The sequence below is a fragment of the Erithacus rubecula genome, assembly GCF_903797595.1.
Source record: "Erithacus rubecula genome assembly, contig: SUPER_Z_unloc_5, whole genome shotgun sequence".
Lineage (NCBI taxonomy): Eukaryota > Metazoa > Chordata > Aves > Passeriformes > Muscicapidae > Erithacus > Erithacus rubecula.
In genome coordinates, this window is record NW_027635819.1 from 2467558 (window position 1) to 2598306 (window position 130749).

Sequence of the window (130749 nt, forward strand, 5' to 3'; positions counted from 1 at the left end):
TTTTCAATGCAACACCAAGGCACATTGTATTTCAAATGTTATTTTGTCCAAGTGTTTAACATTTTAACTGCCCGTATATTTTCACTCTCACTGAGGCATAGCTTTCCAGGTTGCTAGTACACCTATTCTGAACAATTAAACCAAATGCTTAAGCACATGCTTAACTTAATCACATTTATCTCTTTAAACACTGGTCTTTTAGCTCCGACATCAGGATAAGCAAGGGCTATTGAGTAACTACTTGCTATTTAAAAGTTATCGAGTTGTACTTTCACTTGTGTAAGCAGTCTTTAACAAGGGCTTGCTGAAAATCATAGAAGTAAGCACAAGAAATGTCTTTATAATTTGATTTTTTTTCTCCCATTAAAGGAGTAATAGTAGGATTATTTAAAAAAAAACAAAAAAAAAAAACAAAAACAAAAAAAACAAACCAGTATGAGGCACAAAATATTGTGCTTCAGAGTAACTGGTGCACACAGGATGCATCCAGCTAGAGAAGCCCCACAGCAGGAACATGGACTTTGCATTTACTAAAACCTGCCTGACCCTGTGAGAAGAGAGCAAGGAGAAAGGGAGAACAAGCCAGCAACAGCCATAGCCAGAACTGCACGTGAGTGCTATTGATCTTATTGACTGGGGCACTGAAGTGCTGCTGTACATTTAGTAGGGAGAACAACAGAAAATTACATTAATTCAAATTGTTAAATCAATATTTAACAGTATAGTTAGTGGCTGCTGACCTTCAACGCTCCTTTAACAAAACAATAGTGAACTAGAACTGCAAGAGTCATAGGCAACATACTAACCTAAATTAGTGTGAAATATGCGTTTTAAGGGCCTGGCCAAATTTCCATGTAAGTGCAGATGTCCCTTGTTTCATTTCTTGTAGCAAGAAAAAGGTTTCTGTCATCATGTTGTGTTACACCTTGTGTTAAACAGTCACTGAGATAATCACTGAGAAAAATCCTGATATTTCACTGCCACATGTCTTTTCCGATATATTTCTGGACCTTGAGAAGAAGAATAAAAACAAAGAGTAACAATATTAAGGCAGTAGTGGGCCAGCTTGTTTTAACATACATGGCATTCCTCCCTTAACTAAGTGAGCTGCATCCTGATCTGAGCCTCAGGGGCTTCTTATGTGGGATGGTTCTGGTGAGAAAAAAAAAAAAAAAGATGTTGCAATAATAATTTTTTGTCACCCTAGCACTAAAAAAACACAGAGCAGCAAAACAAGCAAAAAGCAGATTTAGGTCACTGCACTTGAATCTCCCAATAATAGGTTCCCAGGACATATTTAAGCTGCTGCTGACTTGTCAAGTGAGATTCTTAAGGCATCCCTTATGCAACCAAGATCACACTATATGACAAATGATGCCAAGAAATGTGGTGTCATTAACAGATTAACAGCATTGGATCAATGACTAATACATCAAATTCATTAGACACACATTAATCCATGAAATTTAAAAATATTAATAAAGCAAACCCTTTTCCCTGCCTAGTAACTTAGATCCCTAAGATCACTGGAGATCTAGGTTCAAATCCCTCCTTTTTTAAAGTCATCTTTCACTGCTAGCTAAGTACACCAGCTATCTTGATTTATATTCAATTCTGCCTACCTAATAGAATGTTAATAATACTAAAACAGAGATTGTGAGGTTTCTCGAGACCAGACATTTCATAGCCATAGACAAAATTTAGCCTATTTAAAGGGAGATTTAAACACTTGTTAGGCTTAAAAGTCTTGGTAAATTTTGGGATCTCTAAGTGAGTAAAACTCTGGGAGAATCATTTCTTCCCACAGACTGAAGCCTGAATACCTTTGTAAAGCTTCATGTAGTATTATCCAAACAAGAGGCATTGCACTTTTAAAAAGCATATAGTTACTAACTTGACTGCTTCTATTCACAATAGATTATGTGATTAAATTAGATGGGTTTATGAAAATATCAGTCCAACACACAGTTCCCTGTGGTGGGATACTTTCCATACTAGAATATTACAATTCAAAAGAAAAGTGAAAAAAAGAAAGCAATCGAGAAAAACACATGGAGGGGGAGAAAAAACCTATAACATCCATCCACCAGAAAATATTTAAATTTACATATATATTTCTTCTAGTTCACATAATTCCAGAATTACAACTGTTATTGTATACAGATTTCCTTAACACAGTTAACTTAGGTCATACTACTAGTAATAAATTTTAGAAGTGACTGGTTAACTAAATATTAGATTTGTAAAATCTGGCACACAAGTTAATGAGGAATTTTCTTTTATACTGGCATAGCTGATAATATTTTGAAAGTATCCACTGTGACCTAATTATTTTTATTCTAAATGCTTCCTAAGTCTTTCTTATTCATTATTTTTATCTGCATGGTTTGGGAAAGTTTTACATCTCCTTTGAAGATTTAAGTCAGAAATTAAGCAACTAATGGAGGCATCATGTTTTCATAATGCCTGGGTCCAGGAGACCCTTGATAGATGGACTAACTGTGAATTAAGGAATAATAAGCTCCTCTGAAGTGAATTTTTAATTACTGCATTCCCTTAATGCAGTTCACTGGTGCCATGAATGTCATCCAGAATATATTTCCTAACAGTGCTTTTCCTTTAATGCACCTTTCTGTTAAAAACAGATGACATTTTGTCATTACTAGAGCTGGGGCCGTGCAAGCATATCCACAGTGACTACACTTGAATTATTATTTGCTGTAAAACACCTAGAAGATTAAGGTTTAGTGTATTTATTACTTAGGTGGATTTGTTGAGGTGTTACTCCTCTTCAGATAACTGGATTTTAGACACCAAATATTTACTTTTTTTCATTTCCTCAATTAACAAATTTCACTGCCAAAATACCGTCTTCTAGTCAAAGAATATGTTTAAATAATATTAGGAAAATAGTCTACTCTTTACCAAAAGGACATTGACCATTTTTCATTCTGTCATTGAAGGCAAATTCCTAATTATAATTGCCAAAAAATTTCAAATCAACCTCATGCACTCCCCAAAAAGTCCCACACGACACATTCTGACCTTCATTTAAAATAAGTTGTACAGCTTCTTTACTGCAATAGTGATGTCATAGCAAAGAATGAGCTTAAGGCAACATTATTTAAAGATTCTTAGTAGCAAGCAATAATTGACACTTCCTGTCAATTTTATGATTCCTTAGCTGCATATCATGTTCAATATACTCACAAGTGACCTGTACTTGTCTTCTCATTTTTATTATTTCCCAACAGAAATGTTTTATCCATTCAAATGAAGTTACATAAATCACAGGGACTTCTTTTTAACTAAATGTAATAGTAGAAAAAACTAACATGGTAGCTAGAAGTGTAATGCAGTGTTCTTGCTCGACAGCTTTTCTAGGTACAAGGTAAACCTCAGATGGTTTGAGAAGAGAACTGCATTTGGAATTGTTATTTGGAGGAGAACGAGTTCTTTTCAATTGTCCTTGGAGTGCTGCACCAGGGCTTTGATTTGCATAAAACCTGGTTATATTTAGTATCTGCTTATGTATCCATGCAAAATCAGCACTGCTCCATCAGCACAAAAAGACTATCTTTGTACCTGTATTTCTTCTAAGATTTTCCTTAGACTTCTTATTATTGGAAGACTTCTTATTACTGGACTTCTTATTATACTTCAATTTAAAAATATGCATGAAATCATACCTGTAAGACTCATGGGTCTCCAGATGTCTCCTAAAATCCCATCTTTCTGTAGAATTTGTTATTCAACCAGCAATAAATGTCTGCAACTGATACTCCATTTCTAAAGGACTCTTCATTGGAACTTGTAATGACTTCTGAGGTGCACAGGATCTTGGTAAATGTATGAAATTGTGATCAAAACTATAGAATCATAGAAGGTTAAGTGGTTAGAATGGACCTTAAAGACCAATGTAATTTCAACCTCCCCCTGCCAAGGGCACGACACCTCCCACTAATTCAGATTTCTCAAAGCCTTATGCAACCTGACTTTGAACACTGCCAGGGATGGGGCATCTAAAACTTCCCTAGACAATCTGTTCCAGTGCATCACCTCACTCATAGTAACAAATTTCTTCCTGATATCCAGCCTAAATTTTCCCTCTTTGAGTTTATACCCACCACTTCTTGTCCTATCACTACTGGTTTCCTGGACAATTTTTCTGGATTCCTCCCAGGTCATCTGTCCTTGTTACCATTTCTTGAAAGCTTCTTGGTTTTGCTCCATTTGCTCAGCAACTCATTATCTGTCCATGGAAACCTCCTGGCACTTCGTCTGGATTTCCTCCTTGCTGAGCTTTATAAATCCTGAGCTTGGAGGAGGTTATCCTGGAAATTCAGCCAGAATTATTGGACCCCTCTGCCCTCCAGGGCTTTATCCCATGGGACTTTACCAAGTAGGTCCCTGAAGAGATCAAAATCTGCTCTCGTGAAGACCAGGGCAGTGAGCTTGTCCCTCCAAAGTCAAGCCAGGTGATTGAAAGCCTCCCTGAGGACAGGGTTTGCAAGAGTGAAGCTGCTCCTGTCTGCCCGTAGAGTACATCATCCAAACCATCCCCTGATGAGGTAGTCTGCAGCAGATCCAGACCATAACATGCCCTCACCCTGCCCTCTCCTTTACCCACAAGATCACAGCTTTGCATCCTTCCCCAGGCAGAGCTCTATATGCTCCAGCTGGTCATTGGCACGGGGGCTACACTCCCTCCTCATCTCCCTAGAGTGCCTTTTGTAAAAAGCCTCAAACCTTCCATTCCAGCACTAGTCATAGGAGCCTTCCCACCATGTCTCCACGGTGCCAATGATGCACCCACACGGGCACCTGCACATGTCTAGCTCCTCCTGCTTGCTGCCCATAACACCTGTGTTTGTGTAGGGGCATCTGAGCCCGGCCCCAGACTCTGGTTAAAGCCAACTCACTAGCTGGACTATCTGGAACCCCTTTGCGCTTGTCTGGGCATACATTGCAGGTGCCAGCATCTGACTTGCAGGATTGGGATGGGCAGGTGCCCAACCCCATACTAATCTAGTTTAAAGCCTCTTTCACTAGTCAGGTGACTGAACTGGTGGATGCAGGAAAGGCTGTGGATGTTGCACCTGGACTTCAGCAAGGCCTTTGGCACTGTCCACCACAGCATTCCCTGGAAAAGCTGCAGCCCCTGGCTTGGACAGGAGCTCTCTGTGCTGGATTAAGAACTGCCTGGATGGCCGGGCCCAGGGAGTGGAGAATGGTGCTGCATCCACATGGGGCTCAGACACCAGTGGTGTCCCCCAGGTCTGTGCTGGGGCCAGTCCTCTTCAATATTTTCATTGATGACATGGATGAGGGCTTTGAGTCCTTCATTAGTAAATTTGCAAATGACACTGAGCTGGGAGCATGTGTCCATCTGTTGGAAGGGAGGAGGGGTCTGCAGAGAGACCTCGAATGGTTGGATGGATGGGCAGAGTCCAGTGGGATGAAGTTGAACAAGTCCAAGTGCCGAGTCCTGTATTTTGGCCACAATGATCCCCTGCAAGGTTAGAGGCTGAGGACGGTGAGGCTGGACAGTGCCCAGGCACAAAGGGACCTGGGGGTGCTGGTCGACAGCCAACTGAACATGAGGCAGCAGAGTGCCCTGGTGGCCAAGGAGGCCGATGTAATCCTGGCCTGTATCAGGAGCAGGGTGGCAGCAGCAGCAGGGAGCTCATTCTTCCCCTGTATTGGCACCAGTGAGGCTGTACCAGGAGTGCTGTGTCCAGTTCTGGCCCCTCAGTTCAGGGAGGACGTTGAGACGCTTGAGCAAATCCAGAGGAGGCAACGAGGCTGGTGAGGGGCTTGGAGCACAATTCCTGTGAGGAATGGCTGAGGGAGCTGGGATTGTTCAGCCTGGAGAAAAGGGGACTCAGGAATGACCTTATCACTCTACAGCTTCCTGAAAGGTGGTTGTAGGCAGGTGGGGGGGGTTTGGTCTCTTCTCCCAGGCAACAACTGCCAGGAGAGGACACAATCTTGAGCTGCACCAAGGGAAGTATAGGTTACACATCAGAAAAAAGTTCTTCACTGAAAGAGTGATTGCACACTGGAATCATCTACCCAGAGAGATGGAGTCACCATCCTGGACATGCTTCAAAAGTTGATAAGGAGGTGTAAGGTCACAGGTTGGAGCAGATGATCACAAAGGTCTTTTCCAACCTAGTTCATTCTGTGTAATCATCAAAGCACTGCTGGCCAGTGCAATGTTGGCAGCATCAGCCTATGTGCTTGGGTTGCCTTCATTGTTACAGACACCTCAGACCCCGCTGTCACGTACCACTGCATAAAAACAGGATGCCATATCACTGAGTTCCTGAGCAGCCTACTAAGTTGAGCCACAAGGCAAATATCAGGAAGGTCCTTATTAAAAGAAAAAAACAAACAAACAAACAAAACACTGAAACAGCTATTTCCAGGGAAAAAACAGAAGAGAAAAAAAAAAAGGAAAAAGTTTTATTTCTACTGAACAGCTTTTCCAGAAACTCATGATACTTTCCAAGCATGTTGGACACATCACTTTGAACTCACATGGCCATATTGAGGATAAGTGCAACTGTTTCCAGGACCCACAACTTATCTAAATTACTAACACATACAACCACCTTAATGTACAAGTGGGGTGGTAAAACACACACATATATATGCAGAGCAAATATTACTCTTTCTTCATATGCAAACAGAGCCAGCCAGCAGGGAAGTAAATGTGGATCTGTTTTATTAGACTTCAGGAGAGGAAATTGTCCAGCTCTGATGAAAATACAGATTTAAAGTTTTAATTATTATTCTAATGGAGTCACTTTCATTTGCAGTTACACATTTAATTTTGCAATTTAATAAATCATCACAGTGGGAGATAAATCAGCAGACTTACATGCTTTGGCCTGAAATTTCTGGTGTCATTTGCATAAAAGACAACATCTCAGAGAAAACACACTCTTGGTTACATTTCCATAGTAGAAATTACTGCAAAACCTAAAGAGATACAGGAGGGACAGAATTATCTAAAACAAAAGTCACACTGTCAGTATTTAAATATGGAAATTTCATTATAAGTGTGAACTTATGTAACTAAAGAGAATGCCTTCTTACTGAAACTCATAATCTTAAATATTTCCTGTGATATATATCAACATAGCACTCTTTTTTCTTAAAAAAAATCACACACTCATTGAAGTCATCATTCTACTAACGCTAATGCTATAAAAATAACAGAAAAATTAGAAGTTTAACTAACCAGAGTAATAATCGTGCATGATAAGCTGGCCACATGAATGAGCCATGAATGACCTGGAGAAAAGACATGTTTTTGTACACCTTCACTTTTATAAAAAGAATTATTTACATTTCTGTATTATTGCTTCAAGGTTAGAAAATACAGAGCCACAAAGGAGAAAATAATCTTGATAGCAGTGGTGCTCCTTCCAAGTTTTAACTTCGGGTTAGAAATCAATTAGTTGATGATATAATGCAACATACTATAAAATGTTTATTGAACTCCAGACAAAAAGATGTTGACACTGCTTGAATTTACACTCCTTCCTGATCTTTATGTACTTCCTCATCTTTATTTTAATTATACATTAGAGAGCTTTTAAGTAAACTGGTTTTTAAACACAAATACATGCACATAAATTCTCAGGAAAGTGCTTATTCTTACTAGAACAGTCCTCTCATTTCAGGAATTTAATATAGGAATTGAAACATGTATCAGCTTCTTTCTGCATAAGACTTGTTTTTCTACTCAAAAATAGCTCCCAAAAGCATCATTAAGCTGTATTGTTTCTTTGCTAGTCATGCAAGTAAACCAGAAATGTTTCCAGTTTGAAGGAAGTTTGTGATATCTGAGGTCTCTAGCTTGACCCACAAAAACAATCCTAAGAATAATTTTAGTGCCTGTGATAGGAAAGGAAAAAAAAAACCCAGCACTGTAATTTTCTGGCAGCATACGTTCCAGGTGTTAAAATTAAGAGTTTTGCAATAGGAAGCATTAAGATTTTACAGAAAAAAAAAAGATAATAAAAAGAAAACCGGAAAAAAAAATAGAGATAGAAAAGTAATAAGGTTTCAATTGTTACAATACCTTTGATGGTTTTTCATTTACATTTGAAGGCCGAGCAAGATTAGAGATCAGCCTGCATTTTTAAAACTAGGAGAGTATTGAGCCGAGAAGCAAGAGTAGGACATGGCTGGGTTGCAGATTCTTTTCACCAAGAAAAGAAACTTAAAGGTCCTATGGATTAAACAGTTTTAAATATTGCAGATTAAAACAGCCTGAATATTCCATTGAACAGGTGGAAAAATTAAAACATATTAAAAGATATTTGTAAGTACAAGAATCTGCCTCAAACATGGGAGAAATACATAGATTATTACAGTACCAAGAACACTTTTTATTCCAAATCAAGCTGAAAGTTATTTTTAATAGCATGAAACATAATAACAGAGGATATGCATTTATCATAGAAAGAAAGCAAAAATTAAGTAGAAGCTATGTAAAAAGAAATGCATAAATGCAAAACTAGAGAGATGAACAAAACTTGTGCTGGTGTGAAGAGCATGAAAAATGCCCTGCCTACATGGCAGCTGTGTCAGTGTGCTAAAGCTTGCAGTGAAGGAAAAAAAATCACACACTCTGAAAGGAAAACAGCACCTGAGGGGAATGTTTCTGCACTTTATGACTGTAATGCAATGCAAAATTCACAAAGAAATGGTTTCTAGAATTCAGACCAGTATCAGATGCAAAGACACAGCATCAGTAGGCAAACAGTCAGGTGAATGCCAAGGAGTCAGTGGGGCACAAGTGAAAAAGAGCTATGGAAGAGGGGAGAGAAGATAAAATTATTCAGTGTTACATATGCAGCATTAGGATAATGTAAATCCTATACAAAGTTCTGGTGAGGAAAAAAAATGCTAAAATTTTGGGCAGGACATAAACCATACATGAATACATGAACAGACATTTAGGCAAGGCCACCAGCACATTCTGCCAGGGCCCATAGTAACCACAGGGACCTCTGCAAAGGTGATACAGACTATTATGACAGATTTACAGGACAAGAGCATCCTGCCCATAAGCACACTAAACCAGAGAAAAACACTAAGCAATACAGCATCCAGATCACTGATTCCTCCTGTGATATGAGAGCAATGGAAAGATCAAAAAGAAAAAGAAGGAGTTATGGGTAATTTCTTCTAAGTAATTTGTGCCAAAGAAATATTCAAAAACAGGGCAATGAGAGTCATGGACAGATTAGTCAGTGTTTGAAAGGTTAAGGACATACATATGTAAAACAAATTGTATTCACAAAAGAGTGCTGCAAAGAAATCTTCTGGCAATGGTCTGACAATGTAATTTTCTCACTTCCCAAGGTTTGTACAGTAAACAGTGCCAGAGATGAACACTATGTTTTTTTACCTAAAACTATCATTTTGGATCTAAAACCATTCTACAGCAGACCAAGAGGATCTACACCATGGGAAAACAGAAGAAAAAAAAAAGAAAGATAAAGCAAATGAACTGAACTAGTTCCATCACTTGAGAGAGAATAAAAACAAATCAAAATAAAAATAAAGATTAAACACAAAGTAATATTCTATGATTATCTGCATCTAATACTCTAAGAAGAATATTAGATCCACTACTGAATGTTCTGAACTACCCAAGATCATCAAGTGCAAAAACTGTCACTGTAAATTAAAGCATTGAGGTCCTTGAGATACAGAATACTTTGTGAAATTATTTTAAGCTGATTAAAGATAGACAAGCAGCTTTGGCTGGATTTGACTTTCAGGTCAAGCCTACTGCAGACATTTGCCAAACGTGACCAAATATATTCAGCATACAGTTGTGACACATTCTAGGAAACACAGCAAAAGCAGCAAAAGCCAAATGTATCTTGGAAATTGAGAGCATTCCCAGTTTCAGGGAGAGGGAAAGGGAGTACTTCATTGACTGACAGACTTGTCAAGGCTCTGCACGCCAGAATAGCACAGAAAATGAGTAAAACAGAAATACAAATCTGCTTCTCAGCCATTAAACACATAATCCTATGTTTTAACTTGAAATCTCTTAAGCCAAAATCTGAAGTCAGTAAGGATCTGCCTAGCACAATATGATAAAATACTGCAGGTCTGATTTCAATGTGGTTTTAAAGAGTGTAGGCACCCACAGAATTCAGAAATACGATTCATGTTTACTCAGCCTTCGGGCAGAAGCAGGGCAACACCAAGTGATGTGATCCCAGCCTTTGAAGCAAACAAACTATATTAACCATATGCCACTATCTTAGAGGCAAAACCTTAACTGAAATGAACACATATATATTATTCCCTGTATGGTTTCTACTGTGATTATAACAGCTCTGCCTGAGAGCAAGGTTGATCATGACCACCTTTACCACCACCACAGCAAAAGCAGTCCAGACACTACAACAGAGGCTTCATTCAGATTTTGGGGATGACAGTAACCTGCAGATGTTCTGCATAAACTCAAGAAAAGTGTTTGCAACACTTTAGAAACCGGGTGTTTTTGACAACAGATGGCTATTTGCTAGCAGCATGTTTACACCCCATAGCCAGGAATTCAGTCATATCACTCTATCACAGCACCACAGCCAGCCAAAAGCCAAGCTTTGGAGTCAGCAGCTAGAATTTTTACCTTATAACAGCTTCATGAAGCAAATAAATGCATCAAGCCAGCCTTGAAAAAATAACTACACATGAAGTCAGATTTACAGAGTCTCAATAAAATATTCAGACACAAGCTTGGATATGTGCAGCAGGATACAAGAGTCAGGCATGCTGTTCAGAGTGGTTGTGGACTCCCCCTCACCAGAGAAATACAAGAACTATCTGGACATGATCCTGTGCCATGTGCTCTGGGGCTGTCCTGCTTGAGGAGGAAGTTGCACCACATGACCACTGTGGTCTCTTACAACCTGACCATTCTGTGTTTCTGTGATACAGTGTGGACTGGAACAGTGACAAAAATCTTTCCAGGGATCCTGTGAGAGAGAAAAAAAAAAAAATTATATATTTCTGAAGATAAATTATGTTCTGGAAAAGAGCTTCATATGTGAAACAGAAAACTTCATGCAGTTTGATTTGTTTAGGTTTCAGGATAACTGAATGGGTACATATGCATCCATGAAATACATGAAGAATATTCAACCCAGAAAAAGCATCTGCACTAGTAAGTAGCCAGCATCAATTAAGACATCTTCAAAAACACTACATATCCACCAAAAAAACCCAAACAACAAATAAACAAAATACAGTAAAAACAAACAGACTAAAAAGGTAAAGCAAAAAGCTATTAAAAGAAAGTCTAATTTAAATAAACCACAAATCCCAATGCTTCATTCAATGCTAAGGGAAAAGGAAAAGCTTTCAGATCCAGAGGAGAAAAGGTTAGTTACCAAAAAGAGAGGCGAGGTTTATTGCAGAGTTTAGAAGAATGAGGATGGTGATGTCAACACATATAATTTTACCATAATGGGAAAATAAAATAAATGGAAGCAAGGTACAGTAGCTGCATCTAGTTGTGCTCTGTTGTGTAAAGAAAAGTAAAGAGATATTACAATAATCAGTAACTGGATAACAAGCGCATGCAGTATGCATGTACAACAGACTTCAAAGTATTAGCAATTCAAGGATATTTATAAAAACCAGAACTGCTCAGCTAGGTTTGGACACTCATTTTGCACTTTAGCTGTGATCACATTTGCCTTAGGAGCACTGCTCCTGAATCAGAGAATCAGAAAATCAGAGAATCATAGAATAACCCAAGGGATTCATAAGGATCATCAGACCCAAATCCTGCTTGAAGGCAAACATGCTTTGGCTTTCCACACAGCTGCTACAAAAAAAATCTTAATGCACCTTCCAAACCAGCCTACTTATGACCAGTCCAAAGCAAGGAGGGACATTTAAAAATGTGAACTTTAAGAATGGTGGAAAATAGAGAAAGAAAGGATCCAATGCTTTCAGCAGGATTTCAAAGCATGGAATATGCACAGAGGCATGTCTGGTCCTATGCACAGATGTCAGCATATGGAGACTTTGTTTTGTGGATAAGCTCGTCCAGCAGCAGTTTCTTCCTTTTTTAATACTTAACTCGACTTTTTTTGTTTTATCTGAAGTATATAGTTAATTTCATAAAGATGATGGCCCTGACTTGTAAAACATCAAATTAATTTTAGAGATTTTTATGGTAGAACATTTTGTTTTACCAGCTAAAATTAATTAAGGCTTGGATTCTTTAAGACATGCTTAATTTCATTGTAAAAATGTTTTCCTTACACAGAGTCTGAACTTTAAACTCTTTCAGTTTAAAACCATAACCCCCTGTCTTACTGCTATAGGCCCTACTAAAAAGTCTGTCCCCATCCTTATTATAAGACCCCTTTATGGAAAAGCCAGGTGGATGCCTTTGGTCAAAAAAACCACTTGCTTCTTTCAAGAAATAGTTTCAGTCATGTTTTCAAGGTTTTCCCTAAAGACTGACAGCTAAAAGTGTTTTTAGGATGACAGGTAAAAGTTCCATGTAACCATGAATCCAGGAACTTTAGCTGTCAGTCAAAGCAGTACTACTAAAGTGTGGTATTTGAGATGTGAGCAGCACATGCAGAGGTGTGACATTATTTTATTGTAATCTACATCCACGACACAATACTGGCATCACAGGAAGGATTTGATCTGCCTGAAGGTTGTTCAGTTTTTCTTGTCTGTTTGACATGCATGCACCACATAGTAAACCTACTCATTTTTCATCATCATACTATTACATTTCAATGTATTATGTATTCAAGCTGATTTTAAAAAATTAATTTTTATATAAATGTTTATTTGCACTTCTGTTGTTACTTTCTGAGCAGATATGAGGGAAAATATTTTCTAGTATATACAGCTTCAGATAATCTTAGTATTTTTTTAATCAACAAAAAATCCCCACACTTTCTATCAGCTTACTTCTTTCCCCAAGAAGGGCACAAAAAAAAGCCAAAAAAACAAGGCCTTCAATTACACAAGAAAACACAGAATCAATATAATCAAATGTTACTGGATGGAAAATATTAGAGAAACTATAAAATATTTCCAGGGATCAATAACCTAGAATACAGAAATATACAGAACACAGTTCTGGTGCATTAGCCTGGGCATACAGAATACAACACTGGTGTCTAAACAACTGATTTGAGCTTAATAAGAAATCAGACTAATTTGCTTCACACTCAATTAGTAAAAGAATTTAAAAAATTAAAACAAAAAAAAAAAAAAAAAGAAAAAAAAAAAAAAAAAAAAAAAAAAAAAGAAAAAAGAAAAAAAAAAGAATCCACAGTTCCAGGTAATTTATTCCTCATTTTCATTTCCAAGATTTCTAGCGTACCTAGTAATAAAAAATTGAAGTGGATAAGATGGTAATTAGGTTTTGTATGGATTTTCTTTATCTAACAGTATTAGGAAGCTACACTGCCAGCACATGGAATACTACAGATTATGTCCAGGGTGCACAATGGCAGGAAAGTGATCACAGTATGCCCAATTTAAACAAAAGAATCCTCCCACAGTTTTCTAAAGCATAATAAACTGCAGTACAGCATAGCACACTTTAGTCTGGCAGAGGAAGGAACAAATGAATCCAGGTTTTTTTCTGTTAATAATTATTGGTTTCCAGCAACAGATTTCCTTAGATACCTCACTGCCAGTAATAATAAACTGTGTATTTAGTCCTTGTTTATGTTTATGGCAGAATTTTACTTTTAAAGCAATGTAAAAGAAAACATATGCCTCATCACATTAGTCTGTCTTGCTGTTTAACATCATCTGTAATGATCTTTTGAGAATCTGACTGAAAGCCTGGAGTTTCTCTACATGATGTCCCTTGGAAAACATCACAGAATTCCTGCCGTGTAAAATTAGGCCTAATCTTAATTATCTTGCTGTCTGTTTCCTGAGCTTAATTAACTTTTATGAGTACTTTTCCACAGTGCAATGAGTACTAAACCCATTTCATCTTATTCAGCATTTCATAATTTCTTTTCCCCCAGTTCTAGGACAACAAAAAGCTCCTCACAGTCCTAATTTTTATGGCAAAAGCTAAGGTATGAAATATGAAAGAGAGCTGTAGCAAAGAATTTAAGAATGTTCAGCCATGCATACAAACAGAAAGGCAGAGAGATAATCCATTCTATCCTCTAAATGAACTGACTTTAAATATTTAATTATCTTGTTAAGTAAACCCAGATTATGATATTCAAATCCTAGTCATTACAGGTCATGAGGATGTTTTAGGTGAAGAACAAATTGTCTACAGTCCACACAGCTCAAATAATTTTAGAATAATATTGCAGCTAATTTGCATGGCCAAGCCCTCTCCCTTAGTGCTTATTCAAATTTTCATATGATCTTTTATCACAAGAGAGAACACCACACAAAGACTGAGCATGTATTGTAACATGTCCCTTTCCTTCTGCTTGAATTTCACTTTGTTTGTCTCAGATTATAAAAACCATCTCTATTCTTTGGGGAAAGAAGACACAAAAGCTGCTTATTTGCCCATTCATGAGACAAAAGAGCAAATTTATTTAAACTGTGTCTCTCAAAACCCACTAGATTTATCTTAGTTAAAAGAATACATTCTTCCAAGATCAGACAATGCCTATTAGCCCTTACAGTGCATTTACTGCATATTACTCTCTTCACCTCTACCATGCCAGCAAGAAGCAAGGTGGCTTTGTCTCTAGGTATGACCACAGGAGGTGAATGACTGGCTGATATGCAAGTATTCAGGTAAGCTGCTTTTAATAATACCAAACACAGAACAGACAAGTGAAAAACTAGTAAGTGAACACCAGGCATCCTCTATTTAAAGGTCTAAGAGCTACCAGACTTTGCAGAATATTTTTCTGACTTCTCAGAAAAATTGTCAGCATCAAAGACAGATACTTAAAATAACCAACAACAGAGAAAAAATAATCAGTATCCATCCAGAAAAGAGAGAAAATCTAAACTATATTATCCATTTCCACTTTTCCCATGGCAGGCACAAACAGCTAAAAAGCTAAGCAATAATTCCATCAAAGTGAGCAAGAAAGCTTGATTATCATATATAATAAAGTTAGCTCATGATGATCACTCTATGCACTTGGTCATCTCCTGTGTTACCCTGGACATCAAGAAAGTACTCTTTATACCAAAAACTAATGCACTGCATCAAGAATGAAGAGGGCCAATGTCCAGGACATTTCACTTCATTAATTTGTTTGCATGTGTATTTCAGTCTTTTTCATCAATCAAAGCTTCCTGCTTGTGAGCTGAGAAGGGCCACAGGGCCACTTTCAACATCTATGGACCTGCCTTTGGACAGGACCACAGGATTACAAGCACTGCTGTCCCAAGCTGTCCATGTGTTTTAGTGGCAGGTTCCAGAAGGAAGATGCAATAAGGATATCTGGATGTACTGAACAACTCGTACTCTCTCCTTCAGCAGCAGGGAGAGAAATTAGGCACAAATATCATAATTCCATGCTGTCACACAGGATGTACTGTGGATCATGAGTAGCTGCCACATCTCATCTAGTCCTTAAACTTCACACTAATACTTTCCCACACCATAGCAGGTGTTCTATCTTTCTTGATACGCAAGTAGTAAATTGAGTTACAGACTAGAAGAAAGAGCCTTAATACAAGCCATTATAATAAACAAAAAAATAAAGAAAAAAGAAAAAAAACTAGACCTCTACTAGAGTGGGTTTCACTTATATTTTGCACATTAGCTTCCACTAACATCAATGTTTAAACAATGGGTAACTTCAGTCTATACCATCACTAATTTCCCCATTTTACTCTCTCTATTCCAAAACACCAGAAAAGATGAGAAGAAGTGCAAGAAGTACTTTACAGAATCAAAGGGCTATCCCAGCTGGGCAAACTCAGCCTCAGAAGCTAGAAAACCAGGCTCCCAGGACTGGCACCAGCACACCCAACCCTGACACCTGGACAGTATATGTAAAAGGAAGGCCCATCAGGAAAGGAAGCAAGCAATTGCTGTCTCCTTCCTGTGAGGCAGCCCCAGAGAGGAAGGTAAAATCAGCTTTGAGCAACTTATTATGCCTGTGCCACCAGTTCATGACGAGTCTGTGTGGCCTATAAATTTAAAAAGGTTGGTCATTTTACTTTTCAAGACTCAAGCACAGTCTAAACTGGAACAGTTTCATACAATTGCTTTGGAAACAGAAGTGCCTTTTCCTTAAGGCAAACCCCTCTTAGAACCAGACCAGCTTTCTGGTCACCAGTTCTAAAGAGTTACGTTAAACCAGGGCTGCTCACACTGCTGTGATCCCTATTGTGTCAATACAGACAGAAACACCAAAACTTTAAACTTTAGGGCAGCAGAAAGGATTTATTTTTATTTAAGTGACAAGCTGGAGGTGAAAGATTCATCTCATGAAGCTCAAAAGAAAAAGCAATAATCCTCATCTTAAGTGGTTTATGATTTGACTCAGTTTCACCAGCTTGTGGACTTATAAATTGTTTTCAGCTCACAGAACAACTGTATTAATTTCCACTAAACTGGACATCATTTAAAAGATCAAGCAAAACATTTCTTATTTCCTAGCTTTCTAGCACTACTGTAATGGTGTAAGAAACCCTGCCTAGGTAAGGCAAAGGTCCATAAACCTATCACCTTACTGTAACTGGTGTCTTTTGAAGTGAGCAACCTGCTCTGTAATTCAATTCTCATTGACAGATACAGACAAACATCCACATGCAAACACTCTCAATGTCTATTTTAAAAATATGAAGAAGGGAAATATGTATATCCCTAGCTATTTTGACATTAAGAATCTGAACAACCAGAAAAATCCAATGCACATATTCATATCCTCATTCAATTACAGAGGCATACACAGGCATACAAATGAAGTGGAAGAAAAAATCATAGATGTTCAACAGGTTGCTTTTGCTCAAAGACAAAAAGTGGCTGCATGTTAGAAGTGAGAATGTGGGTTTCACACCCATGCATGCTCATGTACAAAGCAGTATGTAATTTTCTGCTGTTTCTCTGTATGAAGCAGGTGATTAAGAGTGAACAGATTGAGAGACAACTGTCATGTAGGCTAAGTGTTAAAAGAAAGCAAGCTCATGTTATCCCAACTGCACCACCATAACACTTCCAACTACTACTTGCTTGCTAAAATGAAGCAAAATGAACAACTAGAGAAACAAACAAGGACTGAAATAAACTCTTATAGGTAACCCTTGGTAACAGCAACTCAAAGATCTTCTAACTAAAAAAAAAAGTTTCTAGCAAGTTAGAAAAAAAATCTGCTTATGTCTCAAAATTTAGTGAGTTCCCAGGCATGCTTCATGATTACTAGAAAATATATTAGTCTTATTTAATCTAGACAAATGCAAAAAAAAGCATAATCCCTACATCTGCTAAAGCCACTAACAGCTTATTGATAGGTTCAACTGAGCCACTTCCATGTTGTCCCTACTTTGCTTAATATATATCTTGGCAGCCAGCAGACATGACAAAACACAGTATTACATAAGGTAAGGGAAAAGCCAGTACTAGTTTTGCTAAAGAAAAACATACATCAGCACTTCAGCCAACCCTTTTTCTGTGCTTTTGCTTTTTCTTCAGTGTGTGTCCTGACATTTTCCTTTATGTCTTTATGAAACCTATAGTTCAAATTAATATGAATTAAACATATTACCATATGTATACACCTTGCTGCTCTAGCAATTCACAGATTTCTTCCTGTATTTTATGGGGATTTGCAATTACAGTTCCCAGAAGCCACAGGAGAACTCCTTGACAACAAACATAAACATAATGCACAAATATCTCCATGCATAATACACATAATACTCCCACGTCCATTCCTTGATTCTTCCCTTCCCACCTTGCTTCCCTTGCTGCACAAGTGAATAGCATTTCAGATTTGTTTTTGCTTACAGCATTGTCATGTAAAGACATTCCTAAGATTTTACAAGAAATTAAAATATTTCCAAAACAGGAAAATTATAAGAAGGATATGTTTTAACGAAACAAGAATTCTCTCAGAATTCTAACAAATGTGGGGGTTTTTTTAAATGGCTTTGTATCCAGATCCTGTGTATAAAGGGTAAAGTGGCTGTTATAAACCAAAGGCTGGATCATCTTTTAATGTAGTAAGGAGATAAATATATACTTTTTATATATACATAAATGGATTTATATCAATATATATCCTGATTATAGTAAAAGACAGTGCTGTCTTCATTTATATCAATTAGTAGTAGATAGCAAGATCAGAGGGGCTTCTGTGACTCATGTTTTAACACTTTTCTTCCAGCCCTTTATCTTCTCTGACTTTCATAGCCATAAGGACAGATTTACTACATCTTGGTCTGACAGAACACTGGGCTTTCCAAACTCTGCAAATTATTCTCTTGCACTTGATACCAGGAGCTGAATTCAAAATCATGAAGAAGTGAAGAGCTGAATATTCCATTATTTCTTTTTTCATTGTGTGGAATTTGCAAGAAACATGAATATCTATTTTTCTGCCCTTCTTACCTGCACAATAATAACAAGATAAACATTATTTAAACACGTTTTACAAAAACAAGGAAATAATTCAGTCATATCTTTCCCCTTGTCCATTGCAATATTCTTTTGTACTCTGTTACAAGCAGATATGACACTGGGCTCTGAAAGAAGGAAAAGACAACTCTATTCATATTACATGGAGAATAAACACAATGGTATAGAACACTACTATACAGATTATGATTTGTTATCTGCTGGATGTGAAATCTGGAATAATATATATATATATGCTTTTTTTTTTTTTTTTTTTTTTTTAGGAAAGAAAAGTGCAGCTTTATAATACTAGAAATGTATATACTTGCTTTACACTCAAATTATGGAACAGGCCAAGTAACTGAAAAGTAACTGAGATAATACAAGTGGAAAACAAGAAAGGTGACACAAAACAAATTTAATTTCAATTTGGCTGGCAAGGTCAAATTCACAGTGCTTTCTGTGAGCACTGCCAGTGTCACCCAGGCATAAATGTGATTACAATGTGCAATGTCCATTTTTAACAGCAGAACAGAACAGTGTATAGGCTAGTTCTTCCCAAACAAAGGGAGGCATTTAAATGTAAATATGAGACAGAAACCCTGTTCGGAAGTGACAGAGAATAAAAGTGGAATATGACTTAGATGAGTATAAAAATAAAACTAACATTTCTGGTTCTTAGGAAGGAAAGCATGAGAAAAAATCAATAGCCTTCAGGTAAGCAGACTTCTATAACCTTGCAGCCATGGTTCCTGAAGTCTAGCAGGATGGATGTCCAGATAAGAGAAGGGAATGAGGAGAGATGGTGACCTTTAAAGGGCATGGGCACAAGTTATCACAGTTCAGTGGAAAGATAACTAAGGCTTGGGAAACACTGACTTGGTTATTTCAGTTTTTCAGTGAATTCAAAAAGAGAACCCAGGATAGAAATTAGCTTTTATTATTCTTTATTATCACTAGTAATTTAAAAAATATGAGAAGAAAATATAGAAAGGCCAGTCTTTGAAGAGTTAAGGAGAAATTACACTTATATTAAAAGTAATTCAGTACAAAGACAAGCACCAGAAGAGCTGGATTGATACACAGTAAAGAGGAAGCATAAATTTGCAGTTCTCATTTACAGACATATTCAATACCAGTTTGCCTCCTTCCTCACTTGGGTTGCAATCAGTGTTTAATATGATCAATCCAAGTGACAAAAAGGTAAAAGCTCCAGCAGGGAAAAGAGCATGTTGGATGTTCTGAGTGCTGCTGAAATACACTACTGCATAGACTGAGGCCAGTGCCTCTGTGAATGGTGGAGCCAACCCAACAGCACACTCAAGCTGAGGCAGAGGAAAGGAACCTGCCTCCTTGCCACCAACAGGCAGCTTTTTGGCCCATCTTACAGACCTAAAACAAGTGTTAGCAAAAGGACAAAGGTGCAATTCAACAACAGACCAGCAGTTATGCTTCAGATTTCATAAAAGACCTGGACAAGCTCTGAAAACTGACAAGAGGACAGAAAAACCATCTGATGGCAATTTTTAAACAGGGGAAAAGAAAGGGTAGAATTTAGGAATCTGAGCCTTATGAGCTTATCTCTGATTTCTAGGAAAAAAAAACAAAAAACAAAAAAAAACAAGAAAGTTCAAGCACCACAGAAATGCAAATAGCACCAAATTATTTGCACTTCCATCAGGGCACAGTTCCTCCTGAAAGGGGAGTAAAGTAAGTGCCAATACCTTGACTTTAAGTTATGATTGTTCCAGGTTATTTTCTTGTAAGAAATAAGAAAGCAAGTTAAGAGAAAGTAGCATGTAGGACAAGATAAATGGCAGAAGTATCAGAAGGTTAGTGACAAGCTGGATCAGGTACAAGAGTCTATCCTAAGCCCAAAACCATTCAGTATTTCTTTACCAACCTGGACGAAAGAAATAATAGGTAGGGTTACCAAATTTATTACAGGTAATATCAATAAGGATGAGGGTTAGAATTCCAAATCATAGTTAATTGAATTCTTACTGACTGCAACAGAAATTAGGCACTGCTGAATAACAGCAAATGCAAAGCTCTACATTTGGAGGTAATCCACTCACAGACATAGAAAAACACATTACTCCATGCATAGCTGCATTGCAGAAAGAGATTTAGGAGTTAACCAGTGTATTTTGTGACCCAAGAGGAAATGCCTATTTGGAATAGGTTTTGTCAACCACGTGAACTTCTTCACTCATTAAGTGACTAAGTTACCCTCAGCTAGAGTCATGCCTAGTTCTGGGCACTCATTCAAGAAAAATGTTAAGCAGCTGGAAAAGGCAATAAGAATAATCAAAGGCTTGGAATTCTCATTCTAGAAGGATGAAGAAGAAAGTGGCCAAAAAACCCCAAATGTACATAAGAAAAAATGGATGCCATTGTCAACAGGAAATAGTAATTCTAGAGGTTTAAAGCTCTACTTACATGCCAACAAAAATGTCTTAACATCCAAGATTTTAGAAGTGTAAAACAGTGCCTAGAGCAACTTCAATTTGACAGTGGAGTAGGCACTTCTCTATGGCAGACAGGTAGTAACAGGATCCTCTAATTAAAGCCAAAGTAAAATAATCAACTGAAAAGAGTTGGAATTGGGAATAGAGATGAGTAGCTGTCTAAGAGAAAGTGTTATGGAAATTATTTTAATTACAATTTGTTTGGTTGGCATGGCAAGGTTTAGGTAGCAGGACTGTACAGGGGTGGTTTCTGTGAGAGGCTGGTAGGAGCTCCACACCTGTCCAACAAAACTGTTTCCACCTTGCTATAAGACAACCACTGGCCAAGGTCAAGTCCAGCAGCACCATTGCAATAAAGTAGTGAAAAAAGGTAAAAACTGCTCCTCAATAGAAGCTGGGAGAGGTGTTCCAGAATATGTGAGAGAAACAGCCTTGTCGCCACTGAGATCAGTGCAGGAGGGTGGGGAGATGGCCCAGGTGACAGAGCACACATTCCACAAGACTGTGGTGAGCCAGGCTGTGTCCCTGCAGCCCTTGGAAGCTCATGGTGGAGCATAGATCCACCTGCTGCCCCTGGAGGAGCCAAGGTCAGAATAGTTACATGTCTAAAGAGGCCATAACCCCATGGGAAACTTGCACTGGAGCAGGGTCCTGACAGCACCTGTGGTCCCACGGGGAGAAGAGCCCATGCTGGAGCAGATTTGCTGGCAGGACTTGTGACCTAGTGGCACAGTCTGTTCCTGAAGGACTACACCATGTGGAAAGGGACCCTCCCTGGAGCAGTTCATGAAGAGCTGCAGCCTGTGGGAAGGACCCACATTGGAAAAGTTCATGGAGGTTCACAGGGGAAAAGTGCGAGGAGTCCTCTCCCTGCAGAGGAGGGAGCAGCAGAGCCACGTGTGATAACTGCAGTCTCCATTTCCTGTACCTCTGCACCACTGGAGGGGAAAAGGTAGAGAGAAGTGAGATTAAAATTAAGCCCAAGAAGAAGGGAGTATGGTGAGGGAGATGTTTTATGATGTAGTTTTTATTTGTCCTTACTCTACTGATTTGCTTGGCAAGAATTTATATTAATTTCCTCAAGTAAAGTTGCTTTTACCTGTGATGGTAATTGCTGAGTGATATCTCCTTGTTCTTATCTGAACCCATGAGCTTTTTATTCCTTCTTTTCTGCATTGTTCAGCTGAGGAGGAGAGTGATAGAACTGCTTAGTGGGAATCTGTTATCCAGTCAGGGTCAAAAGCACAACAGCAAAAATTGCAGGGAGCCTTCCTTTCCTTTCTGATTCTCAGTGACTTCTCCATCCAAACTGTGTTTTGCTAACCTTTAAATCTCAGTAGATTACCAATTTATGGCACATATTCATTGCAAATTGGATATTACTTCCATTTTCTGGAACTGAATCATGAAAAAGGAAGAACACATAATGCAGTTCCATGTTAGTATTTGCCACTGGAAGACAGAATCAAAGAAACAGAAGACACTAGATCAGTGTTCCCACCTGAAGTTACACATCACTTGAAGCACAACAATGCTTTCTCATGCAAAGTCATTATCTTTACTAGAATACTACCCATGGCAGTATTTCTCATTTAGGCAGACTATTCAACTGTGATACCAGAAATGCAGCAGTAGGTGGCATAATTTCACTGTGAGCTGGGGGAAATTTCAGGTTCCCTCTTGTGTTTGTCTAAGTCAAGCAGACCAAATATTGAAAAAATAGAAAATGCTTTATACCCAAAACATCTTTTTCTCCAACAAGGAATTATGAAGGTGGCTGATCAACTGTAAGAGCAGAAACAACACAGAGGAAACTGGAACTGTGTTTTCTTGTAAGAAAGTCGAGCTCTAGGCACAAATTACTATAAGAGTGGTCAGAATCAATCTGGAATTCAGTGTTTATATTCCTTTCTTTAAACTGAAAGCAATACAATTTCAGAAAATAAGTCCTTTAAGTCCTTATGTAATTACATAGATAATGTGGTTAAAATTACTCCCTCTTGCTTTAAGATTATTTTCTTCCATGTAGATTTTTAGAGAAGGTTTGTGGGATGTTACAGCTTTGGTGTTTTTTAAAGAATCATAAATCCATTTTGAACTAACTATATATCAGGATTTTTCCCTTGGACTTCACAGCTATCATAGGTTTTCAAAAATTCCATGTGAAGTTATATTAAGTTACAGTAAAATCTCTCACTGTGTTTCAGGGTATGATTTCAAAGCGATAAGTAGATATTAAAGCATATGAAAAATGGCAACATAAACAACAGCTTCTGAAGCCACAGGCAACAGTAAAACTAAATTTTTTTTTTGCTACCAAGAGTTAGCAGAATCTTAAAGATAACTGAATTGCATGGTGCCTATTTCCTACATCCTTAAAAATGTTACAAAGTGCTGCTGTCTTGCAAAATACTTTTATTTTTCTAGAATGCGGAATAAACTGCCAAGTAGATATCAGCATTATCTTGCTCATATATAGTTCTCATGCACTGAATTGCAATCTCAGAAGGAATCAAAATATGTAAACAAAGTACTCTCAAAAAGCTGTAGCATCAGTGTAGCTAACAGTCCTAATATATGACATAGCACTTGGAGTGCTCCAGAGAACAACAGTCCGTGTTAGAAACCCAGATTCTCTCCTCAGGATCACCATGTGTCCCATTTCTTCAGCTGTCTTCACTGCTGCCTTTCCTCATTTAGAGAAATAACACAGAAAGATATATTGTTTAGACACTTTTCTATAATTCATGCCTAAGTTTTGAAGACTGTGGGCTAACAGGAAATTCTTGCAGATTCTATTCTTATGCCCAAGTCAATTCAAGTGGCACTTTCTAAGGATTCCATTGTTTTTAAAACAAAAAAACCTGCTTTAGCAAAAATGTTTCACAACAGAAATGTGTTGTATGAATGTTTCTGTCCTCTACCCCTACAGTTTATCCTGGAAGTTGAAAGGAGTCTCCTCAAATATTCATAATTAAGCTCTCTTCTCACAATTATTCCTCCTTTGCAGGAAATGGAAACAGGACAAGTTTTATTCCACACATAATGAGGAGTTGCTGGCCTTCTCCCACAGAGCAGGCTCTCTAGCAGTATACTCTTGGAGAATTCATTCCAGTTACTGGGATTTTCTGCTGTTTCTTGGGAGAGAGGTTGTTTTGTTTTTTGGGGGGAGGGGGGGTTTAAGAAATGAAGCCACCGAGCTTTTAGATATTGTACTTTTATTTCTGTTACTGCCCTGTCTGAGTTCTTTACCACAGGCAGAGACTCTCAGGCTGTGTCTTACAAGTGTTTTTCTGAAAGTTGTCAGGCACATTTACATATTTATCTAGTAACAGGTGTTATCTTGCCTGGGATTTTTTTATGTAACATCTGTCCCAATTCCCTACTTGATCATTAGAATTAAGTCCTGCTTGCCTCACAGGATATAATATTGTTCTCTGGAAACATATAAACTTTTCTTTTGTGTCAGTGGATTCCCACAGTATTACTAAAACTACTGTTCTGTCAGGAGACTAGACAATGCACAGCTAATATTAAAACAAAAACAAACAAACCAAAACAAAACAAAAAAAAATATAAAAACTAAAACTTCAAACAAACAAACAAAAATGTTTAAAAACTCAGTACATTACACACTACGTTATGCCTGAGGAATTCCCTTACACTTACACACACACTTAAAGAGGAACCATATGACAGTTGCATTGGCTAACTTTCACAGTGGGGCACTTGAGACCCAATGCTGCAGTCTTCCCTCTGCGTCCCTGGCTAACATCTCTTACAGACAGCAGGACTCTGCACTGCCCTGACACTGCTACAGCATGTTGGATTTACTGCTCAGCTCCTGAGTCCAAACACCTGCAGCTCTGGAAATGAAAAGTGATAACTGCTATTTGTCATCTTCCCCTCTTGCTGCTGCAGCATGCCAGGACACAAGCTCCAGGTTGCAATGTCACCACCATGGAGCATCATGGTGACATTTGAGAACTTCCCCTTGGAACTTGCAGCCAGCCAGTGCCAGTTTCCTGGCATTTTCTATCTGGCAGGAACAAGCCCAGCTGCCCAGGGAAATGCCTATGGCTAGGAATCACTCTGCTCTAACAAGCAAGACAGTTTGAATGGGAGCCATCTCCAGGAAAAACATAACCTGCATCTGCCCAAGATGAGTCCTTTCACCTGAAAGACTCAGCTTCTCCTGTCCATTCAGAATGAGACAAGAAAGCACTTTTTCCCTCAAGGAAGAAAAGTATTTCCAAACAAGCACTGATTACGGAAGTACCAACAAAATACATCCCCTTTGTTAGGAGGAGTGCTCTGATGAATCTGATTTTACCTTTTATAACAGAGACATACACACACCCCTTCCTAGGTTCATATGCACATACACGTTTGTGGATTCCCCAAGAACTAGCATGGACCCTCTTATACCACATACAGACTCCAGAATATTCCGAGGTGAAATGGATCCTACAAGGATCATGAAGTCCAGCCTGTAACTAAATGTAAGTAATTGTACATGGGATTGCACAAACCTCGATGTTATTAACACCATGTTCTGACCAAATGAGCTAATCTCTGTCCCAGTCTGGGGTTTCTCCTTTGCCCCAAGATCACCCCAGAGGGACACGAAGGTGGTTCAAACCCTGGTTTTCTCCCGAAGCCGCCGAATGTGGGAGTCCAGGGTTTTTTCCTGGCTCCTTTGGGGGTGCAAAAACCTCCCTGGCAGACCCCTCAGAGACCCCTGAGTGCTGCCCAGGAGCTGCAGGGGCTGGATTTGGCTCCTTGGGAGAATTTGGCCACATTGAGAGAAGAGACACAGAAAATAATGATGAGTAGAGTGTAAATTAGAATGTTAGAACGTAGATAAATAGGTTTTCTTGAATGTTTATGATAAGGGACACGTGGACAAGATGGAGAATTTGGGGGGTGGACACCTTTTCCTCCTTCTTCTCCATGTCATCCATGTTGGGTGACACGTTGGCCTCTTGGATTGGTTGGGGTCAGGGCTGGACCATTTAATAAAATTGTATTGTATTGGTAAAATTTTGTAAACATGTAATACGTAGTACTAACTATATAAGATAAGCCTTGCCTTGACCAGGCGGATTCCACCATGGATGCCAGGCTGAGCAGACCGCTGCTGGCCAGGCAAAGTGTCCCAGAGATAAGAAATAATAAACAGTCCTTGGGAAAAGAGACTCAGGGGTCTCTGAGGGGTCTGCCAGGGGGGTTTTTGCACCCCCAAAGAAGCCAGGGAAAAACCCTGGACTCCCACAAATCTCCTCTCGGTATCCCTTCCTGGATGTCAGCCTTCTTTCAATCCTGCACCACCTGAGGTACAAGGTGAAGTGTCTGGAAGTTGCAGTTCTGATGTGGCACAAATGTGCCAGGTGCACAGGGTGGCCCAGCCTCTTGCCTCCATACTTTCCCAACAGTGCATGGGGCCAAATAGGTTTTTAGTATCTCAGCATTTTTTTGCAACAGTCATTTCCTCTGCATGCTTGCAAGGACAGCCCTCCACCCTGTGAACTTGCCTCAAGTGACATACTCAAAGTTACAGCATTTAGACATCTGATTAGGTCAACCTGGAAATTTATAGACTGTCATTACTGTGGTTTAGAGTACAGCTATGTATGTGTTCTCCTTCTGTCTTTTATTTTGTTGAAATCATATTCTAGAAATATGAAGACTTGAGAATGAGAACTGTACTTTGCTAGCAAGCCTCAGCTGTTTGTACCCTAAATTCTAATGAAATGAAATCCCATTCCTGATCATCCAAGGTACAAAACTATTTGATTGAAAAAAAAAAAAAAAAAAAAAAAAGTATTTCAATTACACAAACCATACACTTGTGTAGACTATTAAAAACCTTTTTTCAAAATCTTTACATTTTCTTTGTCAGCATTAGCTGTATTTTCTGATAAAGAAACATTTCACAAGTGTAGCCTGTGCAGCCATTAGTTGAGTTTAGAATGGCATTTCTAACTCTATATGTGAAATTGAAGAGACAATTGCTCTCTTAAGTGCAGCAAGAGCACATTTTTTGTCCAAAGAACCAAACCAACTATACAGAGACTGGATGACATATCAAGAATAAAAGCTGAAGCCTCACAGTGTAAGCATGTATTTTTGATACTGCATAGCCCAAAATCAAAAAGCAACACAAGACTCAGTGCAACCTTTGCTGTGTATCCTCAAAATAAGCAACACAGGCCAGGACAGCTTTGCTTTCTTCACTACACTCCTTGCACATTTCGCCAACATACTCTTTTAACCTTTAAAGACTAAGTATTCTGAACCCTGGAATAAAAGCAAGGCATCATGAATTTCATACATCAGCTGAAGCTCCTCTGAGGATAAGTGAACATGGGCATATTCAGCTGGCAGTTTTTCCTAGCTTTATAACAGGCCTTGGAGAGTACATATCACCATCTGCACAGTTTGGATTTAATTTCCATGGTTTGGGATGAGCTGAAAGGCCAATTTGCCAACAGCACACAATCGCCTGCATTCAGATTGACTGGCAGATGAGGGAAGAGTTTTGTATTTACTACAATGAAGTCCATTCAATAAGTAATATTGGTAGCATTACCAAAATTAATAGTTCCTTCTTGCCAATGGTGTTCTTGCTGAAAGAAGTGTGCTGACACCCTTCTGCCTTCCTGCACACAAAGGTTCCATACAATAAAATCAAACATAATAGGAAATCAAAACACCTCCAAGTCTTTCCTAGCACACACTAGCTCATCCAGTTGTTACCATAACAACATCCACAAAAGTGGATGAGACTTTACTTTTAACACTGAAATATCTGAAAAACTATTTTCTTCAGGAAAAAATCAAGAGGATACTAGATATTCTCTTCTTCAGTGGCAAAAGTACTGCAACCTCTTACAAGCCAAAAAGGTGCTTGAAGAAGGAAACCTACAATAAGAAGAATGCAATTTAACAGAGGAAAATAATATACTAAAAGTCAGATTTGGAAAATTTGAAAGAAAGTTTCTTCCAATTTTAACACTCTAGCTGTGCTAAGGTCAAAGGAGCCATGACAGGCCACAATGTCCACTAAAAAAGATATTTGGTCCTGTATCTATGTAAATAAACTATGAAATTTAGCACTTATGATGAAACAGAGCTTAAGCACACTCAATTTTTCTTTTAATTTCTGCAGTAGTGTTTCTCAAGACTACAAAGCTTGCTCTTATAAGCAAAAGCACAAAATTTCTAGTTTAAATATGATGCAAATACAGGCAATTAGCTATTCTAGCTATACATAAACCTGCCTAGGGCAGAAAAACTCAGTCTCCATATTATTGAATAAAGTCAAGCACTGCAGAAACCTTTAAAAGTCATGAGTTCAAAAGCAGATAGCTGAAGGTGAAAAACAGGTGAAGTAGAACACTTCAGCACATTTTATGGCAAAATTGGTATTTCTGAACCCTCTTCTATCTATCTCCATCAAGATCACGTAATGTATAAGGTATTATTCAGATAATTTTGGTCCTAAAGAATCTAAAAGTGAGTTTGGGGTCATTTTTAGCTAAGAGATTAGGAGTTCTTTTGAAAATGCAAAAGCCAAACAACAAAATCACAAAAATTTTTTCCCCCCAGATCAACCTGCTCCCCTCCAAAAAAAAAAAAAATTCTAATAATTCTAATTAAGATCTTGGACTGAATTTTCAGAACTTAAGATGTACTCACTTCCACATATAATTTGAAGTACTCAATGAGTAGTACTCACTTGCTAAAACCAAGCAGCAGTGTATATCAGCTTTAAGACTGTGTGAGCTGGTTTGATCTGGGGTAGAGTTATTTTCTTCTCCTTCACAGTGGCTGTGGGGCTGTGTTTTGAATTGAGTCTGAAAACAGGGTTGGTAATACAGAAATATTTTTGTTATTACTGAACCAGGTTTACACAGAACCAAGGCCTTTTCTACTATTTGTACTTCCACACTGAGAAGGAAGTTGGGGGTGCATAGGAGGCTGCAAGGAGGCACCTCCTGTGCAGCTCCAGTGACAAGGGACAGCTGACCCCAACTGACCACAGGGATATTCCAGACTGTGTGACATCATGCTCAGTACATAAAGCTGGAGGGATGAAGCAGAGAGGGGGGAATATTTGGAGGGATGGTGTTTGTCATCCCAAGTAAATGTCATACATTGCCCTGCTCTCCTAGAGACAGCTCACAAGTTTTCTCACCTTTACATTTCTGATTCTCTCTCTGCTGGCAGGGGATGAGCAAGTGGTGGCTGGCTGAGTGAAACCACAGCAGTGTGTCACTTCTGTTTCTCCAAGTGAGGTTTCACTTATCTATGCAAGTTCTGTGTTTCCAGCTGAATATTGCTGGAAGATTTTTATGCAGGTTTGCATCCAGAGGTTCAGTCTGTCAACGTGTTCTGCCACTATCATACTCCTTTGTCTTTAGTACAAAGGGGAGCTACAAAGGAAGGAAGAAATATCAAAACTAAGTGCAATGAGACAGACATTTAATGGGAAACAGGTTAAGAGATTCACACTATTAAGTACCTCTGTTCTTAAGTAAGAAATTCTTTACTGTGAGGGTGGTGAGGCACTGGAACAGGTTGCCTAGAGAAGATGTGAATGCCCCATCCCCAGAAATGTTCAAGACCAGGCTGGGGCCCTGAGCAATCTGAAGACACCCCTGCCTGTGATGTGAGGGTTGGAAATAGATGGTCTTTAAGTCCCCTTCCAACTTTTCTGGTTTTCTGATTCTATAAGTTCTTCTTAACTTTTATAGCCTCCCTCATAAATAACAAACAACAAATATCCCAATCACAAAATAGGATATAGGTTATGTATAAGGATGTCACAAATACTTATACCTGGTGGACACGTTATCTGTTATCCAGTAATCTCAAATGTAGAAAACGAAATATTGCCACATTATGTAAACAACATTGAGTCAAAACCCACATAATACACATACTTTTTCTAAAAGGAAAAATTTATGAAACTTCCTTCTGTTTAGAAATTTCTTGATTTTGCATTAAAACCAACAAATAACTCACAAAAAATAAATTATTAAGCAGCTGTTTTTACATCTGTCTGCCTTCAGATATCAACTTTCTTGTTCATTCCATCATTCCTGGCTCAACCACCTGAAGTAGCTTTAACTTAAATTCTTGCAAAAACAATCTACATTTAAAGCATGAGAGACAGAAGGATGAATGACTCTCAGTGGAAAAAATTTCCTTTGAAAGAAAGACCATTGCTGAAGAGGTCTATTAATACTCTTAAATGCACAGGAGAAATAACCCAGAGTGTTCTCAAATGGGGAACATTTGGAAAGGATGCTTTTAACTGATATGTTATCAGAATAGTTTTTAGGACAATTAAATAAATCAGTGAATTCTTAAAGATCCTGAACTCACTCCAAGCTGTAGAAAAGTCATGCACTCGATTTCTGAGCCGTGCTTTCCGAGCTGACTGCACGATCTGCCGTCTGTCATTGGCATCAGCAGCAGGAGAGGCGCGGGTCCACGGGAAGAGCAAATGCCCACCACCGGCACGACCCGCTAGATGCCGCTGTCAGCCCGCATAATTAGTAATTTTGCCTGGAAAATATGAAAGAACAGGACAGGGAAACAGCCATTGAGGGTTACGGCAATTTTTGTAAAAAAATAAGAAAATAGCATACAGTTTCAGATTAATTATTTCTTATACGCTTCCTCATCCTCATTCGTTTGAATGGTGCTGGTGTCCATCAAATCTCCTTCTTGAGGCAACATTAGATTAGAAAACTAAGCTTTGGGCTAGTGGGCTTAAAGATAAGTTCTCTCTCTTTTTAACTGTTGTTGTCTAAAATAATCAATTTCTAAGCCTGCTCTAGTGATAAGGTGTATTATTCAACCATTTATTAACTTACAGCCTGGAAAAGACTTCTGATTTTGTTAAATACTTTGAAATAGACAGATTTGAAAATAAATTTACATTGCAGATTATATAAAAAGCAAAACCCAGATTGTAGGAAACAGAACATGATCTTTTGTTTCCTGAACCTTTTCCAGTTTGCTCACTGATAAATATCGTAAGTTCACTGCACACAAAGAGAAAATTTAGTTTTTCCAAATGGCTTATTCCATTCTGTCTTCATTTCAAATTACAGTCTAACTTCTATAAACCTTGAGTGCATACCAGGCAGGAGACCAGAGGAAAAATATATAGTATTTTCAGGAAATTTGGCAGCTAACCCACCCACACACACACACACATACACTGCGGAGGAGCTTCAGCAAGGGAAATATTCAACCAATCAGTGTGATTGATAAAGCATAGTTCACTTTATTGAAGGTGCCATCTATATTTATAATCCAAAATATAATGACTTAAGCATATTTGGCATAATTTCATTGGTTTTAGGTACATACACCTCTCCTACTATTAGCTCTTGTAAGCATGAGATGACCACCCCTTCTACTTTTTCAGCTATGTCTGTATACGTGCTTTTTAGCAGCAAACCTACTGCATCTATCCTCTATATAGCAACAAACTAACCATCTCTTCCTTCTCGCACATCCCCTAGCTGCAGTAGTATCAATTTTATGAATAGGCTGCTATGGTCTGACCTTGCTAATAGGTGCAGTTTAGCAGCTAGATTCCTGCACTGAACTCTCAGATGAGCCATTTTCATGGGCTGCTAATAAAGCCTCAGCTGAGCCATGTCCATTACTTGCTAACCAAGCGTCAACAACACACAAAGTTAGACATGCAGGATTAAAAGGAAAGAATAATGGCTTGAGTCAAAAGGATATTTTACCAAAGGGGGCAGGGACAAAGTGTGTAAAACACTAAACCATTAACATACAGGAGACTGTATCAGAAGAATAGGAGTGATAATGAGAGGCAGTGAAGGTATAATTATTAGTAGATTCAAAAGAATTTAGCAAATAGGTTTCCTACTTCTGGAGGCCTAAATAAAGTACACAGAGAAGCATTCAAGACAGCAATTACAGATGGTCACAGAAGAATCACATTACAATCTACCTTTCCAGTTTCTCATGAAAAGCTCAGAAACAAGGCTGAACCCAAAAGTTAACTTCAACATCTTAGGTAAGTAACAAATGCAGTGCTTGCCTGAGTAACAATACCCAGGAAGCAAATCTGCTGATGAAAACTGCAGTCACCATCACACTTCTAGAACCTAGTATAAAATGGCAACTTTTAGGAGCACTTTTAAAGGCATCATTTTAGAGACAAGACAAGAGGATGCAGCCTCAAGCTGCAGAGCAGGTTCAGGATGGCCATCAGGAAGCAGTTTTTCACTGGAAGGGCTGTTAAGCATTGGAACAGACTGACCAGGGAGGCAGCAGACTCTCTGTCCCTGGGGGAGTTCAACAAGAGACTGGACGTGGCACTCAGTGCCATGGTTCATTTGTCATTTGTTCAGGCTCAGGTTGGACCTGATGATCTTGGAAGTCTTTTCCAACTGTAGCAATTCTATGCTTCTGCCACATATGATTGACATGGCCTTAGAATGGCAGGCATAGAATACAAATGTCTTAAACTGTGCAACAACTCTGATTACAAACCAAAATTGATTCATAATATGACTCCAGAAATTTAATTTAATCTTTCAGATATAAAAATGTTAAACGTTACCAAGAAAACTAGAAACTGAGAAAATATTTCTGATCTTTTCTGTCTTTCATTAGCACAAGTAACTTACTATCAGATTAGATTATTCAGCAAATTAATAAGCAATATTTATTATAATTTTAATTCCTAGTAATTAAAAACAACATTAGTGAAATAAAGATGTTAAAAGTCTTGAAGTATTGTTTCCAGTTTTACTGGAACACTGGGCTATGTCTGTCAAGCACAAATAGCCTTTGTCCACTTAGATACAATAACAAATTGATAGCTTGGCTTAGCAAACTGACATATAGAACCAATAGGTTTCAACATAAAAGATTGTTCTGCAGAAATCAATTTCTTATGTTATTAGCTTACCAGGTAGCTTACCACATATGTTATTGTTCACTGTGGAATGCAGCATACTAGAGAGTAATGATCTGATGAACATTTAATTTCCCCTATTTTTTAATTATAAACTATGTTAACACCAGAAAGTAAAGAAGGGTTGCTATATAATGCTAGATCTAGTAAAGATTTTAAAAGTGCTTCCTTATATTTTAAAACACGTTTCTAGATATACTAATACTGATACAAAATTATTAACTTTGCTGCACTAATGTTTTTTATTTGTTGACCCTCATTCAAGGGATAGGAAAATTTGCCATAATATTAAAAAATTTGTAAAAAAGGTTGCCAAAAACCTAAACTCAGTTACCATGATCTGAGGAATGCATGCAGACATGGACAGACTAAAATTATCATGGTTCAGGTCCTTTAAGTGATACTATCTATTGCAAACTGATCCAAACCATAGCTTTATGTATTTTATCTAAAGTAGAATGGTTTTCAAGGACACAGCCCTGTATTTCTGGTCAAATTGAATGGCTGGAGTTTTGAAGGCCCTCCCTACCTCACTTATTTGAATGACATGGGCTGCTTGAATAGGCTTTTTAAACACTCAGCATTAATTGGTAACAGAGACTAGATTGAAATCAGTCAAGTTCTTTTAACCTTTCCCAAATACCCTCACATCTTCAAGTTTCACTTAATGTAATTGTAAAAACAGGTGTACTGTTACTCAACTCTCAAGGGTGGCATTAACTTCATTAGGTGCTGTTTGTACAATGTGTTAAGCTCCTCATTAGAACATGCACAGAGGTATTTTATACTAATGAGGCTCTATTGTTATAACCTATCCCTGCTTAATTGCAATTTCTTTATAAGTACCTGATGCGGTGCAAACTCTCATAAATGGCAAATACTGGTACAACAATCAGTTTTAATTGATGTGCACATTAAAATATATCTTCCCACTAGACTGCATGCTGTATGCCTGTTAGCCTCAGAGAATAAAAAAATATTTTTAAAAGAAAAAAAAGAATTACATGTGTCCAGCCATGGACTTCACCTATTTGCAGAAGGGTGCTGCACACTCCTTCCTTCTCTGCATCCTGACACAGCACCACCTGATGAGCCCTAGAGCTACCAGTGACAGAGAAGCATGGAGTCATTTAAACTGGGGAAGACCTCTAAGACCACTGAGGCCAGCACTGCCAAGTCCACCACTGAATCATATCCTCAAATGCCACATTCTATGGGTCTTTTAAATACCTCCAAGAATTACAGACTTCAGCTCACCAGATCTGTACTTTTTCAGCAGCAGCAGCCTTCATTGTCACCCTCAGGTTCAGTTTATTGGCTGTCTTCTCTCAGTCTAGAAGAGAAGCAGAGCCCGAGGTCAGGATAGGCAGTGTTCTCTCACAAGTGCACAGTCACAAGAGCTAAACTGTGGTATTGGAACTGTGCTTGTGGTGATAAAAGGGACAGATTAAATCACTCAACTTGCAAATGCCTCAAAAAATGCTCTATGCAAGACAAGTATATACAAGAAATCACTAGGAATTAAAGAAAGTAGGCAAAACGAGGCAAAAACAAAAGGAAAACCAAGAATCATTATCCAGGCTGTAAGTAGGAATTCTGTTTCTCAACTATGTCAAGTCTGTGCTCTTCATGAAGGAAGGATGTGAGGGCTATGTAAAATCATGATAAATGCAACCTTCAAGGTAAAAGAAATGCACCTAAACTTTAGTTCTTTCACACTGGCAAGGCTCCTTCTAATTATCATTCCTAGGCAAAAAAGTCTTTTGCTTTTAACACAGTTGCACAGAGAAAGAGAGTACATAAAACTATGTCTGTGTATACAGAATGCCTCTGAAAAGGCATTCAAAAGAAAAAAAAAAGGTTTTTAAAACAAAACATGTCTTTTTATTTTATTTTCAGGAAGTACACTACTGTACAAACACGTAAGATTAACTTTGTATCTCTAACCTTTCCTCCTATTGTTTGTGCTAAATAAAAATATATGGTAGGAGGTCAGAAGGGACCATAAAAACAAGTGGGGGCAAATTCTCCTTGTGACTACATGAAGGCAATAAACCACCACTTTTCTTATAAAGAACAGAAAAACAGGTTTGAAGTGCTTAGATTTCATGGATCTGTTTACTTTTCTCCTGGACTATCTAATCACTTCCTGAGAAAATCAAAGCAACCAAATCCATGAGTTGTTCAGAGCACCTTTATGATTACACTAGGCTAGTTTCTATCCAGTGAGGGCTTTCCATGCCTCCTACCTGCAAATTAAGTTCAGTGTTGCAGCACAGGGTTGTCTGACAGTAATTGGATCAGAATTCTGATGAAGCTTCCATTCACCTAGGTGGGGTTTTTGAATAATACCTCAAGTGCAATTTCTATTTCAATTATTTGCTATGTGGACATATTAACAAAGCTGCCCTTGTTGGATTCCTATTATCATGTTGTTGTTGCTTAGCTGACAACTGTGTTACAGCTGCTATCTCTCTAATGTTATTGTGGTCTCATGCACCCTCTTGGTGCTGCAACTCTAGCTGAACATTGCTGGAATTTCCTATTTTGTTCACTAATGCCTTTGCCCATGCACCTCTTGAGAGGAGGTGCCACTGTACAGTCAGCAATGATATTTTACATGTGTCCTGAGGTGATATACCAATACCTCATTTACCAAATGAAATGTTTAATAAAGCAGAGGTCTAGCCAGGAGGCAGCTAGCTCACCACGAAAGATGGTAATAGTATAAGCAGGATAATAGGATAAGCAGAAATTTCCAACATTTCACAATGCTATTCACCAAATTTATTTCTTCCTCTCATGTCAGTAGCCACCAGCTAGGTAAAATATTGTTAATTCTCACTTCTAGCAACATTTTACTCTAGGTCTGTCCATAATCTTCATCATTAATACAGAAACTTTGAAAACATTATCTGGACAAACTCATCAGATTCATCTGTATAAATGAAGATATTAGTGCTGGTATTACAGTACTAAAGAGAATAGATCAATTTACATTTTTTAGTGGACTGATAATGTAGAGAGTCTATATATGATTTAGAAAATGAGAATCACAGCCATTTACAAGACTGAATTTATTTAACTTCTTAAAGCATATCCTACAAAGATCCCGTCTTTATTAATAATAATGGTGTTACAGACAACCAGATGAAGAGTTTTTTTCTTCTTAATAACAAACCCAAGTCTCTCACACAGGGCAATAAACTCTGGTTTTTTATCTCAGGCACTTTTTGTCTTACATTCCCTTATCAGCCTCAAGTGCTCAAGAATTAAGGTTTTATTTTTTAGACTTCAATGTTTCCTTCTATTAAAAGAAAATGTTGCCAAGTCTCATCTTCTAAGGTAAAGTTGCCTTTCATAACTCTGCCATATCAGACTGTCTTCTCCACCCCACTGGCTTTCTTCCAAATTCATTGGGTGAGGGTTTGTTTCTTTAAAAAGCTTTTCCTCTCTGGAAGTAGGGGCTTCCAAATACAAATATGGACCTCCAAAATTTGAGTTCCAGGATGAGGAAGGGAACTGAATCTTCACACTGTGGAGCAACAGTAACAGCACCTACTAAGGTGACTGCCATGTGAGGGAGCAGAAAAGACATAGTTTTCAAGAGCATGTTCTAACAAGATTACTGAAGAGTAAAACATTCACTAGTTTCCATAAATAGGGTCACCACAGCACTCATTTCATTCCTGAGCACCTCTAGGAGCAATGCTCCCTGCTACATATTCATGTATCACTCTCACTCCACCTGACCAGTTTTCTGTCCCCTTGCTCTACTAATTTGTCTGTGATTATATAAATGAGTGTGGGTCCCGTGCAGCATTCAGAGTAGCACAGGAGGAGGCACAGCAATGCTGCCTATCTGCCCATACTCATATCTCCCACATACTCAACACAGCATTTGTGCAAGCTCAAGCAGGAACAGGCACAAATGAAAACTCACAACATACAAATTTAGCAAATCTCACTATTTCAAATCAAGCACAGAGTAGAACAGATCAAACCTCAGTGCAGGAAGAAAACCAAGAAATCTAAGATCAGAAAAAGGAACAGAATATTTTAAACTAAATATAAGATTTACCTAAAAATGTTCCAAAATTATTTTATTTTTAGTCACCAACACATGACCCATATTTCTTTCCGGAATTATTTGTGGAAAGGTGCACTTTTCACATGTCCAATTCAGAGGGAAAAAATATATTAGTTTTTGAATAGACTTGGTCCAAGCAGGAAAAAAAAATGAGACCATCCTAACCACGAAAGACAATATTCATTCTGAATCAGAACAGCTGCATCTGTATACACCTCAGAAAACCAAATTAATGAGAGCTAAACCCATAAAGCATTATTCCCCATTCTAGGGATCATAACAGACTAATTATGCAGTCCAGTATTTACAGGCCAGTAAATTCTGAGACTCACAACAAACTGATAAAATGATCACTCACTGATTCCCCTGCTCCTTACTAAAACATCTGTAAGTTTTTGTGGCCACACTCCAACCAAGATGCAAACTCTTATAAGATGGTGCATAATAACATTCACTGTCATCTCAAGTCACTAGTATGATGTTCAGCCACAAGTTTGGCAGCTGGTTTATTGCTCATTTGGTTCATGCCTGGATGGTAATAAAATTGAATTTTTTGTTCAAAATATATTTCTTGACATTTCTTTACATATTCTGTCTAACAACATCTCCCTGTATCCTCACTTCAACTTGCAATATTTAGGCAGTTTCTTAGCAATCACCTAAAACAAGGCACAAAGGCCTTCCTAGCATAAATGAAACCTCTTTCTCTGAATACCCAGATTTCACCACTTCTTTCTTCATATCCCATAACATGAACCATTTAGTAAAGACACAAATGTGTGTAACACAATTGTTAATATATTTCTAAGTATCTCAACCTTCAGAAGTACTCCAGGGACTGAGAAAGCAAGAATAATCTATCATTTTTTTACCTGGAGCAATTCACCTTATTTAATAAAAAAAAAAATTAAAATTAAAAAAAACACACCAAAACAAAGTAAGCACACAATAACAAAAAAACACAGTAGTCATGGGGGGAGGGGGGAATGCACATTTTTCTGCACAAGTTCTTTTAACCCTTTAATGAAAACTGCTGCAGACTGAAAATAAAATTTCATGAGGTTCAAGGACACCAGCCACATTTTCCGCCTCTCTGCCTGTCTTTCAGAAATAATTGCAACAGTCCTAGACTTCACAAGATATAGTCTAGCAGATAAGTGATAACAGAGTGTCAGTGACAAAGGTCAGAATAAAAGGGCATAGTTTGATAATTGAGAAACTTGGCCAAATATGAATATGGAGTTCAAGAAAAGCAGATTAAAGGAACAGGTTCTCAAGTAATAGAGAGGGAGAGTTTTTTTCATTGTATGAGACAGCAAGAGTTAGAACAAAAAGAATTTACTCAAGCTTACAAACTACTGAGCTACTAGTTTCTTCAGACATGAAGGACAATTCTCTGGGGAGAAGTCCATGCACAGCAGATAGCCATACCATCAGGAGTATCAACTTCTTCCCACACCTGATCCATCTCATCAGAAAGAGAAAAGATACTGGTGTCTGTTAACTACTGCTAAGAGGTCTGAAGTGAGCAGCTACAAAAAGTAAGTTCTGTATCTGTCCCACATCTCTACTGGTGACATTTCTGTAGGTATCTAAAGCTTCCCTGGAAATATATATGGATACCAGGAATCAGAAAGACATGTAATGATCAACTGCTTTTAAACTGTGTAGTGGTTACAAACTACATGGTTTTCATATCCTTGCAACAAAATAGGGCAATCCCAAAGATGATAATATAGCTTAGAAGCACATGGAATAAAAATTGCATTATTTCAAGTCTTATCATTTAAACAGGCACCATCAGGTTAGCCCTTTTGGCCTCCTAACTACAACTAACCATATACTATTTTCCAGCACTAAAACAGCTCAAGATCACAGTTGTGCACTAGAAATCAATAGTAAACTCAGTTTGTGTGGGCCTGATAATGAGAGAAAATCATCTCTTGAGCCTATGGTAACAGCACTACCACCACTGTATGTTTCTGTTCCCCCTAGAAATGCATCTTGTAGGCCTGCTCCTCTTCATCAGTTCAGGGAGTTACTGCTGCAACATTCAAGGCAAATAATACCTCTTAATAAGCAGGAGCAGTGAGAGTCTCAGGGCACTCTCACACAAGCATGTTTTTCTTCACATGGCTATACATAACACCAACTGAAACTGCAACAAAGCTCCTGAGGTGGAATTGGCAGTGTTAGGTTTTTGTATGGACTTGATTTAAATGATTCTGTGATTCTATTTACTTAGGCCTGAGCCTAAACTAGCTAAGCAGCACTAGCTAAGCTGTGTAGGTAGGAGGAGCCTTTAAGTCCCCAGTCCAGTATTTGAGCTGGTTAGCATTGCACTAGCATGCCAAACCTAGAAGCCCTTCAGTGCAGGCACATGCAAGACACACACCTGCAGGCTGGAAAGCACACACTTTCTATTGTAGTATAGGATGGAAAACAGTAGTTTAGAAGAAGGCATGGTAGCCTCTCAGAAACTGCAAAACTTGAATGTTTTGTAGAACAGCAAACATGCATAAAATTTAAGGAAGGGATTGTGTAATCGTTTTTCTTTGCTAAGAATGTTCCTGCAATTATTCTTCTAGGGAAAAATCCAATTGCCCTCTCCCTGTACTTACTCTTTAATATAGTGAAAGAACACAGTTGCCATTCTGACTTTTAATGAAGGTGTTTAATTACATTTTACTGTACAAATAGATTGCTTTCAGAGATAAACAGATAATATTAATGGTATACAAGCTCTCTGTGTCATTTAAGTTTTCTAAACAGTTTTCAGAATGTTTCTTTTTTTGAAAAGAATAAAGACTTCCTAGGCTAAGTGAATTGATATGAACAACACAACAGAGCCAAGGCAAATTCTTCTTGTGACTAGAGAAGGAAAAAGACTTTGTATTTGTTGAAGATTATATCACTTGTTTTATGGAACAGTAATAAAGTTCAGAGACTTTGCCTAGTTAGGCAGCCCTGTGTTTGTAGCCTATGATCACACAGGATCAAGTGCAGAGTAACAAAACAGGCCCAGATAGCAGGAAACCAAACACGTACAGCATAGTGATTCAAGGAGGCATTAATCCAGAACACAAGCAGCTTAAATACAGCTCCTTCAGTACAAGTTTCATGGGCAACACTTAAAGATGATAAAAATCATATATTTTACTCATTTTCTGCCTTTTTTCTTAAAAGTCTTCTCACATGTCTTTGGAAATTTTGCTTCCAAGGAAGTAGCTGTTTCATCTTTACCTTTCTTGGCTATTATCCTAATCCTGTATTTACTGTTTCATACATTTATATGTTCCATTGCAATTTGCTAATACTGATCACAAACAAATTTTATATTAAAAAAAAAAAAAAGACTAGGTATTTAGTTATACAAAGAAACAGGAAACAAAAGAATTTAGAAAGAGAAAAATACATCAGTTTGCTTAGATATTTTTGCATTTACAAATAAAATCTGTGAACAGTCCAAATGGATTTTTACTGTTTCACAAGTTGTTTGTAGATGCTGAGAACAGAATGAGTGTATTAGATTAAACATCTTCGGTCAGTCTCATAGACAAATCTTCATTACTGTGTAAGTTCGAGATGAAGTTTAACAGAATTTCTAAATGCCTTGGTTACTAAATCAGAGCTAAGTTAGAGGATTTACAATATAAAGAAAGATTTCTGATAATTTCATTAACTAACCTAATCATTATAGTAATCTTCAGCAAACAGAAAACCATGTAAGTTTGTAGTTAATGTTTGCCAATTCCTATGGAAAAACTGGTTAGACAAACTGGTTTTGCCCAGTTGGGTTCCTGTGCATTGAGAATTAAAATGTTACCTGTATTTAAATTGAACTGCAATGATTTGACTTCTACAGCAGCTACATGCATACATGCAGACCAATTTGTCACCAGAGGAGTACAATATAATAATTTTGGCATGTTCACATCAGGTGGATGTAGTCACTTCTTAAACATACGCAAATATGTTATTCAAACTTGGATACTTAAAGATAGGTGGATAATTCACTAAGTAGAATTTATGACAGACCATGTCAGTTCTAGGTTCAAACCTGAAAACAAAATGCCATTTATAATGAAATTTCAAAGGCACAGCTCACCTAGATTTGATGATTATTGTGCTCAAGTAAACTTGTGAAGTGCTGCAAGTAAAAAAGAAAGCTCCCTTATGATGTCACAACACTGCGTTACTCATTAACTGATTTTTAAGCCTAGTTTGGGCTGGAGTCACACCAAGACAGCACTTCCTACTGCAGCAAAAGGCTGTGCGTGTCAAGGACCTCTAGAACTGAACTCACCTAACTCTGCAGTTAGCTCCATTAAAATGCTGAGAAAAGGAAGCTCCTTGGAGGACTCTGTTTTTCATTCTGAAAGTCAGAACAGCTTCCGAAAATCGAGTAATGACACCCCAGCCAGTCCTACGGAGAGCGTTGGATCAGTATTTATAAGGTAATTCCAACATGTTTGAGTGTTTTTTATGGAATCATTGATGAGGGAACAGGGCAGCAACATAGAGAGCACTGAGACAAGTGCTCTAATGAAAATATCCAGATAAGGAAGCTTAATATGAAAAGGAAATGCACACAGAGATGGTAATTTCACGTATGTTACTGATTACACTGGGAAAGGGAGCATACTGTAAAGGAAAAACTTGTGGTGGAGGACTGAAAGGTATTGTTTTCTCCTTCCTTATCTACTGACACTGAAATGGGGCTTTGAATGCATATAATACTATATACTAATAGAATTCAAGTTTTAAAGTGAACTCTATGGGATTACCCAAATACCTATACTATTTGATCTCTGTACAAAACAAATGTAAACTTTGTTAGATCAGAGAGTTTAACAAAATATTTTCATTTGTGTTTTGGCCTAAAGGAACTTCATAATGTTTATTTAACTAATTTTCAAGATAAAAGCCACCTTATTTACAAGGAATATTCACAGTAGTAAGAAACTTGGTAAATGAATACTGGTAAAGATATACCTGATACAACATCACAAGAAAAAAAACAAAAAAAACCTACCAAACTTAGGGGAAATCTGTTTTCTCACTTTGGAAGGGTGGACTTGTTGAATTGCAAATTCCCTCTATGATGATATTCATTGCAATGCAGAGTTCTGGATAAATCATCCACATCTTTGACAGCACAGAAAAATGAAAGAAGGCAATGAGAGGGCTACTGGCACTTAATGCTTATTCTTCCTCATCTACTGCAGGAACAAGACAAGTCAAACACCCAAAGAACTTATGTCAACCCTTCATTAATACAATAGTTTAAAAAGCTTTTCAAAGTATCATTAGACATTTACTGGTTCTTAATCCGCTTGAAAATTCTTTGCCAAATGCTGGTCCTTAATTGTTGCATGGTGCCAAACAGTCCCAAAGAGTGACTTGGAACCTCTACATAGTCTTTGTGTGGCTGAATCACATCTCTCTATGGCTGTGCACAAGTTTTTTATGTGGAGTGACAGATCTTATCACTATTTGGGTGACTACTATAGAAGAGTCTGTTGGCCTAATTTTTTCTCTTTTGAAATATTAGAATTTTTAATATTATATCTGCATATCATCCTTTCTTCCAACTCAAATGTAGATAGATAATGTCCTACAGTTTGAACAGATAATAGGGAATCAGAAATTTTAAGTTGCAATTAGAGATTTCAAAGACTCTTATCTAGAACTAATCACTTAGAGCTTGTTCTTAAAAAAAAAATCACATGGATTTTCATATGCCTCTTGATCTCGTTTTCCAATTAGGCGTGGGACAGAAGTACATAGAGACCTATTTGGCAGGTGGCAACACAAGTTGGTGATTTTTAACCACTTCCTAATTTGGAGAATATAAATTTTGTCCTCCTTTCTGTGTCCTGTCCAGAACACTGGGTAGACAGAGATACCTACTCTTTTATTTCTCACTAAATAACCAGAACACAAAGAGCTTCCATATATGCTCTGGGGGCAATGTGACCAGGCCTCACAAAGAACAGAGTCCTTTACCCTAGATTTCTCAATAATCAACCTGCCTGCCAAGTATTGAGTGATAGGGGCAGGCCTCCTAGAAAACCAGTTTACTCAGTTGCTGGTTCAGTAAGTATAATATGATCATAAAACCCTGCTGTGAAACCATACCTCTATCAATAGCAGAGATGGAGCAGCAGGCTACAAATGCTAGACAATCTAATTAGAAGGATGCATGATAGCACACAATGAGCTAGAAGGACTGAGCTCTCACCAAAGTTGCTTTTCATGTGCTTGTCACAGTCATGATACATTTACTGAAAATGAGCTACATGAAAAATCAAGGAAAATGATTTTTGGGAAAAGTAAATGCAGGCTCTGCATTTTTAGGTACTATTTTCACACAGTTCTATTTATTTGGAGCGTATTTTCTACATATGAAGAGGCACCCACAGAGAAAATTTACTGTATTAATGATCATTCTTGCTCATTCTAATTATTCATGCCTGAGGAGAAAAACTGACTATATGCCTAAGTTTTTAACATACATCTCTTTTTACCTCACTGTAATTGGCACCATGTAGATGAGCATGCATTTGGCAGAAACCAGGGAGTTATTAACATTTCATAACAGAGAGCTCACAGTTTATCACCATGGCAGCATGTTATTCCTGACATAGAGCAAAACTGATTTCAGAAGCAAATTAAGACTCCAGACCTAAAGCTGAGGTGTCAGCCATGCATTATCGATCAAAAATTTCTATTGATAAAAGTACTGGCCACACGTTTTTGCAGCATTTTGTCAGCATGAATGTATAGAGCTGTTCTGACATCAGAACAAAACATGTTTCATTAGGCCTGAACAAACTATGGCCAAAAAAAAAAATGATCTCCAGATCCCATTTGGAGCCCATCCCCATAATATGAGTCATTAGCCTATATTCAGTTCCCCTAAAATTTAGAAGGCTTTTGGATAATTCTCAGAGTGACTCTAGAAAAAAAATCAAACATATTAAACACAAGGAAATTAGCTTTTTCAGCAATTTAGACCACCAGTTCTGTGAATGTCACAATGCTATGTATGTTTATGCCAATCCTAGCAACAATCACTTTGCAGGTTATATATTAAATGCTTGTAAAAAAAAAATCTGCATTTGTCAGTAACATTGATAATAGGTTAAAATTACAAAGAAATTTTTTTAAGTTACAGAAAATATACAGCCTGGCATTAATATTTACCTATCTTTTTCTCACAACAAAATAACAGAAAAAATCTATAACAACTAGTAACATAAACTTTATTATGGTTTTGTTACAGATGGGTTTTTGTTTGAACATAAAAAGGAACCCTACATCCAGATTTCTTCTCTAAAGACATTTTGACAGAAAACTTTTTAAAGGAAATTCTGCATTGACATTATACCCCTCAGAATCTTCCAATGTACTACTGTAAGACTGAGGCTTAGGTGAGACTACTTCAAGAAGTCATGTTAAAAATACAGGCACATACCACCTTCTAAAAAGTGTGCTGCTTTTATAACTCAATTATGAGCACCTGAAACACTGGCAACCACCTTACTGCTCAATGGCTTGCATCTGGGATTTGGCATTCACCCTTTGTAGCCTGACTATGAAGACATATTTGCACTTCTTCCATTTTCTTTTTCCCTCAGAGTAATAGAACTCCTGTACAGAGAGACAGAACAGTAATTGTGTAAGCACAGTCAAACATCTTATTATTCACAATCCCATATTATGATGCAAAAACTGTGAGAAAAATGATAGGATGATTAATTCTTTCACATTATCTTCTCTTTAACCTTCTTCTCTTTAACCTTCCTCTTCTAAAGGCAAGAATAAACCTTTCCTAAGCTTCTGGCAACTCTGGGCACTATATTTTCTTATGGAAGATTCAATTTATCCTTAAACAAGACAGCTTTCATTTTCTTACATACTTAATGTACTGTCCTGCTGCAATTCAGAGACTACCAGATGTCTAAAGGTTTTTTTCAACAAAATGATCACCATATTTACACATCTCATGAATGCCTGCATGCACTCAGGCATATGTGGTTTCAAAAAAGACCCACATGTATTCCTTTATGATACACAGATTGAGTAATTACATACATGCATGCACCTTATTCATTAGATACACATCATCTCTTTGATACCCTAAACACACAGCTGTAGCTGGATTGGAATTTTTGTCCAAGTCATCTGTATACAGAGATGTCACACTTGGATGTTGTCCAGGATCTGCTTGGATATTTATAATCAGAGGATGACAAACCAAGCTAATGTGACCCATCAGAGTAAAACAAGCAATACTTACATTTATCTTTTTTAACACAGCTGGATAATATATAAAATAATAATATATTTTACTTTTATTAAAAATGGAAATATCTTTTCAAAATTGTAAATGGAGGAAGTGGATTTTGCTGCTATGAGATTTCATAAAATCATTTTAAATTACAAGATCTAGGCCTCACAGTATTCTAATATGTTAGCATGGCCATTCATGAGGCATCCAGGCCAATACACTGCATGAAAATATTCCATAACTGCTCTTTAGGTTTTTTTTATCAGGAGCTAAGAGGACACACTGGTGTATTTTGATCACCATGGCCCAGTAAGACACAGTGGTGAGGCTCACTGTGCCTTCTGTGACTCTGCACAGGTCACTGAAGGTTATTGGCTCTAAAATGGCAGAAAATGTGCTGAGGAGAACCTGTGCAATGTGGTACATGCCAGCTGAGAGGTGGGCTGACACCATCCTGCTAATACTCCAGAAGTTTTGTGTGGCAGCCTCTCTCCTTTGTACTGCTGGTTGTTACAGCAGAATATAGCACAGTCTCATTCACCCAACTCCTCCAGCATGGAGCCAAAAAGAAACAGCCTGGCATGCCTCATTATTTGGGATAAGTGCTCCAACTAGCTTTCAGAGCAGCTTACTTCATCTGCCCCATGCACTACCCTGTCCAAAGGGGAGTTCAACTAATACAGTAATCCAGGCTACCTTAACAGGAATTGATACTCAGATAAGACTTCCAGTAAACAGCTCAGAAGAAAAATATTACCTCATATGTATATCTGTAAAGTAATCTCAAATTTTAAAAACAAATAAATTACTAAATTCTTAATCCAGGCAAGGAACAAGACTCAACTGGACAAAACTCGTTTTCACTCCTTACAAAATTGCATCACTCACTGTGTTCTGGCCCTAGTTATCTTTCACAGAGTATTTTGGACCTTGGCTCAATCTATTTTGAGCACACTTCAGGCATGATGAGTAACTTGAACACTGTTTTCAAACATTTCTGCTTGAGTCAGGAGTATCACCAACACCAGCTCAGAATGGTTTTGTCTAGCTGGGTCTTACACCCTTCAAAGACAGAGTCAAAGCTTCTCCGGGAAACTCCTTCCAAGCTGGCTCACTCTGATTTGTGGATGACGTGTGTGTTCTAGAATTTAGAATTTTTTTCCCAGTTTCAACATCTTTCCAAATGTCTATTAGTTTGTGTCTCATACTATCAGAGCTCCTATTTCTATAGTATCTAACACAAGACTGCTTTACTATCACACTTCAACTATGAGGACTTAGCAGGTCTTTCAAAACTTAATGGCTTCCAAGACATTTGCATAGCTTTCACAGAATCCTGCCAATGCAGAATATCATAAAGAAAACTGAACACAAGACATATATTTTGTCCTCTTAGGAAAAAGTACTTGCATTCAGTTACAATTGAGGCTGTATTTCTTAATATATTTTTACACCTGCAAAGAAATACAGAAGAATTCTCTACTGAAGAGAAATGTGCACAAAGTACACAAAATGTCTGTAACCTCTTTACTCATTTTCTGTTTTATTTCTTTCCAAAGAACTTTCCTCACATTCAGGCATGCTGATACTTGCCAGATAAACTGAAAAATACTTTATGAGCAGCCAAAATGACTGTACTGGAATAAACTTTGTTGATTAAGACAATCTCTAATGCACTCCATTTTCAGCTAGATTGTCTTTTTCATCATACAACAGCAATATCCTAGCCAGAAATCTCTAGGCATGGGTAGCAGTTCCACTGCTTTTTATACTGATCTTTTCAGTGTGCCTTTTGCATCTCATTAGGCTCCTTCACTCTTTCATTCTTCATGTCCTTCAAGATACAATCCATAACTATTCAGATAAATTGAGGAAACAGACTGGAAAAAAAAAAACCCAAAAAAACAAAAACAGAGGAAAATGCACAAAGGATATGTAGATGGTCAAACTTAGTGAAGTCTTACAATTTGCTGCTGATGTACTAGAGAACATCTCAGCTGACATTTTTGAAAGCTTCATTAGGTCACAATGCTTGACTAAACCTGAACCAGCCTTACTCTGTTGTGAAACACAAACACTTCACTGCAATATATGACCAGTGTATAGGACTGATGAGGTAATCTTTTAAACTCCTCTCTACACAGCCTTCATAAGACTACTCGTGTACAGTCTGGTGGATCACATTTCAGAAAATACCTGAACCTACACGAGGGAGTTCATAGAAAAATTTAAAAAAGCCCAAACCCACAATTTATATATTTTATCTGAGACTAAAGATAAGATGAAAATGAGGAGAAACAAGAGACAGGTTTTCACTGCTCTTCATATTGAAAAAATTAAGAAGCAATGGCTTTAGATTTCAGCAACAGGGATTCAAAACCATGTTGTGGACTGAGAACATACACAGGATGACAGCAAACACTGGAACTGGTGGCCCGAACACACTGATGACTTTTAAGAACAATTTAGACAGGAGTCTTGTCAGGAGTGACACAGGAGTAGCAAGCCTTAACTTGGGACAGAGAGAGAACTCAATAACTCAGTGAGTCTCTCTCCCTATTCTGCTTTTCTGTGATTTCATAAGTATCTTAAATATTTTTATTATGCAATGAAAGTTTTTCCTACTGTTTCATCTCTAATTTTTATCCTTTGCAGTGTTATACACAATGTTGTATAATTACTCAAAAGGCCCTAATTACTGAAAACCCTGAGTCCTCTCTAAAGTTTATTGTACTCTTCAGAGCAGGAACATGTGAATTTTTGTCTATACCACATCACCAGTACTGCAGGAATTAAAAAGTAATCAATAACTTTATAGTACACTACTTTCTCTCCCCAGTCTGCTCTTCAGCAGTCAGAAAAAAACAGAGGCCAGATTTCCTCACGAGTCTCGCTTGGAGACAGCTTGACCTTCAAATATTTGCTTCAGTGTATCTGTGTATATCAGCAATTATCACAGTGTATCTGTGTATATCAGCAATTATCACAGTACAGTAAAAGGTCCTTTGTGCATTTTTTCTTCTTCTTATGTAAGGCTTTATCATAATAAAAGCTTATGCTCTTCAAGTATATTCCACTCACATGGGCATTGCACATTTGTTTGTTTAATATAAGGTACTCCTCCCTGAATATTATTGAGAATCCTGGTATTCAGAGCTTTTATCCCTGAGGAGTGTCCCATCTCACTCTGGAGTTGCTGCACCATGTACAGTTTGACACAGGTTGGCCACAGAGTTTATTTTTCAAATCCTCCAAAAAAATCCCAAGCTATAGTTCTGGTTCATTGCTTATTCCATTATTCCACTGTCATTATCAGATAACACCAAACTGGACTAAGGATGTGTGTATCAGCAATCTGACAGAACCAAGTTTCTGACAAGAGTAAAGATACCATGATATGAAAGAAATTACTAAGCAAGGATTCCTTTTTTAGTGTCAAGTCTTTAGGCACTAATTTATTTGAATGTAAGTTTCTTCTACACTAAATGATTAGACAGATTTAATTAAATCAGAGAGCTGTGCATACATTGAGAATGGAGCCAGATGAAACTACAAGAGACTGAGCTCCAGGACCAAGCAATTCCTTTCTAGTTCTTGCACCAATGAAGTAAAGACAGGAACCTCAGGCAATGAATGAACAAAACAGTTGGTGGTAGTATTTATCTTCTAAACAGATGGTCAAACCTGACAGACTGAAAATCTAAGCACTCAAAAAACAAATTTTATTTTTTCAAATATCTAAAAGTCATGTTCTCACCTACTACAACCAGTACTTCTGCTGAATGGGGTATAGTTAGTTACACAAGTCTGCCTCAATATTAGAACTAAATTAGCAATACATTTTTAGTGCAATTAAAAGCCTCCAAAAACAAGATGAGACGTAAGAAGTCACTCTTCCTACTGATTCCAATCTTCCTGTGCATGCCTTGTTAGTGCACATTTACACTAGAACAATCCCCCTTAAAACCTCACACAGGCTGCTGTACCAAGGGCCTAAACAGACACACGACACCTTCCCCAGCCCTCTCAGTTCCAGCTCTACTCATAGTCCAGCTGAAGAGGCTCCTATTCTGTTTTGGTTGGATCAGTGAGACACTGTTATATTGCCACAGGTTGTATCAGGTGTAAGGGGGTGGGAGAGGCCCTGCAAAGCAATGCCAAGTGCACTCAGGTGCTCTGCAGGGAAGAATAGCAGCAATCAGTGTTTCACAGGCACAGGGCCCAACAGGCTGAATAATCTCTCTTGTAAATTAAATCTTATTTCTTTTCCACATGTGTCTTGATTTTTACACTACTACATGAACATTAGTTAATGGTGTCTCCCACAAATACAGACATTTTAAATGTCTTTTAAATGTCTTCCTTTCTATGCATCTTAGCACACAGTCGTTATATTTTCCTGTACTGGAGCCAATTAAACCAACTCAGTCCAGCAAAAATAATACAACAATCTCATATTTTTTGCAGAATCTGTCTGCCCAAGCAGCTATGGCAGTCTCGAGACACTTCACCATTTACACCTCTTTCTTATCACTAATTTCCTGGAAGTATTGCAATAATACCTAAACCTTATTTCTTGCACCTCTTAAAGACAAAGTATTCAAAGGTGATTAAGTTGCTTCATACACTTTCCAATCTGAAATGTACATAAATATCTATCTCCTACACAGACATTCACTAAAACTGAATATATTCTCCCTTTAACTCATCTGAATAGTTGGCTGTTAGGAAGTTATTCTATTATTAATTTTATTAAAACATTAAAATAGATCTTTGTCTAGACATGTCGCTTCGAACTCTCATCCCAGGATTTCCTCTCCTTTGATATTGTACTTACAATCACATAGCTTTATGAAAACATAATTTCACCAAACTGAAACCTAACAGGAGTATTAATCAGGTAGTAAAAACATTTTTCGTATGTCCATTGATAGTTTGTGCCTGCCATGCGAGACGACCTGTGCCAAATGCTGCCTTAAATGTAACTTCCCTGAGGGCACTCAGCTTGCCCCACAGCTCTGCCAGCTCAGGCCCAAGGAAGGCCAGGGGTAAGCCAGCTTGCTGTTTTTTTACACAGTATTTTGTCAGAGTTAGTAGAAATGAGACAATTCCATCTGGAATTAAATCTGGATGCCAAAAACAAGAAGAATGTCTTTAAATATATCAGTAACAAAAGGAAAACTAAGAAGATGCAGAGATGGCAAAGTTACTGAAAGTCCATTGGTCTTCCACTGGCAAGATCAGCCATCAGGAATCTCTGACCCAGGAGATCAGGATAAAGGAATGGCAGAAGTAAGACTTTCCCTTGGTCAAAGTGGATTGGGTTAGAGAACACCTAGGCAAATTCAATACACACAAGTCCATGGGACCTGATAGAATGCACCCAAAAGTGCTGAGAGAGCTGATGGACATCATAGCTATGCTCCTTGCTATCTTCTTTGAAAGGTCATGGAAATCTGGACTAGTGCCTGAGGACTGAAGAAAGCAAATGTCACCCCAGTCGCAGGAGGATGCAGGGAACTATCATCCAGTCAGCCTCACCTCAGCCCCTGGAAAGCACCTCATTCCCTGTGGATAGAGGCCACCTCTTTCCACAGGAAACACAAGAGGATGATCAGGAGCAGTCAGCATGGATCCACTGAAGGCAAGTCATGCTTGACTAACCTGATTGCCTTCCAAAATAAAACAACTGCCTGGATGGATGAGAGGAGAGCAGCAGATCTTGTTCTACCTCGACTCCAAGGCTTTCAATAGTCTTTAAAAATGTCCAAAGGCAAACTCAGGGGGAGAGGACTGGATGACTGGACAGGGAGGTGGATTGAGAACTGCTAAACAGCAGATCCCAGAGTCATAATCAGTGGCACAGGCTCTAGTAGGAGGCCTGTTTGTGGTGGTTCATCCCAAGGTCCAATACTGGGCCTATTCTTGTTTAACATACCCATCAATGGCTTGGATGAAGGGGCATTTCACTGCCTCCTCAGTCATTTCACTGCCAACACACAGCTGGGAGCAGTGGCTGATACCCCAGAGGAATGTGCAGCCCTCCAGAAGGACCTCAACAGGCTGGAGAGAAGGGCAGAGAGGAACCTTCTGAAATTCAGCCAAGGCAAAGGCAGGGTCCTGCACGTGGGGAGGAACAACCCCAGGCACCAGCACAGGCTGGGGTGACCTGCTGGAAAGCAGCTCTGTGGAGAAGGAGCTGGGGCTCCTGGTGAACAACAAGCTCCCCATGAGCCAGCAGTGTGCCATGGTGGCCAAGAAGGCTGATGATGTCCTGGGCTGTGTTTGGAAGACCAGTGCCAGCAGGCTGGAGGATGTGATCCTTCTCTATTTAGCCCTGGTGAGGTCTCACCTGGAGTGCTGTGCCCAGTACAGGGCTCTTCAGTACAAGACCCCGAGCTCCTGGAGATGTCCAGCAGAGAATTATTAAGTTGATCAAGAGTCTAGAGCAGCTTTCTTCTGAGGGTAAGCTGAGGGAGCTGGGTTTGGTCAGCCTCAAGAAGAGACAACTGAGCAAGGACCTCATCAATGTCAGCGGGCACCTGAAGGAAGAGTGCCAAGAGGACAGAGCCAGTCTTTTTTCAGTGGTGCCCAGCAATAGGAGAGGTAATGGGCAGAAACTGATGCACAAGTTCCACACGAACATGAGGAAGAATATTTTACTGTGCACATGACCACACGCTGAAACAGGCTGCCCAAAGAGGTTGTGGAGTGTCCCTTGCTGGAGATATTCAAGAAGCCTCTGGACACAATCCTGTGCCATATACTCAAGGATAGTCCTGCGTGAGCCAGAATGTTGGACCCACTGGTCTCTTCCAACATTGCCCACTCTGCGGTTTTGTGATTTTTCTGTGCAGACAAAGAAGCGTGGGGTGCTGCTGTTGAGAAAGGAAGCATAACACCTACTCATCTGCTCAAGATGTAAAGCCGCAGATGGAAGTACCAGCTATGCACCTCAAAAGTTGTCATTAGCAGAGCAGCCCAGAGCCCGGTATCAGTGTTTAGTCTGCTGCCTGCTTCCACGAGTCACGAAATGCGCTGCCAGAAACAGGGCCCCGGCCACCGCCACCTTCCCCCAGGACCGCGTCTGTGTCAAACCGCGTATCGCCTGTGCCCCGGTATAAAACATTAAGGATGGCTTTTGTTGGAGCCGGCGGGAGCCGGCGTCTCGCGCGACAGCGTCCCGGCTGAATAATTTAAAGCTCGTAAGGGATCGGCCTCACGGGGAGCGAGGGGCCGCTCCGCTCACAAGCTCCGCGGCGCGGGAGGCGCCGGGCCCGGCCGGGCGGGCCCAACCGGTTTGTGGCGGCTCCGGCTCCGGCAGCCCCGGGCGGCGGCGGCGGGTCCGCCCCGGGGCGGGGCGGCGAGGGCGGAGCGGGCGGCGCGGCCCGGCCCGGCCCGCCGGCGGCGGAGTGCCCTGGGGCGGAGGCGTGAGCGGCGCTGCCCGTGCCCATGGTGCTCATGACCGAGCCGCGGTGCGATGCGGAGGAGCCGCGGGCCGGCGGCCGGCGGGAGAGCAGGGGCGCTGCGCGGCTGTGAGTAGAGCCCGCCCGGGAGAGGGGCCGCGCCGGGGCCGCGGGGAGCTGGGGGAGCTGCGGGCGGGGGCGGGGGGACACCCCGAGCGGTGCGGGGGCCTGGAAGGTCCCGGGGAAGAGTCACCAGGGGGGCTCCGCCTCCAGCCTTAAATCGAGCGCGGACAGCCCCGCTCAGCCGAGACTCGAGCGCGGGCTCGAGTTCAGCCTTGGGCTCCCAAGTTACCGTATGAGGAGCGAGGCGTATAAATACTGCTTCTAGTAATTTCATCCAACAGCCTGAAAATGTTCCTGAGCCGTGATACATAAATAGTGTAGTCGTGCTTTATCGCTCAAGTTAAAGTGCACGGGCTCTGTGGAAAGCTGTGACCCTTTCCTATGGGTGCCAGGAAAACGCAGAACTTTGCTGAAGGTTCACAAAGTGTGATGCAGGCGAGAGACATTAAAATGGGAGTTCGTTCTGATGTCCCAGAAAGTGGAGGATGTCCCTTCTCGGGAAGGATGGTGGTCACTTGCCCGGCCTGGCGTGGTCATGCCCATAATCACACTTGTGCTTTTTAACCTGAGAAGTACCGTAAAAACTGAGCAGGTGAAGAGGTCGAAAATATTCTTCGTGAGGAAGAGGAGGCCCTGCTGGCTGTTAAAGGCTGTTTGCCTGGACTAGCTGGTGGAAGGTAGGGAAGTCAGGGTGCTACAAGGATGGGAGCACTCCCCTGATGCTCTGACCTTCCCAGCCTCTGGTGGTGACTGGGAACGTCGAGAGTTAAAGGTTCACCTCTACCTTGGTCTCTTGCTTCCCGTTCTCAGGTTGTCTAGGTCCTTGGCAATGACCATCACGTGAAAACCTTGCTGGAATCAGGCAGCTGTCTGTTTCCATACCAGGCTCCCAATTCACATGGGTCTTGGCAATCCCAAGGACAGCATTTGAGAAGTTAGACATCTGTAAAACAAGGAACTAAAACGTGTGGGGCTTTCTCCTCAAAATAAATTTAAAAGAGTTAACTTTCTCCTAATATGAGATTATTTCTCTTCCCAAAGAACTTTTCTTCGCAAATATTTAAACATCTTCCAGGAGAAAGGTGAATAGGTTTCCAGCAGCTAGCTCTTTCTTTTGAAACAAATTCTGGGAAAGTCTGCCTTGGTTTTTGGGCTTTTTCCCCCAGCTGTTGTATGCGTGATCTCTAAGCAGGTGTACTCCTAAACTATGTATCACAGTGAAATCTGTTGCCAGAAATAACTTGCTTGTTAGAGAGCACTGGGAATCAAAGTGTCTTCTAAGTGTCCTTTATCCTGTATGGTGTAATCACATCAGTGACTTCACACTACACATGAAACATAAATCCCAGACCTTCTCTAGAGTCTTCTGACTCCAAACCTTGGATCCTGATCCCTGCGCAGAATTATGCCAGTGAACCTAATGAAGTTCTTCAGGTATGCAAGATCTGTGTCTGATTTTTCTCTTTAAAACAGAACTAAGAGTCCAAGATAGGATATGGAGAGCTTGATCTCAGAGGCATTGCACATGCACAAGTATCTGACCATCTGTTTTGTGCCCAGGTGTTTAGCCTTTTAGTCCTTCATCAGTCAACAGTTTTAGAAACAAGGTCAGTCTTAGCCACTGTGATAAACAGAGTCTTACTCACTGTGACTCCTTAGGTTTTTTTAGCAATCAATTTTTTGCTGTTCATCAGGTGTCATGCTGGGAAGAGCTAGGCAGTCTGTTACACTTTAAGATACAGTGCTCAGCAATAGTTGCCAGACCCAGGAGGGTGAAAAGACTGGGAGAGGGAAAAAAAAACTTGAAAGGCTTTGTCTTACACTAGAAAGTTGTTGAAACATTTGCTCTTTGGAAACAAAATTGGAATTTATTTTCCAGCCTCATTTTACTGAGAGACTTGTGTGAGAAACTTTTGTGCTCATTTGATTGGGAGTTAACCTCACAAGCCAGGTATCCTTGGTTTGACTAATGTGAAGTTACAGGGGAGATTGTTCAGCTCAAGAATAGAAGCATGGCTTTAATTCAGCTAGAAATGACATTGCTACAAGCTGTATTGTTGAAGATTTGGTTTTAGAAGATGTTGTATGCAAGTGTATGTGAATTTGGTGGAGTTTCATTCTCCTCCTGTACTTCCAGGGAGCAATATACAACTAAGAGAGCTCCTGATGACCTCTATTTGGAAAAAAATGTTAAGGAGGTTATAGAGGTTTATGGAATCTTTAATGTTTTCCAAAGCTCAGGGGGGAGAGAGATTCGTATGTGTAAAGAGATTTATGTGTATACAGTAACCTGAACTTCCTGGAGGTATGATTAAAATGTTCAGTTTAAAAGTGAACTTCATGGCTTAATATGCTGCTGCTGCTACCATAAAGGCTCCCTGGGGGATAGGTGCATCTGAAGGACTAAAAGTGTAAAAGTATTTTGGGTTGTTTTGTTTTGTTTTTCTGAGTTTTTTTGGATCAAGTGTTTCAAGATTAGAAACTTGGAAGTTTGTATTTAGTCAACAGTGATTCAGAAGAGTTAAGTACTTTCATACTGATTTAGAAAATGGGCTACTCTGGGTTATTTAGTGATATTTACATATTTGCTTAGTTTCCCTTAGGTCTCTGCCAGCTGTAACCCCAGAGATAACACTGTTTGGAAGATGGGCACAGTTATTATGCAGACCCAAAATAGTGATGTGCCAAAAGGTTGTCATTACATGGAGCTCCTTCCAAGCAAATGAAAAATTTGTGGACAGAAAATACCTTCCAAATGGAGTTCCTTAACCATTATATCCTAATGTGGCCTTGAACCAAAAAGGATTTAACTCTTGCATTGTATTTAGAGATTTTTTTTAATTTTTTTTTCACTTTTCAAAGTGGGGTATTTTTATTTGTGGTGGCACTTGACCTCCTGTAGAAGCTGTCAGGCTGGCTTCAGGGATGGTTGATAGAACAGATGTTTGAGCATTAAAAATAAGAGTGTGGCACATTAAGGAGAAATGGCAGAGAAGTAATAACAAGCAGTTCATATGCCTGGTCAGCATCCCTCTGCTTTTACCCATGCTTGCTTCTGACGAAGTCCATGTAGCACTTTCTGGTGCCACTTTGTCCTGGGATGATTCAATCTGTGTGTATAAATGTGATGTGATGGGTTACAGTATGGCAAGTTTCTGCTAGTATTACGTGGCACATTCTGTCCCCTTATGGTTTACAGAGTCAGGTAATACCCAATTTTCCAGGTGTAACTGCAGAACTGAAGAGACTGAGACTTCAGAGTCTGAAATATGTGGAAGGTTTTAATGTTTTTTAGTGAAAATGCATTGCAGTGCTGGGGAAAATATGCTACTGCTAGCAGTGGAAAATCCTTGCAAGCAAATTGGGTACTTCTGGGCAGGGAGAATGTGATTTTTATGGCTTTTTTGTCTGGCATGTTATTCTACAGTAACAGATGTTTCTTAACAGCTGTTTATCAGTTGATAAATTAAAACAAAATTATTTGACTCACTTAATCAAAATTCACTAACTTTTTAAAAGTCTCTTACTTAAGAAAAACGCAAAATGCAGAGCAGAAAGGAGAAGTTATTTATTACTGACTTAAAGTTTTATTTCTACTTTGATCTAGGTTAACTCCTTTCCAGTAATCAAACTTCTACTGTGGGTTTTTTTTTTTTCCCAGAGGGGAAAAGGTGCAAGTGTGTACTTTAAGAGGACGAAGATACTAACATATACTAAGTATCATATTTTTTAATTGTTCCCTAGTTCTTCTTCCTCAGTTTTACGGCAAAAGTTGTAACACATGATCTCTAAAGAAGGAGAAGTTTGCACATGAAACAGGCGTGTCAGGAATGTTCCAGTCTAGGTTTGAACCATCATGACGATGTTTTTTGATCACTTCTGTTTTTTCCTTTTTTTCTCCCTGCCATTCCTACTTTGTTCACTTTATGTACATGCTTAAGTTATAAAAACAGCTTTTAAAAAATATTCTTTCCATGTGTAAACGCATGGTATGGATTGAAGAGTTTTTTTATTTCCATCCAGGTCCCTCACGTGGCTAAATGGAATCTGTGAGAAATGCTTGTTAGGCAACATAATAACTACAGCTTTAGGCAGCAGGATTTATTGCTGGTATTTGAGAGGTGATGCATAAACATCCCATCACAATATTGTCTTCTTACTTCCGTCTCCATAAATGTTGCAGTCATATGGTTAGAAATTATGTGCTTATCTAATGAGGCCACTGCTGAGATGAATGATTTTTATACTCTGTACATACTGTTGCCACATCCACATATATCCTTTCCAGTGAATCTTGTCAGACCCGTGCTACTTTAACTAAACTTCGACCTGGCACTGACTGTCTTTGCCTCTGTCCTTGAAAAATAGCACACCAAGTTTAGGGACATTAATAAGCTCCAGAAAGAGTGGCAGGAAATAATATGTAGGCTGCAGATAGGCAGCAGACACTTTCAGCAGAACGGGGAGCATAGAGGCAGAGCTGAAGCCTTCACCCTCTTTGGAGAGAAGAGGGAAACCTAGTTATCTGACTATGAAACAGCAGTTCTGCACCTCCCCCATAAATCCAGCCATACCCTGGCTTGTTGTACACATGCCTCAGTTTAGCCCTCTGGCTATAGTTTCAGTCTGCTTGTGAAAGACAGACCACCTAGGAAGGCTCTTGATGTGCTTTTGTAGCTACCATCCATGCTATACTAATTCAAGAAGAACTGTTTAGATTTGTTCAGCTTTTTTCTCGACAAGAAGGAAGTTTGTATTACAAAAAGTCCAGTAAATAACAGAATTATATATATTTCTATATAGTTTTGAGAAATTTTAAAATATGTGTAAATATGCTCTTGCCAGCACGGGAGAGAGTGTGTTTTGCTGTGGAGGACAGCTTGTGGCCAGTGGAAAGGCTCAGACTGAAGAAGTGGGCTTTGAGAGCATTCAGACTCAGTCTCATGGTTACATAGAAAAAATAGAAAAGAAATGGTGAAAATAGAAAATCCACTTGCCCTTAGCAGGTATCTGGCTACCATGTGGCATATCTGACTCTAATAAAGTTACCTTTTTCCAAGACTCTGGAAGGAAAATGGTTCCTTATATTCAGTGTCACAGTCAAAGGCACTGTTGTGGCTGGTGATGGTTAGACCTGTTGTTGGGAGCTAGTATTTCCTAGTGTGAAATAGTAGCTTTTGTATTCAATTATCCGCATTGTTCTGATCTTTTCCATGAACACATGAGCGGGTCTGTAAGAGTAGTCATAGGTTGAAAAGATAATAATGGGAAGTTCAACATTGTCAGATCCTTGGCGAGTGGTTCACTTCTGTCCTTGGTGAAAAGCATGATGAAACGTCAAGAACGTGCTTGAGCATTCCTTGAAACTTAGAGTTTTGTCTCCTTGATTAGTGTTGCATTTTAAACAAAGAAGGCATGATAAAGCACAGTGGATAGATGCAATGAGAAGCTTGTTTTCATCTCGTTGTTTTTCACTGGGATTTGTTGTGCACTATTCTTGCTAGGGAGGCTCATATAAATATAAACAAGATATGTAGGAGCAGAATCTAACACACTATAAGCAGGGAAATCTTATCAATGATTTTAGTATCAATGCCAATTTTCAAAGACATTGCTTTATGAGAAAATCCAGCCTTCCTTCTCTTTGTATATAACCTGTCTGAAGCACCAAATTCTTTTTTTTCTCATGTACATTGATTAAAACACTTTTTATGCAGCATAGTGAGTCGCTATTTCTAAATGTATCATAGAACAGAAACTGCTGGACAAGGGTTTTGTGTCAGCTTCACTTTTTAGCAGCAGAGAATGGAATAAAAGTGTTGATAAGATTGTTCCCAGACCTCTGCTTTCATCTCTAATTGTGTTCTGAATAATGCATTCTGAATAAAGAAATATATGAAATATAATTGCAGGTGCCTGGTTTTTTGTTTTTTGGTTTTGGTTTGGGTTTTTTGTCGGTTTTTTTGTTGTTGTTGTTTTTTTGTGGGGGGGGTGGTTTACAGTTTTTGGGGTTTTTGTTTTGTTTTCTTAAGTATATGAGTCTGATGTAACTACTTAATTTTTTTCAAAAGCACAATTAGTGCTGAAAAACTGGCATCCAAGTCTTACAGTATGTTGAGGCATGTTTCTCTGGAGTTCTTTTTCCAGAAACCAGTGGTGCAGCTTCAGGAAATGAGGATAAACCTTTGTGCTTATTCTGTGGCGATCAAGCCTCGTTTGTAAGAATGGTTTTATTTTTTCAGATAGATATGTGTTGTTTCTGCCTGAGTTAAGGAGTAGCTCTGATTGATGCTTATATGGTGGTATTCAACAGGCAATTTGTATATAGATGCAGCATTTATCTTTTTAATTGAATTTGGTATTGAACAATTGGTAGACCCGTAACTTATAAAATATATTTTCTCTCTTTTTTGCACCCTGAGCAAGTAATAAATCAGGAATTTTTTCTTTTTCCTTTCTCTGTCACCTCTGAAAACTAAAGATAAAAACCTAAGTTAAGACTGTATGCTTCCTTTTCAGTATGAATTGTGATTCTATTTTTGTCTTGCCTTGGGTTAGACGATTAGGTAGATTAGAACTAGGAGATATGACAACATTTTCTCCTAAAGGATGCAAGCAGGTTGAAGATTGAGAAAAACACATGTTCCCATCCAAAGTAGAGGTGAATGAGTATATTTTACTTAATTTTCTTTTTTTTTTTTCTCCCCAGAACTGTCTGTCAAAGATTTCTGTTGTGTGCTAGAATTGACTATGCCTATGTTCAAGTAAATAGTTGTTGGTCATCCTACTGAAACTCCCATGGAAACTGTGTGATGGGAATCTTGTGGAGTTGAGTGAAGATACACGAGAGGGCTTTTGCTTTTTGAAGTGGATATATGAAACGGAAACTCTTGAGAAAACAAGAGAGCTAAATGGCTTGTGTTCCTGTTCTAGTGTTAACTTAGTAAAATATCTTGTTATAGTGTCTCTTGTTTCAGAGCACAGGGAATTCTTCTGTGTTTTTTTTTTTTCTATGGAACTTGATAGCAGTCTAGTTTTGATTAGACAGGGAATACAGACAGTTAATAATAGATGGTATTTAGAGCAGAGAATTTACATACTTGCTAGTGACGTCTGCAGTGTCACAGTGATCTTGCTGATGTCCAAGTGGTAAGGCAGTGTGAAACTTGATCTAGTTATTATGTGAAATGTCTATTCAGTTGAGGAGAAAAACCTGGCTTTCTCTGTCCTCAAGTGTTAGATGTGTTTCTGTTCAGTATTAACTCTAAAATTTCATTTCTGTTTTTAATAAAGACATTGCAACACAAACAAAAGAAACTATTCACAGGTGAGTAATTGTGTTCCAAGAGATAGATGTGGAATAGAACATGGTAAGCATTACTACAATTAATTAGCTTGATACATAAAATTAGTTTCAAGTTTTGGGAAAGTCCTAAACAATTGGTTTAATTTCTCTTTTGATGCCATCTGACATCAAGATTCCAGCTGTGCCTACAGAAGTGTTTAAACCTAAAAATACCTCGAGAAGCATGTGGTGTATGTGCCAGTGTGCTCATCCATATGCATGTTTTACACAGTTAATGTGCAGATGTGTAACTCTGCCTCCATTATGCCATGTTTGGCTCTGATCTCATGAGAAGAGAATTAGCCTGCTCCTTGAACAACCTGAGGAACTTAAATCTCAGTCTGGTTCATACCTATTCATATTGACAAACTGACCTTCTCTGTCATGCAGGGTTTCACATCTCCATACCCTGATTAATGCTTTGCTGCTCTCTGATATAAATACATCTCCTGGCTGTAGATTAACTGTACAAAAGACACAAAATCCTGCACTTCAGAATCAGCTGCTTTCAGATTTCAGCCTTAAGTACAAGATGCGTACTTGGAATTCTGCAGGTACCAAATGGATACATTTTGTCAATCTAACATCTATTATAGCAGTTTTTAAGCAGCTTTCTGTGATTAGAGTAGCTGTAGGTCATTTTCTGCCTGATTTGGTATTTTGGGATTCTTAGTGGTAGTCAATGTTTGTCTGTCCATTTGCATTGTAAGAATGGTATGTGGTCTTCAAAGTAGACTAAATCAGAACATTATTGTGAGAAATTGTTTCTGGGAGATGTGTTAGTTTTTCTAGTATGGAGACCATTCTAATCCTTGTGAAGAGGACAGGAGGAGAGTTTACAGTGGAAAGGTATTTTCTTCAGTCCAGGTGTGAAGTAATTGAACTGTGTACAGTATGAATACAAGCTCATCAGATAAAGCACTCCAGAATCTGATTACACATGCAAAAAAGGCTTGTTCAGACTGCTGTGGCATAGAAAAGACACCTAGCAGAAGGACAGGACATGTCTTCTGATAGAAAACTTTAGTCCTAGGAAAAAGTAGTTTGAGGTGGTTACTCCACTAGCACATGATAGATCTAGGAAAATAAGTGCTTAGTAAGAGATCTGTTACCTGCAGCATGCTGAGCTTCCAAGCATTGGTACATTCCATCTTACCCTCTTGTAGTCATCTCTGCTTGAGGCATGTTGCTGGTATGTCTTTTGAATAATGCTTGGATAAATCTCTTCATCCTGCTCCTCTTCTCTGCTTTTAAAAACCTGACAAAGTCTGTCATCTTTGTTTGGGATCCTTAAATGTTTGGAGTCTCTCTGACTTTTAAATTTCTGTAAAAGTAACCCAGTCCTTTACCTGCATAGACTGATGTAAGGGAGCAAGAATAGCTTAAATAATACTATCTCTTAGCATTGGAACTGTTCACACTACTTTGATTCCTTTGTCAAATTCTGTCAGTCTGCCAACAGCTACCCAATAAATCCAACAGAACCAAAAGATCAGAGTGCCATTGTATTTGTGATGGATATTTTCTCATGGGTTGTACCAAGCATGGTTGTGGACATTTGGGGAGAAATTATTTCCCAAGTACTTTGATCATTTGCAGTAATACAGCAGTCTAACTGCTGTTCCAAACTTAATCATTTTTTGTATAATACAAGTGAAACTGGATCAACAGGGCTTCTAAGGTAACATGATGATCTTATATGTATGCTCCATTCATAGAGTGTTGTACCAATGCTTGGGAAACACGCTTTGACTCCAGTTTTGCAAACAATTGTAGATGTACCTAACATCTCTGATTATTCAGCAGGTCTTTTTTCCTGCTGCGTAACTGATCTGAAATTTGTGGACTGGGGGACTGGTTTGTCACAACTTATTGTGGCTTCTGGAGTTCTAGAGCAGTTAACAGGCAGAGCAAGTATTGTGGGTGTCATGAAGAAGCTTTGTAGGAGGATTTGTGTGGTTGCAGGGAACTGAGGACAGTGACCACCATATAATTCTGGAGTTTTGGTCTCTTGTGTACGCCTGAGAAGTGTTTGTGTCTGGCTCAGTACTGAGTTTGTCAAAGACAGCAGTTGTTCCTTGAGGTTCACTTTCCAAACTGTGGCCTATTACCACTTCTCTCTCACATACTTTTTGATCAGTGCTTTTTATTCAAACTATATTTGAAGTGGTTACTTTAGATTGATGTTTTTTTCTCTTGAAAAATTCCCTTTAACATAGTACCATGTAAGTTTCACAGGGAGTCTGAATTTTTCAGGTCTTGGTGAAGGTTTGTGTAAAACAAGAAAGTTTGAAATTGAGAGAATTTTATGCAATACAAGAAATTTGATACACGTCAGCCATGAAGTTTTGTTTTTCTAGAAAGCATTCAGAATAGAAGAGGGGAAGTTGCTCTGACTTTTAAAATTTATTGACAAATAATGTGTTTCTGAACTACATTAGAATAGAACTTAATCCACTGCCTTGGTTTATCTATTTCATAGCTTTTTGTCTTAAACACCTCTAATATTTATTTTAACTGGTTTAGATGCAATGTGTGACCCCACTGTAAGTGCAGGACTTGGGTTTGAAAATACTCCCTATGGCAACTGTTCTTTATTTGGAAAATAGAGACAACTTATTTTCTTTTAGCTATTATTTTAACAGGGTTGTTGCTAGTATCAAATATACAAAATTTTCTTTTTCATTTCAATGGTACCAATGTCACATACTCTCTTTTTTTATCCTGACATTTGCAAACCCAGTTCTTATGTGTACATCTACTCCCCACAGTTGTAGTGAGAATCACTCATTTTTAGTGCTCTTAATCTAAGTTGTTGTTGTTGTCATTCCTGACTTTTGTGCTTTTTTTGCAAAGCATTTATGAGTACTGATTCACTTATGAAAATGTGAGGAGTACTTTAGTTTACTTGTGATGAAGTTTCAGGGAAGGGAAAGGAAGAGAAGATTCTTCGGATACTTAGAAAGCACCTACTAGTTAACTTATTTGCTGTGTGGAGGTATAATTATCAGAAATATAAGGAGAAATCTGCCTGTAGCTTTTTTATTGTGTGGAGGAGGCACAGGGAGGTAGGGTGAAGGATATGTGAAACTGTGTCAGCTGATTGGAATGCACCCTGTTGTTACTGTCAGTGTGGTGTGACATGGGTGAGTCTCCCCGCTGTCCTCAGATGCAGAAAGCATCCTGCAGAGGTGAGCAGGCTGGCACAAGTCAGCTCAGTGTGCCCACACAGCTGTCAGCAGAATTAGCATATTGGGATGCCTGAGCTCTCTGCCATCTGAAAGCAGCTGGATGGAATGGGTTCAGACACCAGGATTCAGGAGTAGTAGAAGTTAGTAGGGAAGACAGAAAGAATGGATGAGGGAAAAGGAGTATGAATTGTGAGTAAAAAAAGGAGGCAGCAAAGTATCTAACCATGCTGACAGGTATTAGTGAGCAGTAGAACCTGTAGAACCTGTGTTATAGGTATTTTTAAAAGGCATTTGTACTATAGAAGTGTCAGTTGGTAGCATTGCTGTGTGAGAATACCAGGCTGATCAACGTCAGTCAGGCTTCAGGCTTAAGCAAGTAATCTTAAAAACCATGCTGGTACATAGTCCTGTTCACTTGGCAGTTTCCATGCTAAGCTGCTTTTTTTGAACCAGGCAATCTTGCCTCACACTCTTGCTCATCCCACTCATTTCTGGTATTCTCTGGCCACTCTGGGAGCCCAAGGATTTGGGTAATAGAAATATAGCAAGACTGTGAATAAAACATTTTGCAGGATTTGCAGACTCTTGGAGTACAAACTCACTTATATTTGCAGGGAGCACCTTGAATTGGTAGTCTGTCTGTCTGCTTAAAATCTCAAACAGCATAAAGCTACTTATTTGGGTTTTTCAGGCAGATTTGGTTCCACTTGAATCTCATGAATTGCCTATTTAATTGTCTTTTATGTTGACTGAAAATAAAAGCTGGTGATGTGTGGTCAAGACAATGCTGATCCAAGAGTGAAGTTATGGGGAAATAATAGGGTGTTTTTCTTTATTGGCTTTGTGTATAATTGAAAGGATTACAGCACTAATAAAATGTAACTTAGGGAGTAGGAATTCAGTGCTACTCTGGTGGGGAGTGCTAAGCGTGCTGAAGGAGGCTTAGATATGGAAATAGCTGCTCTATGTAAATATAAGATGCCTTGAGAATCCTGGCATTAGTCCTGTGGCCAAAGCTCTAGTTTATCTGTGAGGTAGGATAACACCTCATTAGAGCTCAATTAAGGTGCTGTGAGGCGTATCTTCTGATCTTACTCATCAGAGTGTAATAAAAGTAAAAGATCTTTTTGTGCCCTTCCTAAAAGAAGATTAAATTAGTTTGAGAACCTCTGTTACCAAAACTTTTATCTTAGCAAGAAAAAAAAACCTGTTCATAGTAATTGCCACATCATGGCTGTAGTATTGCTGTAAAATTGCAGAAATTAAACATTATAATGGAAAACTGTAAATTAAGTCATTCTGACCAGGCCTTAAATTAGTGGGCAACATGATTTGGCTTTCCTCTTTAATCCTAAGAGAATCCTACAGCTTTTTCTCAGGCTTCATGTTTCTGCAGGCAAGTGTGTGTATGTATTTGTTCTGTCATTTTAAAATGTCATCATCCTTCACGCCCTATTATTAATAACAGCTGTTTTTCTCTACGTTTATTGAGTTGTCATTTTGTTGGAAAATTATGGAAAGGGAAGTCAGGAAGAGATTCTATTGGCACATTGCTCAGCTTTCAGATTCTGGGTCCATACCACACATTTCTGAAGCAGTGGCACATGCTGTGAAAAGACAATGCACTGTGGTGGCAGTGCTGCTTTTGTAAAATAAAATTGCTGCATTTTGTACTCCGAGAGAGATCTTTATTGTAAATATTCTACGTGTGGACTCTCACAAAAGAGGGAAGTGAGACACAAAATAGGGCCTATCTTCTTCTTGCAATATTGAGCCACAAATAATCTGCTAAGCACCAAGTGCTATCATGCAAGATGTTTTTCTCCTGAATTGCCAATCAAATTAATTTCTATTAGTCATCTGAGTTTGAGTACTGAACATGGAATGCATTTTTCCCAAACAACATTCTCTTCAGAACAGAAGCTAGAGCTACAAATTTTATGAGTGCTGAAATATCCGTGGCAATATTTCAATTTTCCACTCTTCATTGCTGAAATTCCAGTGCTGGAACTCAGATGTATAGTACTGTTCAGTCAGTAGAAAAAGATTTTTTCAGGATCTCAACAGAAATATATGTTACAATTTTGTTCTTTAAAATATGCTGTATTGTCAGCATGTTGCAGTGGCATTTGACATGACTGTGAATCCTGTAATACACACTTCTATTTCTTTGGTTATTTATTTGTTTGTTTATTTATTTTCCCCCTGCAGTTCAGATGGAGAAAATGGAACTGATGAAAAAAGAAAGGCTGGAAAATCACCCACTGTGTCACTGCAGACCCCTACCAGTGAAATGGAGTATTTTGATGACAGGAGAAAAGTTGATGTTGCTAGGTAATGTCAGAAATGTCAATTTTCTTCTAGTACAATAATTAGAATGGCTGCAACTCACTTAGAAAACTAGACTGAGTGGCAATATTTATCAGATATCCTAGTGGAGGTTGGCTTGCTACACTATGCAAGTGAATTGGAATCCAGGCACTTTCCTTGGTTGCTCTGTTACCCCCTGCAAGCAGTCACAATAGAATTTAGACTCTGAGCTGGTTTAGTTCCTGTGTTCAAGGAGAAAATATATTGCACTGTTTGATGCCACTGCTGGTTTCATTCCTTTCATAATCAATTTGACAGGCAGTCAAACTGAGCTGCAGTTTTAGTCCTGGCCTGTTTCCAGAACATGCAGGAATATTGATTGTCCACAGTAAACCTATGATGTAAGTTTTAATTTTGGACTCTGTGCTGTATATTGCATCAGGTTTTTGTTATGTCCCGCAAAGACACTAATTCTTCTTTTGTTGGAGAACTGGAATGTATTTTAAGTGCTTCTAAAACATGCTAAAATCCCACGCCAACTCAATAGTCAGTGCAAAAGTTTGTGTTGAACCTGACCCTGTTCTTTTGGTCACAGACAAATATGTTTTAAAACACCACTTAATTTCATGAAGCATCTCTGAAGAAAAGGTATTTGTAGGAATATGCTATCACTCTTTTTTTTTCCAAATGTTGCAGTCTTACTTCTCATATCCTGTTGCTGACTATTTGAGTGAAGGATAAACATAAGATTTTTGTCAGGTTTACTATTTGTTTCAGTTTGACCTGTACTTACATGAGCACACAAATACATGTACTCACATATTTTAGAGTTTTCTTCTATGAGGGCCCTCCTGAGATAAGCAGCCACTTTCTCTGCTAAGTCAGACTGCTATACCATCTCTTTCTAGTAGTGTCTCTGTAGCACTCATGGTTCCTCTTCTTCTCATTCATATGGTGCAATAATCAAAACTTTCTTAGGACTTTTATTATCCTACTGTATCTTTAGCACAACATATCTTTCAGGTCATTCAGTATGAGTCCTATGATACATTTTTTTTCTTCTGCTGTTCAGTTTGCATCTGAGGCCTTTGAAAAAGAGCTACCTGATTTTTATAGTATGTTAATATGCAATTATTCTGTGCCACATAGCTCTCAGAGAGAGTATTCTCTTCTTTCTGATTTATGAAAGTTATCCCACTTCTCTGTTTTTCTAAACAATCCATGCCAATAATTCCTCCTGTATAAAATAGGCAAAACTGATTTTTCCAGTCATCCACACAGAATTTGATGTGTACTTGGCTGGTTTTTTTTAGAGTTATTTGAGGTTATGTTTGATTTTCCAATATAAATGGTTGGAGCTGTACAATTACAGCTACCTATACAACTGGAACTCAGAATTCCATTTTATTTCCTGTAGGGCTGCTGGTTGTCTTAATGATTTCATTATGCTACACTACGTGATTCATAGCCATCCTCTGACTTGTACACCTATTTTTATTTATTGCACTTTTCAAATAAGATTTCAGCTTGTGTTGCAAGTTCATAGTTTTCTGTACACTGCCTTCCACCTCAACTACTAAGTTTTATATAATTTTATCTTGCTTTAATAAGGAGTGTGCTTGCTTAGTATTTGTGTTTCACATGTTGCACAGCAATGAAGGTGATGCTAAGCAATGTGATAATTCATTTAGCTGTAAAAATGTTTTGAATTTATTCTGTTTGCTTACCAACTAGTTGGTTATTTAAAGGAGTCTAAATTTAGTCTAAATTTAAAGGAGACTTTCATTTGACTTCCATAGTCAGCAGACTGACACAGTTTAAGAAAATATATACTCCTCTTAATCTCTGTATGATTCCTGATGAATTAGATGAGTTATCTAAAGGATTAATATGTTCCATGGGAAAGCACATCCTGTTGGTTATTTACAAGGCCAATAAACTGGGACTGGGCTTATATCAAATGCTTTAAATCTTCAGAACTAAGAGCAGCACAGATAGTCCAGTCCTGACAATCAAGAGTGATTCCAAGATTGAAAGGAAAAAACGTGCCTCAAATCAGGTAAGACAGAGACTCCATTTGTTTGCTTACATAGATTAGAAGTAAACATATAACTGCCATGACAGGACTTTGGTTTAGCAGCACTGTAGTTCATGGTTATATAAGGACACAGGTTCCTTTTTCATCAGTGTATTAGTGTCTGAGTAAAACAGAATATAGAGTTAATAACCATACATAAAATAAACCTATGATTTCTTGTAAAACAAGTGGGCAGAATGGGAGAGTGTGTGGAGGACAGGAAGTAGAGCAGGTCACTTGGTTTTCAGACTGTCTAATAAAGTCTATGTGTTTTGTTGTGGGGCTTTTTATTTTTTAGCTGAAGGCAAACGCACACTTTCATAAGCTGTTTCTAGATGTTCCCATCGATGAGCCACTGAAACAAAGTAAGTATTTAACCCCTGTGTTGTTGTTGGTTCTGGATCCTAAGATAGCATTACAACAAATGTAATGATGTACAAGAGGAGCTGCCTAAATTTTAAAAACTTTTAACTCCAGTTGCTTAGAGCTGCAGGGACTTGATCCACTTGCAATGGGCATTTTGTTGTAATCGTGGAAAATTTAAATCTCTGCGTGTTTGATATTGTTATGTTTTAGTCACCCCAAGGCAAGTATATTTGGAAATTGTAGTCCACTTTGCCATTCCTGGAGAGTAGCCTAATGCACTATTTTTTGATTCTGAATCTTCCTTAACAAAGGCAGTACTTGAGACTGATTAGCTTGAGTTTTTGCTGTGGATGATGTTTTAATATTTAAAAACACTAGTAAGAAAAGGAATGTTTAAATGCTTAAATATTTTCCTATTATCCATAGTACTTATAAGAAGGGAATTCTACACAGACACGTGTAGCAAATGTTTCTTGAAAGAAATAAAGGAAGTGTGGTTCGTGAGTGAGAAATGGTTTGCTCAATGTCTGTGAAGTAAAAGTAAAAGTATTACTTCACATGTGTTGTATCTCTGTTGGACATCTAGTTTAGACAACGGCCATAGAACTGGAAGTTCAAATACAAAATCTTTCATTAAACATTTAAGTAATTTTTACTATTAATTTTGCTCATTTCAGTTGTTGTCCTTCAAATACTTTGAGTATAAGCTTAGGTCTGTGACATTCTCTAAGCTTGACAATGTTAATCAAAACATATCATGTTAACCTAAACATATCATAGCTTTGTAAAAAGAACAAAACAGAAGCCAAATTGGCTTAGCTTGAGTTGTGATTACGTTCAAGATTATTGAATTTTGTTTCAGACTTTACCTTTTGTTTCAGGCTTTACCTGTGCTCTGCAGAAAGAAATTCTGTATCAAGGAAAGTTATTCCTTTCTGAAAACTGGATTTGCTTCCATTCCAAGGTTTTTGGTAAAGACACTAAGGTTAGTAAAATGTTTATATATAGAATGGTAATGCTGTTCTTAACAATTTGTTCATCACCAGAAGTTCAAATTATTGTGCAAGGTTATACTTTCAAGTTTTATTGAATACAGTCGCTATAAGTGATGTTTGGAATGCAGTCTAGAACTGAGCACTATTGTTATTAGAGATTGTATCTCTTGTGTAAAGACTTCATGTCTGAAAGAAACAGATGAAGGGAAAGGGTCTGACCAGCAGTAGTGAGGGCATTGTCAAACCCACGTAATACAAATTGAAAAAATGTTTGTCTTGAGGTGAGTACTTAAACGAGGAGGGGAGGAGGAGGAGCAGGAGGAGCAGAAGGAATGAAGGCTGAAAAGTATTAAGGGCTCCAAGGCTGTAGTTAGGGCACTGAAGAGAAGGACCAAGCATATTAAGGAAGTCAGAGGAAAATCTATGACTGGTTTCTGACTTGAGTAGCAAAGCTCTCTGAAGGATTCTTCTTGCAGTCCCATTTTGCATAACAGAGAACTGCATAAGAAAACAAGTTGGCATGGTTTTTACTTGTGAGCCCAGTATGCAGATTGGAAATGAGATGTGAGCTGTTGGGAAGATCATAAAGTAGTCTTTCTTGGTGATCCACCTAAAGCTTAGGACCCCTGTGGTGGATTATATGCATACAATAAAATATAAAAGGCTTGAATCTGTCAATTTGGAGCTTTGGAGTGTGCTTTGTTTACATAAACTGCTTTGGTTTTGGCCTCTTCTGGGGAAGATCGTTTTTCTTCAAGGATTTCTTTGGCTTCTTCCTTTCAGGTGCATCCTTGAACAAAGTTCCTGGTTAGATTCAGTGAATTGAATGCTGAAATCAGTTCAGGGATCGAAATTATAATTTCTCTGTGGTCAACTATTTTAATGAAATGCCATCTGTTGTTAAAGGACTTTTTATAAAGTGTAGTAGATTTAAAGAATGCTTAAAATTATTGACAGCACATAGTGACCTTGTGGGTTATTGTGTTCCACCAATTGGCCCAGGACTATTGTTGGTTTCTAGTAATGGATTCTACTAGTCAGAAGTACGTATATGTGGATGGTGTATATGTTGGTGAAAGCTGTGTGACAAAATGGAAAAAACAACTGGTTGAATACTGTCATTCAATATTAGTAACAGCTATCTCAGCAATTTTTTAAAATTTAAGCTGTTGTACTAGCAATTTTCTGTTCACCATGAGCAAATGTAACTACTTCAAACTGTGGAGGAGCTTTCTAATTTCAACTAAGCTGTAGGTATACAAGAATATGGTAGAACTTTACTGAGTAGAAAAACCTGGAAAAAAAGATGCAGAATGATGATGATATAGTACTAGGAAATTATCTTTGTCAACAGGGTCTTAAATTCAGGAATATATACATAATGACGTATGTCAGTATGAAAAGTGGAAGCATTTTACAAGATAGGCTAGAATAAACACTGTAAAATATAATTATAGCAATATTGCAAATTGCTCAGTGCTGGGTCTTATTTTTGGAAAATACTGTAGGGAAAATTAAGAGTAGAGGGGATAATCTTTATAATTTATTTACAGCTTTGTTCAGCTTTTAGAAATACCACAAAGAAAAAAGCTGGAAAATTAGGGATACAGTGAAAAATGATGTTGTGTGAGAGGAAGGATGAAATCAAGCTGGACAGGAAGTGGAACATTCTTAGCAGTGAGATACACTGACAAAGTTTCCAAGACACAAAGCTTCTATTGCTCAAAACTTGTAAAAGGATTTAAGCTTGGGGATAAAGTGTTTTTTTGTGAGAAACAGCAGATCTACACTTTCCAGTTAAATTTTTACAAGAACTCTACCTGCAGTTTTTTTTTGTACTGACAGCTTTCATGCATGTAACAGCTATGCAATTCAGGAGTTTTGAATGTGCAGTAAAGACACTCTGTGTATTCAAAAGTAAATGGCTTCTGCAGGATTGAATAGGCATTGAAAGACTTTCTTTCCAGGTAGTTCTAATTTGTCTATATATGTTGGCCTTGAGTCTTCCTTGGATTTAGACATTATTTTACCCTTTTAAATTACTTTCTATGTTGCCTGCAGGTAAACCTTTTATTCTGAAATAACTATTTTTCCAGATAAAAGTACTCCTGCTCAAAGAGTGATTCCACCCTTTCAATCTAAAGCTGTGGGAACAGTGCAATAAGCAAGTGCTGAATAGACATGTTAGTTTTGATTGTGTTAATGTTATTCATCAAAACTACACACAGTAGAATACCATTTACATCTCTGATTTAAAGTTTTTTAAGGTGAATTGTGAACTGTACCAACTCGAAAAATTGTAAAGTGCTTTCCTGTAGCTTATAGAAGGATTTCTGTTCAAACAGTATCTGGCAGTCTTGCAACCAAATTGTTATAGACAAAGATGGTTTTTTTACCTGGTACTATTTTTCATTTCATGATTTTGTGTTGCTATTCTGAACAAAAGTTAACAAGATACTGCACAGAGTAACTTCATTTTCTTCCAGTGGAATGTTTTAATTCAGTGATGCAGTTGCTAACTGAGAAATTATGGAAACTTTCAACCTTGCTTCCAAATTTCATAGGTAGTTCTGAGAGCCTGTGCCAAAGGTATTTTTAACACAATCTGGTTTTTAATCATGAATGTTATTATCCATGTTTATTAAATTATATACATATCCAGGGTTGTTATATTTGCCTAACTCACTAAACCTCTAGGCTTTTCAACTCTCTCCAACCAGGTTTTTTGACCTTTGTAAACTGGGATTTATAGAAAGAGCCCATGCAGAATATCAGAAGTGAAATACTCTAAAACTTAGCAGACATTAAGCTAATGGCATTGGATGTAAACAAAGCAGGAAGGAAAACTGAGGATTTTTAACTGTAGATGTAGACTCCCTCCTTGACACACACAAGAATCAGTTGAAGTCAGCAGGTGTGTCAGTATTGGGTCTTTGAACCTTGTTGAAGGACAAGCTGTTTACTCACCTGCTTGTTGCAAATCTGTAAGTGAGAGAAGACTTTTGTGTTCATTATTCAACCAACTTATCTTGTCTGATACATTCTGAAGTATTTGGTTTATAAATGAAGAAGCATAACTTTAAGATTGGTTTGTTTTGCTGATCTGCAGCTCACTAAGCCTGTAGTCTTGTGAGATCCATAAGGGATCAGGAAAGGAAGATACAAACAAAAACCTGAATTAGCATTTTATAAAAGCAGAAGTAAAAGTAGTTGGGTATGGTTTCAAATTATTGTTATTTCTTATTTCACATGAAATAATAGTAACCAGAAATGCAGTGGAGAAATCTTTAAATGTGAATGTTGAAGGTCTGACTTATCCCAGTAGCTGGGCTGGCCCCTCAGGAGAGAGTGTGATATAGATTTCTGTGTGAGTGTTGGGATTTGAATGCTATGTTGATCTTGTTTCAGATTAGTATACCTGTGCTGTCAGTGACACTTCTGAAGAAAACCAAAACTGCCCTTCTTGTGCCAAATGCTCTGATCATAGCAACAGTGACAGACAGGGTAAGTACTGGTAGGGACAATGGTATTTCAGTGAGTAAATAAAAAACAGAATCTCTGTTTGCCACCTGCTCTCTGTAATCTTTCATCCCCTGTTTTTCAAGAATTCATAGCACCAGAGGAACTGAAAAAGCTGAGTCAGGAGGTGCATGCAGAGAGGATTACCTGCTTTGTTGACATTTGTGTCAGTGTTCTTCCATTTACTTGTTCTCTTACCTAACCAGTCATACCTTGGACACACAAAACGCTGTTGCTTACAGTGATATTCAGGAATTGTAATTGCATCAATCAGTAGGAAATGTGATTATGCTATAAGTAGCTTCAGAAACAATGCATTTTCATTGCAAAAAATGTTTTTTGGGTGCAGGAAACAGTATATAAAAACAAGTTTGGGGTTTTGTTGTTTGGAATTTTTTTAAGGTGTAGGTAAAACAAGCATGAAAAGTGTTTTTAGAAGAAAAATCAGATCTAGATTATGCAGCAGAACATGGTAATTTTTATGTGCCTGTCCTGTGTTTGTGTGATAAACCTCAAGTCGTAGGCTTTGAAGGACTGCAGGTTTTTCCTGCCTTACTAAAGTTCTTGAAAACTGTTACTTGATCAGCAAAATCACCTGCCTAGTTTTATTTAGATGAAAGGAAGACTGTGGTTGTTTTTTGCAAACAGTCATGGAACTTTTGTTTTGCAGTACATGTTTGTCTCATTGCTCTCCAGAGACACCACCTACAAACTATTAAAATCCATCTGTAGACATCTTGACGTAAGTACTAGTGGCAATGAAGGCAGTATGTAGCTTTGTGTTCATTATTACTGCTATCCTGCTGTGAAATACTAGGCACTTTCTGCTTGTGTTCCTTGTTAACAGTGCTGCTTTTTTTCAGGATACAAGCATGGGCAACAGTCCAAATCCCTCTTCTGCAGAAAACAGCTTCAGGGCTGATCGTCCTAGAACTCTGCCCCTGGTAAATGGCTTAGAAGTTTGTTCTTTTGCTGCATGGCATCTTTCATTGCAAGTACTATTTATAATGCCTGGAGAAAGAAAGCTGAAGGAAGTAATTATATCTGTTTCTAAAATTTCCATGAGTGTCTAACAGTAGAAAATAGTTGGAACAATTACCATAATTATCTGATGACATGCAGATTATATACGTGCATATGCTTTGGATTTATTCAAGGTCTGTATGTTCTTCATATCTCTGTCTAGCAGTCAGATTTCACTGTACTGACGTAAAGTCTGCCATGAACAGTTTTTGAAGTGTTTCCAGTAGCAAACCTTCCTCTGTAAAACATTCAGTCATCTGAAAGAGCTGTGAAGGCACATGTGATGTGAGTCTGTCTATTACTGCTTGTCCTGGACTTTATGGCTTGTCTAACTTAACAGTATTATAGACAAGGCAGGAGATGAAGCTTGAGTTCTGGTGATCTTATGGAGCTTATTTTTAAAATTGATCTCAACATCTTGTTATCAGAGATTGTTCCTGGTTAAGCAGTTCTAAGGCTTTGATCTTTTGTTCAGATTCTAGAAGAAATGAGATTGTTTAGATGTAGAATGTGGCTGAGCCTTTTTGTGACTCGTTCTCTCCATCAGGATTTCAATGAAGATTATTCTGATCTGGATGGAATAGTGCAGCAGCGAAGACAAGACATGGAAGAGTCCAGCAGCACAGGCTCACAGACACCAGAGATGGAATGCTTCCAGGGTGAGTGAGGAGAATGGACTAGCTCTCAGTTTTGCTTCTGTATCCACATCTGATGCAGAATCTGAATTTTCCACAGTCCTGGAGGATTATGTGGATTTTGATGTCTTCCTCAAGGCCTCAGTACCTACATTTCTGTTGCTATAGCCCTCTGCAATCCAGACTCAGGCAATGGCTTGGTCATCAGCAGATCTAAATTGTCACTGTTGGTTCCAGTTGCTTAGCCAAGCAAGCAGAGATAGAATGTAGGAGCTGTTCATGCTTTAAAACACAAAAGAAAAATGAACAATCAAAACCCATTCTTAAGGAGTTTAATGTTACTTCTGATGTACACAAATAACATTTTGTACTGTGGTGGCTTTTGGTCATCAAGGTTATTTTTGACTTTTGTTTTTGTGGGGTTTTTTAAACGCTTATTTTATTCCTTGCAGCTATTAAGGTACTTGAAGATACTGACCAAAGTTGTTCTTTATTTACCACACTCTTTGCAATCTGTTGTCTCAATTTCTTCACTAACTAGCAGCTGTTCTGATTGAAACTCACTTCATAACTCATACTTCATAACTTCATGAGCATAGCAATACTTGTTTTGTGTAGCTCACGCTGAATGTTATTTGAAAACCTAGAATATTTTCTTGTACCATTAACATATACTAAGATATTAACTGCTAGTACTCTGGGTTCCATCTTGACTATAATTTGTATAAGAAACTTTTGAAAGATACTGTCATTTTTTATAGCAGGCTTCTGTCATGTTATTTTTTTATTAACTCTCCTTTTTTGCTCTGGGTCTTTCGTTCAGCAGAATGATGAATGAACATTGGTATTTCATATTTATTGTACATCTGTCTTTAGTTGTGTACTGCTGTTCAGTAAATTGTGGTGTCATCATACGCCACAGAAGTGCTTCTGAATAATGTTTTGACTTGTTGTCTTACTTCCTGATGGCTAGTAACTACTTCAAACCATTCCATTTTCTTTTTCCACAAATGAAAACCAATATCCAGGCAAAGAACCATCCTATGAAAAGGAATTGAGAGCAGGGGTGAAAGGTAGCACATCTATCATTCACGGTTGTTTCTTGTGCATCATTAGAGCAAGTCCAGAATAAGCAAGTAGAGCATAAAACTGAGTGTGATTAGATTTTTCTGCCACATTTCTTTCAAGATATCATTGGTATTTTTACATACAGGCAGGAAAGGGAGCTGTGATGTCCTTTTTAAAGTAACAATGCACTATCCCCATTTGATGTTGCTCTTAAAATAATTTAGAATCATTACTCTAGCAAATTCAAGCCTTTTGAGAGATTACTTTTGTGACTATAATCTTCTGCCAGGAAGATTTTCAACATTTTCATGGGTTGCCAACTTTTAAAAGATCTGGACTATAAATGCAACATACATCATCTTCTTTCAATACAGGCACTTCTTTTTATTTTGTGTTGATATGGAATTAGTATGTAAACTGTTTCAAAGATACTAAATCAACTGCTGCTTTTTACCCAAAAGTATAGAAATGCACTTTTTAAAATTCTCCTCTTCCTCTTCTTTTGACCAACATGACCTGTCAACAATTTCCTCTGACTTTATATTTCACCTCTATTAAAAAAATCTTTCTTTTGACAGATTATCATGTTGTTGAAACAGAGACTCACTTGAAAGTTTCCAAGCCTGAGGCCAAGTCTGTTCGTTCAGATGCACACAGTAAACGTGGCCCTGATGGAAAAGCCCGAAGCAGTCCTCGAAATGGTAGGAAATCAAAGACAGATCTTCTACTGGAATAACTTGAGATAAGTTTGCATAATTGTGGCAGCTCATGTAATACAGAAGATCTGTTTCTGGTTTCTCCTCTGTTTTGCATTATCTGTTGCATTCTTCAAAACACTGTTTATAATCTCTGGTCTGCTCTGCTCAAATTAAGACTTGGTTTTTTCCCTTGCAGGCCATTCTGAAGCCTTCAGGTTCCTCCACAAAGTGAAGTCCCAGAAGCTCTTATCTCTGAACCATATACTTGTATTTTATGCAATTCTGTAAGTTAGCAATAACAAGATTGTCAAAAACTAGGGTTTTCTTATGTTTACATGATTGATACAATAAGCATAAGCATGATTGACATAATCAAAGCTTTATTTGAAAAAATAAAGTTATTGGGAATTGTGGCCTTTACATTTTCCCAAAATGTGTGTATACATACATACAGATATATATATATAGGTATTTCTATATAAGCCTGCTTGGACAGGCTTATACTTAACTGGCCATTTATTTTTAAAAAGGAAGGGTCTTTTGATTCAGAAAATGTTAAAAGGGTTTAAGTACTTGCAGAGGTTCATTTTGCATGTCACTTAACAAACATATACACAGGTCTGAGATTTTCATAACTGTCTGAATACCATTGATGGTATTCCTGAAATGTTTCTAAGAACAATACCTTTATTATTGAACATATACAAGTAATAATTTAAATGGCTTCTAACAATAAATTTGTCACATACTGCTAAAGTTTCTTTAACTGATAGACTTTATTTTTCTCTCCTACAGTGTTTGTGTTTTAATACTTTCTACCTTCTACATGAGATATAAAATCAGTGTCCTGGAGGAGCGCCTTATGTCCATGACAGCCTTTGATTCACATATTAAGGAGTAAGCTAAACTCTGGAAAAATGTTGGGGATTTAAAATCTTTTTCCAGAGCAGTGATTCCATGAAAAAGGATTAACTTCTGTCTTCAGTCTTAGTGTAATTTGACTAGTATATTAGAGACATACTTCATACTCTCTAAGCTAATACATCTGTCTTGCTTGTATAAAGCTTTGTGTTGTCTATATATCACTTGGAAACTGATATCCTGTCTTTCTGAAATAAAAAAAAAAACCCTACACACAAAATCAAATCAAAACAAAATCCAAACACACTAAGGGACAGGCATCTGTGTATTTGAAGAGGCCATAGTTACATAAATAATTCCTTTCTGTAGCTAGAGTCATGGCTGTCATCTGCCCCTGCAGTTAGTTTTTTCATTTGGATTTCTTTTTTGTCTCTATGTTGCACAGACAGAAAATACACAAATATTAAATGGAGAGGCAGTGCAGAGATATGTGTATTTTCCACAGTGGTTTTCCTCTGTAAGTTGTACTGGCTCCCTGCTTTTGTCTTAGGACAGAAGGAAGTTAAACTGAATACTGCTGAGAAAACTAATCAAATTAATGGGCATTAGATTCTGCATGAATTGTTCTCCCCTTCTTATAACAGATTTTTCCCTCAGCTGCTCTGAAAAATATGGTTTCAAAAGTCATTTGTAAATTTAGTGGAAAACCTGCACCCCTATGCAACATGAGTGGAAATTCTGAGAGCTGGAGAAGCACCACATGAAAAAAAGAGGGGAAAAATAAAATTCAAGATAGAGTTGATTCAGGCATGATGGAACTGTTTGCAAAGTGGTTCAAATTTAGCTTACATAAGTGTGCTTTTAAATTCAGCTTTCTTTGATTACCCATCCATGACAAAACAGGTCACTCTGACATTGCACTTGTGGTCATATCAAACAATGACTGTGCTGTTTTTGATCCAACTGGTCTCACCTGTCATCTGTGGAAAGCAGAGTGTGTGCATGTGTCAGAAGACAGAGCCAAGTTCTTCATAAAAAAAGGGATAGGAACAAGATGGTGCTCTGTCTATGTGGCCTTGCATTTATATTTTACCAATTTATAATCAAGTAGGGGGTAAGCCTGCCTCACATAGTAGTCAGTGTCAAAAGGTTTTTTTCTCACTTCTGTCATATTTTTATTGGCAGAATGCTGTGTCCCTCTTCAGAAACACTAACCCAGCATTGCACTGACACAAAGTCCTGTTTCTGCTGCCCTGGTCCCAAACAGTACAGGGTACAGGAAGGAAGATCTAGTGTGCATTTCTGTAGTGTCAAGGGCTTGGGCTTTCCGATTTCCTCCAAGTGACAGGATATGGAACTTGCAGAACATTTCTGTGGAAATAGTATCAAGTGTTCCATCCAAACTTCTGGAGAATGAGATCACATTAAAAATGTAGTCAAGAAGTGACTTTTTTTTCTGTAAACAAGTACAGTTTGCAATTTTGCCCCTCTGTTGCCATTTATGTGTGTATCCAGTTCTGTTTTCCTCTTTTTTTATGTATATCACACTTACTTTTTTATTCTGTTTGACAGACATCAAGTGCACCATGATTTGGGATCTCACCTGCAAATTAATGCTGATGCCCTTTGTGATGAGTTAACTGCAAATCTTAGAAAATTGGAAAAGGTAACGTCGTAAGATGTAATGCAAATGCTGATAGACCAATCAGGTCTTTGCTGTATTTCTATGATCTTTTGTCTGAAAAAGTGATGAGTTACCCCCAGATTTGATAGTGTGTTTTCCTAGACCAAGGACTAGTGTTTTGACTGTAAATTAACTGCAGTATAAACATTGGTGTATGTAAAAGCTTTGCCATGAACTGAGGCTTATCACCAGGAGAAGTGTCCCTGAGGCAGACATTTTGGGGGTGATTATTACATTATGTAGTGATCTTGATGGTATTTTTTCTTCTTTTTCTTTTTTTTTTTTTTTTTTTTTTTTTTTTTTTTTTTTTTTTTTAAATCCATCAGAGCTAAGGATTTTGACCTTAACCTTTATTGGTATTTGATTAATTTTTCTGTTTGGGCCTTTTGTTGGAGTTCTGGGTTTTTGATAAAGAAAAATTATACTTGTTTGCTTCTTTACACAAGGTGGCTGGAATCTGCTTTTTAGTTCAGTAACACAAATACTGCTGCTCAAATTGTACAATTCTATATACATGACCCTTGTTTTTTACCATTCTCTATTTGGAAAGCTAAATGTATTTGGTGGCTTAAATTGGAAACCTATGCCAAGCGAGTGGGTGTGCAGATTCCTTATTTGGTGTTTTCCCCTTGCTAAAGCACTTTGCCAGAGGCTGCACTGCTCTCATGGCTGGGCTGGGCTCTGCAGTGGGTCTGCTGGAATGGCTGTGTCCAGCACAGGCCAGCCCTTGGTCCTGGCCCAGGCTGCTGCCCTGCAGAGCTCGCCCCACCTGCCCCCAAGCCCTGACAAATGCACCTGGTGCAACATGCACAGGCCGAGCCTGACAAAAGCACTAGTGGAACAAAAACAAAAGTTACTTGGATTCCAATGTGCTTAAGTCACATGGGATATTTTTGCATCTCTTTCTAAAGCTGGGTCTGTGCCAAGATCTTTCAACCTCTTTTTCCCCCCCCGAACTAAATTTCTCAAAAAGCATAAAGCTATAATATCACTGTATAATATCACTCTTTACATATGTGACATAGGTTTTAGAAATACTGCCAAAAAGGGGTTTCTTCCCCCACATCTTCACCCTCTTGGCTATGGAAATCTAGAGTAACCCTGGCTTAACCCCTCTGTATTTTCTGGATAGGAACAGTGTGAATACAAGGAGAAAATACTTACCAGATGGTTACCAGATACAATCTTCAGCCAAATTACGTCATTTAAGAGGTTGCTGCTTTCCGGTAGTCTGGGACAGGCTGGCAAGATGTTTCATAGGAGACCTCATTCCAGTGGGAAGCCAGCCAGCCCCTTGCAGCAAGGCTGGGCACTGTCCCACTCCCTTATATAGTCTCTGCTTTGAGACAGTAATAGGCAGCTGTATGGTTAGATCATTCAGCTGTTCCCAGAGAAGTGACCTTCTGTCCTGAATTAGAGTCTTAAGTGGTGTGCTTTTTTGGTTTAGTGGCTTGCTTTCTTTTAGTGTCTACAGGATTGGAGCCTTAAGGACTTACCTTTATCTGCCAAGTATTCAAGGTGATGAAGTGTTCTGCATACAAACTGCATCAGAATTGCCTTTAGCTGCATATTGCCACATCCTGTTCTAATCTAGATGAGCAGTGGTTAGAAATCTAAAAGCTTTTTGTTCTATGAGCAAAGTTACTGCAGTTGCTTAACAGTTTCATATGTCTTATGAAAAGTGCTGGTAACTGGCTGCAGCAGCAAAGGTAGCATACATGTTCTAATGTAGCTTGTCATATCTTCCCTTATTTTCCTTGTGACCACAGCACTGTAAACTGGAGCATTGGGATTATCTAGATTAAAAACTAAAAACTACTCTGCAGATAAAAATTGGTGAGAGCACAAATATGTTGCAATGACTTCAGTGCGACCTTGTGATTTTTTTTTTCAAGTTCTCCTTCATACTTGGAGCCAAGGAGCTACCATTGTTTAGCAAAATTCTGCTAATTTGCCTTTTAATTGTATTTAGCAGTTTGTTAAAATGCACCATGTCTATCAAATGATAAAGCTTTAAGTTGTGGGTGGAAAATATGACCTAATATTACTTGTTCTCAATTATATTAACTTACCAAGCTAAAATAAAGTCCCTATTTACATGTTAAACAACTCTCATAAAATTAGGTGCTTCTCACTGTTTCCCTTTTCTCAAAATGTCCTCCTTGAGAAAAGTGTGCATCTGGGATAGAAATCTTGAGGTAGGACTGAAAAGTGACATCCTTAAACAGGAAGTACAATGGCTCCTCAAATTGCAGCCTGAAAGTAACAGTGTCTAAATCTAACTACTGCCGGCAAGTTACTAAGGTACTGAGATATTGAGAACATGTGTGTCTGGGGATGTGACCCACTCTATTCCCTCCTCTCTGCTTTTAAGGACAAGGAGATGGAAAGTGGATAAATAGGCTGTGTAAAAATAGATCTGTTCCAATTATTCTCAAGGATGCAACTGGCTGACATTACTTTAATTGCAACTAAAGGAAGATAATCCACAATCAATTCACTAAATCTGGTAAATGGGACATGTCTGCCAATGGTTAGAAGACTCTATTTTGCTGGGGCCAAAGCTGTTACAAAAACTATTTGAATTATCCATTTAGATATAGAGCTGGGACTTGGAAGTTTGAGGCTTCTACAGGATTTTGATTAAGGTGAAAATAATTCAGTTTCTTGTCCTATTGCTTCTAGCTCTGATTTTTATTTTTGTCTTTTCTTTATAACTAATGGAGAAGACAATGTATAGGAGAAAATTTCAGGGAATATTCATCATATGAAACTTAGATGTCCTGCTAGCTGATTGTCCAGGTGTTCCATTTGATGCACTTATTATAAGGGAAGCATTTAACAGGAATGCCATCGGTATGAAAAGACAGAATTAACATGCACACAGAGTATATTGAAGAGTATGTCTTGATTTTTATTTTTTTAAATTTAAAATGCAGTGTAACTCTTCTTGCCTCCCAATTCTTTCCCTCTCTTTTTCTAAGATACAGAACAACTTACAAAAACTACTTGAAGATGGTGAATGAAACATCAGTGCTCTTGGACTGCTTCAGACCTCATTCTTCTGTCTTGGCAAACCGTTCCAAAGGAGCTCTGCTGGCCAGAGTTCAAGCTTCTTTACTTTCAGTCCAAGCCAAGTCTTAACTACTGTAAAGCTCATGTCATCATGCAGAAAAAGTCAGTTGATTCTTCAGCATGTATCTATATATTTTGAAAACATATATGGTTTGATCTACATGTATCTATGTTTTAAAAATATGGGGATTTTTCTTTCTCTATTGTGTGTGAATTAATGGATTTTATAGCTTGCTTGATTTTAGAGTTGCTTACACCAGTGAAAACGTGGTGTCTATCCTTTTACCTCAACATTTACTTTATGCCTATTGTCATACAAGTATAAATGTGAAGAATGTCAGTCATGATTCATGTACTGAAGTGTTGTGTGAATGAGCAGGTATCTGTTTCAGCTATCATTATGGATTGGTGCTGTGCTCTTAATTTTTACTTGCTTCTCTGCACCCTAACATCCCAAAGATCAGAAAACAGACACCTCTGTGTTTGGGTATGCAAAGTCATGAGTGTTTGAGGTCTCCAGTGCTGTGAAAAGGCTCAATTCCACTTTCTGTGGCACTGTATCACCACTGAGGGTAAGGTCTGTTTCTGCAGGGCATTCAGGTTCCATTAAAGTCAAGCCTGAAATCTGTATGGACTTGCCAATTTACAATCAAGTTGCTTATGAATAGCAATATGGGTGTGACACACCTGCACAACTTAGCAAAACTGCTCATTTTCTGTCCACTCATATGGTCTCTGTCCTTTAAGTTAATCAGTGTGAAGGTCCTCAGTCAGCTTTCCTTGGAGTTCCATGGGGTTTTGATTGGCTGAGCAAGTACAATTTGTAGTCCAGTAAATTAAAATCTAGTCTTGGTATATGACTCCAGAGACCAGGTATTTCCACACGATGAGAACTGGCAAATTAATGGTGCAGCAATACAAACAATCAGTAGAGTGAATGAAAAAGTGGGCACCTGCTTTGTTATATCACATACTGTTTTTTTTCCAGAGTGCCTAAGATGGGGATTTTTAGCTTTCTGATTCACCAAGCAGGCTTATTAGTTTTTAAAAAGCAATATTTAGGATAATAACTACTATCTGTGAAGTAACAGTATTGTTTATAATATGCTATGCATTTTATAACCATTTCTGTGAAATGTATCTACTTTGTTTAAATAAACTTTTTTAAAACAAGTGACTCAATACTGTAATTTGGATGAACCCAAGTCCTTCATTTTTGGTCAAATGTGATATTCATGAGGCTTATAGCCCACAGTACAAAGTTTGTGCAAAACCCAGCACCCAACACAAGGGGTTTGGAACTGCATCCTGCTGCAGTTCCTCCTCAGGTTCCACTGTGTGTGGCTTCTTTTTGGATCTCAATGGCAGCAGAAAGAGCAAATTTGGCTCCCAGAGTTTTGAATTTTCTCAAGTTCCCCAGATTTCTCAGGTTTCCTCCTTGGAGGATATTAGATAAGTATCAGCATGTTGAGGCAGCTTACAGGGCCCTGAGGGCTCTAACATGCCTGCCTGGCTCAAGATTCTGCCTGAGCACAGTATGTAAGAAATTTGTGAGATTTGACTCTTCTCCCTAGTGAAGTCTCTGCCTTTGCTTCCTCAGCTATTGTTATTGGAAAATTCAGCTTCTGGAGAAAACAGTTGAAATAAGTTCTTTTTATTTTTTTTTCCCATTCTTTCCCTACTATCCTCTACAGTTGCACAGCTTATGTAGTGCTTTGGACTCTCACCTCATCCTCTACCTTCTCTTCTTCCTTCCCTTTAATTCTGTATTAGAAGTCTTTAGCTCTGTGGTTGAAAAATTGATGCCATGAGTCACTTTTATCAAAGGAACTACAAGAAAACTTGGTTATATCTAGCAGCTGAACTGAGTTAGCCTTTTACTTACCTTACATTGTCAAGTCTGCGCTTTCCTGCAGGAGACCAGAGAGAGAGAGAAAATATTTGATATGGGCCTTAAGTAAATCAGGCAGGCTAAGCCCTTATCATCAGCCATACTGAACAGAATAATTACTGGAGGGAATGAGCAATGGGAGGTGGATGTGTGCCCTTTAGCCTGCTGCAGCAGCGTGCCAGGGGAGGCGAGTCTGGACAAAGGTGTCACAGGGTTGTCCCAGCGCAGAGGAAGGGCTGGCTGCGGCAGCTCAGTGACCCCTGCCCTGCCCCTCAGGGGCTGCCCTGCTCCTCTTCCTGCAGGGAGGAGGAGGGTGTCTCAAGGATTTCACACTCTTCAGGCATCAGGGCACAGTGGGCAGTGTTGGGGAACTGCAGCGCCACAAGGCCCCACCTGGAGAAAGATGAGAAGGGAGTGGAGTGATTCAAATCCTGTGATTCAAGCTTGCAGCTGGAGAAGAGGGGGTTTGCCCCACTCGGGTTTGGAAGGGAAGTACTGTACAGGGATAAACAAGGAAAAGCTGCTTCCCCCAAGGCTGGGACTCTTAAAGAGCAGGGACACTTCTTCCAGTATCTGTGCACACAAAGGCTACAAGGAGGGGTTTTTCCTTTTGGCAAAAGTGCGAGCTCACAGAAGTAGGAGGAAAAAATATATGACTTTAGGAAAGTCAGAAATGCGCACAAAAATTCTTAGCCCACACTGTTATTAACAATCATTTAAAATTTGCTGCATAGGCTGCATGGAAATCCTCTTTTAAAAGCCAATTTTAAAACTTCTTGTGTGTTTGTTTTTCCAGTTTTGGCTACCTGTTGTCCTTCACAGCACAGAGGCTAGAAAAACAGCTGAGTTCTACCAGCATGCAGGACCTAGTAGTTAATAGTGGCAGGTTCTGGGAAGATGCTTTGAGTTTGCAGGTGGAAGGCAAGAGGGGCAGATCACCTGTGTTTTCTCTCGTAGTTAAAGAAGCAATGAGGAGTTGTATTGGCTGCTTGGATTGAGGGGCTGTTGAATTAGTTTTCTGTCAAGGTATCAAGTTGGTGGTACTGTTGGTGTGAAGGATGCAGCTAGCACTCTAGGCAGGAAGGATTATCTGCTGAAAGCCTCCCCCTCAGCAGAACGTCAAAGGTCATAGCTCTCATTAGCATTTGCAGGAAACACAAGCAATTTTGCATGTGTTTTTGAGTATATCTGAATTTAATACTGTTAACTGCTTTCACATGAGCCTTTGAGGTGTGTGGTAATGCCTTTTGCTTCCTGCTACACCTGCACTTTCATTTCCATGTTTCCACCTCATATTCAGTTGACAAATGCTAAAGAAGTTTCCTGGTTGGTGTTATCCAGGCCTTTGCAGGCTGTTGCTCAGCTGGTTCAGCTGCAACTGCTAGTGAGGTGCTATTCCCAAAAACATAGGAAACTTTGCGTTTACAGAGCAGGTGTGACGTGCAGCAATGATCAGAAAAAGCTGGCTATTTAGACAGAAAACTAAGCAAACAGTTACACTGAGCAAACAGTTCTTTTTGTGTTCAGTGCCTGCGTGTATGCCTCTATAAACAGCAGAGGAATAATGTCATTTGGAAGGATTTTACCAGCACCTGCTTTTCAGTTTGCCTGGTGAGACTATCTGAGTCTGACAGGCAAATTTGCTCAAGAGGGAAAATTGACCCATCTCATTTGACACTTCTAGGTTTATGGTTTGAACCCAGTGGAGCATTCTGCTAAACATGGTTGCATGTAACAAGACTTTACAAGAGCTATGGGGTTTTGGCTTTCTTGTTTTTAAAATCAGTGTGGATTTTTTTATGAATGTAGAACCTCATCCTCTTGTTCACTGAACAGCCACAAAAAATGTATGTCAGTAAATTTAATTTAATTGTGTCTAATTAGGTAGTTGTGTTTTAAGTTACTCCCTGTTTATCACAGGCTATCCTGGATTTTAGCAAAAAGTCAGTCAAATGTGAATAATATAACAATATGGAATCTACAGTAAATCCACAGGACTTGGAAGAGTTTATTCCCTGAGCTTCATGGAATGTTATGATGCCTATCACTATTCCTGTCCAAAATACAGGTAATTCCCTTTTACAGCTGTTATTTCAGGCCTTCTGATTTTTTCCTGGTGGCCCCTACTGACCCTCAAGTTTACACTTAATTAAACTGGCCAGTGAGACTAAGGCTACTCATTTTGGATTAAATCTCAAATTATTTAGGTGACAAGGCCTAGATCTAGTGTTTGTAAGACCTTTACACCTGCTATTAGTAGCACCCTCAAAAGGGATAATTCCAAGAAGGAACTGATTAGAAGTGAGAGGATACTAGCAGGGTTAGTTTGATAATCAGAAGCAGTTTTTTTCTCCTGAACCTAGTTTCATATCTATTACTATTTACAAAAAAGGGGTCAGGATGCAGCACTTTAGCAAGCAGACTTTGAGCAGGAATTCAAGGTATGTCAGTAAAGCCTTTCCCAAGACTGTATTTCATATACAAAACAGACAACGATATTCCAGCTCTCCCCCAATGAAGTTACAAATGCTTTTCTTGAATCACTTTATCTATTTTCCCCACACTGGGCAGTATTCGAGCCAAAAAGTCCGCCTGAGTTGGATGTCTGTTCACAAAAAAAAAACCACCTGTGCCAAAAAACTTGGAAATTAGTTATTGAAGAGAGTTGCCATAGAAATTAATGCCCTCCATATACTGACTAGGCTCAGACTAGCTGGCAGCCTTTGTGAGTTCAGCCTACATAGCTTTTCCTCCTGATATTTTTTGTAAATTTGTCCACTGTAGGTAGAGTTTCTGCCCATGTGTGTTACTATGTGACCTTCTTATCTTTCCAGTTTCTCTATTAAGTCCATTTGGAAATTAATGTTCATTATGTTCTTAAATGTGAAAATACACCTTTCCCTAGCTTTACCTAAGCAGCAAGCTCATGTCATGATGATGTAGTATCTGCATCATGTTCTGGAGGTGTGACATTCTTCATTAAGCTTCATAACAAGGATTTTATAGTGTTTGGCAATGAAGGTAGTTTGGACTGTGCAATAAAGGCTTCTTCAACTCCTGTTCTCACTTAATGGTATTGATAAGGTAATTTTCCACTGAGTAGGCATTTTAACAGTGCTTAGCAGGAGATTAAAGAAAAATCATTACGATGTGCTGTCAAGTACAAAATTAAAAATCAGCTCTTCACACTATCTTCAGGTAGATGGATAAAGGCTTCCCCCAAGAAGAGAAGGTAATGAGTAACTTAATTACAATCTTACATGCTGAATCTGGCACACAGGGCAAAAACCAGCTCTGAACCCTTCCTGCACTTAGAGCTTGCTATCCTGGCAATGTGCACACGTGGGCCCATTCCAGAGCAAGGGCAGTGTGGGAAGAAAGTCAGCTTGTACCAACAGCTGTTTATGCAACGTAATGAAACCACAAAATTTCTCTCACAAATGAATAATGAAACATTAATGCCTCAACACTGGGTTATGATACTCGCAGGAAGAGATGTCCTTCTATGTTTTTCCCCAAAAACCTGTTAAGTGATGCCACTGACAGCTCACATGAAGAAAACAATATAATCTACATTTGCCTACTTGAAAATGGTCACCCTTCTAAAGATGCTGATCAGTAATAATGGCTATAAGGAAGAATACTGTGTGAAAGACCAAGTTCTTGATTGTATGAATGCACCTTCCATACTTCTCTTCCAAGTCTCTTCATGGATTTCTGATTCTGCAGTCACTCTTTGACCATCACAGTAAATGCTACCACAAAAACAATTTGTGGGCTGGGGTCTAAGTGAACTAAGAAAGTACAAGATTTGTGTTAGGTTTAGGACTAAGGATATGAGACTGCTTGTAGCTCAATATTGACAGCTCTAGTGTTTAGCTACTTCCTCCTTCTGCTTATAGACCATCCTCTGCCTCCTATTCCCATCTTGTAGCCTGGATGATGTAGCCTGCATCCAAAAGCTGATCTTCTAAATAGTAATCCATCCAAGACTGCCACAGCCTGAGGTGTCTCCTTAGATCTGAGATCACCTCAGGAGGACTGAGGTGGTCTGGACCCCAGCTCTTCCCGATGCCTGCCGATGAGAGACTGCAGGAGGCTGTTCTTAGAGGTTTTCATGGCTGTTTATTGTTTCTGATCTCAGGAATGCTTTGTCCAGCAAACAATGATCTGTCTAGCTAGACGTCCAGGGCAGAATCTGCCTGGCAGAGGCAGGACTTATCTTTGATAGTCTAAATTATGTACTAGGTATTTACAATTATTTTCCAATAAAATACAACTTTGTTAAACTGTCCAGCTTTGTCCCCATCCAATCTGAAAGTGCCAGAATGTCACCTAACATGGATGACACGGAAAAGAAGGAGGAAGAAGTATCTACCCCCCAAATTCTCCATCTTGGCTACGTGCCCCTTATCACAAACATCCCCAAAAGTCTATTTATCTACATTCTAACAGTCTAATTTACACTTTACTGATTTTTGTGGCTTGTTTTTCTTCCCTCTGTGCTGGTAATCTCCCTCAAGGGTTTGAATTCAGTGCCAGAGACACCAGGGTCTCATTTGAGGGTCTTTGGGGACCCCACCAGGGGGGTCTTGAGGCTCCCAGGGAAGCCAGAGGAATACTCTGGACTCCCACAGAAGAACAGTTAACTTTCCACCAGATATATGGATAAGAGTCTGTGAAAGAGTCCAGTATCAAATGCAGGGATGTTGTGCAATGCCTAAAATAATGCTTTAGGATCTTTGCTGACATTAAAACTTTTTTACTCTATTGTTTTTGTAATTGTGTTCCATGTAAAGTGAAGCAGCATTGGAAACTGCAAGAACATTCTGAGTCAAGTTCTCTGCACACTTGGCCTGTACCTCTCTGTTTCCCAAGGGAGCCACAGCCACAGAAAATGGACCATATCTGTCAGCAGCAGTAAGTTAGGCTTCTACACAACTCTGGTGTCTTTCCTGAGATTAAAAATGAATATAAAGAAATCAGCACTGCCCGATCCTTAAGGTTTGAGTCATTCACCTGCCTGATCCACTTCAGATTCATGCATATGTCCATCCCCTCTGCCATTAAGCACTTAAATGAAGCCAGCTGTGACTGTTGTGCCAGCAGCTGCTTTCCTTAAAAACTTTATTACTGTCACCCTACCATCACTACATTCCTGGTCATGTGTTTCTGCTTCTCATCCCTGCCAGCTCACCTGTGGTACAGTATCCCTTATTTTCTTCCAGGAAAATCAGCTGGAATTACTTTGTGCAAAGTCCACATTGCAAAGGTGTATTGCATCACCTTTGCTGCGTCAGCTTTGCTAAATAGATTAGAGCATCTGAGTAATCAGTTTGGTGGACAAATGTGGAACTGGAAATTATGAGATTCTGGGGTAATAGCGCATTTATATCATGGGTAGATGTGGAAGACGCTGCTTGAGGTATCTATTTCCCTTTTAGTAGCATTTTCCTATGTTTAGGTTGCATAGGACCATCACACATATCCTTGGACAAAAAAAGTAAACAGTTACAGCCACATTTTGTTAGATTTCCTGTCCTGGCTCAGAGAAAACTTAGCAAATCAGGCTGAAAAATGCTTTGGGACAGCAACTGATACTGACTTTTTGGTGGACCACAGAACAGCATTGTTTTAAAGGGGAGGACACACCCTGTGTGGGAAACAGCAGGATGAGGCAACAGTGTAACCAAGATCCTGTTCGACCTCTAAGTCAACACACAAGCCAAAATCTTACTTTGTAATGCTCTGGCCACATCTGCGTAAAGGAATTGTCTTGATATTGAAATCTGCCTCTGTGGCTGTGGAGCAGGAGTAATTCCTCTGCCAATCCTGTAGACAGGAGCTGACCTCACTCAGCCCAAGCTGTTCCTGGGTTGCTCTCAGGTGACAGTCAGGACATGCTGCCACCACATTTGTGGCTCATGTCGTGTGATGCCTTCATTTGGTGCCTCTGATCCCTGGCAGTCGCCTGCTGATGGCAGATTGGGAGGGCACCCCAGCTGGGTGGGTGCAGCCTTCCACAGTGGGGCAGGAAGGGCAGAAGGAAAGCACAGACAGCTTTTTTTCTTGGACAAGTAGGACAGCCAAAGAGTATATTGGGAAAGAAAAAAATACAGCTTTTTGCACCCACTCACCTGGGAAAGAGCTGTGAAGGAAATTATCAGAAAAGGTTGGGAAGAACCAGATTATTGTGCATTGGCTGCACTCATGTATTCATCTTGCCTGAGTAGAAGGGAGCAAAAATTAATACTGTGAGTCTTGGTTAAGTAGCCTGGTAGATCCAGATTCTCTATCCCCAGAAAATTTAAATCTTGAGTAATTTGATCAAATTATAAAAAAAAAAAAGAAACAGTACAAATTCCAAAGAAGAAAGAGCACAAATATTTTTGGCTCTGCTCTCATGATTTACAGAACCATAACAGAAGTTGATGACTCCCTTAGTACCAAGGAATGAGAAGCTACAGAGTGATGAAACACGTAAAACATTTTTTAAAAATAGGAAGTTTATAGAGATGCTATAGAGACTATTTATGTCAGTCTACAGGTATTTAGGGGAAAAATTAATTGTTTTGACTTAATAATATCTGCTGTATTTCCACAATAGAACTTGGTCCAATTTCTGGCAGGCAAATAATGAAAGACCATGACTTCCATGTTTAACCCACATTGCAGAAGTTTTCTTAACAGCTTAAATACAGAATTCAAAATACGTTTTCTGAGTAGCTGAAAGGCATTGAAAACCAAGAAAATCATTAATTATATGCATATTCAGCAGACTCCAAAATACCAATGCCTTACCCCAGTTTCAAAAAAAAAACCCAAAGAAAGAAGTTAAGACTCTGAGGCATTACAAGCTTCTCAATTAATTAGGAAATTTTAGTGTGAAGAACTCAAGAAAGAATTGTACACAGTATTCTTCAAATTTTCCCACAAGAATAACACAGGCTAAGTACGAGGAAGGATTACCCTTTCTGTGAACTTTCAGTATTTTTCATAAAGAAGAAGGCAGTGAACAGCCGGAAGAGAAAATGATATGATCAGCATGCAAGCCAGAGTACTCAGACAAACAATGGCTGACACAAATCTCACAGAGATTTGAAACGCTTGGTTTGCAACATCAGAGAGGATTCTTAAAAACACAGAACAGAACGACTGGTGTGGTGTTTTGGCTTGGGGCTTTTTTTGACAAAACAGGCTTCATGACATTGGGACAATTTTTACAGCAAAGAACACATTAAGAGGAACACAACCATCAAAACAATGTTTCTTCTGTTCTGAGATGCCTTCCTTCGTATTCTTGGTGGGATCTTTTTCCTTAATCACAATAGATAATTTTGACAGCCTGTTAGATTCATGCTGTAATCAATGAATTCTGAACAGATTTAGAGGTTTGGGTTGACACTGTACCTTAGTGAATATGTCTATCTATGTTCCATCTGCCATAAATGCAAACTTATGTGTTAGCTTAAACTAATCTGCTTCCTTTTCCTGCATTTTCCTGACATGGTAATCCTCTTATCTTTTTATATATTCAAAACTACACTCTTTCAATTAATTCTATTTTGTGCACTCTGTCCCATCTCCCACTTGCATCTCTCACTGACCTTCCCCAGAATAACCAGCAGTTAAAATCCTGGTAGCAGCAGTTACAATCCTGTTTGTGCCTTTCACATTGGCTTCTTGTCAGCAGCATCTTACCATCCTTTCTGGTGATTTTGAATTCCTCATCCTCACTTTCAAGGCCCTTTCATTTTCTGCAATCAGCAATGGGTGTGCCTTAAAACACATCCTCCAGCAAAACTAAGGTACTTTTCAGACTTTGCAGTGAGTCACTTCAACATTAAACTGGCAGTGAAAAAAAAAAAAAAAATCAGTAACAGAGCTAACTGAAAAATATGGGAAGAAAAGAAGCAGGCAAAACAGAGTCACAGCAGACAGTTTTGGTTAAGCCAAACTAAAGTTCTAAAACTGAGTTTTTAACCTGTAAGGACTTACTACAACAGCAAAGCTTCAGAGAATAGTTCAATTTATACTATTTCCTGAAACATCACCATAACCTTATTCTGCTATTTCTTGTGCTTTAAACAAGACCATAAATCAACTGCTGTCTAGGTAAAATGAAGAAAAGGACTGTGGCAAACAGATAGTCCCCATCTCTCCAACACATAATCATGAGCACATAGAGTGCACAGTCACAGAGGAGCTGGAAGGATGGTTATATTCTGGGATTCCACAGGAATCCTTCACACTTCTTGAGGTAAATGTGTCAATTAAAATATCAGCAATAGAGGTAAAAAATGTAGGTAGACAAAATGCAACTCAAAGAAGAGGTATGTGCTACACTTTTTAAACATATTTCTAGTACAGCTGCTGCATTGGACTGAGTAGTTTGTATTATATGTTAGTCTAAATCAGGACAGAGAATGAGTAGCTTATAATCCACAGAAGACAGAAGACAGTAACAGTTTGTGGTTTAACTAAAAAATCCTTAGAAGCGAGAGAGCTAGTATTTATCCTGTCCCTCCTGAATCTCCCCTTTTTAAACTCACACACTGCCATTTCATCACCTCTGTAACATTCTGCTCAATAAGAGCAGGTGATGTTACTTTCACTATCACAGCTAAGGAGGTTTGGGACACCTGTAAGGAGAGTGTCAGGGAAGCATGAAACACAATTTCCACATGCTGCCAGTTTTCCAGACCTAAATATAATTAAAGAGCATGCCTTCCTCCAAATTCAGAGATCTAACTCAAGCTGTTTGTTCCTTGTAACTTCACCTTGAACTCAGGCTGCAGGAAAAGAGCTATAATGCCAGAGAGCAGCAGCATACTGGATAAAGTAAATATTAAATAATTTGTTCTCCCTGGCTGAAACACTATTATTTTTAACCTTTGGCTTTTGGAGTTAATGTTTTATATAACAATTGCACTAATCAACTGAGGCTTTTGCAGAATAGAGTGTATTTAATTACTAGCTCAGAGGCAGCAGTCCCAGATGTACTGGAACATAAAAAACATTCAGACAAAGAGGTCTGTGTTCCACACAGCTGGCTAGCAACTGCAAAGGCTGCCCTTGGGCAGGCTTTAGCCTGACCAACAGCGACACCGGGAGGAACACAAAGGCTTTTAGAAAGGCTCTGCTGTGTAAGCCCCTGTCCAAAATCCACATACACACTCCTGTTATTTGGGGGAAACGAGCTATATGGAAAAATCAGTGCTAATAATTCAGCAGAAGGGAAAGACTGCTATTATATAAGACAGTGCTTGCCTTTGTACCAGCTATCCATAGGATAACCATGTTCAAAATGTGAGCCAAGAAAGACACTTTCTCATTTCAATCAGCACTTCAGTGACAGCAGATGTTTGCACACTGAATGCAATTAATTCATTAGTTTTCAAACACCAAACACCACATGACAGCACAGCTTGTTGTTTAAGGAATACAAAAGACACTAAAAAAAATCCTCACTAAGTCACTGTTTTTACTCAAGAAATTGATTCTGTGTGATTTAAGTAATTTTACCCCTATATTATAAGCCTTAAAATTTTTTTCTGCTTCGACTTAGGAAAATAAGGGGACACACTTGAGCAATTCATGACCAACACCTTAGTGCAGGACCAAAACAGACAATGATTCAAAAAAATCCAGACACAGAAGTCTCCTGTAATTTACACCTTTTCCACATAGGTACTAATGAAATTCTTGCAGAGATACGAATGGGCTAGTACACCTAATGAGTCTTGAATGCATCATCTGCACACATGATTTCTCATACAGAAACACAGATGCCACAAATCAAAAGTTCTAGCAGCCATGTGGTTTTGAACTCATGCAGCAACAGCACAGAATGATGAAAACACTTCATGAAAAGAATGTGATGTAACATGAATGGGCTGGTGTATTATTGCTGAAAGAAAATGGTGAACACTTTCCCAGCTGATTTAAATTCAGCACTGCATGACCACTTTTTGCAAAATCCCAAGTTGAGACCTACTACTGGCATGTAGTATCCTTGGTTCCTGAAAATCATCACCTCTGCAAGAAGCTGTGATAGGACACAACAGGATAGAAGGGAAGCAGCCTACAGTTCTCATTCTCACATTTCATTAAAAAAGCAATTTCTCTGTTTATCAGCAAAAATATTAGCAGAATTTTCATTTATCTTCAGGTAATAACATGGCAAAAAGAAAAGAAATTACTTGTAAGAGTGTTCCCACCAAGGTCATTTCACAGTAAGCAATACTGTGCTAACAAATGAATTATTGATCACGTGTCATTTAACACTTGTTATTCTCTGGTGTTACACACTCAGTGGTAATTAAGTTTATGCAACAGTGGAAGACGCTGATAGAATTTGTATTAAAACTGCAAGACCATTATGTTGCACATATCAGTAGCTCCAAGACACATTTTATGAATTCTCAAAATTGCCCTCCTTGGTGAGATAACTCACTGACAGCTAATGCAGTTTACAATCTCCTGAGTGGACTCTCCAAGTTAAAGCAGAAATTGAGAAACTGTGTGCTTATAGTATCTTTAGACCTCCTTAGTTTAATGCTTCATCATAATCATAACTATTTATAGGTACCTAAATTCTTGCCAAAACATATTACAATCTGCAGCAGTCTTTAAAAGACACTCTTCCCAGAGCCACTTCACAGGAAGTAATTCAGCAAGCCAACCAATTCTGTGGTAGGATTGCTCATCACCACCCACAAGGAATTCAAAGCTGTCTGGAAAGAGAAGCAGCATTATGATTACCTGCTCTGATGCCACACTAGCAATCCAGTGACAGTGCAGATAACAGATCTTTGCAACAGTAGTTCCCATATTTCACAAAAGTGGAGCTGAGTTTGTAACCTGCTTGCAGAGAGCCATTTTCTGCCCAAGTACTGTGGATCTAACCCACTCACTGGTAACACACAGCAGTTACACAAATACATAGTGCTGAGTCGCCTGTAAGGCTATCCTTACAAAAGTTGGTATTGGAGAAGAAATTATGTATCAAGATGTCAAGTTAACTTCCAAAAGTTTAGTGCATTTGCCATGCAGTCACCTCTTGATCACATTTGTGCATTTATTCCATTCATATTAGTTTTCAGATAATGATTTGAAGACCAGTCAAATATCAGACTCACCATACCAGTTTTGCTCCATCCACAAATGAAATTCCCATGTCTAAAGCCAGATGGTAGAATCTACCTTATTTCTGTAAATTAAACAACTGGACTTGGGGGATCACTTTACTCTGAAAGAGTATTTTACTCTAAAAAAACCTTACATTGTCAAGAAAAAACCAGATATGACATGAGGCTATCCAAAACCTATGATAAGCAGCAAGAAAAGAGAATTCTTGAACTTATTTTGCATTGTTAAGAATTTCACAGCAACATTCAGTGCCACAGAATGGTATTAAAGTGTACAATTTGTATAAACTGGTGCTGTTTGCTGAACAATTAAATTTGGGAGTTGAATTGTTCCTTTGCCCTATCTGCTAGTGATTATCTGTCTGCTTAGGGTATATCAGTTCATTCTGTGGGCTAACATACAATATTTATTTAATGAAATGGCTAGACACAAAGAACTAGAGGAGAGAATACTCCTGGCCGTAAGAGATTCAGATGTAAAATTCCAAAGACTATGCATTTTAAAATTAGAAACCAGGCTGAAGGGAGACCAACCAGCATTGTGGTATGGCAGACTTTCAAGCCAGTTTGCATGGCATTGCCATCAAAACACCATCAAAATAAATCAATAGTCAAATCAGACTCCTGGAATCTGAGCCCATAATGAACAGTTCTGCCATGTTCAGAAACTGTGGAAATTTGATACATGATCCCCAGAAACAATACATTAAGAACCTCAGAAATTCCTCAGTGGAAACTAAAATCAGTCTAGTAGCACTGTACCTTTTCTTGAGTCCTGAGCAGGACTGTTGCTGCCTGCGGTCTCCAGTGGCCAAAAGAAACTCTCATCTGAGGTGAAACACAAGTAAACAATATGCTTTTCCCTAGAATAGTATTCACTCCAACTGCATCTCCAGCCAGTCTGCTGGTAGGGTATCACAAGAGCTGTGACAACCTGTATTAGCTTTAACCCCTTCAACTATTAAAAGTTGACACCACAGTAGACCTCTAGCTCCCATTATGTGTGCTGAAAGTCTCCTTTCTGAAGGAGAGGCAGGAAACCTAAAGCAGTGCTTTCAGCACAATGATTCTTCTCCCAGCTAGCAGCTCAGTGTGTGAAAACAGACAGTCCACTGAAAATTCCTGCTCCTAAACAGTGAATGAAACAAAGGAGAAGCCCGAGATATTTCACAAAATGTATCTTTATTTATTAATTGAAAAATAGCCCTGTACTGCTGCCCAAATATCCCCCACAGCACCAGTCACCTGTAGGAAACTTGTCACACAGTTTGAAACACAGAAACTGCTGGAAATGTCAGCAAAAGGTGGGGAGGGGATAGAGGCAGAGTTGGTACTGAAATACATTGTTAAGGCAACAGGTTATCCAGACCACCACCTGAACCCAAGGCAGTTAGTTTGAGTCAGCCTCCCTTCTTCCCAAAGACCACAGACTTCGTATTTGAAGACTAAATTAGTAAATACATACATAGAAAGTGAAGCAATTTAAGAGTAGCAGATTTTTTTGCCAGAATTGGTTTCACATAATTATTTTTTTATCCCCATGATGCTTAGGAGCTGCTTGATTCTGAAATGATAGGACGGTTCATAGCACAGCCATTCATAAGGTTGTTACTGAAACTTGATTCCTTGAGCCAAGGGCAAATCTTTGCTGTAGTTGATTGTGCTGAAAGAGAAACAAGAATTTAGAGACCAGACTTGATCACTGAGACAGATTATGCAGTCCACTTCCTATGTATAAGCTTCTGATTCCTATCACATTTAAACAAAAGACTTCTCTACAGCAGTTTGCCTACTTAAAATCATGAACTAACTTTACTCCAGTTTTTAATATAGTAGCCATGTATAGGAAAAAAACACATTTTACATGATCTCTTCCTTTATGGAGAATCTTACTTCTCTTTATCTATTTAATCTCTTAGTAGAAGAACATCCAGATAGAAAAATCAAGGTGGGATTTTTCATATTCATAAGTCCTTGCATGGAAAGCAAAGATAGCACAAGTAAAGGCTATGGAAGTCAGCAGAGGATACTAATTCACTATGTGCTGTCAGGAGATTTGTGGACAGATAATTAACATACAGGTGAATCACCTACCACAGGCAATAATGGTGCCTTCATGGTCCCCTCACTGTGATTGCCACTCAATGTATTTCCTGACAAGTTTCAGTAATTTTTCAGGTGAGTTTAACATCAATCAAAAGGGGGGACAAAACCCCAAAACCACCTATTTTTTTCCTTTGGAAAGTTAAGAAAATGTCTTTATAAAAACCCTTCAAATATTCTTGTACTATGAATGTATGTGAAAAAAATGCAATTACACTAATAGATGGTTATCTCACATTCAGTAAAGACAGTAGCCTTGTAGTCAAAGATTTATATGTTTTTAACTTTCAGAAGTTCATCTGTAATTTAAACTTATTTGGTCTGTCTTACCAAGTAGACCGTCTCATATAAAGTTTCCATGAATCACTTCCAGATTCTCTTCCCCCACCAGTGTGCTTTTCACCACCTGTAGCAAAAACACTATTAATTAAAACCTATTTTTGGACACAGGAATCTGGACTAATACCAGGAGGTAATTTATTTTTATGAAAATACATTGGAAAAACTATTCCTTTCCCTTGTTCTATATCTGAACTAAATTATTACCCCACAAAACACACCACTAGTTCTCTCCTCATGCTTGATGCAAAAAAAAAACCTGCCTGGAGTTCAAAGTCTCATCATAGTGGCATCAAAGGACCTTGTTTTAAAAACATTTTGTCTTAACACAAGACAAGAGTACAAGAATATGCTGGTTTCTTGTACTGTTAAATTGTAAGATTAATATTCTTCTTCCACCTCCTCACTTCTATTAGTATATACAAAAAAGAAAAAGAAAGTCAAAAATTTTTATTTAAAGATTTTCTAGCAAAACTACTACACACCATACATCTCATATAAACTTATCAATATTTACAAAATTGCTCAAGACTGTTTAAATTAAAACTTTTACACAGTTTTTCATCTGGCCATATCTTTAAACACCTCCAGAATATATCTCTGCATTACATTCATTTGATGGAGGGGAGGAGAAGGAAATAACACATGGAATTTTTACAAACCAAATACAGGTATTTTTAGAAGTTTAAATCTGACTACCACTAGTTAGTATCTGTTTTCTGCTAAAGCAGTATGATTCAAAATTAACTTCATTGATTTCTCCACCCTTTAGTCATTTAAATGGACTGATTAAAACCTTGAAGAAGCACAAGCAACATACCAAAAGCACCTCCAATCTCAGCTCCGCTGGTTGGGATGTTGACATTCACAATGCCACAGTCAGATCCCTTGGGCCTACAAAGACAAGGCATAATTCCTCCTTAGGATCAGGAAAGGCCCCCTCCCTAAAATGAAGGCTGTAAAATGCTATGCACTATGCATAGGTTTACAAAAGACATGAAAGACTGATCTTATGTGCCTCATGGAAGTACAAAAATAATTTAAATTATACCCAAGCCAGCGGAAAATCCTTCCCAAATCCTTGGTAAAGATACTGCTGGAAAGACCTTGTTTTACTTCATTATTCCAGGCAAAAACCTCCTCTTCCTCCTAGAAGAAGCGTGTATCAATGGTTAAGCCATGACTATCCAAAGCAAAGCAGTTACAAAGAAGTTCTGTGAGAAAAAACCCAATGCATCCCAGCCATAATGCAAATGTACAGAATGGCACTGGGCAAATACACATGTACCATGTCAGCAACACCTCCTCTGCTATACCAAACAGTCTGCTTCTGAACAATAAACACTAACAACAGAAATCCATTCCTGTGCAGATTCCCACCCCAACTCTTCACATAAATGCAGCTACACAGTGAGACAAACAGTGGCTATTTCACAGTGCAGAGCAGGAGAAGAACACTTCCCAAAGCGCTGACACAATTGCACAGATGTGACATGACTCTACTGATATCACCCTTGGCAGCTGCTTCCCCTCTGTTCTTTTACCTTAAATTTCAGCACATACAATATGGGTGCAAAGGTCTCAGTGTGCACGATGGGCGCATCATGAGGAAGGCCGGTCACAATGGTTGGCTCAACATAATTTCCAGGGCGATTTATAACCTTCAAAATAAATAAAAAATAACCAAGTAAGTTCCAATCAGCATCCAGCCTAGTATTAGTGTAGGAAAAGAATCCTTCATGGTCTGACTACTACAATTCAGAAATCAGAAACAGAACGCCACGTAGATTAACTTAAATTTTACTTTTTAAAGTATTTAAAATATAGAAGCATAACTTATGTCCACTAAGGATGTAATCAAATTGTAAAGCCTAGCAGCTGAAACTTCCTTTCCCCTACTTGTAAGCTACTTAGAATTTTAAGAAGTTGCCAATGAAAGACAAGAAGTCTCAGAAGCATAAGTCAATGAAAATTAAATGTCCTGTATGATGAAGATATACAAGTGATTGCCTTGAATCTCCAGTATTTCCTCAAGTTAGATATTGTGAGAGACAGAACTGCAGTTTTCCTTTGCTATGTTTGACATGTACCACCCACATTGCTGTTTTTATTTTCACTATCACTTGCAGCTGGGGAGTGGTGTAAGAGTAGCTTCAAAATAGAACTCCCTTTACCCTGCAGACAGGATTCCAATTCAAATCTGACTAAACTAACATCCTGTAGGGGCTGACAGGACAAGCTGAGGTACAAGCTTGGCCTAAGCCATCATGTTACTGTATTTTTTTCTAGAGCACAAACTGTAGAAGAGAAAATAAATGTTAAGTCACCTTTCCACCACAGACCACAGTGCCGCCTTGTTTTTTTGCTTGTTCTACTGCATCAAGGAACATTTTCACAGCTTCTTTGGTATGAAGAGGCCCATACAGAGTGTCAGCTAAAACAATAAGATTCAGAAGCATCAAAACTCCATTTGCAAATATTCTTATCACAACATCTTAGGACTAACTGTTTAATCTGTCCAGGATGACCAGTATTAGCCAGATTCATCATCTTCCTTTCAGAGTTGGTATTCCAAATGAAACCAGCTATTTCCACCCCCTGGTAAATTTCTAAAATTAGATACTTTGGATCTACAATTGCTTCAGAATTTAAACAGAAAGAAAACAATAGCAACTTGTTTCCTAAACCCATGAGTTGGAAATGCTACTTACAGTCCCATGGATCACCGATGCGGACCTGGGCGTAGGCCTTGGCAAGCTTTGCCACCACCTCATCATGGATGCTTTCATGCAGAAACTAAAATGTGGTAAGAAAGTTGTAAGACAGCATAGCCTATGTAACTGTTTATGAAGTACTCCTGCACTCAGAAGGGGGCTGAATGAAGAATGGAAATAGTGTTGTTCATATTCAGCAAATCCCAAAATTTAAAGGGGACAGAGGCCAAGGCCTCTGAAACAGCACCATCATCAGAAAACAAAGATGTAAAACCTTCATCATAAAGATTTAAAACAAGCCAAGAAACAAAAATCTGTTTTACTTTTACCCCAACTCAGATCAGTGTTATCAATATGTAAACATTTCAGTTTAGTGTTCTAGAATAAAAAACTCAAGAAATTTATTGCTACAGTGTGAGGAATCACTGCCCATCCAATACATCCAAATCAATTAACCCACATCCATTTTGCCTAATATTTTCTGAATCAACCCAACTCTGACAAGACTATACAGACACTGGTGGAAACTATAACACTGTTAAACTTGTTGAAAATGATTGGTTAAGAATTAATAACAAAGTAGGTAACACACATCTCCTTGCTTTGCTGCAATATAAATTTGTAGCAGTCATAACTAAAGCTCTGGCAATGAAAATAGAAATACAGAACTTTGCCAAGTACTATTTTCCTGACTTACAGCATATTTTGAAATACATGCAAAAAAAACCTGTTTATAGCTAGAATTACATGGGAATTAAACTATGTTCTTATTTTCCTGCCATACCTATTTTTGACAAAATAAAAACATGTTTTAAATATTATTTGTTACTCTTCATAATATTAGGAATTGTTAGGCATTTTCTGAGCCAATTTGGAATTAAGTTAAAATTCAAAGCTACCCAAACCAGACAATGCACATTTACTCACCAGCCTTCTAGCAGTTGTGCACCTCTGGCCTGCTGTTCCCACAGCAGCAAATAAAGCAGATGGGATGACTAGGTTCAGATCTGCATCTTCAAACACTTCAAAAAATTAGAACATGAGCTTGTTACTGAAGTTAACAAGCAGTTCACAAGACTTAAGATGCTAAACAATATTAGAAACTGACAGGTTGGTCAAGAATCATAAGGAGCAGTTGCACTAGCACAGCATGGTAAGATACAAAGAAACACCTTAAAATTCCTACTATTTCTCTGCAGCTATAATTAGACACATGCAATTGGACATAATATTAGGTTTGAACTACTGAAGAGAGCCTTTTCCAAAAAATTTGCAAATAATTTTGGCTTCTTCTTAATTCAAGAACCTACAAGCAATTTCTTGCCATTTCTCCACCTTGTCTGTTTCTGAGAAGTTTAACAGCATTAAGCAGCAATTGTGAAGTGTATCCACGTGGCCTTACAAAAACATAGCCAAAACACACAGATGTACAGTAATTTAAAATGTACAATGAGCTGAACAAATCCATCTGGCTAGAAGACATCAAGATGTTTTACAAAGCTCAAAGAATCCCCAAAATATCACTCAGCTTAATCAGTCCCACAAAAGTCTCTTACAAAAGTACTTTTACAAAAGTACTTTTTACAAAATTATCCAAAACTATTACTAAGTTTGGGATAAAGTCCAACTAATTCTAGAAAAAGCAGGACTTTAACATTAAAAAATAGCAGCATAGGAAAAAAGAAGGACCTGCTCAAATGTGATTTTGAAAAGAGTAGATGATGTAGCATCATATTTGTTCTTCAAAAGAGTACTTACATATAAATAAGCATATTGGTCCAGAATATGAGAAAGGTGAAACAAAAGGCAACAGCACAATGGGACAGCAATTTAGGTATTTACTGAGCTTATATATTGTTTCTGCCATGTTGCTCATCATAGTATTTATGTTGCTTGTCTAGGAACTGGATCATACCCCTAAGGTACTGAAACCTGAAAAATGTGCTGCTGAAATAAATATCTGCATGCTTTTCTTTAAAGTATCATAAGTATCTTAGACTTCCTATGTATGTACCTAAACTCAAAAATGCTAAAGCTGTAGTGTTCATGAGATTATGTATAAAAGTGCAGTCAGACATTCAAACAGGCTTCCCAGGGAAATGGTGAAGCCACTGTCCATGGAAGTATCCAGAAAGTATGAGGATGTGGCACTTGGGGACATGGTTTAGAGGTGACTCTGCTGGTGCTGGGTTAAGAATTGAACTCAATCTTAAAGGTCTTTTCCAACCTTAATGATTCTACAACTAAAACTATCCTAAAATCAAACTTACTTAGTTTAGCATTGTCCACAACCCGTTATTGAAGCTTACTGCTCCTCTCATTCTGTTCTCCTCTTCAACACTGATTACTTAAAAGACCTTGGACTCACACCTTTTATCTTAAAACACTGATCCCTCTACAATACCAAAACAGAAAAACCTGGCAACATTCTATCATTCTATACAAACTATATGTACTTTTAAAAGCCCAGTGTGGAGGAAAAAAAAAAACAAAAGAAACAAACAAAAAAAGAGGACAATTAGCTACAGATATTTGCATACTAACTTCCAAATGTTATCTATGGTACTTTATAAAATTCCATATTACCAATAATGGCATTGTTTCCTCCCAATTCCAGCAGGCTTCGACCTAATGAAAAACACAAAAATCTGTTAAACCATGCTCACATGTATTCATTGCACCTCAGTCAGTGAGGTCACCTCAAACTACAGCTAAGCTTCATGAAACATATTTTTACTAAGTTTTACATGTTTTATATGTCTAAACCAAAACTTTTTAGAAATCACAGTCAACTAATCACTCCAGCCAAAGCAGAAAATTGCACCAAATACTACATCTATCACATAATGTGATGATACCTGCACAGCAGTTATGGCACAAAGAAGTTTAAAAAGATAGGCAAAAAAATAGCACTGGAAAGAAAAAGATGAAAACAGGAAAAAGTTGCAGCATAAATAATATGACACAGATAAAGAATAAGGTCCTACAAAGATCAAAATGCACACAAAATTTAACTAAACTCATTAATTTCCCTGACAACTGTTTATCTACAATCTAAGACAAAAAATCACAACCTGATCTGGGTAAATGCTTGCTATCTGTTCTGGTTTCTGGAGGCCTTATTTCCCACTTGTATGAACTTCAAATGTTCAAAACAAACAAACAAAAAAACAAAAACAAAAACATTTTCCAAGGTGCTGCTTATAAACTAAGAAGTTAGAATCCAGCAGCTGAGATTCTTGCCTGGAAACTCTTAAATATTTCAAAGTAAAACCAGCACCTCCGAAATAATCACTTTTCTACTGTATTTATCAGGAGTAAAAGGTGAGGGGGAATATATTCAATTATTCTAGTCACTCGCATTGCCAAAAGACCATAACCCCTGGTTGTTCACCCTACCAATCTCCCTACAATTAAACACTAATGGAGATCACCACATTCCTCCCCAAATTAATTGTAGGACTATGGATTTGTGGATAACCTGGAAAAAATATCTGAATTGTAACAGAACTTACTGAAAAATGTCATATTTATCTATGAGCAGCTTCAAACCCCCATATATCCAAGACAGAAAAAAAAAGTAACACAATTGAAATAAACTGTTATTTTAAAATCTTTTGGGGCACTGCTGACTTCACCAAACATGGAAAAAAACAGAGCCCACACACTCACCAAATCTCTCCTGAACCATAAGAGCCACTTGCTTGCCCACTTTTGTGCTGCCAGTGAAGGATAAGAGGTCCATCCTCTCATCTCTTGCCATTGCTGTCCTGCACAATGGGACACAAAGCACTGTGTTCAACAAAAGACGTGCAGACAGAAAAGCAGCATGCACCTTCCACATACATCAGCTTCAACCAGGGAGATCTATAAAGCCAGAGCCACTTCTTTGAAACATCAGGTGACTGAGCTAATGACAGGAAAGCTCCTTCTTAGCCAGAAAAGAGGAACAAGGCTGTTTCCATCCATTTTTTCAGGCCAAAAAAGCATCATCTGTAGTAACACTGAAATTCAGTCTAAAGTATATTGTTAGATTAGCTCCAATTATTATGATCCATAATAAAATATGTAAATCAATTTGTGTATCTGGATAACGAAGTGATTTGGATTTTAATCTTCCAAGCACAGGTATATGTCGGTGAGCAAGTGCAGAGTCCTGCACGAGCATGGAAAAGGGGAATAATTCTCCTCCACAACTAATCAAAAAGGCTAACGCCTTTACATTCAAAACTCTCAAGAACATGGTAAGAGGAACCTATCATTAGCTGTGTTCTTTGGGTGTAAGCATATGCAGAAGTGAGATATAAACTTAGTCATGTCTCTTCATTCAATATCTGACAAGTGCTTTGTTTGCAGCTGATCTTAAAACAGCAAGTAGACATGCATATTATATTTAGTGCAGGGCCAGAGTTTCAGACCAGCTGATAAAAATCATGGCACCATGTGTATGTACTGGGAACTCCTAGAGACTAGAATAACTTTAAAAGAAATACCTCAAAGAATATTCTTTAACTTTTATAAAGGTTCACAAAACACAATAAATGTTACCTACCCAATGTCTGCTCCACCACAAACCAGAGAGCAGATTGCTCCAGGCAACTTGTTATCCTCCAAGACTTTGGCAATTATCCTTGAATCAAAGATGCAAAAATGTTAGAGATTTCTGACAGGTGTAAATAGGGAATGAACCATCAGAACTGTCTGGAGGCTTTGGGGTAGTAGTGGTTTGGGGTAATTGCTCTCAGGAGTTAATATTAGATCTACAAGACTTAATAATTACCCATTTTAAGGGGCCTACTTTCATTTAGCATTTTAAAATAAGTGCTATTTGTAATGCACAATAAGTATTTAAAATGCTAATATAAGGCAACAATAAACCTAAACAAGTATCACTATGAAATTTATTCCTTGGAGGAATAAGTTCTCCTATTTATTGAGACAAAGATCAAAGAAACCAGAACTCACTTTGTAACAGCAACACTAACAAGGGATGTTGTAGGAGCACCCTTCCTAGAGAGAGAAAGAAAAAAATTATACCATTTTCCTACTTTATTCAATTCTTTAAGAAAAATAATTCAAATAAGCAATTTTTAGGGTCTCCGACCCACAGCACACTTTGGTTAGGCTGGTTTTCAGGTACAAATTAAGACAGGAATTCAAGAACTGCCTTCTGCAGCTGAGCATTCAGAACTTCTAATGAAATCCATGTGGACAAGGAGACTTTACAGTGAAGGAGGTAGATGAGAGTAAAGCTATTTATTTAGATTTTCAACCTTAGCTGTACCAATTCTGAATATTAACTACCACTGTTGTAAGCCCTCACCTGGGTTCTTTATTCACAGGTCATTTGGCTAAGGCCTCAATGCATCTGTACCACAGGACCTCAAAAAAGAGGTTACCACAAAATTTAAAAAAGCTCTGACTACAGCCTAAAAATAATGAGAATTTAAGCCTACATTAGATAGAATCAAATATCCAGAGACACCTGACACTCAATAGCAATCTCACACCTGAATTATTAGCTTCCTAATTTAAAAATACTGTTATCAGGGTGAAGAGCTAGATCTTACCAGAGGCAAGCGTTTCCACAGATCATGGCAATCGCGCTGTTCCACCCATAAACTGCCACGGGGAAGTTGAAGGCTGTGATGACTCCTACCAGCCCAACAGGATTCCACTGCTCTATAAGGGCATGGCCAGGTCCTGAAAGCCACAACATCATGCAGTTTTCATCCATTTAATGTTTGGGGTCTTTTAAAAAGGGAAAATAGGTAAACAAGAAACCTAGCGTAACTCTTCAGTCCACACCAGCATTACCTTGCAAAGAGTTGCATTATTTGTGCTCTAGAGCTTACCTGGAACAGATTGTGCAAAAGCTAATGATCTGACAACATTAAGTTTTATTATTTTAGCTATTCAGTTAACAAAATAATGACTTGTGGTAATCAATAACTGAAAAAGAGGTCTCTCATTTCAAAGCACACTTTCAAACTTTTTACATACTTTACCACCTTTCATCAATTGAAAAATCAAAAATAGCATAATGCTTCAAAGAACAGAGAAAATGGAGGGACTGACCTGCTTATTTGTCACTTCATTAGGTATTTCAATAGCTGGCACTACTGCCCACCACATCTATTCCTAAAGCTCCCTAAATAATACACAGGACATCTTGCTGTACTGTACTACAAGAGTGTATATTTAAGCTACACCTCCATATCTTCATTTCTTTAAAAAAAAAAAAAAAACAACCACAAAACCAACAAACAAATAAAAACAAACAAAAAACTCCACAAACAAAAACAGAAAAATACCACATACTTACTTTCTGAAGGCAAAATAGGACCACCAATCATTCGGGACAAACCAACAGCATAGTCACAGACATCAACATACTCCTGCACTTCCCCAACACCCTCGACAAAAATCTTTCCCATTTCCAAAGAGACCTGAAAAAATTGGGAGTAAGACAAACTCTTGTACAAAATTCCACTGAATGCCAAACATATTCAGTAAGATTTAATAAAAGTAAGATTTTAACACACACTTTTTCATTAGAAGAAGTTCACCTCTTCCCCACTTACTCAGAACTTAAAGAAACAACACACTAGACAATTGGACAAGGGTCATATCCCAATACAATATAAAGAAATTAGGAAAAGGAAACTCATGGAGAAAAACATGTAAAATATCTAACAAAAGGAATGTCCAACACTAATGAGCAACAACAAAACCTTAGATTTACATCAGCAGGTTTGCCTACATTGTGGGCCAGGGAAGGAACAAGTTGGAAAAAAGAGATTACTCCAACAAAAACAAACAGCCACTTACATTTTGCATAAGCAAACTACTAATTTTACAATATCTCAAAGCACCTTTGAGAGATTTCATTTGCAGACACTGCTGAAAATGCTTATACATGTTTATTTTAGCAGCTTGGGAGGTTTAGGATCAATTTATCTTTTCTTTTTTCTAAGCTGATCTTAAACCACATTCTTCTCTTAAAAATACGTTATATTTACTCAACTGAGGTATATCAGTGAGAATAAGCTGGTATTTGAAGATATATTCATCCAAAAGTGAGAAAATTTGAAAATTTAGAAACCGAGAAATCACCTACTTATCTCCACTTGATTTTGCAGTCATGCTCTGACTGCTAGGTGTGGCCTTCATATAGATATTACCTACCACTTTACATTGATGATTGTACTTTTAAAAGGCTGTTAAATGAGGAATCAGGATCAAAGAATTTCCACAGGATTTTTCTCTCCATGTGAAAGTTAACATAAAGACGACTGTTTTTCTAAATTGCCTGTGGTCATCTCAAGACAGAAGGAACAGCCCTGCTCTGTGACCAAAACAGAGCAGCATCCAACATTTACTAAGAAACACAGCAGTGTAAATGTAAGTGCAGTAGAAATACCTGGATACTCCACCAGGGCATGGCAAGGTGAGGCTGGGAATTTTCTACAGCATATGAGAAAGATGAGTTTCTATACCATTCGTTTTCACATATCCTAAAGCCAGGCAAAATCCTAAAACCTGAATACCTGCTGCACTTCTTTCACCCTGAAACTCATCCCCAATCCTAGCGAGCTGAACAGACACATCTGTTTGGGAAGACTAAGAAAATGTGGAAAAAAGCCGTAAGTTTTGGTCAAGGAATATAGAACAAACTTCTGTCTGTCTACACTCATCAGGGAAGCTCTACTGCTTTTGAATACAAGAGTAGGTTAGCACTGCCTCCACAAAAAATTCCACCACAAAAACTGTGCTGAAGAGACAACATCAAGGGAAACAGCAGAACAAAGTTTTGAAGGTTAACAGTATGGGCTTGACTACACATGGAGTTATTCACTCACAGCTGTTTCTTTACAGCAGCACAGACAGGCAAGCCCTGTAAAAAGAAAGTGAAAGTTCCCCACTTGTCTCCTTTTCTTCCCTAGCAACTAGCAATAGTTTTAAAGGAGTGGTCCTTCAGCCTTTATGTCCTGCATGGTACTGCAAGATCATCTCATTGAGACCCTCACAACATCTGAAGCCTCATATTTCCCCACGTCGCTTGGGAAAATCCTGAAGATCACTAGAAAGAGCTCAAGGTTAAAAGCTCTGTATTGGAGGAAAGTCTTTTTCAGGATACTTTTTGCATTAGGAAGTCCCCTATCTGACAGGCAGGAGAGAAAATAGCAGGGCAACAGTTGTACCACTCATCCCAGAGAGGCCTATAATAAATTTCCTTCTCCTATTATAAACAGTCATATCACAGAATCATAGAATATCCTGAGCTCAAAGAGACCCACAGGGCTGATCAAGTCCAGCTCCTGGCCTAGCACAGCATTGCCCAACTGCCTCCTGACCTCTCTCAGGTTGGTACTGTAACCATTTCCCTGGAGTGCCCAAACTCAGTGCCCAAACACTCTCTGGGTGAAGAACCTTTTCTTAACAAGTAACAAAACTCTCAGCTGACACATGCTGCTTCTGTAACACTTTTTTTATTTCTTCTTTACAAAATTTCTTCTTTTTAAATCTAACAGAACTATCAGCAATTATTTATCAATTACTAAGGTTAGTATTGCAGATAAAACAGTTAGTATTACAGAAAAAAAACAGTTCTGACTTACCCCTCACCTTCATTCCCCACTCTCCCCACCAAAGAATATAAGCTACTTCTGTAAAGAAAATACTTTACCAAACTTCCTAGAACTTTGATTTTCTGTCGCAGGGCATCACCAATTTGTCGCACTATTTCTCCACGTTTAGGTGCAGGGATCTAGTCAAAACAAAACAGAAGAATCTAGGTGAGATTGAGACTCCTGCTGTATATATACTGGTATTTTTCTGTCCTTGTAGTAAGAAATCACTGATTGTTGTGCTTTTTTTTTATCTTCTCAAGACACTGTTACTTGTTAATTTTTATCATGTGCAGTGCTTTATAAGAAAATGTTTCCTGCCTCAAGACTGATAATACTGCAAACATTTTGTCTGGTCAAAACTTCAGTTCCACTGAATATTGCCAGAAGCATTCAGATGGTCAATTCTGTTATTTCTGTTCAACTATGTCACCTCCACTGCAACCAATCAGCTCCATCTCAAGAAACAAGTATTTTTCATGAAAGTGCACTTGCTGGTTTCTGAGCCTTGAAGTGTACTTAATACCACACTTTCAAACTTTCTTCCAGTATAACTTTTACTTTGTTAGCAGAAATACACATTAATATACATACATAAAATACACATAGAAACCTCAATCATGAAAATACTAAGCTTACAGACCAGCCCTTGATATATTTTTTAATGCAGTATCAATATGGTGAATAATAATCAATAGCCAATTTGCAAACCATATACAAGAAGATTTACAGGTTTAAAACAGCAGTTCTCTGTAAAAACAAAACTGAGGAGAAATGCATAAACCATGCCAACATATCTCTTTACCAACAATATCTTTCAAGTAAGCTCATTACAAACAACAAAAATCACATATTAATAACAAGTAGCATTGAGAAAAATCTTCAAAAACATATGATGTGTTGATCCTTTATCTGTTGTGTTGCTTTCAGATTATTTCCAAATATGTTATGAGTCACCAACATCATACTCACAAATTGTAACAAAAGAACACATACTAACATACCCTGAGGAAGCAGTCTTGCTCATCCTAAACTTTGTTGTCTTCAGAAAAGGTAAACTACTTTGCTGGCTAAAACAGAGTGCATATCACCTTTTGAAATCCAGGTTTCAAGTTCTACCAAAGACAACAGGTAGCAGTAAGAACCAAGACTAGCTACCAACAGAATGGGTGCTGGCTGGACACAGCTGGTACACCTGCGCAGGGAACTACAGCTTGCTAAGGAAAAATAGCTTAGCTATTATACACAACAAAACACTAATGCTTTTGAACACAGTCGTTCTGTACCAAGACAGTGGGTAAAAAAAAAAAAAACATCCATGTATAACCATCAATTTTCTTCAGGCCACTACACATCCAAATACTCCACACAGCTTTCCCAGAAGAAACCAAGGGGCAATGGGAAGTGAAACATGCACAGGGATAGTTTACTTGCTACAAGGTTTCTGAACCTCACCAGACCTGTTAGCAACAGCTTACAGGCACAAACCTTGGTAAATCTGCCAGGGTTTCCAAAACAAACATATCCCACAAGTCAAGGGTCCTCATCTTTGTACTCCAATGGTATCACAACAAACAAACAAAAGAAACAACAACAACAAAAAATTATCTGGGTTTGTTTCTTGAGGTCTCCATTCCAGACCTCTGTTTCAGTCCACCACACACAGTATGAACACATTTTTACACCTCCACCTTATGGGGCAATTTAACAGCCTGTCTCTGCCAGAGATCTTAATAAAAGAGAGGTGTCCATTAACTTACATCAGCCCAGACCTTCCATGCCTCTTTAGCCTTCTTTACTGTTTCTTCATAATCCTCCAAATTACCCTACATGAAGAAGCACATCAAAGTTAGGAAAACCAAACACCCAAAAGAAACACCACAAAAAAGCTTGTACATTCAACTCAAGATATTTTTATAGAGAGTACTTGCACTACAGAATACCACTTTTACAGGATGCTTGTATTCTGACACAATTTGGTCTCAATATGACAAGTTGTCTGAAGCCACTGCCAATGAAAAGCACATGCGCTGCCTAAATTAAAAAAAAAAAAGAAAAAAAAAGAAAAAAAGAAAGAAAAACACCAGCAGAAATTTCTATTTGGGTGTTAGAGGAAGCTCCTTATAAAATAACGGTCTTATACATGTTTCTAGATATACATACACACAACTATATAAATATGTCCTAGTCCATGAGCCTCATCGGGCATCAAGAGATAGTTGGTAGCAAAAGCACAAAAGGAATACTTTAATACAACAGTGCTATTCTTACAGTAAAAACTCACAAATTTACTACTTGAATTTACAACGTTGCTCTCTTTCCTACTTCCTCCCAGGCCACGCATTCCTACTAAATAGGCACAATCTGCCCCAATTCTGCAACTCCCCTAAGAACAAACGAAGGGGGAAGGGAGGGGCCCTTGCTTTTCCCAATGACGCTTCCAAGAGTCCGAGCCGGAGGGCCGGACAGACAAGAAGTTAAAAAAAAAAAAAAAAAAAAAAAAAAAAGAAAAAAAAAAGAAAAAGAAAAAAAGCCAGAAGGCAAACAAACTGTTTTTCTTCCCAGGAACGCCGCAGGCACATTGCCAGCAGTAGGCCGTGGCTGCGACGAGCTCCAGCGGCCGCCCTGCACTCAACACTGCCCGGACCCCGATGCGGTGCCGGAGATTCGTGCCCTTCGTGCCCTTCGTGCCCTTCGTGCCCTCGGCCATGCGGGTCGCGGGCAGCGCCAGCGCCCGCACCAACCCTCAGGCCGCCCCGCGGCTGACGGCCCGCGGAGCCGCGGCCGCGCTCACCTGCCGGACGCTGGCGATGGGCTCGTTGTTGGCGGGGCAGTACGTGGTCACCACCTAGAGCAGGACGGCAGCGGTGAGCGGCAGGGCCCCTTCGCCCGGCGGAGGGGGCGCGACCCCCGCGGCCCCCCGCCCCCGCGCCCCCCGCACCTGCCCGCGGCCGCCCCAGCGCCCGTTGTACACGCCCGGGTTCTCCTCCTGCAGCCCCAGCTCCCGCAGCCACGCGTAGCGCTCCTGGCTGATCAGCAGCGTGGACATGGCGGCGGCCGGCGGCGACCCTGCCCTCGGCAGCGGCAGCAGCGCGGCGAAGGCGCGGCGGAGCCCCAGCATGGCCGGCGGCGGCCAGCGCGGGGGACGGGGCAATGGCGGCCGCGCCCCGCCCGCCCGCGGCCATTGGCGCCGCCGCGCCCGCGCCCCCCGCCCCGCCCCGCCCGGCCCGGCCGCGCCCCCCGATCGGGCCCCCCTGACCGGGCCCCGCGACCGGCTCGGCCTGGCCCCGGCCCCGCTGGCCGCGCCCCCGCCCCGCCCCGCTGACCCCGCTGGCCCCGCTGGCCCCGCCGACCGTCCCGGCCCGGCCGCGCCTCCCGCCCCGCTGACCCCACGACGGGCTCGGCCTGAACCCGGCCCCGCTGCCCCCACAGGACCGGCACCCCCGTCCGGCCTCCCCGCCCCGCACGGGCAGCGCAGCGCGGCCCGTGCGCTGTCCGAAGCCGAGCCGCACTCTGCTTCTTGTCGAAATGGGACCTCAGCAATGAGTATCTGAATGGAGGGTGGCCAGAGGACAGAGCCAGGCTCTCCTCAGTGGTGCCAACCAACAGGACGAGAGGCAGCAGGCAGAAACTGGTGGACGAGAAATTCCACTTGAACATGAGAAAGAATTTACTGTGTGGGCGACTAAAGAGTGGAACAGATTGCTCAGAGAGAGTGTGGAGTGTCTCTCACTGGAGATACTCAGCAACCATCTGGGTGCAAATATGTGCCATGTGCCCTGAGATGACCCCACTTAAAGAGTCAGGTTGGACCAGATGACCCACGGTGCTCCCCTTCCAGCACAATCCATTCAGTGATTCTGTGTGATTCCATATGCCCTTCAAGAGCTGCAGGGGCAGAGGACTCCCCAAGTCAAGTGTTTCTAATCCCTGCAGAAAATAAGGGAAGGGAACACCAAAACAAGAGAAAAAACCTGCAGGTCTCCTTATGCAACAAATAGTAATACGTACGAGTATGCACAATTCTTTCCATTCTCCAGTACCGTGCTTGAATCTCAGTTAAAAATCTCAGTGTCTTTGGCTTCTAAGCCAGCCACTTTATCTATATGGCAGTGTTTGTGAAGTTACAACGTTTTTCTTTCCTGTATGCAGGACTAACGCACTTACTTGATAAGCACTTGCATGCACTCATGCAAAACTTAAAGTGATTTCTATCCCGTATTTTTACTGTAATTACACTTCAGTGTCTTTGGAAATTTAGACGATGCACTGTGATCATGAAATACTGTTTGTTTTCAGGAATGCAATATTTTTTGAAGAACCAAACCAATGACACTACCATCTAAATGTCTCAGCACATGCTTAGAGGATAGAATAGAAATGCCACTGCTCTCAAGAATGCTATTATTTATTTTTTGATTTTCCACAGCTACACACTTTTTCTTAATGTGAATTGCATTAACTATCAATTATAATATGCTCTTTAAGAAACGGTTGTTCAAGTAATTTTGTCAAATGAAAAATATGTTTGGATTATGTAAACAGGTTAGCCGTAAAGGATAGTCTTGGCAAGGCTCAAGAGCTGGCTTTGTCATTGCCTTTGCTGCATGCAAGATCAAATCATCTCTTTTACTTGGAAAATGTATACTATGAAACTTGTATCCAAAAGGTAGCAATGTTTTCTTTCTGCAAACCTTCAGCAGTTTTGACCTTATGTATATCTTCACATGATCAAACAGGTGTTTCACAACCACATACCTGCGACCCATGCATTGTGTTCTAGCAAAAATGTGGGATTCTCAAGAGTAGCTGAGGGGCAGCAGCTGAGGCATGGGAGTCGAGTTTCAGTTCCACAGTCTCTTCTCATCACCATAAGCAGTCAGTTCCTCTAGCAGCACACAGCTATTGCTGCAGTAGCTACTGGTTGAGCCACAGGGAAAGTCTGAAACCCTGGCACTGTGCCTGACTTGGCTCTGTTCACATTTTTTGCTCTAGGGTGTCCAAGCAGATGGAAATATCACTGTCATAGGTGGTGCCAAAGTTCTTTCCAGAGGCACCTAGGGCCAGCTTTTCTGCAGGTAGCCAGAGATCACCATGCAGGCTAACCATGAGTCACATTGTTATTAACCATCCGCTGCAGTGAAGATGTACTTAGACCTACATTCAGCTTTAGTGTGGGGCCCAAGCTTTTTTTCTTTGTAATGTGTCCAGTCCAGGTCCACATGTAAATCTAGGTATGTCTTCAGAAGCTGGAAGCACAACAGGGATGTGAATTAAGGCCAGTGTCTGAATAAAGAACTGACACAGTCTGTGCTCTGTCCCACAGTTGAAGAGCAAGGTTAATCACAGGGGAGATTTTAGGATAGAAAAACATTGTGCTACAGCCAAATACATGGACATGGAAGTGGGAGGAGAAGCCTCCTATCACAACACAGTGTGTAGATTTTTTCTATTTGTTCTACTTGGACATCCTGAGATTGATATTTTTAATCTGTATTAGTCAAGGTTTCAGAGAGAAATTATCTGTCTATGGCAAACTTACTTTGCTTTGTGATCATCATGACAATTTGCATGCTCCTTGAGCTAGATGTGTTGTATCCACCCCTGAAAACACATCTTGAACTTTGTGAAAGTCATGAAACATTATTACGCTGTAAGGTTATAATGAAGGTTGCTAAAATGTTCACTTCAAACAAAGCTTTCAAACAGATATGAAAAGATTAATTTCAGTGATTCTTGTGAAAGTTGGTAAAAATATATCCTCATCTTGTCCCTCAAAGTTTCCTTCTTTCCAGATCGGATCAGCTGAGCATTGTCACCAGAGCTCTTGGCTCCAGCTTAGGGAAAGAAACATTGTAGTCAAAGGGGCTTGGAAAGGGAGGCAGTTCAACAATATCCCAGTCATGAGACAGGCATTGAATCCTGTGAAACTGTGCTCTTGGGTTCTGGATTTACTGCAGGGCTCTTCAGATGTAGTTTGTCCTTGCTCTGTGCTACATTTTTTCATCTGTAGGAAAAGGTACAAGTTCCTTGCATCTTTAAAGCAATATCCAAGGAGCATTACCTCCAATGCAGGTGGAGACCAAATGTCCATGTTTAGGGGCTTCCACAACTTTTACACTTTCATGAAGATAGAACAGCTTCAGCATAGCATAAGCAATTCAAACAATGAGAATGGAGAGGAAAAGGAGGAAGGCTTCCAAAAACATGCTTAAAATTTTGCTTCCTTTCACATATTTTGCTGCATGACAGAGAATTGCCTCAGAGCAGCAGGCTCCACTGTACTGTTCACATGACTGTTATTTCAGTAAATTTTCAGAAGGAACTGTGTATTTTTCTCAGTGGTAGTACATAAGTATTCAAAGAACCATAGTGATTCATGCTTTCAAAACAGTCAAAACTGCAGGGGAGAAAGCAAACAACAAAATGTCTCTCTTGACCTGAGGTATTTCAAATCAGTGCTTTTCACTTCTGTAGTTTGTCAGTTACTCACATTTTAAAGTTTCCTGTTTACACTGCACTGTAAGTGATAACTGCCAGCAATTACTTCAATTGTAAGAAATAGGTGTGTTGTTGTATAGCCCACAAGGACAGAAAATGGTTTGAGGTACTAGGAAACAACAAAAAACCCAACAAGGTATCTTGTCATGTACATAATGCAACAAGGAATTTAGCATGCTCAAAACCAGACTTTGCATATTTAGCTCCAAGTGACAATGTGATGGGCGACATAATACTATCTAGCAACAATCAGCATTATTTGGTGCAAGAAGTGGTCAGAAGATCATTTCAATGGGATCTGAGGCTGAAAAGGAAGTTGGTTCAGCACCAACCTCTGCACTCTGGCTTGTCCTCTTTCCGTGCTGTCGATGCACTCATAACCAGAGAGTTGCAGTTATTCCATGTGAAATGAAAGCATCTTTGGGCACAGAGTGATGATCTATGCTGTGACAAGTTCCTTTACCTTTTATATAGTCTTTCCCACCTGCAGAAAGCAGTTTAGAATGTAAGTGACCATCATTAGAACTGTTTCATCATTAAGGAAATGGAAATCCAGAGGAGTTGCTTCACACACTAATAAAGGAAATCTCTCTGGACCTAAATTTCAGTATGGTATTTAGTCCTCAGACCTTGCTACTGTATCATTATCAGTGTCCCATTGTGTTACAGCTCTGGAGTTCTCATATAGACTACCACTATACTAAAAGCACTTTCTTCTTTGCTAGTAACAGGCTCTTAGTAATACAAACAAGACTAGCAAACTCGCCTTGCACACACTTGGCTTGTCATGGAAATTTTGTATATCTTTACACTGATGGATGGAATAAATCCATCAATTTGTGATCAATTTGTGATCAAAATGTATTTGACTCAGGTTGCCAGCCTGTCTCCAGCTGGGCTCTGGCAGAGATAAATACTGGGCTCCACACTGTTCAACATCTTCATAAAGTATCTGGATGGTGGGATTGAAAGCACCTTCTCTAACTTCACTGCTGATGCCACATCAGGTGATGAGATAAATCCATCAGAATGATGGAAAAACCATCTTAGAGAGAAACCCTGACAGCTGGAAGGAGCTGGCAAGAAAGAGCACAGTGAAGTGTAAAGTCCTGCACCTGAGAAAAAAACCAAAGAACCCAGAACAGGCTAGGATCAGCCTTGCTGAAAGGGACCAGAGTGTCCTGATGGCCAACATGCCAGACATGATTCAGCAGTGCACTACATCCACAGCAATGGCAAAAGGCTAGAGACCCTGCCCCATGAGGAAAGACTGAAGGGGTTAAATCTCTTCTCCAAGGAGAAGATAAAGCTTGGAAGGGACCTAATCATATTATTTGAGTACTTCTGGGGCATTTACAAAGATGATGGAGGCTCTCTTCACAAAGGTGCTACATGCAGAAGACATAGGGCAGTGATACAAGTTGAAGTGGATGAAGATTCATCTTGACCTAAGAAAGACATTTCTTAAAACAAAAACAATCACTGGAACAACCTCCCTAGGGACTGGGTGGAGTTCCCACTGCTGGTGGTTTTCAAGGTGCAATCAGATGAGGTACTAAATAATCTATTCACAAAATGTCTTGAGGATTTTCCAAGGTCCCTTCCATGATTTTCTGGCATATGTGGGGTGTGTTGTTCTAAAGTCATGAGCAATGGAGAGAAAGGCAAGGAGAGGTGCAAAAGAATGTAGAACAGACTTGAAAAATTCTGGTTGATTTGAGGTACATTTTGAATGATGCTGAGAAGTAGACCACATGGGAGGGGGAAAAAAGGGCAGTGTTTTATATATATATATATATATATATATGTAGATCTTTGAACAACTTCATTATCATCACAGGGTAAGACTGTCCATATTAGGTGGGCATCCCAGAAAGAGTTTACTTGCCAATGTTCCTGTTAACACGTGAAAACAAAACAAAACATGCAAAAAAAAAACCACAAAGAATCCCCCTCAAAAAAACAAAACCCCACAAAACCCTCAAAAAAAAAAAAAAACCCAACCCAAAACCAAAACACCCCAAACAAACAACAAAAAGAAACCAAAAAAAAAAAAAACAAAGAAACAAAAAAGCCAGACCCCCCCCTCCAAAAAAAGAAAACAAACAAAAAAACCCCAAGAAGAACAAACAAACCAAAGCAAAACAAAACCAAAACAAAACAAAACCACAAATCACCACCAGAGCATTAATTATTTGGAAATGTGGGATTTTAAAAACAACAGGAAAAACAGCCCCATATGTTTAAAGGGGCTTACCTGGAAGGTCAAACAGCCGGAGAGAATTCAACTTTTGTTCTGGTAATAGTGCTGAGGCCACGAGATGCACATTACTGTGCTGTTGCTTAGCAGTTGAGGATAGGAAACAACAGGCCAATCACATTGAATATTTTTCCCATGCTGATAACTTGTGTCTCTTCTCCTGTAGTGTTTATGATAGATTATGAGGGGAGTTAAAGAAATGGGTGTTTGTGTAGTCATCACAACAATTTTTGCAAAGGTTTCTCTCAAGTGTAACTTAGCAGCTAATGTGTATGTGGGTGGTAAAGTTGCTGCGAAAATAGCCTTCCCACTGGTTTTGAAATTATTCAGTGCTTTGCAGATTTGCATTTCTTGTCCTTTCAGCAGCATTGCTTGATGAGAAAGTTTGGCTGTGCAGCGTTCTCTGTGATACATGTGGAAAATAGCTACAAGGACATTAAACATGCAAAACCAAAACAAAGAATCATCCAAATGTTAGTTAACATGAATCTGGATTTTATTATGACAACTTGCATATTAGAATAACAGGGGTGAGAGAGTTAGGGAAGAGAATTTATAAGAATTAAATTAGCAGATATTTGAGAATCCCTGCCTGTTATAGAGACATCATATCTTTGAGATATACATTTAAGTTGAAACCCAGGAATATGGCCAGATAGAAAATTAAAAAAAAAAAAAAAAAGTGCTTATTTATGCTTCAATATCCCATTCAATCAAAGCCTACAACCTCTGGAGACTCGGCATGAGTCCAAAAGAGAAAGGAATTCAAGAGCTCAAATTCCATGTGAAGCTCCACAGGTTTTGAAGGGCAAAGATCTCCTTCCCAGGAAATATCACCCAGCAGCTATCAACACTCCCTCCTTCTGGATGACATTCCCATGAGTATTACAGACCTGGGCAGAATGGGGCATATCTGAAAGGGCTTTAGGCTTATTGGTATGCAATCATTCAGTGTTAATTCTTAATTCAAATTTAGAAAAAACTCTACCTGTCTTGTTAGAGAGGGGAGGAGTTGTATTTGATCCAGTCAGCATCCTGACCAAAGAACCTGGAAAGTCTAGTCTCATGCATAAGTACAGTAGTCACTGATCTTTCTAGGCTGAGAGAAATATTGCCAGGACTCAACTCTTTTTCCAAAATGGAGGAAAATTATTGAACCCTCATTTTTAAAGTTGTTCAGTTGTGCAGTACTTTCTTCTTCTAATATACCTACCCTCAAAATGAAAATATTTACTTCTGTACAGTTATATCAGTCAAAGTCATTTTTCATTCTGATGGTCAGCAAGACATCCAGGATTAACTACCATTTCATGGCAACTCTGAAATCCCTTAAGATTGCTGCCAGCAGAGAGCTGAAAACACCCAGGGACCACTCAAACACATTGCAAATATAACATTACCTTGATCAATGTATTCTACATTATAGGTTACTGTATAATGATGCCACTAAGTGGGAACTGTCTGCAACTCAGTTTTATGTACAGTGTCAGTTTGTTCAATTTGAACTACTGCAGCTGTAACACATCTTCCATTTGGAATTCTAAAGAAATCAGGAGTCAGTCTTAATGGATCACTGCTTTAAATATACAAGAGCTGAGAAAACTCCTTCCTAGGGCGACCTGTGAAGCAGACTGCCAAAATCAATCAGATCTGTGAGAAGTTAGGCTTGAAGGCAAGGCCCAGTGAGTGGCAGGGACACTTTGAAGTGTTTCATACCTGATGGGAGCAGTTACATACTCTGCCTTGGATTGCCACTTTCTCCTTTTAAAGCCTATATAACTTGGGCAAAGTTACCAGGTGCTCATATAGCTCGAGTTATAAGATATAACTTGATTTATCTGTATAACTTGCTATCACTATAACCTAAATCATAGCCTTTTATACCTATATAACCTGAATAATAACTTTCTATATCTATATAACCTGATATAAATAAATTTCTATACAACGTAATGGTTAGTATGTAGTTATCTAGTTGCTTAATGCTGAATAGACAAAAAAAAAAAAACGCTAAAAAACTCTCACCAGGTGGATAGCTTTAGAGATAGATAAATGTAGTACTAAGGAGAAATTGGCAAATGTAAAGCCAATTAGCCACAAAATAAAGAAATTAGGTTGGTTAGGGCCAGACAGACCAAAGAACATTATACCCACACACACGCTAAAGACAAAGTTGAAAAGTTCAGATGTGAAGAAATCCTTGGAAGTCTTCATCAAAAACCCCTGACAACCCCCAAATTGGGGAGGCACAAGTACAGGGCAAAAGAACTATCTATTAACCATGAGACCATACTATATAAACTAGTTCTGGTGTGTAAATGATGATGTTATAGTGACATAATAACACTAAGCAACACTTACTGTATAAATACACCACAGCACTTGACAAAGGGTGAGGTAGGTGGAGACAACCCCCTCACCAGCAGCACTGCAATACACAAACACCTGCTCTACAGACACTGGTCTGTGGGGATTTATTCCCAGCCTGTCTCTCAGGCATGGCTCTCCTGCAGCCTCATCTCCAGCCTGTGGTGCTGGCGAGCAGGCTCGGGAGCGCGGCTGATGGAGATTTTGCCATCTGGTGGCAGCTAACAGGGGCAAGATCTCTGTTACTAACACTCACTGACCCGGAGGAACATAACCAAAACAGATGAGCGTGGTTGTAGTAACTGCAAAACGGTTTTCAGAAGGTTCATGGCAGCACAGAACCACCCAACCCTTACAGAAACCATTATCTGCCACATGCGTCTCTTGCATATTTTCTGCATGCCTGTGGTGGCACCTGAAATGAAAACAGAGAAGCTTACCAGATGTATCTCTAGAATGAGGTAGCTAGTGTGGGATATGTGGAAAAAAAAAATTAAAAGAAGGAAGGAGTATAAAGGAAGGAGGAAGGAGGAAGGAGGAAGGACGAAGGAGGAGAGTGGGGAAGGGGAAGGGGAAGAAGACTGCACCCAAAGCCCAAACTGAAAGCCTTGACTCTTCTGTGGCCTTCCTCACTCAGAGGTGCTGTCACTGCCATGCCTGAGGGCCTCCTTCCCAGCCCATGGCCTCCTGCTCCCAGCATGTGCCCAGGCTCCCCTCTGCAAGGCACTCCATGGTGCTGCTGGCCTTGTCATGGGGAGGCATGGCGTAAGACTCAGCACTCACATCTCCACAGGGATCTGAGATTTGCTGTGGGATGTCCCTCTCAGAGAAGGGACATCAGGTTGAAGTCCCTCAGCATGGCCCCCCTGCTGTGTAATAAATGTTTGTGTCGTGGAGCAGTGGAGAAGAGTGATGTCACATCTGGCACCAGAGTGAGCCACGGAGGAGGATGGGGTGGCTTCCCCCTAAGAGCTGCAGGTCCCAGTGCCAAGAGTTTGGGCAGTGCCAGTGCTGTGGCTGATGCTCAGCAGGGTACAAGAGCAAAGATCCTCTCTGCTCTCCTACAGAAAGCTGCCATTGGGCAAAAACACTTTGTAGTGAGGAATTCCAAAGGAATCCTCTGAGAAACCTTAAAAGTTATGTATTCTCCATGTTAATTAATTACCCATCTTCTTCATTTTTCCGAAATGTTCAGCCTAAAATATGATACATATTCTTCTCATGGGGAATCAAACCAACAGGATCTGTTGGCAAGCCTCTTTGGCACTGTTATTTCAAATGATGGTCTCTCTGGATGCTCGGGATTCTGGAGGAAGGCAGCTGACTGGAGAACACTGTTTGTGTTCCTTGGTTAAGGGTTTGTGTCAACATAATCTTGTTAGCAGAAGGATGTTCTTAAGGTTGAAACCACTACTTTCCTGAAAGAACATGATGAATATTTCCTCCATAGGAGAACCTTCATCATCTGAAAAGATAGTATGTGTTTTCTTATGCATAAATGAGATACTGAACGTGACAGACACAGAAGATTTGCAAGTAGAAAAGTATTTCTTGGTGGGTAATCAGAAAGATCTTTGTTTACAGCTTTCTAGAATATGAATGACCTGTGTGCATGGTCTGTGAACACATTGGTTCATAGCATACAGAGATTTAATAATCAACTGTTATGTGGCTTGCATTTTGTTATTTGCAAAGAGGATCCTGAATGACATGGATATCTCTTCTTGAAACTACAGCTAGAAGAAGACTTGTCATGAAAAGCAGATTTCATATTTGCTATAGAGGATTACTGCTATTCACAGGATCCAGTTTCTTTTTAGCCTTTCTGACACTGATAACAGAAGATACATAGATATGTATTGCAGATGGAAATCTATATGGAAGCAATTGAGGTCTTGGAAGTATGCTCAAATATTGTACTAGGGACTGAAAAGAAAAAATCTTTCTTCTTTAGAAAATTGCTTTTGAGGAGGAAGAAGGGAAAGGTAGCTGGTAGATGGTCACAATAATGTGTAGGAAAGGATGATGTTTCTCAGTAACAGGCTCACCACCAGAACCAGTTCTCCTTCTTGCTCACATTGAGTCAATGAACCATATAGAAGAGAGGAAATCTGATTTCTTAGATATGATTAATTCTTTCTCCAGTGTGTAAAAGGATGCAAGTATTTTATTTTTCTTTTGCACAAGACTTTTTCTCTGAATGAGATTGCTTTGATTCTTTGCTCTTCTTGACAGAAGCTTCATTTTTCTCTCCCGGAGGCTGGTTATGTTGTCAAGAGAGGGCAGCAAACAACACAGAAACTGCATGCCTGTCCCTGTATTAGGTCACATGGGAATACAAATAATCATTAGAACAGAAGGTCTGTGCCTTACTATAATTACTGCCTGCTGCACTTGACTTGCTGTTAGTTTGTCCTTACTGTAAAAGCAAGCCTCTGAATTGCACATTTTTTCTTTCTGTTTTCTTTCAAATTAAATAAATAAGCCCAAACTTCTGTGAAACATTTGAAAATAAATCCTGAAGGATGAACAGCATGACTGGGGATGCTGTGTAGAAGGCATGAATCCCACACCTGCCTTTTAATGGTTTTGCAAAGGACTAGACATATGTGAAAAGTGTACAGCTACACTATGTCTGTTTCCATGTGTAATGTATATCACTGTTCAAAGTGTCAGCTTCCTACTGTATGCCTCATTACACATAACACAGGCTCTGATCTCCAAAGGGCAGCACTTTCTTTCAAATCCATCATTCTTTTATTATCCAGAGCCAACTCCTTCATGTGTCCTGCTACACAATCAGATCACCACGTAGCCTTAAAGATATGTGTATTGCAGTATTTATTGAAGTAATCTGAGCTGAACTTGCTTTATTAAAAAACATAGTAACCTGATTGGTTTCAATACAGGTAATTATTTTTATCCCCAAAGGGCCTGCAGTGTTTTGCCCCTTATCTCTGGAGACAATTTGTTCTGCTGCCCATATTTTTCAGATTACAGTAAAACACAACATTCACAGCAGATTTTCACTTAATGAGAAAAATGGCATGACACATAAAATTGAGGTAGGAAGGGAAGGTCTGTGTGGGTTTTGTGTTACTGCAGGACAAGCTGCTCTTGCTCTCTGAGGTTCTGCTTTTCTAAGGTCAAACATCATTGCTGGCTCTTTACCAGCAATTGGAAAACTGGAGCTCTAATGATAAAATGAAACTAGTATTTAATGAGTGGAGCACACTGTTCTAGCACAAGGTTAGAATTGTGGGAAAACACAAAGCAGTGGATGAATCCTGCTACCTGTTCTATGCTTAGATTTGAACACATTAATGCCAGCTTAACCTTGTGCACAAAAGAAGAAAAGCCTTGGGTCAGACCAAGACCTAGTTGTGGAAGACCTTAGCAGGTTTCTCAGAGCAGGAGGTGCTGAGAGAGCATCAAGACCACAGGAAGGTATTCAGATAGTACCAGACACAGAAGAAAACTGTCAGAAACTTCTCTGGCTGGTGAAGGGGAAAAACAATGATCCTACCAGTGACCCTGCTGATTTCTCCTTAGCTATGATGTTGTGCATGAACCTGCATTTTAAGGGGAAAGAGATTGAAAGAGTGGAGGGGAAGGACAGGGAATGGAAGTTGTGGCGTTATGGCAGGCAAACACTCTTTCCTTTGTAGGCACCACTCATATACAAGCCCTGGCTCTGCCTCACTTGCCCTCTGTAACTTGTGCAAGAGCCCTGGAATCCAGATTAATTTAAAAGAAAGTTCAGTTGTATGAATTCCCTGGAGGGTGTGAGCCTTGGGTGCACTTTCATGCTACAACTGAATTGGTTTGGCGGCTGCTGAAAGCAGCAGGACCCCTTCTGCTCCACTCTCTCCTCCCTCTAGGGTTTGCTCAGATCTGCAAGCAGTCTTAGCAGAATTAAAAACCCCTGCTCCTCCAACATCTTTGCAGAAAGGGAGGAGACTCCTATAAATTCAGCTTGAGCTGTGCAAACAATGATTAAAGAAAAAACCAGGAATGCGATGGTGAAAGGCTGACCTTTTGGTTTCTGCAGGTGGGGCACCTTGTATCAAGCCCCTCTGAGCTGAATGGTTTCATAGTGTTGAGCAGTTGAACTCTGTCTGAGTGTCACTGACTTCATTTGAGCAAGAGCACAGATCACACGGCATGGATAAGCTTCCATCCTGCCATCTCTATACCAACATCTCCAGCACAATACCTCCCTTTGCATCACACGAATACCAGAAGAGCTCTGCTACCCTGGATGGAATTTCCTACTGGTGATGGGTCTTTGTGGTAAATACTTGTCCCTGCTGCAGGCCAGAGTGCTCAGCAATGAGTTCACCAGCAAAACAGTCTGGGAAATATAAATATCAGTTTTTCTTTCTGCTTTCTTTCATTTCTACATTTCTTTCACCCAGTCAAACAAGCTGGTTGTTCCAAGAAAAGCAAAAAATTCCTGCTTCCACCCTGTCCCAGTAGTAGTTCTTCTGTATTTTCCTTTCGCTAACATCTCTCTCTTTTTTTTTTTTTTTTTTTTTTTTTTTTTTTTTTTTTTAATTTTATTTATTTATTTGGTTGGCTTTTGCCTTTTTTTTTTTTTTTTTTTTTTAATTTCATGAATGGAGAAAGCAGACATTAGTCACTATGAAAACATTTTTATCACAGAATTACAGAATCACAGAATAAGCTGATTTGGAAGGGACCCAAAGATCATCAAATACAACTTCTGGCACTGCACAGCTCCATTCCCAAGAATTATGCCATGTGCCTGAGAGTGTTGTCCAACACCTCTGGAGCTCCATCGGGCTGGTGCTGTGACCACTTTCCTGGGGAGTTGGTTCCTCTGCCCAGCCACCATCTGGGTGAAGAACCTTTCCCTGATATCCAACCTATCCTTCCCCTGACACACCTTCAGGCCATTCCCTCTGTCCTGTCCCTGTCCCCAGAGCAGGGATCAGTGCCTGCCCCTCCTGTCCCCTCACAAGAAGCTGTGGCTGCACTGAGGTCTCCCCTCAGTCTCCTCCAGGCTGAACAGACCAAGTGCCCTCAGCCACTCCTCACAGCTTCCCCTGCAAACCCTTCACCCCCTCATGGCTCCTTTGGACACTCTCACAGCTCAATGTCTTTTATTGCAGTGACCAAAACTGCACACAATGTGCAAGGTGAGGCTGCCCCAGTGCAGGGCAGAGTGGGATTATGTGTGTGTTGTTTTTGTAATGGGCAATAGTAACTCCAGATATACCACTCTCAGTAGAGAGCAGCAGAAGGCTAATGACTTAGTACAGGCCTGGGAGACTCCAAGCCAATTAACAAACTACTGGGCTCCTCTGCTGAAATTACAGAGCCTATAAGCAGCATTTCAGAAGTTTGCAGCAGTAATGACACTATGGCTGCTTGTTCTAAGTTTGAGATTCTGCCTGCTGACGATGATGCAGATGAAGCTATCAACATTCAGAACCTGCTGCAGAATAAATTTTGTGCTAAGTCTGGAATAATCTTTGCAGTGCCACCTTGTAATGAACCTGTCTTTGAAAACTTAAATATTGTGAATGGCTCAGCACGGACTATTATGCTATCGACAAAATTTTCTGAATTAATCCTGTTATGTGTTTCAGTCCTTCACCTCCCTTGTCAATGCTTTTAACTGTATAAATTACAACTCTTCTGAGGCCATTAAGCAGCCTGCTTACCCAGAAACATTTTTGTTTTGCAGACTGTTAATGCACTGTAAGAGGATAGCTCTGACCTTGCAAAACAAGGGGAGAAAATTTTCCATGACTCTACATACACACAAAAGGGAGAGATACAGAGATATAGAGGGAGGAAAGGAGGAAACAGAAACTATATCACTTGTCATGGTGGAAAACTCTTTAAGCAGACCACATTTAGAATAAAGTAGAAGTGATATTCATTGCCATTCTTTTATGAAGGAAGGGAAACCCTTCACATGACAAAACTAGTAGTATAGTTCTGTGTTTAGGCATTTTAATTAAGTACTGGTGAATGCTTGCCATACACGAAGGCATGACTGTCACTGTGTCTGCTTAGAGGCACAAGTTGCCTCTAAGCCAAACTGAAACCTTAGCTATGTTTGGCTTTATCTTGGGAGCTCTGGCAGACATGTATTGTTTACCATTAACAGTGTGCAGCTTTTCTCATCTCATAGCTGATACTGAAAAATGTTAATAGAAGAGGAGCTCTGGTCATCAAAATGAAATCAATGCATTATAAAGTGCATTCTATGAAATGCCTTCTGCTTTGAGAAACAGACCTTTCAAAGATATTTAGTTTTTGTTACATTTGAAGGTGGTTTTCTAAAAAAAAAAGCATTTGCTGATGTCTTTTTTTTAATATCAAGGAACATTTTCTGGGATCATTGTAACTTAACTTTGCTTAGCACATTCTTTACAGAAAAATATTATGTTGTAGAGAATACTGAGAGAGACTGTGTTTTTCTGTGATGGAAGTGTTTTGATCTGAGGCTGGAAAAGCAGAACAACAGAAACAACAAAACAACATCCATTTGATTTTTTTTTTCATTTTGTGTATGCTAGCTCTCAAGGATATTTGAATAGATTTAAAACTGTTCTTCAGTGTTGTTTTCTTCTCCTGTATTGATAGGACTGCTAGCAGTGAGTCAGTAAGCCAACTTGCATTAGGTATCACTATTGTTTTCGATTGGTGGTGCAAAATGTAATTACTAAAATAGCACTGGTAGCTTTCTCTGGTAACAATTAAATTAAATATGACTTTTATTTTCTGAATACTAAAAACTGCCTGTTCCAAAATAAGGACAGCTACCTCTGAGAAATAATTAGTTCCTTGCTGAAAAGACAGTAAAAGGGACCTTAGTGTCTGCATCAGTATCTGCAATGTTTCTCAAGTGGTGAAGCACCATGTTTGTAGGAGGCAGCTAGTGTGCTAGCTGGGACAGTGCTTGCATGTGGTGTGATTTTTGGTACAATGCTTTGTTCTCTGACTGTTCCTTTTTTTACAAATGAGGAGAATAACAGCTGTGTACCTCTGTCTCAAAAATTTAGGCCAAGGATCGTTTTTGGACACACCATGTGCTTCAGCCACATGCAGGCTGTGCCCTTGTGCTGCAGGAAGGTAACTTTATGGATTCAAGAGGCTGCTGGGTGTCCACAGCCCTTGCAAAACACCCTCTGTGCAGCCAGTCTTGGTGCCTGGCAGGGCAGAAAGACCAGAGTAAGAGGGTGTTGGGAAGGATGAACCAGGAAAACCTTATAAATATGAATGCTTAGATTCTGAGAATATAGAAACCATAAGTGAGATTGAAATGAAAGCCATCTTTGAGATACCAAACCTCAGTTACTCAATAACTAGAATACAATAGGATGGCCAGCTAAAAGTAATCCCCTCTTAATAGAGCAATGCCTTCTGCTGGAGAGCAGGTTCAAAGGTTACAGAAGACCTTGCTAGAGTCCAAAGGGTAGTTTTTTAGAGTTTAGGGTATAACACACTATGGTTATGTAAGGGTTCTTACAGGCTGTATGTAAATGCTATAAAATTTGTATCTCATGTTAGACTGGTTAGTGAAAATTAGAATAATCAACATAGAAGAAGATTTATTGTATTGTAAACAGGAAATTGCTCCCTTACTCTTACTCTTACTTTTACTCTTACTCTTAGTCTTACCACCCTCCACTTGCTCTTCTCTTTCCCTTACTCCCACTCTCTCTCCATCCTACTCAGGGCTGTGGCTGGCAGCTCTTAGCAGGACTTTCTATACCCACGCCCTCACAATAAACAGCAACTGTGATATCAGCACATGCAGAGCGCCTGAGTTGGTCCTGGGAAGCCGTCCATCCTGAAACAAAGACTCCCACAAGAGGGTTTCTCAATTAATCACTCCCAGTGTTCCCAAGGTTGTGAGTGGTATCTGTCAATAACAGGCAGCTGTCTGCTGCAGTGCAAGGTCACTGTAAGCAGGATGGGGCTGGGCCTCTGCTCTTCTCTGCTCTTCTCTGCTCTTCTGTGCTCTTCTCTGCTCCCTTTGCCACATTGGGGTGGCCAGAGCCACCCAAGCTCCTTGAGGAGTGCCACAGCACTGTGAGCAAGGGTGGAGAGTTTCAGCTGTGGGAGGCTTTTGGCATTCTTCTACCAGTGCTGATTCATTGAAGTGCTGTCTACAGTATTTATAACCTTTTTTTATTTTTTCCTCACAGTGTAAACGTACTTTTTTCTGTGATATTTAAAATGGTAGATAAGAGACAACATGTCTATATCATACAGCCTATAAATTACACCAATGGAGAGATTATGCAAAGAAAACAGAAGGAAAAGAAAATGGGAAGATGTCTGAGAGAAATAGGGGTAGATGCAGAAAAAAAAATCTGAAATCTTATGCAGACAAATGTTTACAAAAGGAAAAACAGGCTTGGACCAAACCTCAGCAACCCAGAGACTCCTGTTCTTGGGGTCCTGAGCTGTTGCATTGTTGTTGCTAGTTATTTCTTCCACCTCTATAAAACCATTCCTTCTGTGTGATCCCGGAAGGTATCAGTTGCTTTGCTGGTGAGAAGCCCATATTGCAGGTGGTATCCTACTGTGTAGCTCTCATCCAATGTTCAGCGTTAAAGTCCTCAGGTCATTTACACTTTAATGCTATTCTCTTTCCATACCTAGTTAGAAAAAAAGTGTTCTCACAAGTGTTAATGTCTGCTCATATCGTTGCGTAGTGCCTTCAAGAACCACACAGACAGCTCTCTTGAACACTGAGAGCCTGTAAATAAAAATAACCATCTCATTTCAATGCTGAGAATGTGTTCCTTGTCACTTACCACTGTCCATCCTCCTGCCACACTTACCAGCATGCTTAGTGTGCAGACCTGCTGGCTGGCTACTGCTGCAGCTCCAGCCAAATGAAGCTCCTGTTCCTTATCTGAGGCTGTACTCGCTGCTGACTGCAGCTCTGCCCTACCTCTCCCAGCTGCCTTCATGCTACGTGCAGAGTTTCCTGAGCACTGCAGCAGAATGCAGCACTCAAAAGGGTATGCAGGGATACTCTGGCAAAGGGTGGAAATTGGTATCCTTCTATGAGAAAAGTCTAAGACATGAGCATTTCATCAAGCTGTGACCTGATCCTGCTCTCACAGTCACTGATGCTAGTGCTGGGAAAGCAAACTGAGCAACCCTCCCCTGCATTTGGAATGGTAAAAGAAAATGAGTTCCAGAGCTTTGACTACAAATCAAATATATGGAATTACATCTAAAGCTGAATTACTGCTCTGCAGAAAAAGCTGAAGAAAACCGTTGCCATGACTATTGCATTTGCAAAGGAATCTTTTATCCTGCATCTCAGAGTACTCTGCAACCAGCAACCTCCGCATTGTCTCCTCTCTCTGGAGGCTCCAAATGCTACCTCGATAACAGCTGTCCCCTTTGTATCCTGGCAGGAGCACACAAAGGGTCAGAGATGGGGAGAGACCTTGGAGTCTCTGAGCATCATGTGGACTTGAGTGAAAGGAAACTGGCCTGGGTGGCACAGGCAAGGCGTGGTGGTCACCTGGTTCAACAGAAGTGTTTGAAGCAGATACTTTATTCATGGTTGGAGATCCAAAGTGCCCAAGCAGATGAGGAAAGGTAGTGGTCACGCCAAAAGGGCTGGGCCAGCAAGGCAATGCACTGGAAAAATGCTCTCTGACATCATCTCAGCCCCCTCTCCCCAAAGCAGGGTAGGTGTTCAGAGATATCTCCGTGCTTTGCTATGCTCAGCTTTTAAATGAAGACAATTGTCTCCATGTCACAGAAGGCTACACATATTTTATTTAAAAGTCTTGTAGGCATCGTACAATGAAAAGCAGAGCTAACACATCCCATATGTGTAATAGTTTATTTGGCTTCCTCTGCAGCGGAATATTTGTGATCTTAAATTTTTCTTTGTTCTGCCTGAAGGCCTATAAAGATTTCTGCAAAAAGGCTGAGACATATTAACTGGAATAAGCCATTTTCTGGGGTTTTTTTTCTCTTATAAGTAGAATCCTATTCCAAGATTTCTGACATTCATTTTACATGTTTCTCTATCAATTTGACCTGTGAAAAATGTGAAATCTTGCAGCTGCCACCTTGCCCCACTGTATTTATCCCTTAGAGCAAGGGCAAAGTAAAAACAGCAGCTCTTCCATCTCAGAAAACTATCAATTTCATTTGGTGTAACCACTAAATGGGAGAGAAAAAAGCAGAACTCAAAGCAGAGATAAGGCAGCTTCTCCTCAGATTTCACTGCTAAGGATGGTCTTCCTGCACTCCCTGACTGATAGCCAGAGTTCAGAGGTACCCAAGGTACCAAGGACAGTGCCTGGGTACCCAAGGTACTAGTGGCATATATCCCAGAGATTTATTATTCTTAAATAAGTTCAGGCAATCTGTGGAGGACAGCTTTAATGAGGTCAGCACAGTTAGCATTAAAAGCTAAAGAAACATCTCCACTCTGCTCTAACTGAATCTTCTGAGCCCTGCTTGCAAGAAACCCCAGTAAAATGCATCCAGCTTGCAGAAGAGGATGGAGCAGATGCTTACACCCTGCAGCAATGGAACTGGCAGCCTAGATAAGGAAGGAACTGGTTACATGAGTGTCTCTAGTAGACTAATGCAGAAATGTGAAATACATTATCAAAGGCAAGTGCCAAGAGCTTGTGGATTTTCCTCAAGCAGACTGGTTGACTGGAGAGGAGGATGTGGGACAATGCCAAGGGGATGGCTGGGAACAGTAGAAGCTCCACAAAGAGAAGAGCTACTGCCAAAATGAGACTAGCCTTACCAGAAAATCACCAAACAGGCAGAGACAAGGGAACTGAGAATCCTATGTCATTTGAAAAAAAACACCAAGCCTTTGCCTCCTAATGTAGGCTTAAGCCAGGTTTGGAAATAGGTTTCCTGTTAGTCCATGCCCTGTCTTTCTTCAGCAATAAGAGACAGACTAACAGAAGAGTCCTTAGTCATGATTTAGTAGGAGAACTCTTCATTAAAAGG

General features: G+C 39.1%; 2 protein-coding genes and 1 long non-coding RNA gene across 7 annotated transcripts; 1 reads left to right on the plus strand and 2 right to left on the minus strand.

Annotated features, from left to right (window-relative positions):
* The first annotated feature begins 41364 nt into the window (after nucleotides 1–41364).
* On the plus strand, nucleotides 41365–82972 carry GRAMD2B (GRAM domain containing 2B). 5 transcript variants are annotated; one of them, XM_079331594.1, is made up of 15 exons: nucleotides 41365–41584; nucleotides 65700–65822; nucleotides 67776–67857; nucleotides 68174–68240; nucleotides 69123–69226; nucleotides 72645–72740; nucleotides 73426–73497; nucleotides 73619–73699; nucleotides 74326–74437; nucleotides 76060–76182; nucleotides 76376–76463; nucleotides 76975–77076; nucleotides 78613–78706; nucleotides 80190–80242; nucleotides 81715–82972. In XM_079331594.1, exons 1-15 carry the CDS (start codon nucleotides 41460–41462, stop codon nucleotides 81866–81868), a joined length of 1476 nt encoding a protein of 491 aa, XP_079187720.1. In that variant the 5' UTR covers nucleotides 41365–41459; the 3' UTR covers nucleotides 81869–82972. The 5 variants fall into 5 exon arrangements, with proteins under 5 accessions (XP_079187720.1, XP_079187722.1, XP_079187723.1 ...); XM_079331595.1 differs by lacking the exon at nucleotides 41365–41584 and adding an exon at nucleotides 52797–52958; XM_079331596.1 differs by lacking the exon at nucleotides 80190–80242 and having other exon boundaries at nucleotides 81709–82972.
* Nucleotides 82973–96003: 13031 nt separating this feature from the next.
* Nucleotides 96004–111802, minus strand: ALDH7A1 (aldehyde dehydrogenase 7 family member A1). The gene is made up of 18 exons (XM_079331562.1): nucleotides 111568–111802; nucleotides 111421–111474; nucleotides 110387–110452; nucleotides 108686–108766; nucleotides 106322–106445; nucleotides 105567–105699; nucleotides 104962–105006; nucleotides 104549–104626; nucleotides 103669–103766; nucleotides 102583–102624; nucleotides 100924–101018; nucleotides 99994–100078; nucleotides 99610–99716; nucleotides 98827–98943; nucleotides 98334–98431; nucleotides 98103–98176; nucleotides 97274–97349; nucleotides 96004–96503 (listed from the first exon to the last, which is right to left on the minus strand). Exons 1-18 carry the CDS (start codon nucleotides 111745–111747, stop codon nucleotides 96449–96451), a joined length of 1608 nt encoding a protein of 535 aa, XP_079187688.1. The 5' UTR covers nucleotides 111748–111802; the 3' UTR covers nucleotides 96004–96448.
* A 470-nt stretch (nucleotides 111803–112272) lies between these two features.
* LOC306815019 lies at nucleotides 112273–115901 on the minus strand. The gene is made up of 2 exons (XR_013777299.1): nucleotides 115591–115901; nucleotides 112273–112556 (listed from the first exon to the last, which is right to left on the minus strand). It is a non-coding gene; the product is annotated as an uncharacterized lncRNA (long non-coding RNA).
* Nucleotides 115902–130749: the final 14848 nt, after the last annotated feature.

What these genes read in the sequence shown, in the direction of transcription:
- GRAMD2B (XM_079331594.1), top strand. Translation starts at nt 41,460, where the DNA reads ATGCTGAGAAAAGGAAGCTCCTTGGAGGACTCTGTTTTTCATTCTGAA. An exon ending in ATCTTAGAAAATTGGAAAAG is followed by an intron (nt 78,707 to 80,189) that starts GTAACGTCGTAA and finishes GCTTTCTTTTAG; the next exon opens with TGTCTACAGGATTGGAGCCT. An exon ending in TTATCTGCCAAGTATTCAAG is followed by an intron (nt 80,243 to 81,714) that starts GTGATGAAGTGT and finishes TCTAAGATACAG; the next exon opens with AACAACTTACAAAAACTACT.
- ALDH7A1 (XM_079331562.1), bottom strand. Translation starts at nt 111,747, where the DNA reads ATGCTGGGGCTCCGCCGCGCCTTCGCCGCGCTGCTGCCGCTGCCGAGG. An exon ending in TATGGTTCAGGAGAGATTTG is followed by an intron (nt 102,625 to 103,668) that starts GTGAGTGTGTGG and finishes GTTTTTCATTAG; the next exon opens with GTCGAAGCCTGCTGGAATTG. An exon ending in TGTATGTGCTGAAATTTAAG is followed by an intron (nt 98,432 to 98,826) that starts GTAAAAGAACAG and finishes CGCTTCTTCTAG; the next exon opens with GAGGAAGAGGAGGTTTTTGC.